The sequence below is a fragment of the Aquarana catesbeiana genome, linkage group LG12 (assembly GCF_042186555.1).
Source record: "Aquarana catesbeiana isolate 2022-GZ linkage group LG12, ASM4218655v1, whole genome shotgun sequence".
Lineage (NCBI taxonomy): Eukaryota > Metazoa > Chordata > Amphibia > Anura > Ranidae > Aquarana > Aquarana catesbeiana.
Window position 1 is genome coordinate 220,890,478 of NC_133335.1, and position 144,179 is coordinate 221,034,656.

The 144,179-nt window shown below is 45.9% G+C and overlaps 3 protein-coding genes and 1 long non-coding RNA gene across 6 annotated transcripts; 2 read left to right on the top strand and 2 right to left on the bottom strand.

Moving 5' to 3' along the window:
• Window positions 1-13,269: 13,269 nt before the first annotated feature.
• Window positions 13,270-20,928, bottom strand: ANAPC11 (anaphase promoting complex subunit 11). Of its 2 annotated transcripts, none has more exons than XM_073606725.1 (3): window positions 20,790-20,928; window positions 20,578-20,693; window positions 13,270-15,028 (listed from the first exon to the last, which is right to left on the bottom strand). In XM_073606725.1, exons 2-3 carry the CDS (start codon window positions 20,684-20,686, stop codon window positions 14,883-14,885), a joined length of 255 nt encoding a protein of 84 aa, XP_073462826.1. In that variant the 5' UTR covers window positions 20,687-20,693; window positions 20,790-20,928; the 3' UTR covers window positions 13,270-14,882. The 2 variants fall into 2 exon arrangements, with proteins under 2 accessions (XP_073462826.1, XP_073462825.1); XM_073606724.1 differs by having other exon boundaries at window positions 20,578-20,696; window positions 20,790-20,927.
• Window positions 20,929-32,508: 11,580 nt separating this feature from the next.
• Window positions 32,509-41,686, top strand: ALYREF (Aly/REF export factor). Its single transcript, XM_073606726.1, has 5 exons — window positions 32,509-32,873; window positions 37,172-37,303; window positions 38,539-38,750; window positions 38,841-39,018; window positions 41,206-41,686. The coding sequence occupies exons 1-5, from the start codon at window positions 32,625-32,627 to the stop codon at window positions 41,218-41,220; spliced, it is 786 nt and encodes a 261-aa protein (XP_073462827.1). The 5' UTR covers window positions 32,509-32,624; the 3' UTR covers window positions 41,221-41,686.
• LOC141113550 (uncharacterized) lies at window positions 36,768-68,461 on the bottom strand. 2 transcript variants are annotated; one of them, XR_012236783.1, is made up of 4 exons: window positions 68,237-68,461; window positions 50,046-50,255; window positions 43,347-43,467; window positions 36,768-39,148 (listed from the first exon to the last, which is right to left on the bottom strand). It is a non-coding gene; the product is annotated as an uncharacterized lncRNA (long non-coding RNA). The 2 variants fall into 2 exon arrangements; XR_012236784.1 differs by lacking the exon at window positions 50,046-50,255 and having other exon boundaries at window positions 68,237-68,460.
• On the top strand, window positions 68,297-107,468 carry ARHGDIA (Rho GDP dissociation inhibitor alpha). Its single transcript, XM_073606727.1, has 6 exons — window positions 68,297-68,411; window positions 89,724-89,931; window positions 98,077-98,160; window positions 98,259-98,335; window positions 100,872-100,935; window positions 105,514-107,468. Exons 2-6 carry the CDS (start codon window positions 89,742-89,744, stop codon window positions 105,711-105,713), a joined length of 615 nt encoding a protein of 204 aa, XP_073462828.1. The 5' UTR covers window positions 68,297-68,411; window positions 89,724-89,741; the 3' UTR covers window positions 105,714-107,468.
• The last annotated feature ends 36,711 nt before the right edge of the window (window positions 107,469-144,179 follow it).

Here is a 144,179-nt window from a genome sequence, read left to right on the forward strand (position 1 = left end):
ACAGAGCTTGTAAAATTTGACTCCATATTTGGCCTTTTTGCTAGGAATATACTGTTTTATTCCTAGCCGGCCTGAAAATGGTACCAGGGACTCATCCACACATATATTCTTCTCGGGGACATAAAGTTCTGCAAATCGTTGGGAAAATGAATTTATTAGTGGGCGAATCTTGTACAGCTTATCGGAATTTGGATGATTGCGGGGAGGGCACTGGGTGTTGTCGTTAAAATGAAAGAATCTCATAATCATCTCATATCGGGACCTGGACATAGCGGCGGAATACATGGGCATATGGTGGATGGGGTGGGTGGACCAATAGGTATGTCCTTCATTTTTTTTTTGTAAGCCCCATATTTAGGGTGAGGCCCAAAAACAATTTGAACTCCTCCAAATTCAAATCTCTCCACTCAAACGGACGGGCATAAGATGATTGGGGGTTGCTGGCAATATACTGCTGGGCATACAAATTTGTCTGGTCCACAATGAACTGCAGCAAAGTGTCGGGCAAAAACAGGTGAAAAAAATTGATCTCTGTAAAATTTTGGGTGTTGGCCTGCACACCTGGCTGTGCTGTGAAAGGGGGAATATTTGGTGATCCCGAGTTGGAAGGCAGCCATGTTGGGTTGGCAAGACCATCTGGCATATAGGTAGTGGCCCTGGCTCTTGGGGGACGTGACACTCCAGTAGTTGGGGGAGTTGAATTTCCTGTGCTGGAACTCAGGTGTGATGTGGCAGCACTGGTACTGGGCATTTGTGCGAGGGGCCTATCTCTGGTGGCAACACTGGTACTGGACATTTGTGCGCGGGGCCCATCTCTGGTGGCAGCACTGGTACTGGGCCTTTGTTCCTGGGGCCTATTGCTGGCGGCAGCACTGGTACTGGGCCTTTCTTCCTGGGGCCTATTTCTGGCGGCAGAGCTGGTACTGGGAATATAATCCCGGTTGCTGGCGGCTTCCTGGGTTCCAGAATGTCGTGCCCTTTTAGGAGGGACCCATTCTTCATCCGAACCATTGCTACTCTCGATCGGCTCAAATGCCGAACTTGTTTCGGAATCAGAATGGGACTCTGATGAGAGCTCCCCGGTGCTCTCATCAGTCATAGAGAGGATCTGGAGCGCCTCCTCACTTGTATATCCTCTTTTGGACATGGCTGTGTGGCGGGTAGCTGTGCGACAGGTGACAGATGGGTGGCAGGTGACGGTCAGTGATGGGCTGTGCGATGGGTGGCAGGTGACGTTCACTGAGAGGTGATGGTGTGATGGGCGATGGTCACAGAGATAGTTGACAGGCGACGGTCACTGATGGGTGACAGGTGCACCGCTGATGGTCACTGATGGGTGACAGGGTACAGTCACTGATGGGTGACGGGTGAGAGGGCACGGTCACTGATGGGTGACAGGCCACGGACGGTGACAGGTGATAGTCACAGATTGTTGACAAGCGACGTCACTGATGGGTGACGGGTGCACTGCTGATGGTCACTGGTGGGTGACGGGTGACAGGGCACGGTCACTGGTGGGTGACAGGTGACAGGGCAGGTCACTGATGGGTGACGGGTGACAGGGCAGGTCACTGATGGGTGACGGGTGACAGGGCACAGTCACTGGTGGGTGACAGGGCACCGCTGATGGTCACTAATGGCAGTCTCTATGTGACAGGTGCACTTTTTATGGGGTGACTGTTGGGTGACAGATGACAATTGGGGGGGCGATGGGACAGGAGTGATGTTGGTGCAGACACTACAAATACAAAGATCTGTAACTCACTGCTCCTGGCTCTGGAAACGGTGTGTGAGGAGAGAAGGGCTAGTAACAGCTAGTGACAGCTCTTTGTTTACACTTAGTGATCGGCTGTGAATGGATCACAGCCGATCACATGGTACACAGTACTGGCCAATGGCTGTAAACTATCGTCGGTGACGAGCAGTGTTCCCGGGGAACACGCCGCCACCGACGTGCACGCGCAGCGCACTCACGATCGCGCGCATGCGCCGTGCAATGCGGGATGTACCATTAGTGATCGGCCGTGACTTCATCACGGCCGATCACGTGGTAAACAGCCATGCGCAGTGGCTGTTCACCCCTGTCGGTGACGAGCGGTGTCTCGGTGACACGCCACCACCGACAGTACAGGGCTGCGCGCTCACGATCGCGCGCATGCCCTGTTTAAACAATAGGCTTACCGTCCGGCCGTCATATGACGGTGGGCGGTAGGCTAGCGGTTAAAGCAATCTACTGAGCTGGCCAGAACCACCTCTGGAGGGAGTCTATTCCACATCTTCACAGCTCTTATGCCCCGTACACACGATCGGACATTGATCGGACATTCCGACAACAAAATCTATGGATTTTTTCCGACGGATGTTGGCTCAAACTTGTCTTGCATACACACGGTCACACAAAGTTGTCGGAAAATCCGATCGTTCTGAACGCGGTGGCGTAAAACACGTACGTCGGGACTATAAACGGGGCAGTGGCCAATAGCTTTCATCTCTTTATTTATTCTGAGCATGTGTGGCACTTTGTGCGTCGGATTTGTGTACACACGATCGGAATTTCCGACAACGGATTTTGTTGTCGGAAAATTTTATATCCTGCTCTCAAACTTTGTGTGTCGGAAAATCTGATGGAAAATGTGTGATGGAGCCCACACACGGTCGGAATTTCCGACAACAAGGTCCTATCACACATTTTCCGTTGGAAAATCCGACCGTGTGTACAGGGCATTACTGTGATGAAATCTCTTTTCCTCTAGACATAAAGAGTGCCCCCGTGTCCTCTGTGTTGACTGTAAAGTGAATAACTCAACACCAAGTTCACTATATTGACCCCTTATATATTTATACATGGTGATCATATCCCCCCCTTTATCTCCTCTTCTCAAGAGAGAATAAATTCAGTTCCTCTAATCTTTCCTCATAGCTGAGATCCTCCGGGCCTCTTATCAGTTTGGTTGCCCTTCTCTGCACTTTCTCCAGTTCCCCGATATCCTTTTTGAAAACTGGTGCCCAAAACTGAACTGCATATTCCAGATGGGATCTTACTAATGATTTGTACAGGGGCAGAATGATATCTCTCCCTCTGGAGTCCATACTTCTCCTAATACAAGAAAGGTCTTTGCTCGCTTTGGAAACCACAGCTTGGCATTGCATGCTATTATTGAGCTTATGATCTACCAAAACCCCCAGATCCTTCTCCACCATGGATTCCCCCAGTTGTACTCCCCCTTGTATGTATGATGCATGAATATTCTTAGCCCCCCAAGTGTATAACTTTACATTTATCAACATTAAACCTCATCTGCCACATATTCACCTAATTAGTGCATTGAATGATGAGGCACAATTCCTCCCAATGATGCAAACAGTGGGGCGCAATTCCTCCCAATGGTAGCAAACATGGGACGCAATTCCTCCCAATGGTACCAACCATGGGGCGCAATTCCTCCCAATGGTAGCAACAATGTGGTGCAATTCCTCCCAATGGTACCAATAAAGGGGCGCAATTCCTCCCAATGGTACCAACTATGGGGCACAGTTCCTTCCAATGACATCAACAATGGGGCACAATTCCTATCAATGACACCAACTATGGGGCACAGTACCTTCCAATGACATCAACAATGGGGCACAATTCCTATCAATGACACCAACTATGGGGCACAGTACCTTCCAATGACACCAACAATGGGGTACAATTCCTAACAATGACACCAACTATGGGGCACAGTTCCTTCCAATGACACCAACAATGGGGCCCAATGATGGGGCACAATTCCACTTAATGACAAACGTTGGGGCACAGTTCCTCTCACTGACACCAAAGACAGGGCATGGTTTACTCCAGCTGATGCTGGGACATTTTCTACTCCCGGTGACCACAATCCGGCCCCCCTATTGTCTGAAGGAAGGTTCTCTTTAAGGAGACTTTAGGGGTCTATTGGACATCACCTTTCCACTGTAGCACAGACTGTGCTCATTCACCTTTTTCCTGGCCAGAACTGACAGTTCTGAACCCTGAAGTTCTCAGAGCGGAGTCCATCCTGGTTCATACTACCCAGGGAAAACTGGTAAATTCATGATTGGTGATCTCCCACCTCTTTCCACCCTGACACTCACCATGATGGTCTGGGGCAAGGGGGAGGTAAGCCTTGGACACATGTCGGGGGGTGGGAGAAGCAGCCTCATTACTAATATATAGAAGTGATTGGGTGGCCTTACAACCGCCCAACAAACTTGTATTTGAAAGCCGGCATCTAAAACAAATTCCTGGCTGCTATAGCTTCCGGGTCCCATACCGAGTGGCTGCCCACTGAACCCATGAGGTTGCTCGCTTGGCACGGACGCCATTCACAGAACACTTTGCATCTTCTCAAAGAATACAAAGCATTCTCTGATTGGAAAAGATGGAGATTATGATGTCACTACCCTTCCTCATCACCTTATCCAATCGGAACGTTTTGTATTTATTGAGAAGATGCAAAGTGTTCCGTGAATGGTGACTATGCCAAGTGAGCAACCTTCTGACCAGAAGGATATCCAGCATCTAGAAGATAAGCAGCTTCCATGGCAATCCCACGGGTATGGCACATACATGCTTACACAAGTCCAAGCTGGGCCAATGCAACTATAGAAATTGCCATACCTAAGCTTCAGTGTCAAAGTAGTTGTGAACTCTTCCATATATAAGTGACTGGCCCCAGGAGATACAAAGAGATAAAACAAATCCTCCTATATAAGTTGTGCCTGTTTATCTGCAGTCTTCTCTACATCCCTCAATCCAGCTTGTCTGAGCTGTCACAAAAAAGGAGTTGGAGAGCTGAAATTACACTCTGTAGAGCTCAGTGAGGAGAGCTCTGACAGCTGATTGAAGGGAAGGAAAGGGAAGGGACCCCCCCATCACACTGGAGCAGAGCTGAGGCTGTCAACCACAGTCTGTGTACTGGAGGTTACTGCCCTGTCAAATTTTTCTCTTGGTATCAAGAAAACTTGTCAGAAGTGATTCATACTGGTAGCAGAGGAAGGAGGCAGCAGACAGAAATGACACTTAGTGCTCAGGATTGAGACAAGTACACACCAGAGGGAAATGCCTTGTTCACATTTTATGTCTGAGGTTTACAACCCCTTTAAGTCAGTTTAAATGCCGATAGGAGGCTTCTCGATCACATGATTGGCTGTCATGTGGATCAGGAACCTGTCCGATCACAAAGAGCGACTGGGAGGTTTTGTGATAATATTGACTGGTATTTGGAACTGGTCATAATACCCTCTACCTTGACTAAGGCCCCTGTTCCAGCTGAAGAAAAACAGCCCCAAAGCATGATGCTTCCACCACCATGCTTCATGGTGGGTATGGTCTTCTTTTGGTGATGTGCAGTGTTGTTTTTGCACCAAACATATCTTTTGGAACTATGGCTAAAAAGTTCAGCCTTGTTTTTTATCAGACCAGAACACATTTTCCCACATGCTTTTGGGAGACTTCAGATGTGTTTTTGCAAAATTTAGCCGGGCTTGGATGTTTTTCATGGTAAGGAAAGGCTTCCCATTCTACCCCATAGCCCAGATATATGAAGAATACAGGAGATTGTTGTCACATGTACCACACAGCCAGTACTTGCCACATATTCCTGCAGCTCCTTTAATATTGCTGTAGGCCTCTTGGCCGCTTCCCTGACCAGTTTTCTTCTCGTCTTTTCATCAATTTTGGAGGGACGTCCAGTTCTTGGTTATGTCACCGTTGTGCCACATTTTCTCCACTTGATGATGACTGTCTTCACTGTGTTCCATGGTATATCTACCCTTCTCCTGACTGATACCTTTTAACAATGAGATCCCTCTGATGCTTTGGAAGCTCTCTGCGGACCATGGCTTTTGCTGTGTGATGCGACTAAGAAAATGTCAGGAAAGACCTACTAGAACAGCTGAACTTTATTTGAGGTTAATTAGAGGCACTTTAAATGATGGCAGGTGTGTACTGACTGGTGATTGCTTAATTCTGAACACAGCTACATCCCCAATTATAAGAGGGTATGCACACTTATGCAAACACATTATTTTAGTTTTTTATTTTTACTTTCCCTCCCTAAAAGATTTCAGATTGTTTTTTAACTGAGTTGTACAGTTTATAGGTCGTATTAAAGGTGGAAAAAGTTCGGAAATGATTGATCTCTGTCTCGTTTTTTTACATCACAGAAAGCTGACATTTTATCAGGGTTGTGTAGACTTTTTATATCCACTGTATCCCTTACCATGGGTGCTCAACCTGTGGCCCTCCAGCTGTTGTGGAACTACAAGTTCCATCATGTCTCTGACTTTTGGAGTCATGCTTATAACTGTCACCCTTGCAATGCCTCGTGGGACTTGTAGTTCCGCAACAGCTGGAGGGCCACAGGTTGAGCACCCATGCCTTGGGCCTTGTTCACACGAGCATACAAAAGCATATACCTGTGTATATAGGCGATGTTTACCCACACGGGGGCACATAGGTGTTCTGTGCACCCCAATGCAGGCAGTCCCATCCCATTCATGTCAGTTGAGATGCCTCCCCCCCCCCCATTCGACAACTGTGTGTGTGCACGACCCCAAATGCACACGGTCTCTGATTAGGGCCATGCATGCGCAAATTAGGCAGCCAAGTCCTAATTGACATGAATGGTGCTGCCTGCAGGGAAATGCATGAAACACCTGTGCGCCCCCATGTGGGTAAACGCAGCTCTCACATGGGGGTACCCTGTAATACGCCCGTACGAACGAGGCCCATACATGGTTGGTAAGGGGTTAACAACAGACTACGGGTTCAATTAAGCGATCGACTTTAGGAACAGCCCTTTGTGGATCAATGGAAACAAGGTAATCTTGACACATTTGGTCTCCCTGTCAATAAGCAGCTCCCCGTCCATGTGAGCAGACTATGCCGGTGTGATTTATTGAATTTACCCCCGAGAATTGTTCTTCTGTTCTGCAAGGAAAAAAAATAAATTTAATTTAAAAACAAATCTGGTAAATAGATAGACAGGAAGAAGGGATACAAGGAGAATAGAGTGGAGAAGCCTCAGGACGATGGAAAATAAAAGGAGGGGAACACAAGAGATTATTTCTAGAAATCAGAGCTTTGGGAAATGATCGCAAGAAAAATGCGTTCATCTGAAAGCTGGCCTGGAAAGCTGGAAAACTCCACCTTACTTCTCTGTATTTGTCAAAAATAAACCCCGGTGACCAGATTTATTTAAAGTGTAAGCTCAGCCTTACATAAAAAGCACAGCGCTGTTCCATATGGGTATAGCAGTAGGGTGGGCTAAACCTACCTACCAGCCCGGGGCTCCCTTACTGTTTAACCACTTGCCATCTAGGGCACGTTTCAATTTTTCACATACATATTAAAATTACTTTAGTAGATTTAGTAGTATAGATTTATAGTATAGATAGTATTATTTAGTATAGTATATTTATAGTATAGATTTAGATTTAGTAGTATAGATTTTCAGAAGTTTACAGTACAGATTTTCTGAGAGCAGAGGCCCAGCAGAATAAAATGGTGGTGGTTGCATTTTTTGCAACGGTCAGCAGTGATCAATGGATGAGCTATACCCGGAAATGAGCAATGGGCTAGCAACAGGCAGCAAAGAGAAATGGCCGGTACGGATCAATGGGCGAGCAACGGCCGGCAGGTATCAATGGGAGAGCAACGGCCGGCAGGTATCAATGGGCGAGCAACGGCCGGCAGGTATCAATGGGCGAGCAACGGCCGGCAGGTATCAATGGGCGAGGAATGGCCGACAGGTATCAATGGGCGAGGAGCGGCCGGCAGGTATCAATGGGCGAGCAACGGCCGGCAGGTATCAATGGGCGAGCAACGGCCGGCAGGTATCAATGGGCGAGCAACGGCCGGCAGGTATCAATGGGCGAGGAGCGGCCGGCAGGTATCAATGGGCGAGGAGCGGCCGGCAGATATCAATGGGCGAGGAGCGGCCGGCAGGTATCAATGGGCGAGGAGCGGCCGGCAGGTATCAATGGGCGAGGAGCGGCCAGCAGGTATCAATGGGCGAGCAATGGCCGGCAGGTATCAATGGGCGAGCAAGGGCCGGCAGGTATCAATGGGCGAGGAGCGGCCGGCAGGTATCAATGGGCGAGGAGCGGCCGGCAGGTATCAATGGGCGAGGAGCGGCCGGCAGGTATCAATGGGCGAGCAATGGCCGGCAGGTATCAATGGGCGAGCAACGGCCGGCAGGTATCAATGGGCGAGCAACGGCCGGCAGGTATCAATGGGAAAGCAACGGCCGGCAGGTATCAATGGGAAAGCAACGGCCGGCAGGTATCAATGGGAGAGCAACGGCTGGCAGGTATCAATGGGAGAGCAACGGCCGGCAGGTATCAATGGGCGAGCAACGGCCGGCAGGTATCAATGGGCGAGCAACGGCCGGCAGGTATCAATGGGCGAGCAACGGCCGGCAGGTATCAATGGGCGAGCAACAGCCGGCAGGTATCAATGAGAGAGCAGCGGCCGGCAGGCATCAATGGGCGAGCAACAGGCAGCAGGTATCAATGGGCGAGCAACAGGCAGCAGGTATCAATGGGCGAGCAACAGGCAGCAGGTATCAATGGGCGAGCAACAGCCGGCAGGTATCAATGAGAGAGCAGCAGCCGGAAGGCATCAATGGGCGAGCAACGGCCGGCAGGTATCAATGGGAAAGCAACGGCCGGCAGGTATCAATGGGAGAGCAACGGCCGGCAGGTATCAATGGGAGAGCAACGGCCGGCAGGTATCAATGGGCGAGCAACGGCCGGCAGGTATCAATGAGAGAGCAGCGGCCGGCAGGCATCAATGGGCGAGCAACAGGCAGCAGGTATCAATGGGTGAGCAACAGGCAGCAGGTATCAATGGGCGAGCAACAGGCAGCAGGTATCAATGGGCGAGCAACAGCCGGCAGGTATCAATGAGAGAGCAGCAGCCGGCAGGCATCAATGGGCGAGCAACTGACGGCAGGTATCAATGGGCGAGGAGCGGCCGGCAGGTATCAATGGGCGAGCAATGGCCGGCAGGTATCAATGGGCGAGCAACGGCCGGCAGGTATCAATGGGCGAGCAACGGCCGGCAGGTATCAATGGGCGAGGAGCGGCCGGCAGGTATCAATGGGCGAGCAATGGCCGGCAGGTATCAATGGGCGAGCAACGGCCGGCAGGTATCAATGGGCGAGCAACGGCCGGCAGGTATCAATGGGCGAGGAGCGGCCGGCAGGTATCAATGGGCGAGGAGCGGCCGGCAGGTATCAATGGGCGAGGAGCGGCCGGCAGGTATCAATGGGCGAGGAGCGGCCGGCAGGTATCAATGGGCGAGGAGCGGCCGGCAGGTATCAATGGGCGAGGAGCGGCCAGCAGGTATCAATGGGCGAGCAATGGCCGGCAGGTATCAATGGGCGAGCAATGGCCGGCAGGTATCAATGGGCGAGGAGCGGCCGGCAGGTATCAATGGGCGAGGAGCGGCCGGCAGGTATCAATGGGAAAGCAACGGCCGGCAGGTATCAATGGGAAAGCAACGGCCGGCAGGTATCAATGGGAGAGCAACGGCCGGCAGGTATCAATGGGAGAGCAACGGCCGGCAGGTATCAATGGGCGAGCAACGGCCGGCAGGTATCAATGGGCGAGCAACGGCCGGCAGGTATCAATGGGCGAGCAACGGCCGGCAGGTATCAATGGGCGAGCAACAGCCGGCAGGTATCAATGAGAGAGCAGCGGCCGGCAGGCATCAATGGGCGAGCAACAGGCAGCAGGTATCAATGGGCGAGCAACAGGCAGCAGGTATCAATGGGCGAGCAACAGGCAGCAGGTATCAATGGGCGAGCAACAGCCGGCAGGTATCAATGAGAGAGCAGCAGCCGGCAGGCATCAATGGGCGAGCAACGGCCGGCAGGTATCAATGGGAAAGCAACGGCCGGCAGGTATCAATGGGAGAGCAACGGCCGGCAGGTATCAATGGGAGAGCAACGGCCGGCAGGTATCAATGGGCGAGCAACGGCCGGCAGGTATCAATGAGAGAGCAGCGGCCGGCAGGCATCAATGGGCGAGCAACAGGCAGCAGGTATCAATGGGTGAGCAACAGGCAGCAGGTATCAATGGGCGAGCAACAGGCAGCAGGTATCAATGGGCGAGCAACAGCCGGCAGGTATCAATGAGAGAGCAGCAGCCGGCAGGCATCAATGGGCGAGCAACTGACGGCAGGTATCAATGGGCGAGGAGCGGCCGGCAGGTATCAATGGGCGAGCAACGGCCGGCAGGTATCAATGGGCGAGCAACGGCCGGCAGGTATCAATGGGCGAGCAACGGCCGGCAGGTATCAAGGGGCGAGCAACGGCCGGCAGGTATCAGTGGGAAAGCAACGGCCGGCAGGTATCAATGGGAGAGCAACGGCCGGCAGGTATCAATGGGCGAGCAACGGCCGGCAGGTATCAATGGGCGAGCAACGGCCGGCAGGTATCAATGGGCGAGCAACGGCCGGCAGGTATCAATGGGCGAGCAACGGCCGGCAGGTATCAATGGGCGAGCAACGGCCGGCAGGTATCAATGGGCGAGCAACGGCCGGCAGGCATCAATGGGCGAGCAGCGGCCGGCAGGTATCAATGGGCGAGCAGCGGCCGGCAGGCATCAATGGGCGAGCAACAGGCAGCAGGTATCAATGGGCGAGCAACAGGCAGCAGGTATCAATGGGCGAGCAACAGGCAGCAGGTATCAATGGGCGAGCAACAGGCAGCAGGTATCAATGGGCGAGCAGCAGCCGGCAGGCATCAATGGGCGAGCAACTGACGGCAGGTATCAATGGGCGAGCAACTGACGGCAGGTATCAATGGGCAGCACAGTGGTTAATGGGTTAGCACTTCCACCTAGCAGCACCAGGGTTGCTGGTTCGAATCCCAACTCTGACTACCTGTCTAGAGTTTGCATGTTCTCCTGTGCCTGCTTGGGTTTCTTCCCACACTCTGGGATGCTGGTAAGTTAATTGGCTCCTGTCTAAATTGGCCCTAGTATTTGAATGAATGAATGTGAGTTAGGGACCTTAGATTGTAAGCTCCTTGGGGGCAGGGACTGATGTGAATGTAGAATATACTGTATATGTAAAGCACCGTGTAAATTGACAGCGCTATAGACAATGGATATATAAAGTCTACACGCCTTTGTTAAAATGTCAGGTTTCTGTGATGTAAAAAAAAAAAAATGAGACAAAGATCAATCATTTCAGAGCTTTTTTTAAAGTAAAAAATAAAATAATATGGTTACATAAGTGTGCACACCCTTTTAATTGGGGATGTAGCGGTGTTCAGAATTAAGCAATCACATTCAAACTCATGTTAAATGGGAGTCAGTACACACCTGCCATCATTTAAAGTTTCTCTGATTAACACCAAATAAAGTTCCGCTGTTCTAGTAGGTCTTTCCTGACATTTTCTTAGTCGCATCCTACAGCAAAAGCCATGTTCCGCAGAGAGCTTCCAAAGCATCAGAGGGATCTCATTGTTAAAAGGTATCAGTCAGGAGAAGGTTACAAAAGAATTTCCAAGGCATTAGATATACCATGGAACACAGTGAAGGCAGTCATCAAGTGGAAAAAATATGGCACAACAGTGACATCACCAAGAACTGGACGTCCCTCCAAAAATTGATGAAAAGACGAGAAGAAAACTGGTCAGGGAGGCTGGTCAGGGAGGCGGCCAAGAGGCTTATAGCAACATTAAAGGAGCTGCAGGAATCTGGCAAGTACTGGCTGTGTGAAACATGTGACAACAATCTCCCGTATTCTTCATATGTCTGGGCTACGGGGTAGAGTGGGAAGACGGAAGCCTTTTCTTATGACGAAAAACATCCAAGCCCGGCTAAATTTTGCAAAAACACATCTAAAGTCTCCCAAAAGTATGTGGGAAAATGTGTTCTGGTCTGATGAAAACAAGGCCATGATTCCAAAAGAAATGTTTGGCGCAAAAACACCACTGCACATCACCAAAAGAACACCATACCTACCGTGAAGCATGGTGGTGGCAGCATCATGCTTTGGGGCTGTTTTTCTTCAGCTGGAACAGGGGCCTTAGTCAAGGTAGAGGGAATTATGAACAGTTCCAAATACCCGTCAATGTTGGCACAAAACTTTCAGGCTTCTGCTAGAAAGTTGAACATGAAGAGGAACTTCAACTTTCAGCATGACAACGACCCAAAGCAGACATCCAAATCAACAAAGGAATGGCTTCACCAGAAGAAGATTCAAGTTTAGGAATGGCCCAGCCAGAGCCCAGACCTGAATCCCATTGAAAATCTATAGGGTGGTCTGAAGAGGGCTGTGCACAGGAGATGCCCTCGCAATCTGACAGAGTTGGAGTGTTTTTGGTAAAAATAGTGGGCAAATATTGCCAAGTCAAGATGTGTAATGCTGATAGACTCATACCCAAAAAGACTGAGTGCTGTAATAAAACCAAAAGGTGCTTCAACAAAGTGTTAGTTTAGTGTGTGCAGACTTATGCAACCAGATTATTGTACTTTTTTATTTTTACTTCCCTCCACCTAAAAGATTTCAGTTTGTTGTTCAATGGAATTGTACAGTTTATAGGTCACATTAAAAAGGTGGAAAAAGTTCTGAAATTATTTATCTAATTTTTTTTTACATCACAGAAACCTGATATTTTAACAGGGGTGAGTAGACTTTATATATCCACTGTAGATACTTGTGATCAATAAATAATAAATGGCTGAGCAACGGCCGGCAACGATCATCAATAGAATTCTCCCAACAAATTTGCATTTTAACTACCCTCTCATTGGCTGGAATTTGTATTTCTAAGATCAGTTTTCTGGGGCTCGCATTGCTGGTCTTCTCACGAAAAAGCTAATTCCCCGGCTGCACCTGACTTCAATACTTCCGAGTTGCAGAACAAGCATAGAGATCAGAAAAGTCACAATTTCTTGCCCGCATACTTGTTTCGGGGGGGGCAGTGACTGAAAAAGTACTGGAGAAAGGATATTAGCATGACAGCCAGGCAACTAGCATTCTCAGACCTCATCAGTGGCAGTCCTGAGGTTTCTTCAATTGACTCCAATTACCGAAGGCGTAAATCAAATGGTCATCTACTTGAGGCAGTTAAAATGCAGGGGGTACAGGCCAAATAAAAAAGGTGTAGTATTCAACATGTACATGCAGCTCCCCTGATTGGCCCCTAGGAATGCCTCTCCCTCTCCCAGTCTGAGTGCCGCTATACAGAAGATAAGAAAAAAGTACAAACACTCGCAGAATTAAAATTAAATTTAATGAATACATTATTACATTTATTCAAAATCTGCCCGGTGCTCACAAACCAACGACGTGCCACATAAAAAGTGAAGCCAAACGTTTTTTTTTTTTTGTTTTGGATAAAGTGGGGGAGGAGTTAGAACCCCTGTCAGGCTTTTGTTGCCAAACAAGGAAGATCCGCCCACCTTCTGGGTCACCGGAACAGAAAGCGAGGGGAGATCTGAAGGTTTAGAGTTGTCCCAGGAGCAAGAGGTGAGGGGAAATCTTCCACTGGGGACAACTCATCCAGAAGGAACTATCTTAGGCCTTATTTACACATGGTGCCCCCTGAAGAACGATCTTCATTGCGATCGCTCTTTAGAAGGCATTTGACAGGCAGTGAGGAGACGTTCTATCTCTTAACCACCTGTTTTAACCCTGCCCATGTTTGCAGGGCACCCCCTCACTCAGGTGAATGGGTCATGTTCGGCGGGCGAGGCCGTTTACAGAATGCTATAGCGCGCGCGTGCGTGTGTGTGTGGTTGTTTTTGCCATACCACATTTTATAGTGGCTGTAAAATATGTACGCCCCCCCCCCCCTGCTGCCTCTCAACCACGTGTTTTACCTGCCACCCAACTAGAAGGGTAAAAACGAGGCCCAAGAGGGCTATTTCCCGCACTTTGTTATGCTTTCCTTTCACTTCCTGTTGCGTCTCTGGGACAGGAAGTGCATTGAAAGAAACCAGCAAAAGCTTGGCAGGGTTTTATTCCATCGTGGCTCTTTCCAAAGTAAAAACAAACTTGAGTTGTCACCAGAACAGGAATAGCAAAATCTTACAAACGGGGACACCTGTCTACTAGGGGATTCCCCTCACTTTAGAGGCAACTCTCTGTTCCACTACGACAATCAGATCCGTAGTATATTGAAGCCGGCAACTGTGTGTAGTCTGTAAAATCCAAATTTTTATTGGCTACATGCTGAAACACACTGGTAACAAGCTAACGCGTTTTGGCTGTAATAGACGAAACACGTTAGTTGTTGCCAGTGTGTTTCAGCATGTAGCCAATAAAGATTCAGATTTTACAGACCACACAGAGGTGCCTGCTTCAATTTACTACACAAGTAAAGGGAAATCTCTTGAAAGGGACACAGATGGCAAAACGGACAGGAGTTTTAACGCTCCCCAACTCAAAATTAAAAAAACAAACAAAAAAAAAAAAAAAAAAACACATTTTGGAGAGGAGTACTTCCAATTCCTTAAGAACTTCCACGTAGCTTTATTGTCACAATGTCGCATGCTTGGAGCGGTCCTGCCATTAACAAAGAGAAGACCACATGTCCAGACTATTGTAACGTGTTATCTAAGTGGTCACATGACAATACAAACGCTGACCTGTAGGTGGCACTGCAGGAACCACACTTTACAGTCCCAGTGAGTCCGGGTCTAAACTGGAAATTAATTGAAAATTGGTCAACATGGATCCTAAAACCACAGACATTGCAGATGCTGTAACTCTTTAGAAATGTGAAGGTCTCCGGGAACTTGTAGGTCCACAGATTACCCAATCTCTGAATCCAAGACTAGGCAGGCCAAGAAGCGTCCTATGACATCTACACGGGCGAGGAAGGGAAAGCGGTAATCTACTCCTTGAACTTCCACTCCTGGCGGCACATCGGGCAGTGCTGCTGTACTTGCTGGGAGTTCAGCCACTTGAGGATGCAGTGCATGTGGAAGCAGTGTGAACAGTGACCCCACACCAACGGGCAATCGTCTCCTGGAACCTTACCTGTAAAGAGTTAAAGAAAATGAAAAAGCATTAAACATAAAAAAGCCTGTAATATACACCACATGGATTTTTAGCAAATGCCAATTGTTACCTGCTTTTGTACTGCTGGTATAGAGAGAGACCACTACAGCAAGAGATTGCAGGGTCTGTCTGCTATATATACACACGATCAAACCCTTCCTATATCCCTTCTCCACTTCTACCCCACCTCCACCCCTACCCCACTTATATCGCTGTTCAACCCCTACCCTACCTATATACCTCCTACACCTCTACCCCACCTGTATCTCTCCTCCACCTCTCCTCACATCATCTCAAACCCTCCTTCACCCCTATCTCAAGCACTCCTCTACCCCTACCCACTTCTACCCCACCTCCGCCCCCATCTCTCCTTCACACCTACCCCACCTCCACCCCTATCTCTTTCACACCTACCCCACCCCCACCTCTTTCACACCTACCCCACCTCCACCACTATCTCTCCTTCACACCTACCCCACCTCAAACCCTCCTCCACCTCTATCCCTCCTCTACTCCATCTCCATCTTGCCTCTACCTACCCCACTTCTATCCCTTCTCCACTTCTACCCCACCTCCACCCCTATCTCTCCTTCACACCTACCCCACCTCTATCCCTTCTCCACCCCTCTCTCTCTCTCCTTCACACTTACCCCACCTCCATTCCTACCCCACTTCTACCTCTCCATTACCCAATGTCTACCCCTTTTCTACCACTACACTCACCCAACATCTCCCCCACCTCTGTCCTGCTCTACTCTTTTCCTACCCCATCTCCACACCTATCCTACCCACACCTTTATCCCTACTCTGCCGCTACCCCACCTTTAGTAGCTAATCTACACATCTCTGCATAGATATGTTGTACAATAACTAATATGGAAGAGGAGATAAAAATTACACATAATATGGAAGATCAAGCATGTACCAATGTTGTCACATGAATAATTTAATGTAAAGCATGCAATAACTAAAATACACGTTCAATAAAAATACATGAATACACAACATCCATTGCGTTACAATTTGTTGTTGTTCCTCCTGGCATAACTACAACCCGACAGAAAATACGAAAACTTATTAGGTGCGGGAGGAGAAATTCCCTTTATGGATGCTGAAGCCGAGAGATAATAAGTCAGAGGGGACGGGGAAATATAAAACAAATTATTTAACGCATATTACCATGTGTCGGTATTATAGGAACAGCTGTGTGCGGAGATCATGGGACGTAAATCTACATCAATGGCGGCAGTGGCATGCATGGAATTCCCTGCGGTCATAACCGTTTAACAGCATTGTGTAATAAGAAATGTCTTTACATGTAATTAGGCTGAATACGGCGCTCTGTACACACACTTTGATACAGAGATCACCTATGGCAACCAGTGAAATGTGAACAATTAACGGTTACAGTTACAGAGGAGGTCTTTTGCTAGAATCATTGCTCTCGCTCTAACAATTGCGGCGATACCTCACATGTGGGATCTGAACAACATTTACATATGCGGGCGCCACTTACGCATGCGTTTTCTTTGGTGCGCGAGTTTGTGGGGATGGGGGCACTTTAAAAAAAGAAAATAAAAAGTTTTTTTTTTTTTTTAACTTATTAATTTTTTACATTGTCACTTACCTGGCTGATCCTGCCACCCCCCCCCCCCCTCGTAAACTGACCATGGTTTATCATGGCTGCTGAGCCCTGACACCGTGGTCAGTTTATGTGCCTCCGTCATCCTCAGCTCTCCCCCCTCGCATTAAATAATGTGTCCCGGTGTATGTGGTTTTGTAAAAATTAGCTGTTCTATACCTTTTTTGTTATAGCGCCACTCATGTGACTGGCCACCTCTCTCCTCCCCTCCTCCTGGCTGACATCAGTGGGGCTGTAGCTGTCATACTGGGAGAGGAGAGAGGCGGCCGGTCACGTGAGCGCCAAGCGGGGCTATAAACTAAGGCAGTGGTTCTCAACCTCAGTCCTCAAGTACCCCCAACAGGCCATGTTTGTAGGTTTACCCTTTATCAGAGTAAATGGCTTGGTATTTTGGACAGCTATTTTATCTAAGAGAAATTCCCAAAACATGGCCTGTTGGGGGGGGTACTTGAGGACTGATGTTGAGAACCACTGAACTAAGGTATAGAATGGCTTATTTTTACAAAAACACATACACTAGATATTACAGGTGCCTGAATGGAAATTTTGGCGCCGAAACCGAAAATGCAGGATGCACTTGGCCGAAAACCAAAAATGAGTTTTTCAAAAATATTATAAAAATATTAATTATATATATATAATATTTAATTAATATCAATATAAATGAATATGAATTTATTGTTGGCTATTATTGGCACCTTTAGGGCCGGTTCACATTGGTGCGATGCCAGATATTGCATGTGAGTCTCACTGTGATCTGCACAGCAATACATGTGGTGTCCGTGCGATGCCAATTCAACCATACAAACTGCATGGCTGAATTCACATCGCAGTCGGACCAAACTGGTGCAGGACCCTTTTTTTTTTTGTCCGCACCAGAATCGGATCGCATTGGGTGTTCACACTGTTAAGTTGGTCTTTCAAGGAAGGACAGCAACGCCAATCAGCTTTCGTTATCTGTATCTGGTTTGTTTAAAATGCAATCCGATTCCGCAAACTGATTTGCGGGGTGTTGTTAACTCAACATACACTCCGCGTATAAGGCTCTGTTGTTCCTGCATTCCCACAGGGATTATTCGGGGACTGGCTGCTCTTACAATGGCTGTATCTAGAGATGATTGCTGGAGTCATTACTTTGAGCATTGTACAGTTGCTATATTAATGTCTTTTTTTTTTTTTTTTTTTTTAACATATTTATATAGGTCTTTAATGTGATGTCGCAGGCAAGTGCATGCCCATCGTGCTTTTACTTTGCAGGGGGAAAAAAGAGGAAGTAAAACCCATCAGGGTTTACTTCCTCTTTAAGCTGCAAAGGCAGTAAGACAAAAGGTGGACACAGGCCACAGCCGTGATGCTTTGCGACAAACATAATCCATGGCCATTATTTGTGGTTAACTATAAACTCATGAGCTGTAGGGGGCTTTTAAAATTCACCTATGGAAGATTTAGGGTACGGTAAATGTCACAGGAGCACATACTTTTAAGGCTTGACATGTTGGGTATCTATTTACTCAGCACAACATCAATAAAATTTTACCAAAAAATGGGTAATGTATTTTGTTTATTTGTTATTTTATTTTGTTTGTGTGCCCTAAAATGAACTTGAATTTCCCCCACTTACCTCTGGTGGTGTTCTTTTGCTGTAATAATATACTACCAAGCCCAACGGATCCAGCGTTGTCCTCTCCTTGTGCCCTGCTCTCCTAACCCAGGTCCCGCCATCTTTATTGCTTATGTCATGAGAAGCCCAACAATGCTGCCCACTTCACAATTCACTGAAATCCCAGTGTTGTCTATCCGTCCCAGTGCCGTGCCGTGCCGTGCCCCCCCCCCAAAAAAAAATACCTTGCAGGGATAAGATGTATTCATTTTCCTTACCCCTGGCCTCAGCAGCCAGGAATATTTGACTGGTCCCATGCCACGTCCTCAATAAAAGAGGCGTGCGGGAATAAGAACAAAAAAATAATAAAATAAAATTAAAAAAACACCACAAGGGATAAAAAAAGAAAAAAAAAAAAAAAATTTATATACACAATATATATTATATACACACACACTCATCAAGATGGCTGCAGCATCGATCCAATGCTGCATCCGTCCCTGCCAGCTATGCCATGAGAGCTGAGCGATCAAACACCGCTGATCACTCAGTTGGTGGGCCCGCTCTGAGCAGAGAGCAGTGACTGTCAGATCACCACTCTGTGCTCTGCCCCTCACTGGAGCGCCGGAGTCTGGAGGGGCAAGGTGGCTGACTCAGGCTCTCAGGAGCGCACTGCTGAGCCCGGACTGACATCAGGCTTTAGTTGGCTGAATATGGGTGACAGGAGTGCACAACTAAGTGTACTCCTGTGACCCAGGAGGAGAAGTAAAAGAGCTTTGCCCATATTTTTCCTTTAATGTGCTTTTGGTTGCAGTCGCATGCTCGCCCAATCCACATATAATGCAAGGTCAATACCCCCTGCAGTACGATAAAGTACTTAAAATCCAGAATAACGAATGAGCATTTAACCCTTGCAGTGCCATGTTTATCTGTGCAGGTAGTCCCATCGCTGTCATTTGGGAGGCAGTGGCTGTATGGACACAGCTGCTGCTCCAAATGTGACATGTGTACGGGAGCACAGCTCTGGAGTGCAGGATGGGACTGGGAAAAGGGTTAACTGTCTGATCCAAGGACTATGACAACCTCAGCTCCCGGAAGGTTTTACCCCTCTTCCTGACCAGGCCAGGCTATTCGGCACTGCGCTACTTTAACTGACAATTGCGCGGTCATGCAATGCTCTACCTGAATGAAATTTATTTCCCCTACAAAATAGATAGATAGATAGATAGTTTGGGGGTTCTAGTACTTTTCTAGCAAAAAAAAAATAAATAAATACTGGATGATTTTACCTTGTAAGCACCAAGTGTCAAAAAAGGTTAAGGCCCCTTTCACACGTCACTGCTCCGATCAGGTCCGCCCGTCAGTTTTTCAGAACGGACACGATCGGATGCTCTATTCAGCCCTATGGAGCGGCGGATGTCAGTGGTGACATCTCCCCTTGACACCCGCCGCTATCCGATCCGGTCCATGACATCCAGATGGAGGGAAACCCTATTTTCCATCCTTCTGGCGGATCGGATGAAAACGGACAGGCGGATCCGTTTTCATCCGATCTCCCCATAAAGGAGAGGGCAGGGCTTTGACAGGTCCGTCTCAGCACAGTGAGCGGAGATGGACCTGTCATCCGCCTGCTCAGCGGGGGATCGGGGATCAGAGGATCGATCCCCCCCCCCCCCCCCCCCCCCCGGCACTGAGCAAAACAGAGTCTGTTGGGTGGAAAACCTGTGTGAAAGACTTCTCACTGGGAGGAGAGATAAAACACAGAGAAATTGGCGCTCAGAGTAAGTGATGTAAAGTCCCAAAATAAAACAAGTCAGATAAATGACTGAAAAACATAAAGTATATGGGATGATGAATATATGTATATGAGCATACAAAGAAAGGCCGTGATTCCGGAAGTGTCCAATCAATAGGAGTAATGGATGGTAGGCAGAAGGAAAGGGTTAATCCAGCACGATATGGGACTGTCCACAAAGAGCTGCTCTTCTCAGGAGTGAAGTCACCTCGGAGTCATTTTCTTTTGTCTTTTTGTTTTTTTTTTCACTGGGAGGAGAGAGAGCGAGATCGCTGTTCCTGATCAGTAGGAACAGCAGATCTCTCCCTCTATCTCCTCCCCTGTAAGAACGGGGATCTGTTTGTTTACATGGACAGATCTCCATTCTGGCTCACTTTCTCGCGATTACGGGTGGCCGGCGGACATCGGGGGGGCAGATACAAATATTCATCAACACCCCCCCCACCCCCGGAATAAAACATGGAACAGATTAGTGAACCCCCCCTACTCACAGTCTGGACAGCAGCCATTGAAGGCCATCCGACAGATGCCACAGTTGTCATCATTGGCCACCCACAGCCAGGAGGCCACCCCATTCCAGGACTTGATATGAACCTTCATAGCTCCTCTGCTGGAAGGAAGAAAAAACAAAAAACTATGAGAAACATTCACTATAAACACACTGCCAGGTCTGATTCCCCAACCCTGAGAACACAGACATTACCTTCCTCCTCATACATCCACCATCGATTACCACCGCCTTCGCCTCCCACCCCCCATCCTGGAGAAGCTCAGCACTCGGCTACTTGCGTCTAACTGGGCGTGGGGACGCGACGTGCGGCCGCTGAGGAGAGCGTATGGGCAGCGAGAGTGTAAATCGTATAACAGACGCTACGGCGGCCATATTTGTTATGGGCAGGGTGCGTAGACTACTGGCGTAATAGCGGTTCATGTTTAGCATGAGTGGCGTGTGTATGACTACTAGCGCGACAGAACCTGCAGCGGCCATGTTTGTTATGGGCAGAGTGTTTATGGCCATTGGCGTTGTTCTATCAGAATACAGCGGCGATTTTTTTCTTATGGGCGATGTGTATGGGTACTGGTGTGAAAGAACTGCTGAGGCCACGTTTGTTATGAGCACATTGTATGACTACTGCATACCTCCCAACTTTCTGAGCTGGAAATGAGGGACACCTATCAGTTAAAGTATGCAGGCATAGGACACACCCCTTGTGACGCCCCCTTAAAGGAGAATTGTACAAAAAAACAAGATTGGTTAAACCCACAAGTGCTTTTTTTTTAACCACTGCTATTCCTTTATATTGGCTTTTGGAATTTACAAATGCAGCAATTTAGAAAAAAGGTTTTTGATAGATAAAAAGTGCATTTTATATACATCTATATGGATCAGACCAAAATGAGGGACAAATAAGTAGGAAAGAGGGACAGAGGGACATTGCTCCAAATCAGGGACAGTCCCTCGAAATCAGGGACAGCTGGGAGCTATGTTACTGGTGTAAAAGAACTGCTGAGGCCATGTTTGTTATGGGCAGAGTGCTTATGACTACTGGAGTAACAGTGTAGATTTTTGTTATGGGTGTTCCATCAGATTAGGCGATCTGTCAGAATTGGTAACGGAAGTGACGTTACATCGCCGCCATCTTTCTATACCCCACACTCCTCCACAGTAACGATACACCGAGAAGGGGGCAAGCGGACATCTTGTTACACCCACCGGAGTTTTGCATTTCACAGTTATTTTAAACAGGAAATGGAGCATATATGCTGAAATATAGTATTTAGAAATCCATCGGACTGTTTACATGTTGAATTATAAAAGCAGAGGTCTTCTGTCACATTAGCAAACCTGTGAGTTCAGCAGGTTTGCCGCTGCTTTTAAAATTCAACATGTAAACAGTCCGATGGATTTACAAATACTGTATTTCAGCATATATGCTCCAATTCCTGTTAAAAATAACTGTGAAATCAAAACTCCGGGGGGTGTAACAAGATGTCCGCTTGCCCCCTTCTCGGTGTATCGTTACTGTGGAGGAGTGTGGGATGTAGCAAGATAGTGGCGAAGGAACGTCACTTCCGTTACCAATTCTGACAGGTTGCCATATCTGACGGAACATGGGCAATGTGTATGGGTACTGAAATATGTGCTGCAGCGGCCATGTTTAATATGGGCTCAGTGTTCTATAGCTACAGGCGTAACAGGGGCTATAGCGGCCATGTTCGTTATGTCTATTGTGTATGACTACTGGTGTGAAAGAACGGCAGAGGCCATGTTTGTTATGAGCAATGTGTATGCCTACTGCTGTAACAGATGCTGCAGCGGCCATGTTTGTTATGAGCAATGTGTATGCCTACTGTTGTAACAAATGCTGCAGCGGCCATGTTTGTTATGAGCAATGTGTATGCCTACTGCTGTAACAGATGCCTCAGCAGCCTTGTTTGTTAAGGGCAATGTGTAATCATGGGAATTAATGGAGCCTCGAGCAGCACCTGTAATTTGGCATTGGTTTGCAGTCTCCTTTGGATCGCACCTCCTAAACTGATTTATTAGATGTAATTTTGGCATTTGCAAGCATTAGTCATCAGCCAATAAATACTCAAACAATAAATAATTAAAACTGACATAAAAAACAAAAAAAAAAACAGCCTTTTATTGGATAATTTGGCCAAACTGAAAAGCTGAATTAACTAAAGTCTCCAAAACCTATAACCGACCCCAGGAAAAGGGAGAGGTTTTCAAATAAGTGTGGCCCTGGGTTGGCAGCCAGCAGATCCAAGTAACCATGGCATAAAAATGAATGCTGGCATTGACTTAGAACAGCCTTTCTCAACCTTTGTGCCCCAGTGGAACCCTTGAAATATTTTCCAAGTCTCAAGGAACCCATGCCAAAAACAATTCTTTTGGGGGCGAGTGGGAAAAATGTCTTACATTGGTGATCCTTTGGAAGAATGTCGCCATAACGGACAGCTAAAAAAAAAATCTCATGCTGCTGGCTGTAATATGTGGCATAGGGCTCTGGAACTATGTAGGCAACTGCAGATGTGAGGTCAATCAGCCACAACTCAAGGAACACCTAGCAACGTCTGGAGAAACCCTAGGGTTCCATGGAGCCCTGGGTGAGAATGGCTGACTCAGAATATAGGTTTATGTACTAAGCAGATTTTAGATTGTAAGCTCTAAGTAGCGGGGCCCTCTGATTCCTTCTGTATCGAATTGTATTGTAACTGTACTGTCTGCCCTCACGTTGTAAAGTGTTGCGCAGACTGTTGGTGCTATTTAAATCCTGTATAATATAAATAATAATAAGCACTGTGGGGTAGCAGGTGGCAATTGGTCAGGAAAATTCCTCTAGGCCAGCCTTTCTCAACCTTTTTATCTAAGAGGAACCCTTTTCAGGTCTCATGGACCTGTGCTAATATCAGGTCATCAGGGGTCAGTGGGAAAAAGCCCTTTACATTGGTGGCCAGTGGGAAAAACGCTCCCCTTATGCCCCGTACACACAATAGGACGTTCCGACAACAAAACCGTGGATTTTTTTCCGACGGATGTTGGCTCAAACTTGTCTTGCATACACACGGTCACACAAATGTTGTCGGAAATTCCGAACGTCAAGAACGCGGTGACGTACAACAAGTATGCTGAGCAGAGATAAATGAAGTTCAATAGCCTGTGCAGCTCTTCTGCTTGACTCCGAGCATGCGTGGACTTTTGTGCGTCGGACTTGTGTACACACGCTCGGAATTTCCGACAACAAGTTTTGTTGTCGGAAAATTTGAGAACCTGCTCTCAAACATTTGTTGTCGGAAAGTCTCACAGCAAATGTTCAATGGAGCATACACACGGTCGGACTTTCTGACAACAAGCTCACATCGAACATTTGTTGTCGGAAAGTCTGACCGTGTGTACGCGGCATTAGAGTGGTGGTCAGAATGCCCTCCTTCCAGACAGCTAAAAAGATCACTGGTGTTCTGGGACTGCCAAGTGGCACTGAACCCAGAACTATGCAGCCACCATCAGATAGGAGGTCAATCAACCACAGCTCAAGAACCCCAAGCAACCTCTGGAGAAACCTTAGGGTTCCACATAATCTTTGTTGAGAATGGCTGCTTTAGGCAGGACTGGGCAGCTTGGGGATGTCCTCAAGAGACCCAGAACTTTGCAGGCACCATCAGAAGGGAGGTCAGTCAACCACAGCTCAAGAACCCCTAGCAACCTCTAGAGGAACTCTAGGGTTCTGCGGAATTTTGGTTGAGAACGGCTGCTTTAGGCAAGACTGGGCAGCTAGAGGGTGTCCTCAAGGTGGGAGCAAAATGCCCAGAAATATGCAATCCTTTCCTTTTGGCCAGGTTGGTGGATGTTCTCTCCCTTTCGCTCCTTCATAGATATAACCATGATCCAAGAATGTATTTTTACTCTAAGATCTCATTGAAAAAATATACCCGTAGGGATCCTACCATAAGCTGGAGTGCTTATCTAAATTTAGTCTTTTCAGCTAGGCTGTAGCCAGCCTGAGCTCTATTTATGATAACTGAGTTTGTTGGGCTTTTCCTAAGCCCAAGAACAGAGTTTGCCTCTGCCTACTATTGGGGAATGCTCTCCAGTAAAAGAGAGAAGTTACAATGTATTGGGTTATGACTATTTATTTCATTCTGGCCAATCACTGAGGGGTTTATGCCAGTGATGTGGGCCAGAGAAGGGAATTTGGGGTTGGCCTTCAAGAAGCGTCTTTACCCAGTGTGGATGTGATTCCAGAGGTTCAGTCTTTGCCTCCCAGATTCTGCCTGGGGAAGGAGCTCATGTGAGAAGGGTTTTCTTGCCTCCCAGGCCTGCTGTCTGGGGAGGGTATGGTTCCAGAAAGGTCCAGTTCATGCTTCCTGAGGGAGAAAGCTGAAGAAGTCTTGCATGGTCAATGGCCAGTCCCAACTTAAAGGTTCAGCAAGACAAACAGACAGTCTTGGCTTATAGATCCCCAACTAGCTCATGAGAGGGATGAAGGTACTGAAAGGTAGCTGTCCATCTAGCCTACCATATCTGCGCTAGCTTATGGTAGAGGTTAAATATTCTCCAAGAATCTACTGAGCAGATGGAAAGTTTGCTGCTGGTTTGGGTATGCTGTACCCCCAACCCTCTATTCCCTAGACCAGACTTTCTCAACCTTTTCAACACAGAGGAACCCTTGAAATAACTTTATAGACTCAGGGAACCCCTGCTAAAAATGACTCTACCTACAACTCATGATACATTAGTGTGTGGGTCACTGGGAAGAATGCTCCTTACACGTGTGGTCATTGGGAAGAATTACCCCATTACAGATAGCTAAAAAGATCAAGGGTGCCAGTTTGAATGTATCTAAGAGGCAAAAATTGCTAATTGCTCAAGAAACCCCTAGCAACTTCTGGAGGAACCCTAGGGTGCCATGGAACTCTGGTTGAGAAACCCTGCCCTAAACCATCTTTTCTCAGCATGTTTACCCCCAGGGAAACCATAGAAATAACTTTTAGGTGTCAAGGAACTCCTGTTAAGATTAGTCCATAAGGGTGGCCATTAGGAAAATGCCCTCTACATTGATGATCAGTGCTCATAATGCCACCCTTACAGTCAGATAAAAAGATCATTGTCATGCTACTGGCTCTACCAAATAGGGATGGACCTGGAACTATGGAGGTATCATCAGTTAGGAGTTCAATAAGCCGCAGCTCAAGGAACCCCTAGCAGCCTGTGGAGAGTTCCATAGAACCCTGGCTGAGAATGGCTGCTCCAGACATATGAGCCAATAAAGAATCAAAAATGTGATTATTGAAGCAGAAGTCTGTTGGTCACGGTTGGAGGGTAAATAAGTGTCTGGCTGCAGATAAAGGGTGAATCACTGGTAGAAAGACTAGGTCGGCCCATCAAATCTCATAAGGGGTCATTGCTATGTACCAATTGGTATGTAGACTGAATGCTCTGGCCATCCTATTGTGTTGCAAAAACTGCTTGTTGTAAGTGTTGTTTTTGCACAGCTTAGTACGTACATTGTCTGCACAATTGCAGCACTTGCAATTCAATGAAGGAATACCAAAACAATGATCTGCCGCTCACTCTCACTATTTGACACATTCGTCCTTGCACATAGGCCTTGTCCTCGACCCCCAAACACTACATAGCATACACTTACAATGACTGCTTACAAGGGGTACTGTACACATAGCACCTTTTTTAAAAAAAAGTATCAGGAAGTGGGGAAAAAGCCCCAATTTTTTTTTTTTTTCTGGGGCTCCACTTTATTCTCGGTCATTGAGTTACATAGGCGAAAAAATCGACTTTTTGAAAAATCGACTTCTTTTTCTCGATTTAGAGGGGTTTTTATTATTTTGTGTCTTTAGCATAGTTTAGTTTATTTCATGGAGTAAGTAATCTTTGATTTTTTTTCCTTTTTTTGTAATATTTTTTATTTTTTTTTGTATATTATTGCTTTAAATGTTTTATTTGACTTGTTAGCGTCCTTTCTTTCTGTAAAAAAAAAAACATAAAATAATGAAGGTAACAAGGGGACGTTATGGACACTAGAACATGCCCAGGATAGTTGGAAGGAGCTTCTGTAATCCTCAGGAGCCATTAAAGCCCATTGCACCTTTCAGAACCACTGTAATTTTGCCAACATGGTGCCATTCCACCGAAATCTGATTTTTGCAGAGTTAATTAAAAATTCCCACTCCTGCTCGGTAATTCTTGTCCTCAGAAATTTGCTGGGTTGGTGATTTCAAAAGTATTGCAGTGTGATAATAAGTATTTTCAGAGGAAGAGGTCATCAGCCTCCATCTTTCTCTCAAAAGACTCAGACTCAGTAAAGACGTTTGGGCGTTGGCCTCTAGTTTACACAATACAGCGACTGACAATGTCTCTGGCTGTATGGTATTGTTATGTCTACATTTCTGATTAGTGTATATTGTCTCGGTGGGGTGATCATTCCATCTCTTTAGTCCCTGGGAGAGAATAATAACACTCTACACAATACAGCTGGGCTTTCAAGTCCGCCCGAACCTTTCAGAGTGATAGGATTATCCTGCAGTTTTATTGTACTGATTTATGCACAGTGTCCCAATGTTTGTCTTGTCATTCCAAGGGGAAGTATGGGGACCCTCATCTTTTCATTCCAAAGGGTGGTATAGGATCCCCCATTTTGTCATTTTAATGGGAGGTAGGGGGACCCTATCTTGCCTTTTTAAAGGGAGGTAAGGGGATCCCCATCATGTCATTCCAAAGAAGGTATACAGACCCTCATCTTGTCCTTCTAATGGGAGATAAGGGTGCCCCATCTTGCCATTTCAAGAGGTGGTATGGGGACCTCCATATTTTAATTCCAAGGGAAGGTATGGGGACCGCTGTCTTTTAGTTCCTGTGGGAGATAAGAGGACTTCCCTCTTGTCATTCTAAGGAGAAGTAAGGGGACCCTCATTTTGTCATTTCAACAGAAGGTATAGGGACCCTCATCTTGTCATTGCAAAGGGTGGTATAGGATCCGGCATTTTGTCACTCCAACAGGAGGTATAGGATCCCTCATCTTGTCATTCTAGTGGGAGCTAAGGGGGCTCCATCTTGTCATTTCAAGAGAAGATAAGGGGATCCCCATTATGGCATTGCAAATAAGGTATATGGACCCCTATATTATCCTTCTAAGGGGAGGTGAGGGCACCCTCATCTTGTCATTTCAAGGGGAGGTATGGGGACCTCCATATTGTCATTCCAATGGGAGATATGGGGACCCCTATCTTTTCATTCCAATGGGCGATAAGGGGACTCCCCTCTGGTCATTCCAAGAAGAAGTAAGGAGACCCACATCTTGTCATTTCAATGGAAGGTATGGGGACCCTCATCGTCTCATTCCAAGGGTAGGTATAGGATCCTCCATCTTAACATTCCAACAGGAGGTATAGGATCCCCCATCTTGTCATTTTAGTGGGAGGTAAGGGGACTCCATCTTGTCATTTCAAGAGAAGGTAAGGGGGGTCCTCATTATGTCATTGCAATAAAAGGTATACAGACCCCTATATTATCCTTCTAAGGGGAGGTGAGGGCACCCTCATCTTGTCATTTCAAGGGGAGGTATGGGGACATCTATATTGTCATTCCAAGGGGAGGTATGGGGACCCCCATCTTTTCATTCCAATGGGAGATAAGGGGACTCCCCTCTGGTCATTCCAAGAAGAAGTAAGGAGACCCCTATCTTGTCATTTCAATGGAAGGTATGGGATTTCATTGTCTCATTCCAAGGGTAGGTATAGGATCTGCCTTCTCATCACTCTATCAGCAGGTATAGGATTTCCCATCTTGTCATACTAATGGGAGGTAAAGGGACCCCATCTTATCATTTCAAGGGAAGGTAAGGGGATCCCTATTATGTCATTAAAAGTAAGATATATGGACTCCCATATGGTCCTTCTAAGGGGCGCTAAGGGCACCCCCAACTTGTCATTTCAAGGGGAGGTATGGGGACCTCCATATTGTCATCCCAAGGGGAGGTATGGGGACCCCTATATTTTCATTCCAGTGGGAGATAAGGGGACCCCCCCTCTTGTCTTTCCAAGGGGAAATAAGGGGACCCCTATCTTCTAATTTTAACGGAAGCTAAGTGGACCCCATTTTGTCATTCCAATTGGAGGTATGGGAACCCCTATCTTGTTATTCCAAGAGTGAAAGGGACTCTCATCTTGTCCTTCCAAGGAGTGGCATAAGGACCACCATCTTGTCATTCCAATGGGAGGTAAGAGAGATAAGCTTGATAAAAACTGACATTTCAGTGTCGGTGCCTGCTAGATGTTGTATTACTGGTGGAACACGGCAATGTGATTGCTGCACTGATTTGGTTCAAGGTACTCTTTTAGCACCAGTGGATGTGAATTGCACGGCTGACGTAAAGCAAATCGATGTTTTGGCCATGCAAGGAATGCCTCTCCTCTCCAACAGCATAAACATTTCTTACATTCCCCCGCCACGCCATTCAGCCAGCTGAGAGTAAAGAGGGAAAGTCCTGCATAAGCTCTGGGTCACTCTAGTTGGAGCTTACACGGGGCAAAGGATTCCTTCCACCCCCCCCCCATGTGACGGTCATGGGCCAATCACCGATTCTGTTACATGGAGTGATTCACGTGCTGCTTTTCACCAAAATGGTGAATTTCGCCTAAATTAGATTTTTTGCTTCAGCTGTTCTAAAAGTATCGCAACCTGATAGTTAGCATCTTCAGAAGATGGAGTCACCAGCTCCCATCTTTCCCTCAATTCAGGTTTTGGGTGGACTGAAACTCATTAAATACGACATTGACATCTCGTTTACACAAAACAGTGACTGACCATGGCTCCGGGCTGTATGGTATTGTTATTTCTACGTTTCTGATTAGCACACCGCCCAACTTTTTGAGATGAGAATGAGGGACACCTATCAACAAACGTATGTAGGCAAAGAACACATCACCTACCACACCCCTTGAAAGGAGAATTAAACAAAAACATTCTGAGTTAAACCCACAAGTCTTTATTTTTCACCACCACTATTCCTTTGTATTGTCTTTTGATATTTACAAATGCAGCCTTTTAGAAATCAGATGAAAGGTTTAGCACTGGGAAACACTTTTGAAAAGATAAAAAGTGCATTTTATATACAACTATATGGATCAGACCAAAATGAGGGAAAAAATTAGGAGGAAAGAGGGACTGTGTTCCAAATCAGGGAAAGTCCCTCGAAATCAGGGACAGTTGGGAGCTATGGATTAGTGTATGATGTGTCTCGGTGGGGGGATCATTTCCATCTCTTTAGTCCCTGGGAGAGAGTAATAACACTCTATACAATACAGTTGGGCTTTCTGTGTCCGCCCGAACCTTCCAGATGACCCTGCAGTTTTATTGTACTGATTTAGGCACAGACGTCGTGTCCCAATTTTTTTTTTTGTCACCAGAATTTGTGTCCCCATTGGAAATGTTCCCCTCTATTGTCTGGGGACAACCCAAAATGTGGGATTTTCTGCTAACGGAAAAATAGAGAATGTGAATCTCCCAAATGGTGGTGGTGGTGGTGGTGGGGGGGGGGGGCCATAGACAGCAATAAAAACCTAATAGATAGAAATATAGAAAAGTGATGGCAGAAAAAGACAGAGTAGTCCAACGAGTCTACTCTTCTTTTTATGTTTTTTTTTCTTTGTTTTTTTTTTTTTCCATTAACTTTTTTGTCTGAGCATTATTTATTTATTTATTTTTTTAACAGTAGAGTCTGAGTATTATTGTTATACAGGATTTATATAGCGCCAACAGTTTACGCACATCGCTTTACAATATAAAAGGGGGACAATACAGTTATAATACAATAAAATACAAGAGGATTAAGAGGGCCCTGGTCAGAAGAGCTTACAATCTAATAGGGTGGGGGTATAGATCTATGTTTCTCCCAAGCATAGGTTTTCTAATCCCTCTCCACTTTATCCAAAACAAAAAAAAAAGTTTTGCCCTTAGGTTACTTTCACACTGGAGCGTCGCGGGCGTTGGCAGTAAAGCGGGCGCTATATTTAGCAACGCTTTACCATCGTTTTAGCGGCGCTATTCGGCTGCTAGAGGGGCGGTTTTAACCCCTGCTAGTGGCCGAAAAAAGGTTAAAGCCGCCCGCAAAGCGCAGCTGCAGCAGTGCTTCATTGGCGGGTTTGCAGCGTGCCCCATTGTTTTCAATGGGAAGAGGCGCTTTAGGAGCGGTAAATACAGCGCTCCAAAGATGCGTCTTGCAGGAATTTTTTTGACCGTCCTGCCAGCACACCACTCCAGTGTTGAAAGCTCTCTGGGCTTTCACATTGGAGACACAGCAGCGGCTGTTTCAGGGCGCTTTGCAGGCGCCATTTTTAGCCCTGTAGTGCCTGCAAAGCGCCCCAGTGTGAAAGGAGCTTAATGCCGCGTACACACACGATCGGAATTTCGGCCCGCAAAAGAACGATGAGAGTTTTTCGTCAGGAAAATGCGACCGTGCGTATGCTCCATCGGACTTTTGCTGGCTGGAATTCCAGCCAGCAAAACACTGAGAGCATGTTCTTAATTTTTCGGTCGGGAAAAGTTCCTATCCGAAAAAATGCGATCGTCTGTGGCAATTCCGACGCGCAAAATTCCTACGCATGCTCGGAAACAATTTCGACGCATGCTCGGAAGCATTGAACTTCATTTTCTCGGCTCGTCGTAGCGTTGTACGTCACCGCGTTCTTGGCGGTCGTAAGTTCGGCAAACTTTTGTGTGACCGTGTGTATGCAAGGCGAACTTGAGCAGAATTCTGTCGGAAAAGCCGGTCATATCTTTTTCTGATCATGTGTATGCGGCATTAGTTATGCCCTGTACACGCGGTCGGACTTTCCGACGGAAAAAGTGTGATCGGATTGTGTTGTCGGAAATTACGACCGTGTGTAGGCTCCATCTGACCTTTTCCGTCGGAATTTTCCGACACACAAAGTTTGAGAGCAGGATATAAAATTTTCCGACAACAAAATCAGATCGGTTAAATTCCGATCGCGTGTACACAAATCCGACGCACAAAGTACCACGCATGCTCAGAGTAAATGAAGAGACGAAAGCTATTGGCTACTGCCCCGTTTATAGTCCTGACATACGTGTTTTACGTCAGGCGTTCGGAATGATCGGATATTCCGACAACTTTATGTGACCGTGTGTATGCAAGACAAGTTTGAGCCAACATCCATCGGAAAAAAAACATGGATTTTGTTGTTGGAATGTCCGATCGTGTGTACGGGGCATTAGTTATGCCCTGTAGACACAGTTGGACATTGATTGGACATTCTGACAACAAAATCCATGGATTTTTTCCGACGGATGTTGGCTCAAACTTGTCTTGCATACACACGGTCACATAAAGTTGTCGGAAAATCCGATCGTTCCGAACGCGGTGACGTACAACACATACGTCGGAACTATAAACGGGGCAGTAGCCAATAGCTTTCGTTTCTTAATTTATTCTGAGCATGCGTGGCACTTTGTGTGTCGGATTTGTGTACACACGATCGGAATTTCCGACAACTGATTTTGTTGTCGGAAAAATTTTTTAGCCTGCTCTCAAACTCTGTGTGTCGGAAATTCCTATGGAAAATGTGCGATGGAGCCCACACACGGTCGTAATTTCCGACAACAAGGTCCTATCACACATTTTCCATCGGAAAATCCTATCGTGTGTACAGGGCATTGTACTTTTGATAGCTTGATGGCTGGTGCAAGTCTCCAGTGGTGGACACTGTTTCTTTCCAGCAGATGGCGCTGTGGGTAAGCTGCAACCTTGACGCGCACTGTCTCCTCCAGCAGGTGGCGCTCGAGCCCGGAGGCCTGGTTCCCCTGGCGCGCGCGCGAAGGCCTGCGTAACGCACGCCTTTCTTCTACTTCTTCTTCTTCCCCTCCCCGCCGGAAGTGACGTCGTGCCCGCGGCTTGCTCTGAGGGCGGGGCTATATAAGCGCGGCTGTGTCTGGTCGTTGTATTGTTAGAGCGGAAGCCGCGCCCGGACACGTGATTCCCGGACTCCCGACGCCGTCATGGGGGACAAGATGGACATGTCCCTGGATGATATTATCAAGATGAACCGGAGCCAGAGGCCGGCGAGCCGAGGGGGCCGGGGAGGACGAGGCGCCCGAGGGGGAGCCGGAGTAGGCCGCGTGCTCGGAGGCGGCCGGGGAGGTGGTGGTGGAGGAGGCGGCGGAGGAGGAGGAGGAGGACCTGGCCCGCTCAGGACGAGGCCTATGCTAAGCCGAGGAGCGAGGAACCGACCGGCCCCATACAACAGGGTAAGGCGGGTGAGGCCTTCGTGGGGTTGCCATGAGCAACGGCGGGTCACGTGGTGTGGCGGGCTGTGATTGGCTGTGGGCGCCCAGTGGTAGAGGGGTGCTGATCACTGGAGGGGGGGTGGATTGTCTCTTTGTTTTTATCTCATGTCTATGGGTTGGGGTCCCCCATTAGTTCTGATGATGGAGCCCCCCAACAACTCAGGACTGTTCAGGAGCTGTTGGTGGCATCTGAGCTCCAACTGTCACCCCTGACCTATGGAGCTCATTATCCTGGTGGTGGCGCTGTAATAAGTGATGTTCTTTATGGCACTACATGGGCAGCCAATCGGCACAGGGGTCTATAGCCCCCCTTGTAAGCCACGACTCTGACCATTGGTGGATCCCTCCTCTGCTTCTTAATTTTTATTGTATCTGATCTCCTAAGGTGATCCCTGTGATCTGGGATGAGGACCCCCATTAGTTGATGGAGGTTCCCCAACCCAAAAACCCAGGACTGTTCAGGAGCTGTTGGTGGTATCTGAGCTCCCCCTGCTATCCCCGGCCTTTGGAGCCCACTGTCCTGGTGGTGGCGCTGTAGTGTCTTGGAGGACATCGCTTTATTCCATGGTCAGCCAATCATCACAGGGAGTCTATAGTGCTGGGTAAAGTTGGATACACACTAACTATACAACTTTTGTTTTGGTGTTTTTTTTTTTTTTTTGTTTTTTTTTCTTCAACTTTACCTTCAACTATGTAGTGCGAGAGTCTACCTGATTGCATACAATTAGGGCTGCGGAATATCGATTTAAATCTTGAGTCGAGTTGAGAGGTCAAATCGATTCAAAATTTAAGCAAATTGAAATTTTTTTTTTCACGGCGCCGGTCCTGAGGAGCTGCAGGCGGGAGTTTAAGCGAGGCCGCGGCTTTGGCCATCTTCCGCGAGGCCGGACACCACAGACTAGGCCAAAGCCGCGGTCTCGCTTAAACTCCTGCCCGCAGCTCCTCAGGACTGGCACGGTGTCCGGAAAAAAAATTTGAATCGAGTTTTAAGAAAATCGCTTTTTTTTTTTCCCCAGAAAATCTCCCAGCCCTGCATACAATTAGAAAGTGTTTCGGTGTGACCTCATATTATATGGTTTTGGGGGATCTAAAGGGGGGGGGGGGGGATCTAAAACATTGTAGTGTGTCCGATGTTTCTCAAGTACCCCCCAGCAGGTCATGTTTTCAGGCTTTCCATTATTTTGCACTGGTGACTTGGCTCAGTTTTACTGCCTTAGGCCGGCCGTACATTGTTTTTTTGTTTTTTTTTTTTTGTTTTTTTTTTTTCCCTCTTTAGCTTTACTAAAACCATATGAGGTAAGACCTAAATACTTTCCATGTGTATACAGGGAGGCCCTTGCACTACATAGTTGAAGGTAAATCTAAAGAAAACTGTATAGTGTATGGCTAGCCCCTAGTAATTACCGCAGCCCTTTCATCTAAGGTAAAATGTTACCTGTTTGGGGGGGACTTGAGGACTAGAGTTGAGAAAGTGTAAGCCATGACTCGGGGCCCCCCCCCCAGAGCATCCATTCTCTACCTGGAGCTCAGCTTCCCAATATGGCACAGTATCTGCGGTGGGATCAGGCGGTAGGGAGCCGATTATTGGCTGTCCCATCTTGCAGATTATTTGGAGATGAAACTTCTCCTCCAATCAGGTTGAGTCTTTCAGCAAAGTCTTTGCGTTGGGTCTCATTCACGCTGTTCATGTATAGGAAATTTTTCCAGGCTTTTAGGGGTCAGTTGCATGCAGACGTAGTAAGGTTACTAATGTTTATACTCAAGATATTGGCAGGAAGTTCCTGAATTGGATGTTCCTCAAAGCGGTAGTAAACCACCGAGTGATTTTTATTTGACCTGCAAGGTAAAGGCATAATGTGCTAGTATGCGCCGCATACTAGCACATTATGTAAAACTTGGCTGAAAATGAAGCCTTCCAGTGATGCGCTGTCACGTCTTCATTCCGGGTCCACAGATTCCGGCTTTGTGACTGGCCAGAGCCACAACGATGTCACTCCCGCGCACGTGTTTACGGCACAGGATTCTGAAGGAACGGCCCGGGTATCTGTTCCTTCGGAGCGCCTGCACTGATGTCATCGTCTGCATTTACAGTAAATGTCTCCTAAATGAAGCGCGTTTAGGAGATATCTACGCTTCCTATAGGAACAAGTCAGATGGGAGTTTACGTCCAATTTAAAAACCTTATGTAAAATTCTTCTGGTGCTGCAATATGTGTGTAAACCTGTGCATGGATGCATGTAAATGACCGCTCTCAAATGTAAAACTTTTTTTGTTATGGTTCTGTGCTCATCGCTGTATTGCTCATATTTACCCAGCTGTGTGCACAGTTCCATAGACTACAATACGTCTCTATTCAGATCAGTAAAGTCACTTTTTTTACTCCCATGTGCAAAAGTCCAGAAGGCCATGTGCACATGGGGAATAAAGTCACTTTTCTGATTTATTTTTTTTAATACTTTTTGCGTGTTTGGCAGTTGTCATTGTCATGCAGGACGAATCCTACAAAAAATAGTCTGAAATCGCATCATACAGGAATGTACTGTACTGTGCAATGTCTGGTGTGAACGGACCCTTAAACAATGTGGGTTGATGGGGGAGAAAGCCTTCAAAAGTTGGTTTATAGTTGTTGGTGAACACCTTGTATCCTTTATTACCCCCCTCCCTCCAGGCACCGCTGTACTTGGGTCCATGGTGGGTGGTGAGCTGTTAATGCCCACCCAGCTGGTCCAACAGTCCAGGAATTTTAAAATCCCTTCTCTGTGCAATCTGCTCATCTGCCTTTTCTCAACACTTCGGGGAGGATCAGAGTAATGTTGATTGGTTGGGTTGATCATAGTATTGCTCTGATCCATCCCAGAAGTGCCTTACAGAGAAGAGTGAGGATTTCACATCCCCCAACCATTGGAGCAGCTGGGTGGGCACTGAGCTTGGGGATCGGGCAGGGTGTACAATGTTCTCCTCATGCTATTAGGTGAACTAACACTTAAGGTGGCAAGTACTACCAGTACTTGCAGCGGCCACCTTTGTGTAGCCGGCTGCTGTTTTTTGCAAAAACCTTTCCAGATTTTCCCAGCACAAAAGCAAAATCCTGGGATTTAAATCGGGATGAGCTCTGATCAGGTCGAGGGTCCCAAAATCGGGATTGTCCCGGGAAAATCAGGACTGTTGGCAAGTATGGTTTACTATTGGTGATTAAGTACAGAGCATACACTGTTGGTGATACCCCGGGACAGGTTTTAGAAACCAAACATCTTGCTAACCTTGTAACTCGTGTGTAAGCGGGTGGGTAGGCATTAATACCCAAATGCTGGATGTATGTCCATGGCGGCTGAGGATTCTGTGTGGAGTACGCTCAAAGCACACTGACCGAGCGGTCACTGACAGGTCCTGGTCTCTAGTTGTGATGGAGAGCTGATAGGACGACTGCCAATCATGATGCCACCTGATCAGGAAGTCCTTACAAAGCCCCCGCTAACTTTAAGACCTGATTAAAAGGCTGCAGAGGACAGGAAGGGGTTAAAGGTGATCCAGCAGTGACTTCAAGAATAAAATGGCGGCATGAATAAAACGTAGATGTAAAACCAGCCTGGGGGCCCCTCTAGGCTTCATGACTGCACTCCGCAGGTGAGATGAGGCAGAATTGCCAAAGGCTGACCTTTTATCTGTAATATTAGATGTCAGGTGACTTTTGTGCACCTGCTGCAAAATCACTTCTCCATTTAGGTAGAGAATGGGAAGAATTTTTCACCCTCCACAAATGCATTTAACACGACAATTCTGACCCAGGTCTGCCCCCCCCCCCCCCCCTTTGGGATATGGATCTTTTTTCAAAGGAATCCTCAATAGACCGCTGGCTTTCTTACAAACAGCTCCTTGTATTTCTATAGCAACAAGTCAACATTGGTGAGACAAGTTTTAACTATGTGCAGAACATGCTGACAAAGACTTAGGTGGTTCTCCACTCAGTAATGTGGTGCTGTGGTATGATGCATGTGGTTCCTTGCACAAAGAATTAAGTTTTGACAAACTGAGGGGCCAAATGTGTGCTGATCGGAATGGAGCGACATGGTATGTTGTATCTGTGCCAGAACGGTGTTGGTACCAGCTGGCACACTCATGGGTTGTAGGTGGTGCAGTATTGGTGGTCAGACATGTACGAACAGTCCCTGTGTGGCTGGACACCAATGACACATCAGGGAACTGTGTTCTTTGTCTTCAGTGTATAGAATCCATCCTAATAATTTTGCTTTCTTTTTCAGCCCAAGCAGCTTCCAGACAAGTGGCAGCACGACCTGTTTGACAGTGGATTTGGTGGTGGCGGTGGAGTGGAGACTGGAGGAAAACTGCTTGTATCCAATCTGGACTTTGGAGTTTCAGATGCAGATATCCAGGTAAATGCCCTTTTTGTTTAATGTGACAAATGCAAGCAGTAACCCATAGCAACGAGGCAGCACTTGTAGGTACTTGGAACACAGACACTTAACTCTGAAGTTTACAAGAGTTCCTTTTAGGGGGTGCTCTGAATTCAATCATGAGTTTCTAGGTCAGGTACCCCACTATAAAGACAGTGAGTCCATCTCTCAGGTGTGCTTTTATATTGAGAGAGGAGGAGCACAATAATTTAGTGTAATCAGTTTCCTCTTGCATTGGTTTGTCTGGAATCCCTTACCAACAGAATGTGTTGTGTTCCTCTAACAGGGGTAGGTAAACTTTAGTACTCCAGCTGTTGCAGAACTACAAGTCCCATGAGGTATTGCAGACTCAGTCACAAAGCCTGACTCCTAGAGACGGGTGCATGATGGAACAGTTTGGCAACAGCTGGACAGCCAGCTACCCCTGCAGGAACTAGTCATTTCTTTGGAAGTTTGAGCACATGGCTCCTAATGCAGTTTAGCAGTTTGTTCCCTCCTTGGTCTGCCCAGGTAGGGGTCTATCTATCTTTCTGTGCTATGCTTTATTTTTTTTCTCCTACCAATGTATTTGTCACCTCTGCCACTGTTGCCACCCTGGAAGTGCATTAATTCTTCTGTAGGCACCCTTTTGTATAACTTTCATGTAGCAAGTTTCTTGCATTTTTGAAGAGGCGCTCCAGTTGCCCCACCAAAAAAAGTCAGCATCTACAAATACTGTAGCTGCTGACCTAATATAAGGACACTTGGCTGTCCAGGGATCCAGCGATGTCCTCACCAGAGCCTATCCTTAAATTGTCTTTGGGTACAGGTGCCAGCAACTTAACTAAGGGTTACTGGCAGTGCAGCTAATAAACCCCCCCCCCCCCCTTCACCTTCTGTGAGCTGAAGATACTATGTCGTGTATCTGTCTACTACCTACCAGTCCCATCTATCAAATAATGGAGATGAACAAAGACCTGTGGAATGTCCAGCTTATGACTTATGGCACCCTTCATAGATGCAATGAAGTGAGTAACCGAGAGAGGGAGTGTTCACAGGGTTACCAGGTGAAAATGAAAGGGGGGGGTGGGACCCTGAGAATAGTCTAGATGCAATATTTGTGTTTTGAGCTTTAAACAGTTGGCACAGCTGATGGCATCTGTCCTCATTCATTGTTATGTTGTCCAGGTTCTCTATCTTTTATAGTAAAGGTGTACTCCTTTTTTGTCTTCCAGGAACTGTTTGCAGAATTCGGTACACTGAAGAAAGCAGCTGTACATTACGACAGGTCCGGCAGGAGCTTGGGGACAGCTGATGTGCACTTTGAAAGAAAAGCCGATGCACTAAAAGCAATGAAGCAGTATAATGGGGTACCACTTGACGGTCGCCCCATGAACATCCAGTTGGTCACATCACAGATCGAATCACAGAGGAGACCTATACAAACGTAAGTAGGATCTTGTGATCTGTTTATGCGGTTTCTCTTTTTTATTCATAACCACAATTCACTCACTGCTCTGCATACTGATCTTTACAGGTCTCCTAGGGGTGGATTGACTAGGCCACGAGGTGCTATTAGCTTTAGTGCTGGTGGTGGAAACAACAGGAGAGGTGGCAGAGGAAACCGGGGTCGTGGACGGGGTGCAGGAAGAAACACAAAGCAGCAGTTATCGGCAGAGGAGCTGGATGCACAGCTTGATGCCTACAATGCTCGGGTAAGTACCAGTTGGCTCATGTAAATCGGTTCACCTACTTGCAGTGTTCATTGCCATAGGAGCTGCCTTTCAAAGTGAGACTTTTAAATCCTGATTTGAGTAGCTTTAAAAACAGCCCAAGTTTGGATACCTGCATAGGAAACAATTAGTATAACTTGGTCATGCAGTCAAGACTTTAGCAGTGACTTGAGTCCAGTAAAACATGAGATCCCATGTGTATAGCTATATCCATCTCTCAGTATATTACAAAGCATTGCAGTTTTAGTTGTGCTGAAATGTAGATCCTCTTTAGAACTTGCTGTACAGGACCTCTGATGTTTGATCCTCCTGCTGTCATAGTACGGTGTGCCTCAGGGTGCTAACTAGAATTCTGAAGATGACTGTTTTGGCAAGTGCAGTTAACCACTTCAATACCGGGCCTATTCTTGCACTTCTCTCCATGTATAAATCATTTTTCTTTGCTAGAAAATTACTCAGAACCCCCAATATATATATATATATATATATATATATATATATATATATATATATATATATATATATATATATATATATATATATATATACACACACATACATACACACGCAGAGTAAATGGATACCTAACATGTCACGCTCTAAAATTGCGCACAATCATGGAATGGCACCAAACTTCATTACTTAAAAATCTCCATAGGCGACACTAACATTTTTTACAGGTTACCAGTTTAGAGTTAGAGAAGGTCTAGTGGTAGAATTGTTGCACACACTCTATCGCACGCAGCGATACCTTACATGTGTGGTTTGAGTGGCGTTTACATATGTAAATGGGACTTGCATGTGCGTTCGCTTCTGAGTGCGAGCTACGGGAGACAGGGGTGTTAATTTTTTTTTTTTTTTTTGAATTACTTTTATTCCTATTACAAGGAATGTAAACATCCCTTGTAATAGGAATCTGTGACAGGTCCTCTTTATGGAGAGAGATATGGGGTCAATAAGGCCCCACATCTCTCCTCCAGGCTGGAAAGCATGAGATCAGGGGGAAAAAAATATTCACTGATCTCATGCTGACAGCCACGATTGCGGCTTTGTTTATTTCCGGGTACCCGGGCGTGACATCATATGGTCACGCCCGGGCCTCCGACTGTCATGGAGATGACTGGTGACCATCTGGTCACCAGTCATCTCTATCGCCGATCGTCTTCATCCGGCGCCGGCCAATTCTTTCTGATGGCACGGGAGAGCCCCGAGAAGCACCGGATGGTTGGGGGGGAAACGTCCCCTCCCGTCGCGTATAAGAACGATCAAGCAGCGGAACTGCCGCTATAATTGTGCATAGAATCGCCAGCTGCAAAGAACATCTGAATGATGCACCTAGCTGCAGGCATCATTCAGATATCGCCCCACAAAGTAGAGGATGTCATTTGACTATAGCTGGGTATTGAAGTGGTTAAAAAGCCTGCATGCTTCTTTACTACATGCAAATCTACAATGCCTGTGAATATAAAGAATAGTACACATTGGTGCATTTTAAAGGCAAAACTGATTGCTGTACAGTCCCAGCGGAACCCTAGTTTTAGCCTTTCTGGTGATGCAGTGCCAAGGAGCATGCTGACAGAAGCTCATCAATTTTTTTTTTTTTTTCTGTCCAATCACAGGCTGGGGCAGGACAAGACCTTTAAATGTTAGTGGAACTAAAGGCAATTGTGACCAGGCCGTCTTTATTGCAGAAGCGACACTTGCATGGCAATAATTCTTACCTGGCTATCAGCAGCCCCTTGTAGAATATACACTGCACAGCTCCTGTGTACATTGTGGCATTCCCTGTGTGCCAGGATGACTGCACTGCCCCAACCACCACCACAGGTGGATATTTAAAACTGGTTCAGCTACTGATTGCACCAGTTATATTAAATCTGTCAAAGGGCAATTTGTTTAAAGCGCCCACCACCTTCCCTTGTGGAATCTGATATGACTAAAATAATTTGACTAACTTTAGAAAATTTGAAAGGGTCTGTGTGATCATTCAGTACTCACTGGTCCAATTTTTGTTGGTATAAGCCAAACCTGCCCAACCCCCAAGCTGTGTAAGTTGACAATTGTGTAGCTGCAGCTGTTCTATTGCCTGTTGGCATGTGATGTATATAACAGCTGTGTAAAGTGACTGCAGCCTTTCCTAACGTGTATTTTTGTTTTTTCCTTTTACAGATGGATACAAGTTAATCCAGTCCCCTTTTTTTGTGTTTTCCTGTGATGTTACGGCTCCGGAAGTCCTTTCTATACAAATCGTTTTTTGCTTTTATTTCTAATAAATTTTAAACTCATGTAAAGTCGTTTTTTTTTTTTTTTTTTTTTTTTTTTTCTCTTGCGCAGACCTATATAATTTTTTTTTATACTTTTTTTTTTTTTTTTTTTTTTTTTTTTTTCTGGGTCAATTTTACTGGTTGAGTGTCATGGGATGGGTGAAGTTAAAACATGCGCCTAAAACAAAAAAATACAAGTGTTTGTTATATTTGTTCCTCTTCTTTGGACATTGCACACCATGTGCTTTCAGCTGGACAGGTGGGAGATTTCTCCTAGGTTTTTTTCTCTATGCCAATGTAAAATGCTCTTTTTATGAACTATGTCTGCTACAAGGCAGCTACAACAAGTATTGTAACTATTCTATTAAACACCTGTTCGGTCTGCATATTCAGATCTCTGTACTCATTTATGGTGATATAAATATGGAGATGAAATGGAGGCCACCAAGTCAAACATTCGCACTTGTATTTTATGGGGATATATATGTAATGATTGTATATTGTGCTTGCTGAATCTTTGTGGTGTCATCTAAATGCACATTATAGGGTTTGATAACACCTCTAAAAACGCACCACAACTGTAAACTGGGCTGAAGGGCCACAAACCCTTTTTCTGAGTGAAAGGCCTCATGCAAACGGGATGCTTTCCAAGATGAAAAGTCCCTCCCAAGTGAGAAATTCCAGCACTTTCCCAAGGTGCCGCTGCATTAGGAGTGTGGCTGCAATGCAGTTCACTTGGTAGCTGTTAGAGCTGCACAATTCTAAATAAAATAAGAATTGTAATTTTTATGCTTGGAATAAATATCATGATTCTGAACTTTCTTTTATATTAAAGGTTTACAACCCCTGAACTATAAATTCTCAAACAAGATGGCAAAATATAAGACCTAATATGCTTTGCCTCAATATTTAAAGAAATGTAATATGTAAAAAAAAAAAAACATTTTAACTTTTTTTTTTTCTTCCCAACTTCAGCTGTTGGCAATGGTATAAAGTAGAGATGTGCCAAAAAATGGTCTTATCAGTATTTGACCGGTAAGAGAAAAAGGTGCCGATAATGGCACCAAAAACACATGTGATTTTTGCCACGATTACACCAGTGCTTATGGTGTAGGGCTGCAACTAATTTTATAATCTATTGACCGATTATTGTAATTGGATAATAACCTTAAGTGTGGTGTATAATGGGTTAATATGTAAAGTTTAAAATAAAAGGGCAATTTTATTCTTAATCTCCATGCAGTGGCAAATCTAAACTAACAGGTTGGGTAACAATCTCTAATCCACTGAGAATAACAGATATATACTGTGTCAACTATTGAATGTTGAATCAAGTAAATATCACTCAGATCAAAAAAAAATATTAAAGGCTCTTTTGAGGATTTTCAGACAAAACTAATTATGTATCAGACTACCTTGCCATGGGCAGGTGGCTTGGTTAAAAGCTACATGCACATGCTGGCCATACAAAAACCATGTCTTTCAAGAACCTTCGTTTGTGGTTTTTTTTTTCCCCCTAATCAGTGGGGTCAAATTGACCAGTGATGGGAAAATTTGAAGGCGTAGACTAGAAAATTTGCTATTTTATGCGTTTCGGCCAATTTGGGCAGATTAAAAAATGCAAATTGTGGTAACAATGCACTACATACACTTCTGCAGCTTCTCCCTTGAAGTTTATTAAACCAAAAAAGCCCTTGACCTCTTTCCAAATATGCAGCAGCTGGGAAAAAAAAGCCTAAATGTGAACCATAGGAAACTATGTTAAATGAACTGTAGTGCGTTTCTGCAAAAAACACAGGTGTGAACCAGGCCTAAGACATTTAGCACCAGCATGTGTTTCATCTGTCACAATGGGGTTAAAATGAAAATTAGCTTTTTTTTTTTTTTTTCTCTTTCCATGAGGATTTAAATATAATGCACCATACTGGCAGTAAATTACTTTTTAATGTAATTCCTTATATTCCAGTCTTATCAGCCTCAACCTTCTCTGGGTTCAGATGCTGATCTTCCCTGCGCAGTCTTTAAAGTTTGTGGGGAAAAAGTTACCTGCTTTGTAATGGGTTTTGCACAGAGCAGCTCTGATTCTTTTCTGGGGCTCCACTGATGCTTCTGGCTCCTCCTGCCTTCAGTATGTCCCCAATAGCAAGCTCTATAGTATAGAGTGCCCCTATAGCAAGGTAAAAAAAAAAAGTCTGCTTTTAGAACCACTCACTTCTTGCCCAGGACTACATGTCCCATGAGGCATTGCTTCTTACACATTCACAAGCACTTACTGGCATGTATGGATGGTGTGCTACACTATTTCCTGATATGTAAACAAATAATGCATGCTGGCCAATTAATCTATGAAAATAGTTGACAACCATTTTCATAAGTTGTCGCTTAATTGATTAGTTTCAGCACTATTGTGGTATGTTTTTCATAGGTCTTGACTCAAACTGCATCAAAAACATAATGGGTGCACTTGCTACATTTGAACTGGGAGGTGCGTGTCCCCCCCCCCCCTTAATCGTCTTTCAGGACAGCCACCTGAGAGACCTTGGCTCCTCCCCTCTGTTGGAAACACCACGCCAGCTTCTATAAATTTCCTTCTCCCCTGCTGGCTCCTCAGTTATTTGTGTTTCCTCCAAAGGGGAGACACCACAGGAACCAGCCAGAGGAGGCTCAGGCAGCATGTCCTGAAAGAGGAGTGGAAACTCCTAGGACAGACCAGGGAAGATGTTGGTGTGCAGACCTACAGCGGTTATGCCACTAACCTGGTCAGAACCTTTTCTTCATATTGGCATCCCTGAGTGCAGGGGGGGGGGGGGGGTTGTTTCAACACCGAGCGCAGATCCTGCAGTCTCATGCCCCCAGCAGCGTGTGTAACAGCAACCACGCCAGGCACTGGGACTGCACGGCCTGTGGCGGGTGATGTCATATCCGGCCGAAGGGGGCGTGCGCATCTGGGTCTGGCCGTGAATATTGAAAAGGGGCCAGGCATGGCCTGGAGAGGAGCCGTTCATCCTGTAGCGACAGCAGAGGCTCCGGAGGTGACACAAAGATGGCAGATGCAGAGACCAGCTCCAGCCATGTAAAGGTAAGGGGAACCTAGGGTGGAGCTCCCCTGGCCTGAACCCCCCCCCCCCCCCCCCCTCTCTACATTTAGTGTTGGACATATGTAAGAGGGGGGAGTAGGTAAAGGACCCTCCGGTGTCAGAGGGTGGATTCATAGGGCCCCTGGTGAGGCAAGCCCAAATGAAAATATTGCATTCCTGCAATTATGCAGGGGAGGGTACTGTATATTATTGTGGGGTTTTTTTTCTTATGTCTTTTCAGAAAACAAAAAACCAGGGCCCCTCATGTTTCAAAAAAAAAAAAAAGGTGCCCTTCCTGTAGTTACCCTTAGCGATTCCTGGGAAAAGGCATTATGTGAAGATTGTATTATCAAACTAGTACAAGAACATTCTTCAGAGCAGGGTGAGCTGGCGACATCTGTTAAGGAATTTGTCATACTTTTGAATCCTTTTTTGAAGGGTTTCAAATGCCACAGCTTCAGACTGCTCCTCCGACACAGACAACGTTACCAAAAACGCAGGCAATACCCTCCACTAGCGCAGGTCCTTCAGTAGCCCTTAGAGAGGAGGCGGAAGAGGAACCTGACAGTGCAACATCCGGCTCCCAAGAGTCTGAGGGGGAAGTTCTGGATGGGGATTCCAGAAAGCCATCCCGATACAAACTTTCATTAGAAGAGGTAGATCATCTTTTAGGGGCCATTTATACCACACTAGGTATATCAACAGAAAAGAAACCATTATCTTTGCACAATCAGATGTATGAGGGCTTAGGGGAACAGGAAAAGAGGAATTTCCCTGTTCATGAGGTCCTAATAGAGGCTATTAAGAAAGAGTGGCAGGAACCTGAAAGAACTATTTTTTTTTTTCTAAAGGCCTTAAAAAGACGGTTTCCCTTCACTGAGGATCCAGCATCAGTATGGAACAAAACTCCAAAATTAGATGCAGCCTTCTCGCAGATGTCAAGGCACACGGACTTGGCATTTGAGGACAGGGGGTTCTATCCGAGCCGATGGATAAAAGGGTGGACTCGTTATTAAAAAAAAAAAAAATCATGGGACTCGACAGTGGGTAGCCTGAAGCCAGCTATGGTGGTGGCCAGGAACGTAGAATTCTGGTTAAACCAATTACAGGCTCATATTGAAGAAGGAACTGCGAAGGAGCAGATCCTAGCTTCATTTCCCACACTGCTGCGAGGCATTGCGTATATCGCAGACGCTTCCGCATAACTGGTTCGGGTGGCAGCCAGATCCTCCGCACTAGCCAATTCCACAAGAAGGGCCCTGTGGCTAAAGACATGGCAGGGAGACTGCGCGTCCAAAGCCAAACTGCGGGATTCCTTTTACAGGGGACCTGCTGTTTGGACCAGGGTTAGAGAAGGTCCTGGACTGAACCGCAGATAGAAAGAAGGCGTTCCTATTGAAGCGTAAAGCAAATTGGAATCAGCCACAACAGAATAAGAAGAGGCAAAGAGGGAATACAAGATCCCGCTTTACAACTCCTAAAATGGAGACCCAGAGGAAACCTTGGGTTCAGAGAGGGAAAGGCAAAGGAGGAGCGATTTTTCGTCCTCCTGAGCAAACCCACAAAAAATGACAGAGTAGTCACAGTGGGAGGAAGACTGGGGGCCTTTCTCCCGCAATGGGAAGAAATATCTTCCAACCGATTTTATTCTGAGAACAATAAAGGAAGGATATCGTCTAGAGTTCTCAAGATCACTGCCAAAAGACAAGAGGAGGGCCAGAGGGTTAATGAGATCCCTAAAGGAACTCAAAGAACAAAGGGTGATCATAAAGGTACCAAAGGAAGAGAGAGGTCAGGGTTTCTACTCCCACATATTCGGTGTGCAGAAAACTTCAGGAAAGGTCAGACCAATCCTCAACCTCAAACCTCTAAATTTGTCTATAACCTACAAGAGGTTCAGAATGGGTTCCATATATTCAGTAAGGGCGCTATTGCCACCAAACTGTTATATGGTTTCCCTAGACCTAAAGGACGCGTACCTCCACATTCCGATACACCAGGAGTGTCAGAAATTCCTAAGATTAGCATTAGAGACAGAAGAGGGAATCATGCACCTTCAATTTCAGGCTCTACCCTTCAGCCTCTCCTCATCGCCCAGAATTTTTACAAAAATTCTGGCCGGAGCTCTGGCACCATTACGGGTCAAAGGCATATCCGTCATTGCCTATTTGGACGACCTTCTCCTGTTTGCAGAGTCGCCCAGGAAGTTACTAGAAAACCTCAAATATACGCAAACGTTCTTAGAGAGTCTAGGTTGGCTGGTAAATTTGGAAAAATCCAACCTACAACCCACTCAGCAAATAATATACCTAGGGTATGTCATAGACTCATAGCGCAACAAAGAGTGTTTCTACCCAAAGAGAAAATAGAAAAAATTTAGAGGGTAGTAAGCATACTACAAGCCAGCTTACCATGTGCCATAAGGCAGATAATGTCAACACTGGGACTGTTAACATCTGCAATCCCAGCGGTACAGTGGGCAGGCCTACATTTCCGGCCACTGCAGATGTTCCTGTTAAAGATATGGGATCACAGGCAGTAATCCTTAGACACCAAGGTTCTATTGCCAGCAAGGGTAAAAAGAACCTTCTGGTGGTGAACAGAGAACATAAACCAAGGACGGCTGTGGAGCCTACCCATTTCCCGAATCTTAACCACAGATGCGAGCGGCGTAGGGTGGGGAGCACATCTAGGCTCTCAGATAACAAAAGGGACTTGGGAAAAGGAGAGGATGAGATCATCCAACTGGAAGGAATTGAGAGCAGTATGTTATGCACTTCAAGCCTTCCAGAAAGTTGAGGGGTCATCATTTACAGGTCAGGTCTGACAATTCGTCAGTGATCGCCTATGTAAACAAACAGGGGGGAACAAGAAGCGGAACCCTGTGGTCCTTAGCAGAGGAAATCTTGGAATGGGGAGAAGAAAACATACTCTTGTTGTCAGCAGTCCACTTGAAGGGGGATTTAAACAAAGTGGTGGATTTCCTCAGCAGGAAAAAAGTGAGAGAAGGCGATTGGGTGCTAAAGCAGGAGGTATTTGAGCAGATTGCTCAGAAATGGGGAATACCTCAGGTGGACTTGTTTGCCTCAAAGGAAAACAGGAAAGTCAGAGCGTTCTTCTCCCTGGAAAGAGAGGACGGAGCGCTCAGGGTAGATGCGTTAGCACAAAGGTGGGCATTCAACAGATGCTATGCCTTTCCCCCACCAGTACTACTACCAGCGGGCATAAGGAAATTGCATACGGAGAATACAACACTAATTCTCATAGCGCCTTACTGGCCCAGGAGACCGTGGTTCTCTATGCTCGGAGAACTCGCAGTAGAACCCCCCTGGTTATTACCGATCCAGGAAGATCTACTCTCCCAGGGTCCAGTACACTGCCCCCAGGTGGAAAGATGGAACTTGGCCGCATGGTGTCTGAGGAGCAGTTGCTGGAAGCAAAAGGGTTCTCAAACCGTTTAATAGACACTGCTGAAAAGCAGAAAGATAGAGACACATAACATCTACCAGAAGGTATGGAGGTGTTTTAACAGATGGTGCACAGACAATAACTTCAATATACAGAGATTAGTAGCAGTCCTAGAATTTCTACAGAGCGGGATAGACAAAGGACTAAGGGCTCTTTCACACGGACGATCCGTATGTCCGTTTTTCATCCTTCCGTTTTCGGATGAAAAACGGACATACAGTCATCCCTATGGAGCGTCGGATGTCAGCGGTGACATGTCCGCTGACATCCGACCCCGCTCCGATCCGAAAAGTGTAACGGAGGAAAAACCTACTTTTCCATCCGTTTTCGGATCGGATCGGATGACGACGGACACTACGGACCGTCATCATCCGATCCCCCCATAGGGGAGAGCGGCGCTCTGACAGGTCCGTCGCTGCACAGTGTGCAGCGATGGACCTGTCATCTTCCTGCTCAGCGGGGATCGGCGGAGCGATCCCCGCTGAGCCAGCGTGTGTTCACGGGGCGGATCATCACTGATCTGCCCCGTGTGAAAGAGGCCTAAGTCTTAGCACGCTTAAGAGTCAAGTGTCAGCACTTTCGGTTTACCAGGAAAAGAGATTAGCATCTGATCCGTGCATAATCAGACTCTTTAGATCGCTGAGCAGGCAAAGACTGATGCAAAGTACAGTCTTTCCAAAGAGTGATCTGTCATTGGTGCTGCAAACTATGACAGCAGACCCATTGGAACCATTGGATAGTTGCAACCTGAAGATGCTGACGCTTAAAGCAGTCTTCTTGGTGGCAATTACTACAGCCAAAAGGGTCTGTGAGATAGAGGCCCTATCAATAAGGCACCCCTTTTTTCAGATTTGTCAGGATCGCATAATCTTTAAGATGGATCCGGGATTTCTGCCTAAGGTGGCATCGAAATTCCACAGAAGCCAGGAGATTGTGTTACCATCATTTTGCCCAAATCCCTCTAAGGAACAAGAAGTAAGGTTCCATAGTCTAGACGTGAGGAGATGCGTTTTACATTATTTAGAAGCAACAAAAGATTTTAGGAAGACTGATTCCTTATTTATTTTGATTTCTGGAGCAAGAAAAGGGCACAAGGCCTCAAGACGCACCATAGCCAGATGGCTAAAAGTAGCCATTGAACAGGCTTATAGGTTAGGAGGCATGCAGGTCCCAGAGGGTATCAGGGCACACTCCACAAGGGCAATGGCAGCGTCAAAGGCAGAGAGAGCTGGAGCAACGCCGGAACAGATTTGTAAAGCGACAACCTGGTCCAGCTTTGCCACCTTTGTAAGGCACTATAGAGTGGATCTCTGGTCAGCCAAAGATCAGACCTTTGGACGTAAGGTCTTACAAGCTGTGGTCCCGCCCTAGGGGTAAGTGCTCGTTTATCCTCTTGGGTGGCTGTCCTGAAAGACGATTAGGGGGAAAACGAAGTTACGTACCGGTAACGTTCTTTCCTGGAGTCTTTCAGGACAGCCGGTTACCCACCCAATTGTGTATTAAGACATAGAGATTTCCTTACAGGAAATGTGATCTAATGAATTGTGTATCATATGTTCTTGTGTCTCCCCAGCGGACTGGAGGTGCTCTTTAAAGAACTGAGGAGCCAGCAGGGGAGGAGGAAATTTATAGAAGCTGGCGCGGTGTTTCCAACAGAGGGGAGGAGCCAAGGTCTCTCAGGTGGCTGTCCTGAAAGACTCCGCGAAAGAACGTTACCGGTACGTAACTTCGTTTTTTTGGGGGGTTTTTTTTTCCTCTTGACCAAAAATGCAGCAAGCAGGATTTAATGCCACAATGGAAGCACAACAAACCTACATAGAATTTTAAAGGGATACGTTTTCTTGAGCGCTTTTTTGCCACTAATGGCCAATTTTATATTTATGTTAATTTAAAAAATTGAATAAAATACTATTTTTTTTTTTTATATATTTTTTTTTTTTCGTTAAATGGTTTTCAGCCAAGTGCATCTTCGGTTTCGGCACAAACTTCCATTTTGTGCACCTCTGGTGCAAAGCATTGAAAAGTTATTTTTACAAATTTAATTTTGTGCTTTTTTTTTTTCATGTAAAACGTATGTTAAGTGCATAAACATATTAGTGATTAGAGCAAACAAAAGTTTTAATTAATAATGGAGGAGAATAAGGCTGATTAGAGTAAATTAAGGGGTTAAACAGGAACAATTTAATAAAACAATTTTTACTTGATGAGGTTGCTTTAACCACTTCAGCCCCGGAAGGATTTGATGACCAGGCCCTTTTTCTTTTTTTTCTTTTTTTTGCAATATGGCACTGCATTACTTTGACAATTGTGTAGTCGTGCGATGTTGTGCCCAAAAAAACGTATTTCCTTTTTCCCCACAAATAGAGCTTTCTTTTGGTATTTGATCAGCTCTGCGGTTTCTTTTTTTGCACTATGAACAAAAAAGCACAACCATTTTGAAAAATGTTTACTTTCTACTATAAAACATCCAAAAATATGTAAAAAATCTTCACCAGTTTAGGTAAATATGTATTCTGTTGCATATTTTTCTGGTAAAAACCCCAATTAGTGTATATTGATTAGTTTGCGCAAAAGTTATCATGTACAAACTATGGGATAGATTTAGGGATTTTTTTTTTCTGCTAGTAATGGCGGTGATCAGTGATATTTAGCAGGACTGACATTGTGGTGGACAAATTAAACACTAATGCCGCGTACACACAAGCGGACTTTCCAGCAGAAAAGGTCTGACGGAACGATTCCGTCGGACATTCTGATCGTGTGTGGGCTTCATCAGACCTTTTCTGTCAAATTCCGACAGACTTAGAAATAGAACATGTTTTAAATCTTTCTGATGGACTCGATTCCTATCGGAAAAAACGTTTGTCTGTATGCTAGTCCGACAGACCAAAAACGACGCAGGGGCAGCTACTGGCTATAAACTTTCTTATTCTAGTCCGGTCGTACGTCATCACGTTTGAAACGATTGGACTTTGGTGTGGAGGCAAGTCCGTTTCTTCGGAGCTCCGTCAAAGTCCTTCGGAGTTCAGGCGGACGAGAAGTCCGCTCGTGTGTACACGGCATAAGTGACACTTTTTTGGGGACCTTAGTGTCTGTCACAGTATAAATGACACCAGCAGGAAAGGTGTTACCAGGAGCAATCAAATGGTTAACTGGTCCCTGGGAGTGTTTTCTGACACCGGACAGATTTGTGCTCCTGATTACCAGGAATCACAGATCTTTGTGACACGACTGTCTGCCTTATGAACATAGGCAGACCGCCGTTCTGCCCTTCCTGAGAGCGATTGCGGGTGGCCAGCGGCTATTGCAGTTGCTGCTAATTGGACACAGCGGAGCCAAGTGGAGCAGGTCACCGGCATTGCGTGCGGACAACCTACAGGTACGTTGATTTTTGCACAGCCGGGTTGAAGTGTACTGGCGGTCCAGAACTGGTTAAACTGACTTCATTTACAGACTGAAGTTAATCCCTTTGATCTGTAAATGAACAAAGACACAATTTTAAACATTGCTGGCTGATTTTTTTATTTGATAGCTGGGAACTGCTCTGCACTTGTTACATGAATCATGGAAATGCTGGATTAAGATTGGGGGCAGAGGTTGAATTGACATCACGATCTTGTAACGATTAACTGTGCAGCTCTAGTAGCCGTAAATGGCACCACTGCGCAGCAAATTGGGAATTTTACACGAGACGTGTGTGTAGAGTTGCCACCTCATCCCTTTAAACCCGAACACATATGAAATACACAGGTTCTGAGGCTAATTTAATGCAGATAAGGCACCAAGTGAGCTTAATTACCACGTTAATCAGCCACAGAACCTGTGTAATTCATATGTGTTCGGTTTTAAAGGGATAAGGTGGCAACCCTACGTGTGTCTGTGGACAATTTTAAACTCTGGTTGATTTACTAAAGGCAAATCCTTTTTGCACTAGAAGTGCACCTGGAAGTGCAGTCGCTGTAGATCTGAGGGGAAGCTCTGCTGATTTTAATCATGTGCAAGCAAAAATGCTGTTTATTTTCCTTGCATGTCCCCCTCAGATCTACAGCGACTGCACTTCCAGGTGCACTTGCAGTGCAAAGTGGATTTGCCTTTAGTAAATAAACTTCTTGGCATGGGTTTTCTATGTATGCAGTAACAAGAATGTGTAGGTTTATATATATATATATATATATATATATATATATATATACACACTGTAGTCTGACCAGTTCTCAAGTGTGCTACTTAATCAGCTGCCGACCAGTCACTGTAAGTATATTGGGAACAGGCGGCAAGCACAGCAACATACATGTTAGTTACTGGCTTGCTTCGGGGCTTGTAAGCCGCCTGCCAACCGGTGCTGTGATTGGACACAAGTGTGTGTATACACACGCTCCTACAGTGCCCCTGCCCATTGCAGCGGCGCTTTTAACCCTTTTTCGGCTGTTAGCGCGAGTTAAAAGTGCCGCACTAGTGGCCGCAAAAGTGACGGTAAAGCGCAGCTAAAAATATTGTTGCTTTATCGCCAATGCCCCAGTGTGAAAGTAACCTAATAGTTGTCCTGTGGACAGATTCTCCCACCTGAGCTGTGGATCTCTGCAGCTCCTCCAGAGTTACCATGGACCTCTTGGCTGCTTCTCTGATTAATACTCTCTTTGCCCAGCCTGTCAGTTTAGGTGGACGGCCATGTCTTGGTAGGTTTGTAGTTGTGCCATACTCTTTCCATTTTCGGATGATGGATTGGACAGTGCTCCGTGAAATGTTCAACACTTGTGATATTTTTTTTATAACCTAACCCTGCTTTAAACTTCTCCACAACTTTATCCCTGACCTGTCTGGTGTGTACCTTGGCCTTCATGATGCGATTTGTTTACTAAGATTATCTAACAAAGCTGAGGGCTTCACAGAACAGCTGTATTTATACTGAGAATAAATTATTCACAGATGGACTCTATTGATGCATTAGGTGCCTTCTGAAGGTAATTGGTTCCACTGGATCAGTGGTTGTCAACTCCTGTCCTCAGGGCCCACTAACAGGCCAGGTTTGCAAGATAACTGAAATATATCACAGGTGATATCATCCGCTGCTCAGTGATTGCAGTATTCTAGTCTGCACCTCCCCAAGGTAATACTTAAAATCCAGTGGGTCCTGAGGACAGGAGTTGAGAACCACTGCACCAGATTTTAGTTGGGGCCCTTTTACACGGGCTGTCCAATCAGGTCCCCTATGGAGCGGCGGATTTTAGCAGTGACATGTCCGCTGACGGTCCTATTTGCCATTCGTCTGGTGGATCGGATTGGATGAAAACAGACAGGCGGCATCCCTTTAGACATGCATTCTCAAGCAACCAATCAGCAGATTGCACAGCTAAGGTCTACAGCACCCGGTGGCCATCAGGGAGGAGCATGCATGTCTAAAGACATGCCACCGATGTGTTCTTTCATATAATGCTCTTGAAAGATCTGAGATAAGGTGATGTGATGTTTACAGCATGCCTGCATTTTTCTGCACCGCAGCACTCTTTTTGTATCTGTGCTTTCATGTGCTGCGGCTCAGCTGCAGTGCATAGAAATGAATGTCATGACATTTCAATAAAGTAAAAAAAAAAAAAAGTCAACAGTGCTTGCATTGTAAAAATAGAAGGCGCCGCCCCTCCAAAGCCGACACCAATTGAGGGCTCAACCTCAGTGTAAATGTTCCTTCAATTTCTAGGTACTTGACTGTCTCTAGCTTTAATACTTACTTTGAGTCAGTAACATTGAACAAGCATGCAGCAAGTGAAGTCAGAGCTCCTGGTTTGCATACTTATTCCTAATCGGTAATGCAAAAAAGCACAGAAGCTGATAGCCAAAGAATTAACATTTTTAGAAGTCAAGAACAGCCTCCACGTTTCCTTGGTACAGTTTTTTTTACATCCTATTCAGTTACCAACCTTTTTTAGGCTAAAGCAGAGACAGTTGGCCGGCCATAATCCTTCGAGGGATTAGTGGTTAGGAAATCTGCTGTATTAGAAAATTTCTCCCCCAAAATAAAACCCCTCCCTTCTCTCCTATATACAGTGCTGTGAAAGTTATTGACATGTATCAGTCTGGAAAGGGTTACAAAGTCATTTCTAAGGCTTTGGGACTCCGGCAAACCACAGTGAGAGCCATTATCCACTAATGAAGAAAACTTGGAACAGTGGTGAACCTTCCCAGGAGTGGCCGGCCGGCCGACCAAAATTACTCCAAGAGCACAACGACGACTCATCCAGGAGGTCATAAAAGAACAACATCTAAAGAACTGCAGGCCTCACTTGCCTCGGGTAAGGTGTTCTCATGGTTCAACAATAAGAAAGAGACTGGGCAAAAATGGCGTCCATGGGAGAGTTCCAAGGCCGAAGCCACTGCTGACCATAAAGAACACAAAAGCCAAAAAACATCTTGATTATCCCCTTTTGGGCAAATATTCTGTGGACTGATGAGAGAAAAGCTGACCTTTTTGTAAGATGTGGGTCCCGTTATATCTGTCCTAAAACTAACACAGCATTTCATAAAAAGAACATCATACCAACAGTCACACGTGGTGGTAGTGTGATGGTCTGGGGCTGCTTTGAAGCTTCAGGACCTGGACAACTTGCCATAATTAATGGAACCATGAAATCTGGGCTCTACCAGAAAATCCTGAAGGAGAATGTCCGGCCATCAGTTAGTGACCTCACGCTCAAGCGCACTTGGGTTATGCAGCAGGACAATTATCCTACACACACCAGCAAGTCCACCTCTGAATGGCTCAAAAAAAACAAAATTAAGGTTTTACAGAGGCCTAGTCAATGTCCAGACTTAAATCCAATGGAGGTGCGGTGGCATGACCTTAAACAGGCCGTTAATGCTGGAAAACCCGCCAATCTGGCTGAATTAAAACAATTCTGCAAAGAAGAGTGGGCCAAGCTTCCTCCACAGTGATGAGAAAGACTCATTGCCAGTTATCGCAATTGCTTGACTGCAGGTGTTGCCATCAAGGGTGGCACAACCAGTTATTAGGTTTAGAGGGCAATTACTTTTTCTCAGCACTATACTTCATGATGATATTTTAAACTTTTTCTATGTTTGAAATCAATTCAAACAACTTAAATTTGTTTCCTGATTCTCGGGCTGCCAATACGTTATCATTCTGATGAGAGTCAGGGCCTGGTCTTGTGTCGGTGACATCAGTCTGAGGACAATCTGATCTATTTTAAGTGGGTTTTGTTTTCCCATAGACTTGTATGAGAATGCAAATCTGATGCGAACAAAAGCCTGTCAAAACGGGCCCTAAGGACTTTTGTGCAAAGGCCGCTATGGAAGGAGGTTACCTCCGAAGAGGCTCACCTTGGGGAGAAAACACACCATCACGTGAGAGTACTCAACCATGGTTACTCAGGACACACTGGGAAAGTTTGTGATAGAAAATGGTCAGATTGTTCTCATTGCTTGCGTTTTAGGCAATCGTCCCATGGCGCATATTGACCTTAAAGTGGTTGTAAAGGTAGAAGTTTTTTATCTTAATGCATTCATATACCAGGGGCAATTAACCTAATCAGTATCTTTAGGGGGTAAGAAAAAACTGGAGAACCCAGAGGAAACCCATAGAAGCAAAGGAAGAATATGCAAACTCCATGCAGATGGTTTGCAGCCATTGTGGGCCCTTTAAGAATACAATTTGTCTATGGCCTTAACACCTTCTGGGTCACTGGCCTGAAACAAGCAGGAAGATTAGAAACTCTTGGTCTATATATTTATTGCACTCAATGCCTCAGAAAGTACAGAAGCCAGTGGATCGGTATGAAAGCCATGCAACTAGAATTTCCAGTACTCAGTAATTGCAGAGCCTATATTATTCTAGTATATAGATCTGCAGATCCGCACTATAGCCGAATGATGGGTACAGCGCGGACCTACTGTGTCGGGAGTGCGTCAACAGACGTCCCCCTGTGCCTGACCGGCCTGCGCGCCCCCTGCAGGGCGCGCACGGCGCGTCTGTGATCAGTGAGTCTATGAGACTCGGCTGATCGCAACTCGATCCCGACCCATAACTCGATCCCGACCCATTACCACGTGATCAGCTGTCAGCCAATGACAGCTGATCATGTGATGTAAACAGAGCCGGTAATCGGCTATTTTTTCTCCTTGCTGATAGCGATCACTGGCGGCTCTCAGAGGGACATCAGTCCCGATCAAGGAGAGCTCCCGCCAGCTCATCTGTGCCAACCTGTGCCATCTACCAGTGCACAACAGTGCCATCTACCAGTGCCCACAGTGCCACCCATCAGTGCCTCATAAACAGTGCTGCCCATCAGTGTCACCTACCAGTGCCCATCACTGCCACCCATCAGTGCCATCTTATCAGTGGTCATCAGTACCGCCTTATCTGTGCCTATCAGTGCTCATCAGTGCAGCCTATCAGCGCATATCAACGAAGGAGAAAAACTACCTGTTTGCAAAATGTTATAACAAACTATGAAACATGATTTTTTTTTCAAAATTTTCTATCTTTTTTTGTTTGTTAAGCAAAAAATAAATACCACCAAACGAAAGCTCTATTTGTGTGAAAAAAATGATAAAAATTTCATTTAGGTACAGAGTTGGATGACCGCGCAATTGTCATTCAAAGTGCATCAGAGCTGAAAATTGGTCTGGGCAGGAGGGGGATTTAAGTGCCCAGTAAGCAAGTGGTTAAAGCCTTCCAATTTAAATCGGCTGTGGTCTCTCTGCAAAGCTAGAGCTCACAATCAGCAGGGAGCATGCGATTGGCGGATTGCCGAGCCATTTACCTTTCACACCACCTTGTCTGTCGTGTTCCAGTGAGCTCACCCCTGAACTGAAGGCTTGTATTCACAGTAAAGCCTCGTACACACGATCAGATTTTCGGACAAACATTTGTCTGTTTTTTGTTGCATGCTAGTCTGATATCGAAAGTGAAGAGGTTACTCACCATACAAAAATTCTCGTACGACAGAATTCAACGTCAGAAGTGACGTAATGTGTTGACTAGTTTTGTATGTATTCTTTCGTTTCTGAGCTTGCGTAGTCTTGCTCTTACGATTTTTTTCAGACGAAAACCGTACTACTTAAATAAAAGTCGGACGTTGTGTTCACGTACGATTGAAATGTTATAGTCTGCGCATCGAGCTTTTGTCGTCCGAAAAATTGGAATCGGCAGTCGAAAGCACCGTACTAACGATCCGAAAATCAGCAGATCGTTACACCTCTGTGTATAAATTATAGGTTCAAGTTCTATAGGTTCTACCTAAATAGTGATATTGTAGGTATAAGTGGAGCTTGGTGGACAAGGTCAGCCTCCGGATTTTATGTCTTGGATACTACAATAGCGAGTTCTCTTTTCCTGTGGGAAACTTCTGGGGAGTTTTGGGGTGTTCTAGTCCACCTTTGTGTTTTCTACACCTTCCATGATATAAAATAAATAAGAAATCCAGCAGGAATGGTGAGAACGCCTTAGAGTGGGCACAGCAGGTGTACAGACCCAGGAACTCAGGATGGGGATGGTGGGGACCCCTCATAATGATCACAGGAGGTATGCAGATCTGATAACTCAATACAGGGATGGCGGGAACCCCTCATATTGAGCATAGCAGGTGTTCATGTCTGAGACCTTAGTACAGGGACTATGGGCACCCCTCATAATGGGCACAGCAGGTATACAGATCTGATAACTCAATACAGGGATGGCGGGAACCCCTCATATTGAGCATAGGTGTTCAGATCTGAGAATTTAGTACAGGGATTATGGGAACCCCTCATAATGACCACAGCAGGTGTGCAGACCTGGAAGCTCAGGTCAGGGATGGTGGGGTCCCCTCATAATAATCACAGGAAGTATGCAGATCTGAGAACTCAATACAGGGATGATGGGAACACCTCATATTGAGCATAGCAGGTGTTCAGATCTGAGAACTTAGTACAGGGATTATAGGAACCCTTCATAATGACCACAGCAGGTGTGCAGACCTGGAAGCTCAGGTCAGGGATGGTGGGGTCCCCTCATAATAATCACAGGAAGTATGCAGATCTGAGAACTCAATACAGGGATGATGGGAACACCTCATATTGAGCATAGCAGGTGTTCAGATCTGAGAACTTAGTACAGGGATTATGGGAACCCTTCATAATGACCACAGCAGGTGTGCAGACCTGGAAGCTCAGGTCAGAGATGATGTAAACCCCTCATATTGAGCATAGCAGGTATACAGATCTGAGAGCTCAATACAGAGATGGTAGGTTTGCAGACCTAGGTATTTAGTGCAGGGGTGGTGGGAACCCTTCATAATGGGCACAGCCGGTGTACAGACCTCAGTACTCAGCACAGGGATGGAAACCCCTCATAATGGGCACTAGGGGTGCAACGGATCTTCAGCGATCCATGATCCGAACGGTTCACCCTGTTCGGATCGGTACACATGCGCTCCGCGGAGCGCGCCGCTGCCTCGGGCTTAGGAAAGGCCGCGGCTTCAGTCTAGCTCCGGAGCGGCGGCCATCTTGGTACACCCGGCGGCGGCGTGCGCTGACGTCATCACCCCTTAACCCCTCATCGTGGATCTGATCTGTCCAGCTTGGCGGACGGCTTCTATTATGAGATGTGGATATTATTACAGTGGAGAGATGTGGATATTAGTGGGGGATATGTGGATATTATTACAGTGGGGAGATGTGGATATTATTACAGTGGGGAGATTGTGGATATTACAGTGGGGGAGATGACGTGGATATTACAGCAGTGGGGGAGATTGTGGATATTACAGCAGTGGGGGAGATGACGTGGATATTACAGCAGTGGGGGAGATTGTGGATATTACAGCAGTGGGGGAGATGACGTGGATATTATTACAGTGGGGGAGATGACGTGGATATTATTACAGTGGGGGAGATGACGTGGATATTATTACAGTGGGGGAGATGACGTGGATATTACAGCAGTGGGGGAGACTGTGGATATTACAGTGGGGGAGATTTTTTTTTTGTTGATCTGAACCGTGACTCCTGATCAGAGGAACGATCCGAACCGTGATTTTTTTGATCCGTTGCACCCCTAATGGGCACAGCAGGCATATAGACCTAGGAGCTTAGTGCAGGTAGTTGACACTTTTAGTAATTTCCTGTGATGCAGTAAATAATGAATCCAGTCAGATTTGAGTTTTTTTTTGTTAAGATGCCTCTCTGCTTCCACGATGGGATTCTGGCTAGGACCCTGGATTGTACCGGTGAGGTTTTGAACGAACGTTCTGCTCAGTAGACATTTGCTTTTAACACTAGAAAGACGACACTTGGAATCTAGTTTTAAAGCAGACCTTTTACCCCCTTCCACAAAACTCACCTCAGCATGCACCTCTGCAAAATCTTCCTATAGTGATACTAAAAAAAAAGAAATTATTATTTCTATGACTTGGGTTCCCACTTTCTGGTCTTTTGAGGCACTGGTGACATAGCTAGGGGGCTCATAGGTGCCCCCTGGGAAGGCTGCATCACCATACCAACGAGATCTCGAGGGATAAAAGTATTTTTATTTTTTTTTCCTGGTTATTGTACTGTACGGTGCAATGCGTGAGAAGAGGTGCATGACATCATGCATCTCACCTCTTTATGCATCGTACAACATTGCAATGAAAAAGACTTTTCCTTGAGATTTTGGGGAGGCGGGGGGGGACCTTTTTTTTCCCCCTCTCAGCAGGATGAGGTGGTGTGATGTATGAGCGAGATGAGATGAGGCGTGTGACATCACTGGCAGTTGGATTCTTCCTCTGCTGGTCTACTGATGACATCATGCACCTCTTCTTGCACTATACCTGACTTTTCTTTCAAATGACAGTGCGGGTTTTCAAGTGGTGGGGAAATGAGTGATGAGCCTGGGAATCGGTGCGAGGAGGAGGCAGGTAGGTAGGTACTGGTAACTGGTTTTAATTTACACAGTGAGCTCACTAGGTGGGGGGACATTTTAAGATACAAGTAGAGTTTTAACCACTTGACCTCTGGAAGAATTACCCCCCTTCATGACCAGGCCATTTTTTGCAATACAGCACTGCGTCACTTTAACTGACAATTGCGCAGTCGTATGATGCTGTACCCAAATAAAATCATTTTCCCCCACAAATTGAGGAGCTTTCTTTTGGTGGTATTTGACCACCTCTGCATTTTCTTTTTTTGTGCTATAAAAAAAAAGACCAACAATTTTGCAAAAAAAAAAAAAATATATTTTTTACTTTCTGCATATCCAATAAAAAATTTTAAAAATCAAATTTCTTCATAAATTTAGGCCAATATGTAAATATGTATTCTGCTACATGTTTTTGGTAAAAAAAAAATCCCAATAAGCATATATTGATTTCTTTGCACAAAAGTTATAGCATCTACAAACTATGGGATATATACTGGAATTTTTATTTATTTTTTCATACTAGTAATGGCGGCGATCAGCGACTTATAGCGGGACTGCCATATTGCCGCAGACAATTGGATACTAACTGACACTTTGTGGGAACCAGTGACACTAATACAGTGATCAGTGCTAAAAATATGCACTGTCACTGTACTAATGACACAGGCTGGGAAGGGGTTGAACAGCTAGGGTGATCAAAGGGTTAACTGTGTGCCTAGCCAGTGTTTTTGTGCACTGTGTGTGCTGCTTTTACTAAGAGAAGTGATACATTTTATTCCCTGCTTGGCAGGGGACACAAAATCTATTACTTTCCCTCCTGTCAGACGGCGCCCTGCCTTGTTTACATAGGCAGAGTTCCTTTCTGTATCTCTGCCCGGCGATCGGCAGATGCCAGCATACATCCAGTACCCATACATTGGCTTCTTCTGTGAGTAATCACAGCAGAAGGGGCCCACCGGTGGTGTGGGCGCACGTGCCACCCCTAGGCGGAAGTGCAGAATTATGTATATATACGTGATTCTGCACAGGAGCCCCGCCCTGTAGCAGTATATCTGCTATGGGGCGGGCTGGAAATTTAAAGTGGTTGTAAAGACAGAAGGTTGCATTAAGGTAAAAAACTTTCTGTGATCCCCTCCCCTCAAATACTTACCTGAACTGATTTTGATCCAGCATTGTGCCCGGCAGCAGCGGTGCTGCTCTTTCTCTCCCTTTCTGTCCCTCTGTCCCTCATTCCTCCTCATTTGTCCCTCATTTTGGTCTGATCTATATAAGTGTATATAGGATGCACTTTTTATCTTTCAAAAAGTGTTTCCCAGGGCTAAACCTTTCATCCAATTTCCAAATTCTAAATGGCTGCATTTGTACATTTTAAAAGCCAATACAAAGGAATAGTAGTGGTAAAAAAAAAGTCCCTTGTGCATTTATTAACCTTTTTTTTTGGTTAATTCTCCTTACAGGGGGTGTGACCGGGTGGTGTGACCTATGCCTACATACATTTGTTAGTAGGTGTCCCTCAGTCCCCTCTCAAAATGTTGGGAGGTATGCTGCTGTCAAATAAATCTAATGAGAAATGAACGGCAGAGCCGAGCCGCGCTGTGTGTGTCAATAGATGCAAACAACCCAGCTTGGGATCGAGCCTGCACAAGTGCCTCCATAGCAAAACAGCTAACTATGAGGGTACTTGAAGGGGGGAGAAACCAGGAGCGCCGGGGGAGGACTGCATAAGAGGAGGATTAGGCCAGCTCTGTGCAAAACTATTGCACAGAGCAGGTAGGCATGACATGTTTGTGATTTAAAGAAAAAGAATTAAGCTTATGGCTGCTTTCACACTGGGCAGGCGGGTCCATTAGCGGCCCTTTACCGCTGTTTAAGCGGCGCTTTACGGCCGCTAGCGGGGCACTTTTAACCCCCAAGAAGGGGCTAAGAAGGGGTTAAAGCACCCGTGTTGTGGCGCTTCCAAAGCGCTGCCCATTCATTCCAATGGGCAGGGGCAGTGTAGGAGCGCTGTATACAGAGCTCCCAAACTGCCCCAAAGATGCTGCTTGCAAGATGTTTTTTTCCCGTCCCGCAAGCGCACCGCCCCAGTGTGAAAGCACTCTGGCATTCACACTGGGAAGGCACGAGAGGCGTTTTTCAGCCGCTTTAAAACACCTGAGAACCGCCTCAGTGTGAAAGTACCCTAATGCCCCGTACACACGATCGGACTTTTCGACAACAAAACCGTGGATTTTTGTTCGAAGGTTGTTGGCTCCAACTTGTCTTGCATACACACGGTCACACAAACGTTGGCCAACAATTACGAAAGTGGGAACGTGGTGACGTACAAGACGTACGACGGGCCGAGAAAAATTAAGTTCAATAGCCAGTGCGGCTCTTCTGCTTGATTCCGAGCATGCGTGGAACTTTTGTGCATCGGACTTGTGTACACACGATCGGAAATTCCGACAACGTTTTGTTCGTGAAAAATTTGAGAACTTGCTAGCCAACAAGCTCACATCCAACATTTGTTGTCGGAAAATCCGATCATGTGTACGGGGCATTAGAATCACTTTAAAGGGCCAGCTGTCTTTGCATTGTTCTGTCTCCCTTCATACCTGCCTGGGAAGGAACAAATAACACACACAAGACATTTAATATTAGCAGCTGTTAGTGGACAGTCAAAGGCAGCTGCCACATTTGTTAACAAGTCTTGTCAATTCATGAAAGGCTCGGGAGCTGCCTCATCCGCAGCAAAGTCTTCCTGATACTCGGGGTGGCTGTGCCAAGCTGCATCATGAAACAACGGGAAACAAAAAAATCCTCATCACTTCGGCACCTTTAGATTATATCTAAAGTCAAAGTTTTTTCAAGTTGGATAGAATAGGGGAGGGTTAAAATTAGGGATGCACCGATACCACTTTTTATCGGTAAGTACAAGTACCGATACTTTCGGTCAAGTAATCGCTGATACCGAGTTCCGATACTTTGCCGTGCGATTTGTGCCAATACAAAAAAAATTGTCGCAAATTGCACTGCACGCTAAAAATTGAGCTCAGGTGCATCCTGTTTCCATTGATCATCCATGGGATGTTTCTACAACTTGATTGGAGTCCACCTGTGGCAAATTCAGTTGATTGGACATGATTTGGAAAGTCACACACTTGTTTATACAGTGTCTTAAAAAAGTATTCATAACCCTTGAAATTTTCCAAAGGGGTATGGTCTCTTCCTAGAGCGGGCCGCCCAGCCAAACTGAGCGATTGGTTGAGAAGGGCCTTAGTCAGGGAGGTGACCAAGAACCCGATGACAAAACTCCAACGTTTCTCTGTGGAGAGAGGAGAACCTTCCAGAGGAACAACCATCTCTGCAGCACTCCACCAATCAGACCTGTATTGTAGAGTGGTCAGACGGAAGCCACTCCTCAGTAAATGGCACATGACAGCCCGCCTGGGCCTGGAGGCTCTTCTCCCCCTCGATCGCTCAGTTTGGCTAGGCAGCCAGCTCTAGAAAGAGTCCTGGTGGTTCCAAACTTCTTACATTTACAGCTGATGGAGGCCACTGTCCTCATTGGGACCTTCAATGCTGCAGACATTTTTCTGTACCTTTCCCCAGATCGGTGCCTGAATACAATCATGTCTCGGAGGTCTACTGGCAATTCCTTGGACTTCATGACTTGGTTTGTGCTCTGACATGCACTGTTAACTGTGGGACCTTATATAGACAGGTGTGTGCCTTAAAAAATCATGTCCAATCAACTGAATTTGCCACAGGTGGACTCCAATCAAGTTGTAGAAACATCTCAAAGATGATCAGTGGAAACAGGAGGCACCTGAGCTCAATTTTGAGTGTCATGGCAAAGGTTGTGAATACTTATGTACAGAAGTATTTGATCCCCTGCTGATTTTGTATGTTTGCCCACTGACAAAGAAATGATCAGTCTATAATTTTAATGGTTGGTTTATTTTAACAGTGAGAGACAGAATAACAAAAATATCCAGAAAAACTTTATAAATTGATTTGCATTTTAATGAGTGAAATAAGTATTTGATCCCCTATCAATCAGCAAGATTTCTGGCTCCCAGGTGTCTTCTATACAGGTAACGAGCTGCGATTAGGAGCACTCCCCTAAGCCTCGGTTCACACTGGGACGACTTGTCAGGCGACTAGGTAGCATCCCGTTCTCTGCGTCGCTCCGACTTAGAAAAAGGTTCCTGTACGACTTTGGGGGCGACTTGCATTGACTTCTATACAGAAGTCGTTTTGCAAGTCGCCGCTGAGTCGTGTCCTGGGTCGCCTGAGGCAGTCTCGCTGTAAGTCGTGCTGCCTCAGTGTGAACCGACCCTAAAGGGAGTGCTCCTAATCGCAGCTTGTTACCTGTATAAAAGACACCTGTCCACAGAATCAGTCAGATTCCAGTCTCTCCACCACGGCCAAGATCAAAGAGCTGTCCAAGGATGTCAGGGAGAAGATTGTAGACCTACACAAGGCTGGAATGGGCTTCAAGACCATCGCCAAGAAGCTTGGTGAGAGGGTGACAACAGTTGGTGCGATTATTCATAAACGGAAGAAACACAAAATAACTGTCAATCTCCCTAAGTCTGGGGCTCCATGCAAAATCTCACCTCGTGGAGTTTCAATGATCGTGAGAATGGTGAGGAATCAGCCCAGAACTACACAGAAGAAACTTGTCAATGATCTCAAGCCAGCCAGGCCCATAGTCACCAAGAAAACAATTGGTAACACACTACGACGCGAAGGACTGAAATCCTGCAGCGCCTGCAAGGTCCCCCTGTTCAAGAAAGCACATGTAGAGGCCTGTCTGAAGTTTGCTAATGAACATCTGAATGACTCAGAGGAGAACTGGGTGAAAGTGTTGTGGTCAGATGAGATCAAAATCGAGCTCTTCGGCATCAACTCAACTCGCTGTGTTTGGAGGAGGAGGAATACTGCCTATGACCCCAAGAACACCATCCCCACCGTCAAACATGGAGGTGGAAACATTATGCTTTGAGGGTGTTTTTGTAAGGAGACAGGATAACTTCACCGCATAAAAGGGACGATGGACGAGGCCATGAACCGTCAAATTTTGGGTGAGAACCTCCTTCCCTCAGCCAGGGCATTGAAAATGGGTCATGGATGGGTATTCCAGCAGGACAATGACCTAAAACACACAGCCAAGGCAACAAAGGAGTGGCTTAACAAGGAGCACATTAAGGTCCCGGAGTGGCCTATACAGTCTCCAGACCTTAATCCCATAGAAAATATGTGGAGGGAGCTGAAGGTTCGAGTAACCAAACGTCAGCCTCAAAACCTTAATGACTTGGAGAGGATCTGCAAAGAGGACAAAATCCCTCCTGAGATGTTTGCAAACCTGGTGGCCAACTACAAGAAACGTCTGACCTCTGTAAATGCCAACAAGTACTAAGTCATGTTTTGCGAAGGGGTCAAATAATTATTTCACTCATTAAAATGCAAATCAATTTATAACTTTTTTGAAATGCGTTTTTCTGGATATTTTGTTATTCTGTCTCTCACTGTTACAATAAACCAACCATTAAAATTATAGACTGATCATTTCTTTGTCAGTGGGACAAACGTACAAAATCAGCAGGGGGTCAAACACTTTTTTCCCTTGCTGTACATGTGATTTTTTGTTTTTGATTTTTAATAAATTTCAAAAGATTTAAAACAAACTTCTTTCACATTGCCATTATGGGGTATTGTTTGTAGAATTCTGAGGGAAATAATGAATTTAATCCATTTTGGAATAAGGCTGTAATATAACAAAATGTGGAAAAAGTGAGGCGCTGTGAATACTTTCCGGATGTACTGTAAAGGGCATTAGATGTCATTCACAAAGAAAGGCATTGTACTGTACATAGAACCGTGCACTGGGATAATGTGTGTGGTTTACTGCCTGAATGGGCTCTGAATTCTGCAGTCTTCTGGAAGCAGCGGGTTGCTGGCTCCCCCCCCCAGGAGGTGTATCACTGACTGTGACTCGGGAGGACCAGCAGACAATTGTAGGCATGGACATGGAGGGCATCACTGGAGTTATCCTTTCAGCCTTTTTTTTTTTTTTTTTTTTTATTAAATACAGGGGGTGAGCAAGTGTTTACACAATATAAAGGTGGAGCTTTTTTATTTAAATAAATACACTGCTTATTTTTTTTTTTTTATATAGTATAGCCCTTTTTTATGCATCCATCTTACACGTAGTACTGCGTTACCCAGAGGCACACTGCCATCTTCAGGCCGCAGGGGGTTATTCGTGAATTTACTAGATTGGCTTTTAGGTGATCATGACTTGTAGCTGCGCAGTGCAAAATGGGGGGGGGGGGGGGATTCAGTTCTGACAAAAGTCTAAAAATAATGGGTGGGTAATGCACAGGACACCCAAAGTTTACCTTATATTATTTCATCTTTAACTTTGCGATGCTTTGTACCAAAATCTTTATTTTAAATAGGAAAAATATTGAATAAAATGTATTATCTATTTATATTTACTTTTTATATATATATATATATATATATATATATATATATATATATATATATATATATATATTTTTTTTTTTTTTTTTAAATTGGTTGCAAAAAATATAAAAAAATAACATAAACTTAATGAAGAAGCAAAAATAAAAATGATATAAACTTTATGAACAAGAAAAAAAATTAAATCGTGTTTGCAAAACTAAACCCCCCCCCCCCCAAAAAAAAAACATATGTATTCCTTCATTATCTTAGGGGTCATTCACACGTCTCAAATGCTCATTGAGATGCAAGCAGCGTATAGTATTGTATGAATTCAGATGCAGCACCATAGGAATCAATAGGATCATACACACAGCTTTGTCTATAATGAAATATGTGTGTTCTGTTTAGTGGAGTAAAAAAAGTAGGACATACCTGTGACTGGGGCAGTACATATCTAGAGATTTTATGCATGTAAACGCATACACACATAAAGCGATTGTAAAGGGAAAGCATATATATATATATATATTATTTTAAAGAACAAACATGTTATACTTACCTGCTCTCTGCAATGGTTTCGCAAAGAGTGGACCCGATCCTCCTATAATTGGGTCTCCTACTGGCTCCTTCCCCCTGCTGAGTGCCCTTATGGCAAGCCACTTTCAGAGTGTCCCCTTACATCAGAGTGCCCCCATCACAGTGTCCCCTTACATCAGGTGATACCTGATGTAAGGGAACAATCCGATTGGGGACACCTGATGTAAGGGGACACTCTGATGGGGGACACCTGATGTAAGGGGACACTCTGATGGGGGGACACCTGATGTAAGGGGACACTCTGATGGGGGGACACTCTGATGGGAACACCTGATGTAAGGGGACACTCTGATGGGGGGACACCTGATGTAAGGGGACACTCTGATGGGGGACACCTGATGTAAGGGGAAACTCAGATGGGGGCACTCTGGTGGGGGATGCCTGATGTAAGAGGACGCCTGATGTAAGGGGACACTCTGATGGGAACACCTGATGTATGGGGACACTCTGATGGGAACACCTGATGTATGGGGACACTCTTATGGAGACAATCTGATGTAAGGGGACACTCTGATGGGGGGACACCTGATGTAAGGGGACACTCTGATGGGGGGACACCTGATGTAAGGGGACACTCTTATGGAGACAATCTGATGTAAGGGGACACTGTGATGGGGGGACACCTGATGTAAGGGGACACTCTGATGGGGGGACACCTGATGTAAGGGGACACTCTGATGGGGGGCACCTGATGTAAGGGGAAACTCAGATGGGGGCACTCTGATGGGGGATGCCTGATGTAAGAGGACGCCTGATGTAAGGGGACACTCTGATGGGAACACCTGATGTATGGGGACACTCTGATGGGAACACCTGATGTATGGGGACACTCTTATGGAGACAATCTGATGTAAGGGGACACTCTGATGGGGGGACACCTGATGTAAGGGGACACTCTGATGGGGGGACACCTGATGTAAGGGGACACTCTTATGGAGACAATCTGATGTAAGGGGACACTGTGATGGGGGGACACCTGATGTAAGGGGACACTCTGATGGGGGGACACCTGATGTAAGGGGACACTCTGATGGGGGGCACCTGATGTAAGGGGAAACTCAGATGGGGGCACTCTGATGGGGGATGCCTGATGTAAGAGGACGCCTGATGTAAGGGGACACTCTGATGGGAACACCTGATGTATGGGGACACTGTGATGGGGACACCTGATTTAAGGGGACACCTTATGTAAGAGTATATATATTATATATATATATATATATAAATCATGTTGTCAGGTATTTGTGGCTGTGCCCCTGACAGACCCCTCCCTCTGTCTATTCTATGTCTCTCTGAGGCCTAGTCAGGTCTGTCCCCCCCCTGCAGCCTCCAGCCTCAGGCCTGATTCTCTGTGAAGGCACCCAGAGCTCTGTGTATTGTCTGTCTCCTCGCTCACATCCTGTTTATAATCCCCCCCCCACCTACTGACTGTGACACGGCTTCCTCACCTCCGCTCCCTTCGCTGCTGAAGGGCCTCAGTCTTTGGGAGTACCAAGATGGCCGCCGCCGGAAATGACGCACATCCCGGAAAAGCAGAGGAGCGCGCACGGCGGGGCGTGTACGGCTTTCATTCGCCATTCCTGAGGGTGGGAGCTGTAAGAGCGGGGAACCGAACCGGCACCGGTAAGTGTGCTCGCCTGGCTACACAGTGACGGCTGGAGGGAGGAGTGGGAAAGGCTGGGGCTGTCACATGACAGGGGAGTCACCATAGCGACGGCTAAGTGGGGAGAGAAAAGGGGGAAGTCTGGCTGTTGCCCCTAGCAACCCATTAGGGTTAATGTCACCCGGGGTAAATGAGAGCTGGAAGCTGATTGGTTGATGTGGCCAGCACAGACTTGTTCTTGCCCTGAAGAGAAGAAATGACTGTCCTGAGTGTCACCTGTCAGTCAGACTCTGTGCTGGGACTTGTAGTTATTTAGCAGCTGGATTGTCCTCACCATGCTGAGCCAATGAGGAATGGCGCTGGGTTACGCCCCGGTCTGACCGCCATTATAGACACAAGAAAGGAGTGGCACATGGCCCCGGTGACCCCAGTGTTTGCTAGAATTCCTGCCATGGGGAGACCGGCCCCATTCTACAGTCATATTTCAGTTATGAGTGGAGACTGGAGGGCCGAGCCGTCCGTCTGCTTCTTATAGGTCTTAGAATTGGGGGGCCTACCCAAAATCGGGGTGTCCCTAATTTTGTTGCCCTTTTCAGCAATTTTAATGGGGTGGAAGGGCGGGGCGTACAGGTGGTGGACAACAGAGGGAAGAAGGGGGGGGGGGAGAGTGCACTCAGGTGGTAAGCAGAAGGGGAAAGGGACACACTCAGGTGGGGGGCAGAGGGGGAGGCACGCACTCAGGGGGAGGTGGGTGCGCTCAGGTGGTGGACAGAGGGTAGAAGGGGGGGCACACTCAGGTGGTGGGAAGAAAGAGGGCGCTCCCAGGTAATGGGCGGAGGGAAGAAGGGGGGGGCGCTCTCAGGTGGTGGGCGGAGGGAAGAAGGGGGGGGCGCTCTCAGGTGGTGGGCGGAGGGAAGAGGGGGGGCGCTCTCAGGTGGTGGGCGGAGGGAAGAAGGGGGGGCGCTCTCAGGTGGTGGACGGAGGGAAGAAGGGGGGGGCGCTCTCAGGTGGTGGGCGGAGGGAAGAAGGGGGGGGCGCTCTCAGGTGGTGGGCGGAGGGAAGAAGGGGGGGCACTCTCAGGTGGTGGACGGAGGGAAGAAGGGGGGGCGCTCTCAAGTGGTGGGCCAAAGGGGGGCCAAAGGGGAAGGAGCTCACTCAGGTAGTGGGCATAGGGAAGAAGGGGGGGCGCTCTCAGGTGGTGGGCGGAGTGAATTAGGGGGGGCGCTCTCAGGTGGTGAGTGGAGGGAATTGGGGGGGCACTCTCAGGTGGTAAGCGGAGGGAATTGGGGGGGGCGATCTCAGGTGGTGGGAAGAGGGGGGGGCGCTCTCAGGTGGTGGGCAGAGGGAAGAGGGGGGGGGCGCTCTCAGGTGGTGGGCGGAGGGAAGAAGGGGGGGCGCTCTCAGGTGGTGGACGGAGGGAAGAAGGGGGGAGGCGCTCTCAGGTGGTGGACGGAGGGAAGAAGGGGGGAGGCGCTCTCAGGTGGTGGACGGAGGGAAGAAGGGGGGGGCGCTCTCAGGTGGTGGACGGAGGGAAGAAGGGGGGGGGGCGCTCTCAGGTGGTGGACGGAGGGAAGAAGGGGGGGGGCGCTCTCAGGTGGTGGACGGAGGGAAGAAGGGGGGGGCGCTCTCAGGTGGTGGACGGAGGGAAGAAGGGGGGGGCGCTCTCAGGTGGTGGACGGAGGGAAGAAGGGGGGGCGCTCTCAGGTGGTGGACGGAGGGAAGAAAGGGGTGGGCCAAAGGGGAAGGAGCTCACTCAGGTAGTGGGCATAGGGAAGAAGGGGGGCGCTCTCAGGTGATGGGCGGAGGGGGGGGGGGCGCACTCAGGTGGTAGGCGGAGGGAAGAAGGGGGGCGCTCTCAGGTGGTGGGCGGAGGGAAGAAGGGGGGGTGCTCTCAGGTGGTGGGCCAAAGGGGAAGGAGCTCACTCAGGTAGTGGGCATAGGGAAGAAGGGGGGCGCTCTCAGGTGGTGGGCGGAGGGAAGAAGGGGGGGTGCTCTCAGGTGGTGGGCCAAAGGGGAAGGAGCTCACTCAGGTAGTGGGCATAGGGAAGAAGGGGGGCGCTCTCAGGTGATGGGCGGAGGGGGGGTGCACTCAGGTGGTGGACGAAGGAAAGAAGGGGGGTACACTCAGGTGGGGGGGGGTCGCGCTCAGGTGGGGGGGGGGGGAGAAGGGGGGCGCACTCAGGTGGAGGGTGGGAGGGTAGTGTACTCTGGCGGAGGGCAGAAGGCTGGGCGCACTCTGGCGGAGGGCAGAAGGCTGGGCGCACGTGGGTGGTGGGAGTATTGTTTCTATTTCCATAATGTTAACAAAAGGGGGGGGCACACTTATGATGAATGCAAATGGTGGGCAGACCTCATCAATCAAATGAATGCAGCCACCATATCTATTTCTCTTTATTTTCACCCAGTGACTTTGCCGGAGACACACTCAGGATGACAACACTCACTGTAATGTATTAGGGGAACAGGATAGGACTATAGAACCCCACCCCTCTCCTATTCTCCATACTATAAATAGGCGTGGTCCTGTAGTCCACAGAGAACAATGGTATTGATAAGTCAGCACAGGAAGGTATCGGATGAGAGTTGGCAGGTTATTTTAATTTTTTTTTTTAACTTGTCATATCTATCTATCTATCTATCTATCTATCTATCTATCTATCTATCTATCTATCTATCTATCTATATCGGATTTAAGGACCTTTGCCTTCACTTCCTGTCCCAAAGACATCAGGAAGTGAAAAGAGATCTTTATAAATTGGAGGGTAATCCCCCTTTGAGGCATCACAAGAATAGGTGTCCCCCTTGGAAGATTTCCCAGTGCTTTTGCAAACCCCCAGCTATTGCCTTGTAAATTAGCAGTGACATCATCACTATGCTGTATTTAGCCTGTGCAGAGAGCAGAGCTGTGGGAGGGATCCAGCAGGCTCCACCCACTACAGGCTGTCTGCAGAAAACTACAGGAGGGGGCGGAGACAAGACCAGTCACCCTGTGCAAGGAGGGCGGCCTGTGGGAGGGGCCCAACAGTCTCCACCTACTATAAGGCTGCCTGCAGAAAACTACAGGAGGGGGAGGTTACCAGACCAGTCACCCTGCACAAGGAGGGAGAGCAGCAGTGAGTGGTCTTCATTACAGGAAGTCTGCACAGATCTGGAAGAAATACACCGATATTCATGGAAGAATACACATAATGAATGGATTTAGACCATATTAGCTTATTCCTTTAGTTCATCTTTAACCGTGTGCAGGGCAGGATTAGTGCTGATGTCAGGCTGTGGGTGTACAGTACGCCCTCATCGGGGTCCTGTGGAGAGCGCTGTGCAGCGTTATGTAGTTTGCGATCGTTCAGAGCTACATTTCTGCATGGCTGGCTGTAAGTCGCTGTGAGGGCGATTTCCCCCCCCCCCCCCCCAGAAATCCGATGTTCAAGGCAGGTAATAAACGTCAATGCTCCTCACCCAGCAGCCGCCACTCACACCTATTCTGACAGATATTGACGCAGGAGAACACACGCCTACGCACAGACTAACGTTCCCCCTGCAGAGCCTTGCTCCATTTTATTAAAACTGAACGCCGGGTGGTTTGAAAATCTCAACAATAGTCCTTGTTTTTTGCTGAATAAAAACCAGCGTGTTATTTCTCCACTCATTTTTTTTTTTATGAGCAACGTACATCCGCTGGTAGCATACCAATCACTAAATATTCAGCAGTGACATTACTGCAAGATCCAGACAAAATCCACAATCACCCACATACAGTGGGGGAAAATAATTATTTGATCCCCTCCAGATTTTGTAAAGAAATGAAGGGTCTATAATTTTTATCATAGGTTTATTTTAAATAATAGAAACAGAATATCAATCAAAAATCCAGAAAAAACACACAATACAAATGTTATAAACTGAGTTGCAGTTCAGTGAGTAAAATAAGTATTTGATCCCCTACCAATCAACAGTAATTCTGCCTCCCACAGACTGGCTACAGTAGGTGCTCATGTGGTACACAGATTAGTCCTGTCAATTTAAGGCCCCTTTCACACGAGGCGGACTCCATTTCTATGGAGCCCACCTCGGTCAGCGGGAGATCTGTCCATTGATCTCCGCTGAGCCGGCGGATGACAGGTCCCTCTCTGCTCACTGAGCGGGGAGGGGCTTGTCAGGCTCCGCTGCCGCCTATGGAGGGATCGGCTGCACACGGACAGCATGTCCGTTTTCATCAGATCTCACCCCATCCGCCAGCGAAGGACCTGGACGTAGGGCCATCCGTCTGCTTTTAGCGGATCGGACGGGTTCGGATGTCAGCGGACATGTCTCCGCTGACATCCGACGCTCCATAGACTAACATGGAGCGCCCGTTCAGGTCCGCCGTCAAAACTGACAGGCGGACCTGAACGGTCCGATCGTGTGAAAGGGGCCTAAGAAGGACTACTCGGTATGTGTATAAAAGACACCTGTCCACAGAATCTCTTTCTTCCATTCAAACCTCACCATCATGGGCAAGACCAAAGAGCTGTCCAAGGATGTCAGGGACAAGATTGTAGACCTACACAAGGCTGGAATGGGCTACAAGACCATCAGCAAGAAAACTTGGTGAAAAAGCGACAACTGTGATTTTTCGCAAATAGAAAAAATATAAAATAACTATCAGTCGTCCTCAGTCTGGAGCTCCATGTAAGATTTCGCCTCATGGGGTGAGGATGATCATGAGAAAAGTGAGGGATCAGCCCAGAACTACACGGGAGGAGCTTGTGAATGATCTTGATGCAGTTGGGACCACAGTCACCAAACAAACCATTGATAACACAATATGCCGCCATGTATTGAAATCCTGCAGCACCCGCAAGGTCCCCCTCCTCAAGAAGGCACATGTACAGGCCCATCTAAAGTTTGCCAATGAACATCTAAGATTCAGAGAAGGATTGGGGGAAAGTTCTGTGGTCAGATGAGATCAAAATTTAGCTCTTTGGCATCAACTCAACTCAGCTGTGTTTGGAGGAAGAAAAATTTTGACTATAACCCGAAGAACACCATCCCTACAGTCAAAGACAGAGGCGAAAACATTATGCTTTGGCGCTGTCTATCTGCTAATAGTACAGGCCGACGTTGCTGCATTGAGGGGTCCATGGGCGGGGCCATGTATTGTAAAATCTTGGATGAGAACCTTCATCCCTCAGCCAGAACACTGAAGATGGTCATGGATGGGCCTTCCAGCATTACAATGACCCAAAACATACCACCAAAGCAACAAAGGAGTGGCTCCAGAAGAAGCACGTTAAGTTAATTGAATGACCTAGCCAGTCTCCTGTAGAAAATTTATGGAGGGAGCTGAAACTTTGAGTTGCCAAGAGACAGTCAAGAAACCTTTAAGGATTTAGAGAAGATCTGTAAAGAAGAGTGGACCAAAATCCCTCCTGAGATGTGTGCAAAACCTGGTCACCAACTACAAGAAACGTCTCACCTCTGTGCTCACCAACAAGGGTTTCTCCACCAAGTACTGAGTCATGTTTTGCTTGGGGATCGAATACTTATTTTGCTCACTGAACTGCAACTCCAATTTATAACATTTGTATCGTGTTTTTTCTGGATTTATCATTTAAAATACACCTGAGATAAAAATAATAGACCCTTCATTGCTTTGTAAGTGGGCAAACTTACAAAATGTGCAGGGGATCAAATAATAATTTTCCCAACTGTATGTAGAGTAAGGGGCTCGTCTATAGGGGCGGGAAGAGCAGGCATTTGAGCCGTGGTTTTATTACTCATCTAAAGTAGGGCATGCTTTGCTTCACACATCTGACCCAGATCAGGCCCTGCTGCAGCCTCTCAGCTTGTGACTTGCTACAAAGATACAGTACGTTGTTGCAGTTTGATCACCTGGGGGAGAGGAGACTGAGGAAATGTGTTCTCCTGCTTGCAGAAGACTGATAATATTCTCTGTGTTTGGCAGAGTTACTGGATTGCAGCTCAGTGATGGTTTTTTAGTGATGAAAGGTGGAGCTTTTCTGAAAAATGATGATCATGTATATTGTGAAGTGTTGGAATGTAATCATGGAGACTTTGTAAAACGTCCAATTTAACCACTTAAATACCAGGGCACCTTTCCCCCTTCCTGCCCAAGCAAATTTTCAGCTTTCACCGCTGTCGCAGTTTGAATGACAATTGCGCGGTCATACAACACTGTACCCAAACTAAATTTTTATCATTTTGTTCCCACAAATAGAGCTTTCTTTTGGTGGTATTTGATCACCTCCTGGGGTTTTTATTTTTTGCTAAAAAAAAAAAATTTTGAAGAAATTTTTTTTTTCTTTGTTATAAAATTTTGTAAATAAGGCCTCTTTCGCACGGACGATCCGTATGTCCGTTTTTCATCCTTCCGTTTTCGGATGAAAAACGGACATACATTCATCCCTATGGAGCGTCGGATGTCAGCGGTGACATGTCCGCTGACATCCGACCCCGCTCCGATCCGAAAAGTGTAACGGAGGAAAAACCTACTTTTCCATCCGTTATCGGATCGGGTGACGATGGACTCTACGGTCCGTCATCATCCGATCCCCCATAGGGGAGAGCGGCGCTCTGACAGGTCCGTAGCTGCACAGCGTGCAGCGATAGACCTGTCATCTTCCTGCTCAGCGGGGATCGGCGGAGCGATCCCCGCTGAGCCAGCGGATGTTCACGGGGCGGATCATCACTGATCCGCCCCGTGTGAAAGAGGCCTAAGTGTTTTTCTCCGGCACTGATGGGCACTCATAGGCGGCACTGATGAGCATCATATATGGGCACTGATTGGCCTCCCTGGTGGGCATACCTGGTGGTCCTGGGTGGGCTTCCTCAGCAGACCACCCCCTGTCAGGAGAGCAGCCGATCGGCTCTCCTCTACACGCATCTGTCAGACATGAGTGAGGAAAAGCCAATACACGGCTCTTCCTGTTTACACCATGATCAGCTATGATTGGACACAGCTGATCACGTGGTAAAGAGTCTCCATCAGACTGACACGCCGCACCACCGATCGCCGCGTGCGCCTGCTGTTATCCTGAAAGAAGTCATATGATGTTCAGCCAGGGTTGAGGGTCATCTCTGCTCTGGGGAGGTCCATGGTGATTGATAATGGGTAATGTTGGCACATGTTGAATGTTAAGACTTTTTTTTTCTCTCTTCCATTACTATGATCAGCATCACACCAGAGCTGCCTGCTGACAATGGGACAGGAAGAGTATGAATTGCCCGCCCATCCTCTCCGTCCTTCAGCTTTTTCCAGCATGGGGTAGGACCAGGGAGAGTCCTTCTGTGACAGAAATTAATCACTATTATTCTTTCTTTACATTCTGGTATCCGAGGTTGAACTATTTCTGCTCAAGGTTCGGTTTATGATAAATCGGGCTTAAAGAGGTTGTAAACCTTCGAAAAACAAATAAAAAAAACCCTGCAAGACAAAGGCATAATGGAGCTAGTATGCATAGCATACTGGCTCATTATGAAATACTTACCTTAGAACGATGCCCTGCAGTGTCGCCCGCACTCCGATCCCAAGGCCGACATCTTTAACCAGAGTTACTTCCAGTTTCGGGGGCTCCGGCGTGAGATTGGCCGGAGCCACAATATTGGCACGGGGCGTGAAAAAAATGGCACCCGTTTCATCCTCTGGCTGGGTCAGAGATTATCGCGTCATTCAATCAGGGGAGGCTTTGTATTCATTCATAGAATACAGAGCTTCCCATGAATGGCTGAGCAGCCTGACTCTACTTTGTTCCAGAAGTGAGAGGGGGTGTTCTAGCCTCACTGCCAGGACACAGTGCTGTATACTGTAGGTAGCTGAGTCTACACTGGGGATCAGACACAGGGAGACGGTGCCAGGCACACAATCCACTGGGGGACAGGCAGCTGGAATCGTGGTGGACGGCGTCTGAAAGGGACCTCTACCAAGGATCACCTAAACAGATCTGGAACCAGGCTAAGATCGGTGGAACATCGCCCTGAGTATTGTAATCAAAAGGTTTTATTTGATTACTCATTAAGGTGAGGTTCTGGGAGCTCAGAGGTGTCACAAGGAGGTGAAAGTACACCATTTGTTAACACACATTCACACAAGAAGCACTTTATATGGAAGCAAGTGATTTTATATTTGTCACATCACCGCTGGAAAATGAACGATTACACACCCTAATATATTGATGTACTTTTGAAACGGTTTGCACTATTGTTCTGCACTTTATATGTGATTTATTTGTATTCTGATATACAGTATATTGCAGGTTGTGGAATGATACTGATTTGCTGGTATGTATATATATGTGTGTGTATATATTTTAATTTTTTTTTTTCTGAGTTTGTGCAACACCAGTCTCTATATACAAGTATATACAGTGCGCCCAGCGAGTGCCCCTGTTAGTGAAATAAATAGTTCGTTTGGGCCAGCTTGGTCCAAACAAACTACTTAGAGGGACATTAAACATGGAGTTGGACTTTTAAAATACATTACAGAATATCTCCCAGGTGTGCTGTTGTGTAAAATTGCCATAAGGCTCTATTCACATTAGTGTGTCTCCAAAGTCGCACAATTTCACAACTTTGATCCGGCTTTAAATTTTCTGGAAGTAGTGCAGGCACCTTTTCAAAGTTGCTGCAATTTGAACGGGTGTCATTGAAAAGAATGAGTTGCGACTTGTCATGCAACTTTAGACATCAAAAGCTGCATGACAAGTCGCACAAGTGTGAATGGAGCCCAACATCCAGTCAACTTCTCTGCTATCAAGGAATGAATGGAAGAATCTGCTTGCCATAGGTAGTAAGTTATTCCACTCTAAGACCATCTGGGACAGTCCCGTATCTTGGACCGAATTACTGACTATACGGTGTCCTGGACGAGGTACCGGGATCACCGTGTCACCCTTATTTGAGATATTGCACGTTTAGTAACTCAATGAGACATTGATTACAGTTATTTGGGGGGTGGGGGAACGGTTGCAAGAGGGTGACCCCTGCGTAATGAAAGGCGTAATTTGGGTTTGCAACTCCAATAAATGAACAAGGACTGGGCAGGCCTGAGGCAGACTCTGGGCAGGGTCAAAAGAGAAGGTTGAGGTACTCAACCCCTTCATGCTGACTGACTCCCGGCTCTTTTAAGAGTTCTAAAGGCCAGGAGGCGGGCATTTGGGTCAAGTGACCGCTGTGATTGGCTGTCACAGTGGTCATATGGTCGGAAAGCTCCCGATCGCAAGTATACATCAGGAGCTTACCGATCCCTGCTGGTAAATGTGCTGGGAGCGCACTCTCATCATGGTAAGTTGTTTACACAGGGCCGCATATATGTGTACGGCCGGCGTGAAGTGGTTCAAAAAATAAACATACATTCTTGTCTTCATGCTGCAGCATCAGTGTGATGCTGCAGCTGTCCCCCTGCCAGCTCTAAGACTGAGAACTGAGAGATCACATGATTGCTCCAGAAAGACAAGAGCAATGAGCAGAGAGTGGGGACTATCGGTCACCGCTCTCTGCTCTGCCTCTCCAGCACTCTCAGGAGCGTTGGGCTGGAGAAGGGGCGGGCGCAGCTGGATTGGGCCCTCAGCTGCATGCTGAGAGCCGGGGCAAGCTGTCGGCTAAGCAGCTTGGAGGATCCTGCCAATATGGTCGGTATCCTACCAGAGCCTGAAACGGCTCTGACATCAGCCGACATCAGGCTTTAGCTGACTATTGTGCTTCTCAGATGCTGTTTGCTCTATTCTTGCTGTCCACATAATGATGTCATGGTATACGGGTACATTCAGTCACTGTAGATAATAATGACAGCTCTAATGATTTATATGCTGTGAACGGTCCTGTCCCTGGATCTGCTTTGTGCAGTGTGTACACAGCGTCATAAAAATTGCTTTAGGAAGCCAAGTGCCAGCAGTCAGTGTTATGGGTGTATAGGCCTATGTATATATTTTAATGTACATTTAATAACTGGTATGTAGTGGTGTTTGCACTCAGCCCTATGCAGATATGCTGACTCACAGCACAGATAAAGCTGAACTTTAAAGTGGTTGTAAAGGCTCAAGGTTTTTTTTTTTTGTTTGTTTTTTTTTTGCCTTCATGCATTTGATGTATGAAGGTAAAAAACCTTGTGTGCAGCAATGCCTCAGCCCCATGAATACTTACCTGAGCCCCCTCCCGAACCAGAGATGTCCACAAAGGCCTTGGCTCTCCGGGGACTCTTCCTCCTCATTGGCTGAGACAGCAGTGGGAGCTAATGAGAGAGGGGGCCGAGCTATGGCTCCGTATCTGAATGGACACTCAGAGCAGCAGCTCGGTAGCCCCCCAGAGCAATTTGCTTGCTGTGGGGGCACTTGGCAGGACGATGGAGTCAGGAGTGCTGGCAAATGACCTGAGAAGAGGAGGATCTGGGCTGCTCTGCACAAAACCATTACACAGAGCAGGTAAGTATAACATTTTGGGAGGGGGCTTTGGTGAGGGATCAGGGGTCGGGTCTGAACAAATCCCTGACATCTCCCTTCTGAGATGGGGAAAGGGACTGAGGACAGATGAATAGAAAGGAGACAGCGGCTCCTCTATTCATAAATGGAAACATCATACACAGTTTACAATGCTCAGTTATGAAAGGACAGAGGCAGTGATCATTGACTCTGTGCATTCAGAAAAGGAAGGAGTCGGTAAATGACGTATTAACCACCTTCTTCCTCCGCTGTCTGTCCTGAGAGATCTGGGGTGGAGTGAGGACCAGAGGAGGACACCGGAAGCCAGAGAAAGAGCTGGGGAGGACACAGGGGACAGTCGGTGGTGATCAGTGCGGGCAGTTACAAGCACAGATCCCCCTGTATAGCCTTTCAATAAAGCAGCTGACAGCCGCGGGAGGGAGAGGAGGGGAAGCGTCTGTCAGCTGCTTTATTGAAAGGGTATACAGGGGGATCTGTGCTTGTAACTGCCTGCACCAATCACCTGTTAGGCTGCCGCCCCCCACCCCCCCCCCCCTGCTACGCTGAGGACGCCTGGCCCGATACAACAGGTATCGGATCAAGCATCAGAGCATTTGCACGAGTACTGATACTAGTGCAAATGTTTGGTATCTGCACCGATACTAGGATTGGTGCAACCCCAGCCAAAGCTATTGGTAATTGGTATCAGCGAGTACTTGAGCACAAGTATCAGTACTTCTACTCTCTCTCTTAAAGTGGTTGTAAACCCTGGGGGGGAAAAAACAACCTGTAAGACAAAGGCTTAATGAGCTAGTATGCACCGCATACTAGCCCATTATGAAATACTTAGCTTAGAGTGAAGCCCTCCAGCGGGACGCGCACACCGCTAAGGCGGCTGACATCTTCCCCAGTGTTTCTTCCGATTCTGCAGGCTCCAGCGCTGTGAGTGGCCGGTGCCAGGATGATGTCACTCCCGCGCATGCGCTGGAGATGCCGTTTATGGGACGGGCTCTGAAGGTCCGGCACGGTAAGCCAGACCTTCAGAGCCCATGCACCGATGAGGTCATAGGCTGCATGCACTCTGAATATCTCCTAAACTGTAGGTTTAGGAGATATTCACAGTACCTAGAGGAAAGCCTTATTATAGGTTTACCTGTAGGTACAAGTGAAAAATAAGAACTTTATTTCCACTTTAAAAAACAGATATCGGTGCATAGGGCTGGTGAAAAAATCAATTTAAATCTTGAATTGAGTTGAGAGGTCAAATTGATTCAAAATTTAAGCAAGTCGTTTTTTTTTTGTTTTTGTTTTTTTTCACCGCGCTGGTCCTGAGGAGCTGCGGACAGGAGTTTTAAGGCGAGGCTGCAGCTTCGGCCTAGTCCGCGTGGCCAGACGCCGCAGACTGGGCTGACGCCGCGGCCTCGCCTAAAAACTCCTGTCCGCTGCTCCTCCAGGACCGGCGCGATGTCCAATTTAAAAAAACAAAAAAAAAAACTCGATTTGAATTGTGAATCGAGTTTTTTTTTTTTTTTTTTAAACGCAGTTTTTTATTTATTTTTTTTTTTTGAGAAAATCGCCCAGCTCTATCGATGCATCCCTAGTTCCCAGTCTCCCCTGGATCCCATGTTGGCATATTCTTACGCTGGGTACAAAGTGCTTGGTTCATACTCTTTGGAAACTTCAGACACAGGGATACATGGCTCAGGAGGAGGTTACTGATATCGCATGTCACATGGCACATAGAGCAGGAAGTCTGTGCTGGCTTATCAGTGCCAAGGTGTTATTCATGGGGTGGGGACATGCTCCATTACACAAGAAACTTTTACACACATTACAAAGCTGAGCTAATGTTGAAGATTATATCATCAGAATATCATTTTGTTTCCTTGCCAGGTCAGCTGTGCAGTGGTGACCTCTAACTAGTGGTCTGAATGGCTAGTTTTGAATATTTCAGCCTATTAGGAAGCGGTGACATTTGCTGTGGAAACACTCCTGTCACTTTTTCCTAGAGGCTGGACAGTCTGTGAGAGTGACGGCAGATCAGGGCTGGGCTGCTGTTGTAGAATTATATTATCTGGTGACGTAGATTGGCGGTACGTTATTAGATTCAGGAAAGTGACGTGATTTGGGCATGGCTTGTGTGAGTTGCATCGTACATCACTTGCATTATGCCTCGTAGATCGTAGAGCATTTCACAAGGGGTGGTAATCCAAAGCATCCAATCAGATTGATTTTTTTTTTTCAATGCCCTCTGATCCCTCTTGTACCAAATTGTAATTTAACGTGGAGTTCCACCCCAAAAAAAAAAAAAAAAAATAGTAATGTGCTTAAAAAAAATGTAAAAAAACATTTGGAGAAAATTTTTTTATTTTTTTTACTCGCCTCTAAATGCCTGTTGCTAGGGGGTCCCTCGTAGTCTGCCTCCTTCGGTGCCTGGGCTCCTGACGTCACTTCCCTCGGCACAGGAAGGGAGATCGCCTCTCCACCCTCCCTCTTGTCATTGATCTGGGACACGTGACCGGTCCCAGATGATTGCGGGGCCAGTGACGGCTCGTGCATGCGCAGTGGGTGTTTTAACTTCACAGCCGGGCGCACACAGTTAAAATGCCGGCGCCGCCGAGCGAAGGGGGGGGATGAGCGGGGATTCGATCGCTGGACCCTGGGACAGGTAAGTGTCTGATTAAAAGTCAGCAGCTGCAGTATTTGTAGCTGCTGACTTTTAATTTTTTTTTTTTTTTAATGGGAACCCCGCTTTAACTGTAATGTCTGCTTTCATTTTGTTAAGCCCTGCACAAACTGTTGGCGCTATATAAATCCTGTATAATAATCTTTTTTACAGATCTGACTATGGCAGCAAGAGATGAGTAATCATTTTTTTGCTGCTGTAATATTTGCTTTTAGGCCTTGTCTGCGCTCAACCACATCTGCATGCCTGTCACATAATGACAAGCGGCCGTGTCTGTGTAGTCGCTGCATCCTAAAAAACATTTAAAGTGATTGTAAAGTCTCCTTGTTTGTTATTTAGAAAAAAAAATAAATGTTATACTTCCCTCCTCTGTGTAGTGGATTTGCACAGAGCAGCCTGGATCCTCCTCCCTCTTCGCTGCTCCTGGCCCCTCACTCCTGTCGAGTGCCCCCACAGCAAGCAGCTTGCTATGGGGGCACCCAAACTGCGGCTCTGTGTGTCCATTCAGACACAGAGCTGCCATTCGGCCCCGCCCCTCTCTCCCCTGATTTGCTAATTGACTTTGACAACCGTTGGAGTCAACGGTGCTGCTGCTGTGTCTCGGCCACTCCGGGGGGAGAGTCCCGAATGACCGAGGAACTTGTGAACATTGCTGGACAGAGAAGGGGCTCAGGTAAGTATTAGGGGGTGCTGGGGGGGGGGGGGGGGGGCTGCTACACACAGAAGACTTTTTATTTGAATGCATAGAATGCATCAGGATAAAAAAACCTTCTGCCTTTACAACTCTTTTTAAGGGCCCTTTCACACCGAATGCAGTTGGATGCACATCGCAAACACATCGCAAAATGTATGCACATTCAATTTTGTTTCAAATGCATGTAAACATTCAGTCAAAAAGCAGTTATGTGCAGTTTCTGGTGTGACTGGTCCCTAAGAGACTTCCTGTACACAGTACCAGCCAGGGAGGCAGAAAAAACAGCCTGTAGACGAGTATGTTGGAAATTTGTGCAAAATTGTGCACTTTCCCAACACATATAGAAACGCGCTGCCCTTTAGCAGATGCACGGCGATGTTCAACGTGTTGAACGAAAACAAACTGTCAGCTCCAGTCAGAGCCGCTGTACTAACTATGCAAAGTAAGACCCCCCCGCTGAGCTAGGGGGACAGTCCCCCTGTCAGAACGCTCCGATCAGTGGTCTCCATTATTGGCTGAGAGCGCTGATCGAGAGTCAGTCGGCTGCTGGTTTTTCAGCAGGTTCATCTGACAGAAGCTGGCCAAAGCGACATACACCTGGGGCCGAATGTCTGTGTTTTGTTTTTTTTTTTTCTTTCTCTTTTTTGAACCCGCAATTGTCGCATGACATTTGGCCTGTGAGTATCCAGCTTTACTCACATGCTGTCCCTGTATGAGGAAAGGAGAGCCGATAACTGGCAAGGTTGTCAGTACATTGTTTACATTGATTATCTGTGCAGCCCAGTCGGTGCCCGTCAGTGCAGCCCCACCAGTACTCTTCAGTGTCTATCCATGAAGAAGGAAAAATTCTAATTTTTAATAAGTGTTTCTATAGTCAAAACTTTTTTTAGTTTTGAATGAACTGGGGAAGGATTAGAACTTTCGTTCTGAGGCTTCATTGGAGAGATTCCTTCACTTCCTGTCTGGTAAAAAGGTTTCCCCCAGGACAGGAAGTGAGGGAAAATCTCTCTAATGCCACGTACACACGACCGGTTTTGCCGTCGGAATAAACTCCAAAGGTTTCTTCGACGGAACTCCGCTCAAGCGGTCTTGCCTACACACGGTCACACCAAAGTCCGACCGTCCAGAACGAGGTGACATACAACATGTACGACGGGACTAGAAAAAGGAAGTTCAGTACCCAATTGCTTCCGTCTCGTACTTTCTTCAGAGCATGCGTCGTTTTTGGTACGTCGGAACAGCATATAGAGGAGCGGGTTTCCCGATAGTAATTAGTTCCTTCGGAAAGATTTAGAACATGTTCTCTAAGTCCGTCTGAATTTTCGACGGAAAAAGTCCGATGGGGCATACACACGGTCAGAAAATACGACGAAAAGCTCCCATCTGACTTTTTCTGACGGACATTGCGCTCGTGTGTACGCGGCATGACAGTAACACAGACCGAAGCAAAATACTTTGTATACATTTAGTAGGGGGGATTGATGCTAGAACCTCTATCTTCTCTCTTTTTTTATTGTTGTGTTTTTCCCTCTCACTTCCTGTCTGGTAAAAGGTTGTCCCCAGAACAGGAAGTGATGGAAAGTCACTCTGTCGAAGCCCCATTCAGTCCAAAGCTTAAAAAAAAAAAAAACGCTTTTTGTAATCCGTACCTGCATTAAATGGGTTTTTGTGTTCTGCCTAGAGTTCACATTTAGCAAGTTTCCTGTTTTTGTTCAGTTCCTCTTTTATATTCATAGATATTTGAATAGCAACACTGACATGTACGGGACGTGCTAACAGTCACCTCTTACCAGCTTTATTATGCAAAATTAGGAAGGAGCTGAACTGTCACCAAATTTGTCGTGATGAGGAGTGAAGCATTTCATGGTGTGCACCAGATATCATTCCTGCCCTGCAAAATATTAACATTGTCAGCAATGGCATTTTTCATCACACGCTCATCTATTGATATGTCCTAAATATTGCTTTGCACTGTTGGGCTGAAATTGTAAAAGAGCTTTTTGTAGGTGAAGATGTCACATGTAAGGACATGGCTAATTACTTAGGGGTCTAAGTATACAAAACTTGTCAAAAGCATTTGCTCAGCCTTCGCAAATTTTGGCTGTTTCTGGCTTAATATGTTAATTTCCTGTGATCTTTGGCTCCATCTAGTAGCCTCAGTATATACATTTTCCTGAAATATCTCAATCAAGCAAATTATTAATATACGGGATTTATATAGCGCCAACAGTTTGATCAGAACTTACAACATGAGAGCAGACAGTACAGTTACAATATAATTCAATACAGGAGAAATCAGAGGGTCCTGCTCATTAGAGCTTGCAATCTAGAAGGGAGGGATACTGCATTATGGCCACTAGATGGTGCTGATAATAGAGAATCAAAGTTCTAAAGAATAATTCCAGGTATTGGCATGGTATATATAGATACATTTGGTCCATCTTGAAACAATGTGTATGTGTGTGTGTATATATATATATATATATATATATATATATATACATATATATATATATATATATATATATATATATATATATATATATATATATAATGTGTGTATGTATATATTTGTGCTCATAAGTTTACATACCCCGGCAGAATTTGATTTCTTGGCCATTTTTCAGAGAATATAAATGATAACACAAAAACTTTTCTTTCACTCATGGTTAGTGTTTGGCTGAAGCCATTTATTATCAATCAACTGTGTTTACTCTTTTTAAATCATAATGACAACAGAAACTACCCAAAAAGTTTACATACCCTGGTGATTTTGCCCTGATAACATGCACACAATTTGACACAAAGGGGTTTGAATGGCTATTAAAGGTAACCATCCTTACCTGTGATCTGTTTGCTTGTAATTAGTGTGTTTGTGTATAAAAGGTCAGTGAGTTTCTGGACTCCTGACAGAACCTTTGCATCTTTCATCCAGTGCTGCACTGACGTTTTCTGGATTCTGAGTCATTGGGAAGCAAAAAGAATTGTCAAAGGATCTGCGGGAAAAGGTAGTTGAACTGTATAAAACAGGAAAGGGATAGAAAAAGATATCCAAGGAATTGCGAAAGCCAATCGCAGTGTTCAAACTCTAATCAAGAAGTGAAAGATGAGGGGCTCTGTTGAAACCAAACCACGGTCAGGTAGACCAACTAAAATTTCAGCCACAACTGCCAGGAAAATTGTTCGGTATGCAAAGAAAAACCTACAACTAACATCAGGTGAAATATAGGACTCTCTGAAAACATGTGATGTGGCTTTTTCAATTAAATGAAGGTTCTGGAGTGGCCATCTCAGTCTCCTGACCTCAATATCATTGAGCCACTCTGGGGAGATCTCAAATGTGCAGTTCATGCAAGAAGACAGCCCAAGAATTTACAGGAACTGGAGGCTTTTTGCCAAGAGGAATGGGCAGCTTTACCATCCGAGAAGATAAAAGGGCCTCATCCACAAATACCACAAAAGACTTCAAGCTGTCATTGGTGTTAAAGGGGGCAATACACGGTATTAAGAACTGGGGTATGTAAACTTTTGATCAGGGTCATTTGGGTAGTTTCGGCTGTCATGATTTAAAAAGAGTAAACACCATTGATTGATAATAAATGGCTTCAGCCAAACACTAACCACGAGTGAAAGAAAAGTTTTTGTGTTATCATTCATATTCTCTGAAAAATGCCCAAGAAATCATAAATTCTGCCGGGGTATGTAAACTTATGAGCACAACTGTGTGTGTGTGTGTAATATATATACTCACAAAAGTGAGTACACCCCTCACATTTTTGTAAATATTTTATTCTATCTTTTCATGTGACAACACTGAAGAAATGACACTTTGCTACAATGTAAAGTAGTGAGTGTACAGCTTGTATAACAGTGTAAATTTGCTGTCCCCTCAAAATAACTCAACACACAGCCATTAATGTCTAAACCGCTGGCAACAAATGTGAGTACACCCCTAAGTGAAAATGTCCAAATTGGGCCCAATTAGCCATTTTCCCTCCCCAGAGTCATGTGACTCGTTAGTGTTAGGGCTCTTTCACACGGACGATCCGTATGTCCGTTTTTCATCCTTCCGTATTCGGATGAAAAACGGACATACATTCATCCCTATGGAGCGTCGGATGTCAGCGGTGACATGTCCGCTGACATCCGACCCCGCTCCGATCCGAAAAGTGTAACGGAGGAGAAACCTACTTTTCCATCCGTTATCGGATCGGGTGACGACGGACGCTACGGTCCGTCGTCATCCGACCCCCCCCCCCATAGGGGAGAGCGGCGCTCTGACAGGTCCGTCGCTGCACAGCGTGCAGCGATGGACCTGTCATCTTCCTGCTCAGCGGGGATCGGCGGAGCGATCCCTGCTGAGCCAGCGGATGTTCACGGGGCGGATCATCACTGATCCGCCCTGTGTGAAAGAGGCCTAACAAGGTCTCAGGTGTGAATGGGGAGCAGGTGTGTTAAATTTGGTGTTATCGCTCTCACTCGCTCATACTGGTCACTGGAAGTTCAACATGGCACCTCATGGCAAAGATCTCTCTGAATATCTCAAACAAATTGTTGCTCTACATAAATATGGCCTAGGATATAAGATGATTGCCAAGACCCTGAAACTGAGCTGCAGCACGGTGGCAAAGACCATACAGCGGTTTACCAGGACAGGTTCCACTCAGAACAGGCCTCGCCATGGTCTACCAAGAAGTTGAGTGCACCTGTTCAGCGTCATATCCAAAGGTTGTCTTTGGGAAATAGACGTATGAGTGCTGCCAGCATTGCTGCAGAGGTTGAAGGGGTGGGGGTCAGCCTGTCGGTGCTCAGACCATACACTGCATCACTGGTCTGCATGGCTGTCTCAAAGAAAGGAAGCCTCTTCTAAAGATAATGCACAAGAAAGCACGCAAACAGTTTGCTGAAGACAAGCAGACTAAGGACATGGATTACTGGAACCATGTCCTGTGGACTTGTGAGACCAAGATAAACTTATTTGGTTCAGATGGTATCAAGCGTGTGTGGCGGCAACCAGGTGAGGAGTACAAAGACAAGTGTGTCTTGCCTACAGTCAAGCATGGTGGTGGGAGTGTCATGGTGTGGGGCTGTATGAGTGCTGCCGGCACTGGGGAGCTACAGTTCATTGAGGGAACCATAAATGCCAACATGTACTGTGATATACTGAAGCAGAGCATGATCCACTCCCTTCGGAGACTGGGCTGCAGGGCTGTATTTCAACATAATGACCCCAAACACACCTCCAAGACGACCACTGCCTTGTTAAAGAAGTTGAGGGTAAAGATGACCTAACCTAAAGACCTAAACCCTATTGAGCATCTGTGGGGCATCCTCAAACAGAAGGTGGAGGAGTACAAGGTCTCTAACATCCACCAGCTCCGTGATGTTCTCATGGAGGAGTGGAAGAGGACTACAGTGTCAACCTGTGAAGCTCTGGAGAACTCCATGCCCAGAAGGGTTGAGGCAGTGCTGGAAAATAATGGCGGCCTCACAAAATATTGACACTTTAAGCCAAATTTGGACATTTTCACTTAGGGGTGTACTCACTTTTGTTGCCAGCGGTTTAGACATTAATGGCTGTGTGTTGAGTTATTTTGAGGGGACAGCAAATTTACACTGTTATACAAGCTGTACACTCACTACTTTACATTGTAGCAAAGTGTCATTTCTTCAGTGTTGTCACATGAAAAGATAGAATAAAATATTTACTAAAATGTGAGGGGTGTATTCACTTTTGTGAGATACTGTGTGCATGTGCGTGTGTGTGTATAATATATATATATATCAGTCTGGCCAATGCCGCTGGAATTAACCCAAGTGGGTACCATTACTCCAGTGATCTCCTCTAGCTTCCGAGTCCTGCGTTGAGCGACTGCTCTCCTGCATTGTGAATATAGGAGGATGTCTGCTTGCCACATGCACAATAGAGAATTCTTTGCATTTTCTGCATGCGTGCAAAGTGTTCTCTGATTGGATGAGGTGGAGAGGCAGGGTGGTGAAGTCGTGGTCCCCCACCTTGTCCAGTCAATGAAGCGATCAGTCATAACCCCAGTAATTTTAATTCATTTTTTTCTTTCAACGGCGATTCTGTTTCTCATAAAAGCAATCCGAGCTGCTGATTAGCCGCTGGGTCGTTTTTAGAAGCAGCGGAAGGGGTCCTTGGCCCAACCCCCAGCTGGTGTTTCTCGGGCTTGCCGTTCTTACCAGCAAGCCCAGGAAACGTACAGACAGTTCGCGCGGCTGGTCACAGAGGTGAGGAGAGGCCAGATCTTCTCTGATCTTCTATGATCTCGGAGGACCGGAGCGACGTCGTGATGTCATTTCTAGTCTAGAGCGGAAGTAAACTTCTTTTGATTTAAAAAAAAAAAAACTATTTTTTTTCTTTTTGACCTTTTGCTTTCAAAGGTAGAGGAGAGATTTGACCCCAAATTTCTCTATAAAGAGGACCTGTCATCCCTTGTTTCTATTACAATGGATGTTTACATTCCTTTTAATAGGAATAAAAAAATTAAAGGGATACTGTAAAAAAAAAGAAGAAAAAATTCCTCGCGCACAGTAGCAGACTCATGCATAAGTCACGCACGCATATGTAAACTGTGATCGCACCACACGTTAGGTATCCATGCGAACGTTAGAGCGATAGCAATATTTCTAGCGCTAGACCACCTCTGTAACTAAACTGGGAACCTGTAAAAAAAAAAAAAAAAAAAAAAATTAAAGAGTCACCTATGGAGATTTTAAAGTATTATAGTTTGTTGTCATTCCACGAGCGTATGAAATTTTAAAGCCTGACACATTGGGTATCTATTTACTCGGCGTAACATCATCTCTTATATTTTACTAAATAATTGGGTTATTTATTGTGGGCTTTTATTTATTTATTTTTTTTTTTTTACATTCAAATTCATTAAAGTGTGTTGACATTTTATTCTCTAGGGTCTTTGCTATAAAAAAAAAAAACATATAATGTTTGGGGGTTCTAATGAATTTTTCTAGAAAAAAATACAGATTTTTCACTTGTAAACAAAGATTTGCAGAAAAAACATGGTCCTTTTTTAGAGTGGTTGTAAAGCCTCAAGGTTTTATCACCTTAATGCAGTCTCTGTAGTGCAGCACTTTTTCTTACCTGAACCCGATCTGATCTAGTGATGAGCACGAGCTCAGCGGCTGCAGCCGCTATCGCTCTCCTCATTAAACAGATTGATAGCAGCAGGAGCCATTGGCTCTCACTGCTGTCAATCAAAAACTATGATGCGGGGCCGAGTTCAGCTGTCAGTGTCCATGGACGCAGCTGGACTCGGGAGCGAGCCCGCATGGGTGCCCCCATAGAAAATGGCTTTCCGTGGGGGCCCCCGATGAAGAGGAGGGGCCTGGAGCGCCAGCAAGGGGACCCCAGAAGAGGAGAATCAGGGCTGCTCTGTGCAAAAAATTAAAAAGACTGAATGTTGTAGCACTGTTGCCATTCACTATTATACATTTGGTACTGTGGACAGGTTTGTAGAAGGATAACCACTGATGATAATTTCTTTTTCTGCACTAGGGTGCCCACTCTTGAACCATGGCTGAACACGAACCCACCTCAGAGCAGCTTGCGCAGATCGCAGCCGAAAACGAAGAGGATGAACACTCCGTCAACTACAAGGCTCCAGCTCCGAAGTCCATTGATGAGATTCAGGCCATGGACCAGCATGATGAGAGTCTTCGGAAGTACAAAGAGGCTCTTCTGGGTGCCCTTCCCGCTACAGTGGGTGAGTTGTGAACAGACGAGCACAGGGCACATATCTGCCAGTGACAGCCTAGGTTCACACTAGTGCTGTTGCATAGTCATGTGTTTTTGATGCATTTTCATGCTTCAATATGCATTTTCATGCTTTTGCTTTTTTTTTTTTTTTTTTTTTTTTTTTTTTTTTAAAGCAAGAGATTGGTTAAGCACAAAACCCTGCCAGAAATGCATGTACAGTTGTGCTCAAAAGTTTGCATAACCTGGCAGAAATTGTAAAATTTCGGCATTGATATTGAAAGTATGACTGATCATGCCAAAAAAACGTCTTTTATTTAACCACTTGACCACTGGGCACTTAAACCCCCTTAATAACCAGACCAATTTTCAGCTTTTGGTGCTCTCACATTTTGAATGACAATTACTCAGTCATGCAACACTGTATCTATATGAATTTTTTGTCCTTTTTTTCACACAAATAGAGCTTTCTTTTGGTGGTATTTAATCACCGCTGGGTTCTTTATTTTTTGCGCTATAAAAGAAAAAAGACCGAAAAATCTGTAAAAAAATAAATTTTTCTTCGTTTCTGTTATAAAATTTTGAAAATTAGTAATTTTTCTTCATATATTTTGGCCAAAATTTATACCGCTACATATCTTTGGTAAAAATAACCCAAATTAGTGTATATTATTTGGTCTTTGTGAAAGTTATAGCGTCCACAAGCTATGGTGCCAATATCTGAAAATTGATCACACCTGAAGTACTGACGGCCTATCTCATTTCTTGAGACCCTAACATGCCAGAAAAGTACAAATACCCCCCAAATGACCCCTTTTTGGAAAGAAGATATTCCAAGGTATTTAGAAAGATGCATGATGAGTTTTTTGAAGTTGTCATTTTTTCCCACAATTCTTTGCAAAATCAAGTTTTTTTATTTTTTTTTTTTATTTTTTTTTTTTTTCACAAAATTGTCATATTAGCAGGTTATTTCTCACACACAGCATATGCATACCACAAATTACACCCCAAAACACATTCTGCTATTACTCCCGAGTATGGCGATACCACATGTGTGAGACTTTTACACAGCGTGGCCACATACAGAGGCCCAACATGCAGGGGAGCACCTTCAGGCGTTCTGGAGCACCCAGGCCAATTCTGACATTTCTCTCCTACATGTAAAAATCATCATTTATTTGCTAGAAAATTACATAGAACCCCAAAACATTATATATGTTTTTTTAGCAAAGACCCTAGAGAATACAATAGCGGTCATTGCAACTTTTTATCTCGCACGATATTTGCGCAGCAATTTTTGGAACGCGTTTTTTTTTAAAAAAAAACAGTTTTTTGCTTTAAAAAAAAACAAAACAGTAAGGTTAGCCCAATGTTTTTGCATAATATGAAAGATGAAGTTACGCCGAGTTAATAGATACCTAACATGTCACCTTTCAAAATTGCACACGCTTGTGGAATGGCGCCAAACTTCACCACTTAAAAATCCCCATAGGCGATGCTTTAAAATTTTTTACTGGTTACAAATTTTGAGTTACAGAGGAGGTCTAGGGCCAAAATTATTGCTCTCGCTCTACCGATCGCAGGGATACCTCACATGTGTGGTTTGAACACCGTTTTCATATGTGGGCGGGACTTACGTATGCGTTCGCTTCTGCATGCGAGCACACGGACAGGGGCGCTTTAAAAAATTTTTATTTTTTTTTATTGTTCATTTTACTTTATTTATTTTAGTTTGACACTTTTTTCCAAAAAAAAAAAATTTTTTGATCACTTTTATTCCTATTACAAGGAATGTAAACATCCCTTGTAATAGGAATATGGCATGACAGGTCCGCTTTACAGTGAGATATGGGGTCAATAAGACCCCACATCTCACCTCTAGGCTGTTCCTGAAATAAAAAAAAAAAAAAAAAAAAAAAGATCCTGGCTTCGATCATAGCGGTGAGTCAGTAGAAGCACCGGAGGGCGGCGGGAGGGGGGGGCGTCCCCTCTCGCCTCCCGTAAGAACGATCAAGCAGTGTAACAGCCGCTACGATCATTCTTATGGTGTAGGGAATCGCCGGCTGAAAAAGATGATATCTGAATGATGCCTGTAGCTGCACCCATCATTCAGATATCCCCGCACAAAGTCAAGGACGTCGTATGGAAGGCGGGAAGTGGTTAAAACGCTTTTTTTTTTTTTTAACACAAAGTTGTCCATTTATACAATATTTCTAACACATAGCATGTATATACCAAAAATGACACCCCAAAATAGATTCTCCTACTCCTCCCTGAGTACGGCGATACCACATGTGTGAGACTTCCACAGCCTGGCCACATACAGAGGCCGAGTACGGCTGAGCATGGCTGGGTATTGCAGAGTATCGCCGAGTATGACTGGGTATTGCAGAGTATGGCTGGGTATCACCGAGTATTGCAGAGTATGGCTGGGTATCACAGAGTATGGCTGGGTATCACAGAGTATGGCTGGGTATCACAGAGTATGGCTGGGTATGGCAGAGTATGGCTGGGTATGGCAGAGTATGGCTGGGTATGGCAGAGTATGGCTGGGTATGGCAGAGTATGGCTGGGTATGGCAGAGTATGGCTGGGTATGGCAGAGTATGGCTGGGTATGGCAGAGTATGGCTGGGTATGGCTGGGTATGGCTGGGTATGGCTGGGTATGGCTGGGTATGGCAGAGTATGGCTGGGTATGGCAGAGTATGGCTGGGTATGGCAGAGTATGGCTGGGTATGGCAGAGTATGGCTGGGTATGGCAGAGTATGGCTGGGTATCACTGAGTATTGCAGAGTATGGCTGGGTATGGCTGAGTATTGCTGGGTATGGCTGGGTATCACTGAGTATTGCAGAGTATGGCTGGGTATCACTGAGTATTGCAGAGTATGGCTGGGTATGGCAGAGTATGGCTGGGTATCACTGAGTATTGCAGAGTATGGCTGGGTATTGCGGGATATTTCGGGGTATTGCAGGGTATGGCAGAGTATTGCGGGGTATTGCAGGGTATGGCAGAGTATTGCGGGGTATTGCAGGGTATGGCAGAGTATTGCGGGGTATTGCAGGGTATGGCAGAGTATTGCGGGGTATTGCAGGGTATGGCAGAGTATTGCGGGGTATTGCAGGGTATGGCAGAGTATTGCGGGGTATTGCAGGGTATGGCAGAGTATTGCGGGGTATTGCAGGGTATGGCAGAGTATTGCGGGGTATTGCAGGGTATGGCAGAGTATTGCGGGGTATTGCAGGGTATGGCAGAGTATTGCGGGGTATTGCGGGGTATGGCAGAGTATTGCGGGGTATTGCGGGGTATGGCAGAGTATTGCGGGGTATTGCAGGGTATGGCAGAGTATTGCGGGGTATTGCAGGGTATGGCAGAGTATTGCAGAGTATGGCTGGGTATTGCGGGATATTTCGGGGTATTGCAGGGTATGGCAGAGTATTGCGGGGTATTGCAGGGTATGGCAGAGTATTGCGGGGTATTGCAGGGTATGGCAGAGTATTGCGGGGTATTGCAGGGTATGGCAGAGTATTGCGGGGTATTGCAGGGTATGGCAGAGTATTGCGGGGTATTGCAGGGTATGGCAGAGTATTGCGGGGTATTGCAGGGTATGGCAGAGTATTGCGGGGTATTGCAGGGTATGGCAGAGTATTGCGGGGTATTGCAGGGTATGGCAGAGTATTGCGGGGTATTGCAGGGTATGGCAGAGTATTGCGGGGTATTGCAGGGTATGGCAGAGTATTGCGGGGTATTGCAGGGTATGGCAGAGTATTGCGGGGTATTGCAGGGTATGGCAGAGTATTGCGGGGTATTGCAGGGTATGGCAGAGTATTGCGGGGTATTGCAGGGTATGGCAGAGTATTGCGGGGTATTGCGGGGTATGGCAGAGTATTGCGGGGTATTGCAGGGTATGGCAGAGTATTGCGGGGTATTGCAGGGTATGGCAGAGTATTGCAGAGTATGGCTGGGTATTGCGGGATATTTCGGGGTATTGCAGGGTATGGCAGAGTATTGCGGGGTATTGCAGGGTATGGCAGAGTATTGCGGGGTATTGCAGGGTATGGCAGAGTATTGCGGGGTATTGCAGGGTATGGCAGAGTATTGCGGGGTATTGCAGGGTATGGCAGAGTATTGCGGGGTATTGCAGGGTATGGCAGAGTATTGCGGGGTATTGCAGGGTATGGCAGAGTATTGCGGGGTATTGCAGGGTATGGCAGAGTATTGCGGGGTATTGCAGGGTATGGCAGGGTATTGCAGGGTATGGCAGAGTATTGCGGGGTATTGCAGGGTATGGCAGAGTATTGCGGGGTATTGCAGGGTATGGCAGAGTATTGCGGGGTATTGCGGGGTATGGCAGAGTATTGCGGGGTATTGCAGGGTATGGCAGAGTATTGCGGGGTATTGCAGGGTATGGCAGAGTATTGCGGGGTATTGCAGGGTATGGCAGAGTATTGCGGGGTATTGCAGGGTATGGCAGAGTATTGCGGGGTATTGCGGGGTATGGCAGAGTATTGCGGGGTATTGCAGGGTATGGCAGGGTATGGCAGAGTATTGCGGGGTATTGCAGGGTATGGCAGAGTATTGCGGGGTATTGCAGGGTATGGCAGAGTATTGCGGGGTATGGCAGAGTATTGCGGGGTATTGCAGGGTATGGCAGAGTATTGCGGGGTATTGCAGGGTATGGCAGAGTATTGCGGGGTATTGCAGGGTATGGCAGAGTATTGCGGGGTATTGCGGGGTATGGCAGAGTATTGCGGGGTATTGCAGGGTATGGCAGAGTATTGCGGGGTATTGCAGGGTATGGCAGAGTATTGCGGGGTATTGCAGGGTATGGCAGAGTATTGCGAGGTATTGCAGGGTATGGCAGAGCATTGCGGGGTATTGCAGGGTATGGCAGAGCATTGCGGGGTATTGCAGGGTATGGCAAAGTATTGCGAGGTATTGCAGGGTATGGCAGAGCATTGCGGGGTATGGCGGGGTATTGCAGGGTATGGCAGAGTATTGCGGGGTATTGCAAAGGGAATTGCAGAGTATTGCACAGCATTGCAGGGCATGCAGAGTAGTAGGGATGGCTGAGCATGGATGGATGGATGGCTGGATGTCTCTGTGCAGCGCTGTGGGCACTACAGATGCAGCCCACAACGCTGCAGCCATCCATCCATCCGCCTCTTCGGTCACTGTGTACCGATCGGTACGCAGGAGGGGAGGAGAGGGGGAGGAGAGGAACCGGCGTCATCAGATGACGCCGGTTTGTTTACATGTGATCGCTCCGTCATTTGACGGAGCGATCACATGGTAAACGGCCGCGATCAGCGGCCATTTACCGGGATCTGTGATGCGCCGGGTCCTGTGGACCCGACGATCACGGATGCTCTCGAGTGCGCGCCCTAGGGGGCGCGCGAGAGCAGAATTCTGGGAGGACGTCCCTGGACGTCCTCCCAGAGTTAAACAACCGCCCTGTAGCCGTCATTTGGCTATGGGCCGGTTGTTAAGTGGTTAAGGATAGCAATCACATTTATTATCAGATAGTTTTTTTGGATCCTTTTTAAATCATAATGATAACAGAAATCACCCAAATGGCCCTGATAAAAAAAGTTTACATACCCTGGAATGTTTGGCCTTGGTACAGACACAGAAGGTGGCACACACAGGTTAAAATGGCAATTAAAGGTTAATTTCCCACATTTGTGGCTTTTTAAATCACAATTAGTGTCTGTGTATAAATAGTCAATGAGTTTGTTAGTTCTCACATGGATGCACTAAGCAGGCTAGACACTGAGCCATGAGAAAGTAGAAAAGAACAGTCAAAAGACCTGCATAACAAGGTAATGAAACGTTACAAAGATGGAACAGGATATAAAAAGATATCCAAAGTCTTGAATATGCCAGTCAGTACTGTTTGATCACGTAAGAAGTGGAAAATTAGGGGCTCTTTTGATACCAAGCCAAGGTCGAGTAGACCAAGAAAGATTGCAGCCACAAAATCCCAGTAGATCAGCAGTTTTTGAAAATACTCAGACCAGCCCGTCTGGCACCAACAACCATGCCACGTTCAAAGTCACTTAAATCCCCTTTCTTCCCCATTCTGATGCTCGGGCTGATCTTCAGCAAGTCGTCTTCACCACATTCTAGATGCCTAAATGCATTGAGTCGCTGCCATGTGATTGGCTGATTAGCAATTTGTGTTACCAAGCAATTGAACAGGTGTACCTAATAAAGTGGCCGGTGAGTGTAGAATATAATAGAAACTTTAACTTTTCTCTCTGACCTCTGAAGGACTTGGCTTATAAGAACGTAGCAGGAAAGCTCATGTACCTCCCTGTTTGATAAAACTCCCTTTTAGTGTTTTGTCCTGCAATGCCAAAAGCTCCCCAACATGAAATAAAAGGTGGAGCTTTTCTGAAGGATGGTATCGTTACTGGATATCGTAACATGTTGGAAATGTATTCATGGAGACTTGTAAAGTTACTGATCGCTCCACCGTAAGGTTTCAGGTTGATTATACTCTTTAAAGATTTAAAGCCAGAGACAAGCAGGTAGCTTTTAAGGAGAAGTCAGCTGTGGGAAGCGCCTGTGTTGTGGAACTCCTGGAAGGATTTGGCCCCTTAATGACCAGGCCATTTTTTGTGATACGGCAGTGCGTCGCATTAACTGACAATTGCGCAGTTGTGCGACGCTGTACCCAAACAAAATTTACTGTATTTATTGGCGTATAACACTCACTTTATCACCATGAAAATCGGGTGCAAATAGCGTGTGCATGTTATACGCCAATACTTCAATTTTAGCTGCCAGGGAGGGGGGCGGGACGAGCCCCGTCAGATTACATACAGTGAGAATCTCCTGTTTACTTGGTGGTCTCTGTAATAGGAAGTCCTGTCTCCTGGGCCGCCATTGGACCATTGTTCTGTCTGTCTGTCGAAGCTTGTCCCCTCTAGGCTGCAGATGGGCATCAAACAGGCTGCATTGATGGCAATGGTGAGGCTGCAGATGGGCACTGACCCTTATTTTAACATTTTTAATTTTTTTTTCCCTGAAACTTCCCTCCATAAAATGAATGTCTGTGTTATACGCCGATAAATACAGTATGTCCCTTTTTTTTCCCACAAATAGAGCTTTCTTTTGGTGATATTTGATCATCTCTGCAGTTTTTATTTTTTGCACTATAAATGAAAAAAAAAAGACAATTTTGAAAAAAAAAAAAAAAATCAATATTTTTTGCTATAATAAATATCCCAAATTTAAATAAACAAAACAAACACATTTATTCATCAATTTAGGCTGATATATATTCATATTTTTGGTAAAAAAAATAAGCGTATATGGATTGGTTTGCGCAAAAGTTATAGCGTCTGCAAAATAGGGGATAGATTTATGACATTTTTTATTTTTTTTTTTTACTAGTAATGGTGGTGATCTGCAATTTTCATCAGGATTGCGGCAGACAGATCGGACAATTTTTTTTGACACTTTTTTTTGGGGGGGGGGGGATGGGCATTGACATTCATAAAGAAATCAGTGCTATAAAATGCACTGATTACTGTATAAATGTCACTGGCAGGGAAGGGATTAACACTAGGGGACGATCAAGGGGTTAAATGTGTTCCCTGGGAGAGCTGTTTCTAACTGTGAGGGGAGGGGACTTGCTGGAGGAGGAGACGGATCGCTGTTCCTAATCTTTAGGAGTAAGGATGAGCTCCGGTGTGTTCGCACAGCCCACCAGGAAGTCGGCGCTGCGCTAATCACAGGCAGTGAGACATTGTCCCGAGGCGCGGCTGCAGAGATCATGAAATGTCTCACTGCCTGTGATTAGCGCAGCGCGAACTTCCTGGTGGGCTCTGCCGTGGGCGGTGCGAACACTCCGGAGATCATCCTTATTTAGGAGAAGACGATTTGTCTCTCCTCCCCCTGACAGAACCGGGATTTGTGTGTTTACACACATAGATCCCCATTCTGCCTCTCGTGCCCGCAATCGCAGATGGCCGGCGGGCAGCGTGCCCAACCGGGCGCCTGCTAAGGCTCTTAAAGGAGCCGACGTACCTGTATGGCGGTTCCCGCAGGGCTAGCGACCTGCCGCATTATATGTACATGAGCTGGGCAGGAAGTTTTTAAAAACTGATTTACCTGTAAAACTAATATTACTGTATTTTGTATCATCAGATCCCACAGCTCCAAATGTGGTTGTGACCAAACTGACCTTGGTATGTGCGGAGGCTCCTGGACCACTTGAGCTGGATCTGACAGGTAATGTTATTCTGTGTTTAATGTCTGTCACATCAGATACAAAAACTCTGCACCGTGTTCCTGTCTGGTCTTAACATCGGTCTGTTTCTGCTTTCCAGGGGATTTGGAGAAGTTCAAGAAAGAAACATTTTACCTTAAAGAAGGAGTTGAGTACAGAATCAAAATTAGTTTTAAGGTGAGAAGCCCACAGTTATTGTATACAATGAAAAGACTTTCTACATAAATTGGTGTTTGTTGTAAATGGGTACTTTCCAAATATGCTATTAAATAGAATTTATAGTGTTTGAGGCACTTTTTTTCAATCTACTTCTAACATACACTATATTACCAAAATTATTGGGACGCCTGCCTTTAAATGCACGTGAACTTTAATGGCATCCCAGTCTTAGTCCGTAGGGTTTAATGTTGAGTTGGCCCACCCTTTGCAGCTATAACAGCTTCAACTCCTCTGGGAAGGCTGTCCACAAGGTTTAGGAGTGTGTCTATGGGAATGTTTGACCATTCTTCCAGAAGCGCACTTGTGAGGTCAGGCACTGATGTTGGTTGAGAAGGCCTGGCTCACAGTCTGCACTCTAATTCATCCCAAAGGTGTTCTATAGGGTTGAAGTCAGGACACTCTAATTCCTCCACCCCAAACTCGCTCTTCCATGTCTTTATGGACTTTGTTTTGTGCACTGGTCCCAAATCATTTGGTGGAGGGGAGATTATGGTGTGGGGTTTTTCAGGGCTTGGGCTTGGTCTTGGCTCCTTAGTTCCAGTAAAGGGCTCTCTTAAGGCGTCAGCATACCAAGACATTTTGGACATTTTCATGCTCCCAACTTTGTGGGAACAGTTTGGGGATGGCCCCTTCCTGTTCCAACATGACTGCACACCAGTGTACAAAGCAAGGTCCATAAAGACCTAGATGAGCGAGTTTGGGGTGCAGAAACTTGACTGGCTTGCACAGAGTCCTGACCTCAACCAGATAGAACACCTTTGGGATGGATTAGAGCAGAGACTGCGAGCCAGGCCTTCTCATCCAACATCAGTGCCTGACTTCACAAATGCGCTTCTGGAAGAATGGTCAAACATTCCCATAGCCACACTTCTAAACCTTGTGGGACAGCCTTCCCAGAAGAGCTGAAGCTGCAAAGGGTGGGCCAACTCAATATTGAACCCTACAGACTAAGACTGGGATGCCATTAAAGTTCATGTGTGTGTAAAGGCAGGTGTCCCAATACTTTTGGTAATCTAGTGTATGTTGAAAAGGCACAAGTTCATAGAGTTCAACCAATTTGAAAAAAAGGTGGCACCGATCCGCCTGCACTGATTATCTGTGTACATGTTCCCTGTGACACTGGCCAATTACCGGCTCTGCTTTCCTCATGCTGTCACACCGTGTGAGGAAAGTACTGCCGATAACCAGCAGGTCTGTTTACATTATCAGTTGCGATTGGACACAGCTGATCACATGGTAAAGGACCGCTGTGATTCGCCCTTTTCCATGATCTGTGATCGATTGTGTCAAACACAGAGCACACCAGATGGGTGCCTCAGTGGGTGTGCGGAGGGGCATGCTTCTCGGGGGACATCCATGGACGCCCTCCCAGAAGCAGGCTCCCCCGCGTGCCCTTGCCCTCCCACAACAGAGCTGTGCTGTAGCCATCTTACAGCCGTAGTTCGGTGAGGAGGTGGTTAAACAAGGTTGAGAGGAGGAGAGGATGACACCTTATGGTCTGCACCTCATATAATCAGGGAACACCCTGTACTCACTCACTGAAAAAATAGAAGGGGGGTCTCCTGAATGGCTGAGGTGGGAGGGTGAGTGACTCTGTGTTTAGTTGTGTTTTTTATTTTATTTTTTTAGTGGAAGTTTAGCCAAAAACAAACTAAAAATCTACACCACATACTAAGACTAATCTATCTGGCCCTGTTAAGCAAAAATCGCTATAACTACCTTTTCTGAAGCTGATTCGGTCCGTTCCTGCGCTGCGCTGTCAGCGGCGGCCTCTCTGTGTAAGCATCTGACAACGAAAACCCCCATAGTAAGTCTATGGGTGACGTCACGTCCCAGGTATTTCCCAGCCGTTGTCGGTTCTCTCCTGCACACGGCATCCGCCGCTGGAGACTACCGGAGTGGATCATACAATTTTCTCGTACAATTTTTCTTTAGATTTTTTTCAATTTGTATGCAATCAGGCTGGCCCTTGAACTATATAGTTGACAGTAAATCTAAAGGAAATTGAATAATATATGGCCAGCCTAGTTTTCCTCATTAGAACCCTGCAAGTGCAGCAGCTGATTAATAATCTTTAAAACCACTCCCATTCACATTCACTCATGGAAACCGACAAACAGCTATTTCTTCAGAATAACAAAAGGTAGGAATCTGCAAAAAAGTTTGTTAAAATCCCTACAGTGTACATAGATCATCACCCAGAGGGGAATGTTTTTTTTTCTTTTTTTTTTTTTTGTCAACAAAAGTGGGGTTACTTTTTACACCTGTGTGGGTGCCATGTCTTGCCCACAGAGGACGTGCATCCCAGTGCAGGAAGTCCTGTTCATGTCAGTTGAGACGCAGTGGCTGCACGAACACAGTCCAGTTTTTGACATCCCTGTGGGTGCTTGTGCATATCCCCAAATGCAGAAAATGGATTTCTTTTTGTGTGTGCTTGGAGTTTTTTATTTTATTTTTTCTTCTTGCTCACCTAACCTGGTGTTTTGTATTACAGGTGCACAAGGAGATTGTTTCCGGGCTGAAATATCAGCAGCAGACATGCAGGAAAGGTGTAAAGTGTAAGTGACAGCCATCGTACCTACCATCTTACAACAACAACAAAAATTTCATGTAAATTCTTAAAGCGGAGTTCCACACAAAAATGGAAATTCCGCTTTTCGGAACCCTCCCCCCCCCCCCCCTCCAGTGTCACATTTGGCACCTTTCAGGAGGGGCAGATACCTGTATAATACAGGTATTTGCACCCACTTACACGGGGGGGTGTCTACGCCAATCCCCCCCCCCCTGTCTGCTGGGAGACACACAGGTCCCAGAGACAGCAGGGACCATTCGGATTGCGCAGCGTGACTTGCGCATGCGCAGTAGGGAACCAGGAAGTGAAGCCGCAAATCTTCACTTCCTGATTCCCTTACAGAAGATGGCGGCGGCAGCATCCGAGGACCGAGAGACGGTTTGGCCTCGGGTGCCGACATCGCAGGTGCCCTGGACAGGTAAGTGTCCTTATATTAAAAGTCAGCAGCTACAGTATTTGTAGCTGCTGATTTAAATGAAAAAAAAAAAATCAGCAAAACTCCGCTTTAAGGACGCTCTTTAGTTCAGTTATGCATTCCTTCTTCTTTAACTGCCATGAAACAATCTTGCAACCAATGCAATTGCATAGTTTTATGGTTCTTTAAGCTGGAAAGAAAATTCAGTCTGGGAAAAAAAACATGCCCCAGGTCAACAATTTTTTACATCTTGGCAAGGACAAAAGAATTCCTCTTTGACCCCTTAGGTATAAATATTACCATACTCTTCTTAGTGGCTATGGGTTGAGAAGCCAAAAATAGTTAGAAAAAGTCACCCAAACCTTAAAAGTAGATCTAATCACTTGAATTCAATGGGCTGCCCTACGTGGGACAAAGTAGTTAATGGAGCTTGTTTTGCTGCTGTGCGATTCCTGTCCAAATCGCATGCAGTTTCCCGCACCGCTCCTGTGTGAACCAAGGCTTGTCATAGTTATTTTGAGCCTGAGTTCAGACAGGAGCGGGGAAACCTCCACTGCATGACGGGTTCCACCAGCTCCCATCCAATTGTGGACACCTGCAGCTTGGGCTGCTCCTGACTCGACCATGTCTTTGTTCCCCACATTGTCAGTGGCTCTCTTCTCACCCCCCCAGCCTCCAGTGGTTCGAGCCATCCACTGGACCCCAGATTGCCACGATCCCCTGCTGTCAGACGCCAAAAGGCTGCTACATCGGTGCGGGTATTTGAGATCCCCACGGCTTTCTCTCCTTTTCTGACGGTACGGGCTAGATGGCTTCTGATTGGTCAGCGCTGTCCATGTGACGGTGCTGACCAATTAGAATTCCTGTAGTCCGTACTGTCAGCACTGCCAAGGAGGATGGCTCGAACCGCTTGAGGCTGGGGGAGGAGAGCTGCTGGATATGCAGGGAACAAAGCCATGGAAAAGGCAGGAAGAGCCACAGATGTCCACAGTGGGGAGCCAGAGCTGGCGGAACCAGTCATGCAGGGAGGTTTCCTGCACCGCTCCTGTGTGAACTTCACTATAACAAGCCTGGGTTCACACAGGAGCGGCGCAGGAAACAGAATGCGATTTGGACAGGAATCACACCGCATTCCTGTTCAAATCGCATTCAATTCTTTGAGCCCATCCATTTTTGTTTTGCAAAGTATCGGTTTCAAATATCAGGAGCTTTTTCACAAGTACTTGTGAAAGTCCTCGGTATCGGTGCATCCCTAGGTGTGAATAGAGCCTTAAAGGTGAATTACAGCTAAAGCTGTACAAAAGTTATCCCTGCACTATGAGCTATGAGTAAGCACTTGGACAAGTGTGAAACACGTTAGCCTATGATCTGTACACTCTGTCTATGATGTCCTGTAAATTAAGAAACTTGGATTATTACTTCCTGGAGTGCGGCTGTCCAGATCTTCTCGTTTGCATACAGCTAAAGCTGGTTTGGCTGTACTCCTCCTTTGTTCTGCACTCCTGTGACCCGTTTCCTGCTGACCCGTTTCCTGCAGACAGAGGGCTGAAGCCTGCTGGCTGCTGACGTCACAAAGCCAATGTTCTATCGAATAGTGCCCTCCGTCGAAAAATGCCCACGTAGTACAGGATGGCACTCCAGCTGATTTCCTGATCAGCTGGCATGACGTCACCATCGCGCATGCGCACATCGTAGAAGGCATCTTTCGATGGGAGATACCATTTGACGGGCACAATTGAAAGTTATACAAACAGCGGAGGGAGACCGTAGTTGTTAGATTGTGCCTCGCTGTTGCGGGACGGGTTTACAGTGTGCCCAAGGTCGGGTTTTGTCTGTGTTGAACGGCGGGTTTTGCCTGCGTCCAAGCACAGCCGCAACCCGCCTTGCAGCACAGCCGCAACCCGCCTTGCAGCAGCGAGGCACAATCTGACAACTACGGTCTCCCTCCGCTGTTCGCATAGCTTTCAATTGTGCCTGTCAAATTTGTATCTCCCTTGAAAAATGCATCCTAGGATGTGCGCATGCGCCATGGTGACGTCGCACCAGCTAATCGGGAAATCAGCTGGAGTGCCCTTTCATACTGCGCATGCGCGGGCACTTTTTGATAGAACACTGGTCCAAGCTCAGGCAAGATCGCGACAATGAAGTAGGGATCCGCCCACATGCCTGGACCAGCACCCGACTCAGTCTCGGCAAACTGACAGTCAGCAGCTCTCTGCTCAGGGAGCTGCGAGAACCGAAGGATTAGCAGTTTTTGATCGCTTGGTTCTCAGTGTTAGAGCCGGCAGGGGACAGATACAGCATCGCACCGATGCTACATGCACCTAGGTAAGTATGATTGAAAAAATATATATATTCCCATACTTGTCTTTTAAATCTCCTATATATAAGTTAATGGAAATACAAAAGTAATTTTTCCGTCATTTCAAAGCTGCAGAATTCATTAAAATACCTAGTGACCCTGCCAGGAAGGTCCTTGTTTAGGCAAACAAGGACCTGTTGTTGGGTGGCAACATTCATTCCTTGTCTCCCGGTTGTGCTTCTCTGTTGTCAAACTTGTTGGGCTCAGCTGGCCCGTTTACACCCAGCCGCCCATAGAGCAGAACGGGGTCTGTCCATGTCCACTTTGCAAAAACACAGTGGACACGGACCTGTCATCCGCCTGGTCTGCTCTGCTCAGCATGGGATGAGCAGACAAATCCCCTGCTGAGCAAATTGGAGTCAGCCTTGTGAGTCCAAAGACTCGTTATGGCTGCTGAGCAGTTTGTTTTTCTAGGGCAGTGACAGGGTTGCTTTAAATGAGCCTTGTTGATGTAAAATAACCTCTTGCGGACCGCCCACTGTACATTTCCTGCGGCAGGGCATATGTGATCTGACACTTACGGGTCTGGGGTGCATGCACCGCCGGCGACCCCCTCCCACTGCGATTCTACACAGCGGGAGCCCAGCTGCATGTATCGTGGACTCGACGTCCGTCAGCACTTGCCGATTGCACAGGCAGAACGACAATATGTCTATGTAAACAAGGCAGATTGTCGTTCTGTCAGAAGAGAAGGCACAGATCCTGTGTTTCTGCTAAGCAGGAACACAGATCTTTGCCTTCCCCTAGTTAAAGCACCGCCCCCACAGTGAGTAAGCACAACCTAGGCATACAGTTAACCCCCTTGATCTCCCCCCCCCCCCCCATGTTAACCCCTTTCCAGCCAGAGTCATTAGTACTGTGACAGTGCATATTTTTTTAGCAGTGATCACTTATTAGTGTTGCTGGTTCCCAAAATATTGTCTGTGTCTGATTTTGTCCGCTGCTAGAAGTCGCTGATCATTGCCATTACTAGAAAAAAAAAAATCTCATAGTTTGTAGATGCTATAACTTTTGTGAAAACCAATCAATATATGCTTACTGGGAATTTTTTTACCAAAAATATGTAACAGCACACATATTGGCCTAAATTAATCAAGACGTTTGATTTTTTTTTTTTTTTTTTTTTTTTTTTTTTATTGGATATGTTTTATAGCAGAAATTTTTTTTCAAAATTGCCGATCTTTTTTTGTTTATAGCGCAAAAAATAAAACACAAGAGGTGATAAAAGTACCACCAAAAGAAATATCTATTATGTAGGAAAAAAGGGGACCTGCATTTAGAGTAGTGTTGTGGGACCTCGCAATTGTCAGTTAAAGTAACGCAGTGCCCTATCTCAAAAAATGGCCTGGTCAGAACGTGGAGGGGGGGTAAATCTTCCGGAGCTGAAGTGGGTAAAATACTTAGTTATCCTGCCAGGAAGGTCCTTGTTTAGGCACCTTCTGTTGTAGGGTGACTACATTCAGGCCTGGTCTCCCAGTTGTGCTTCTCTGTTGTCAAACTCTTTGGGCTCAGCCAGTCTGTTTTACACCTGGCCACCCATAGAGCAGAGCGGGCTGTGTCCATGTCTGCTATGCAAAAAACTGAGTGGACACGGACCTGTCATCCGCTGGCTCTGCTCAGCATGGTATAAGCGGACAAATCTCCTGCTCACGCCCCGTGTGAAAGAGGCCTAAAGCCTCTTTTGGCTGCTGAGCGTTTTTATTTTATTTATTTATTGGGTAGTGACGGGGTTCTTTTAAATGATGAGCCTCATTGACGTCAATTAACAAATACTTCTTTTGTTACAGTGGATAAGTCAAACTACATGGTCGGAAGCTACGGACCTCGCGTGGAGGAATACGAATTCCTCACCCCCATCGAAGAAGCCCCAAAGGGCATGTTGGCCAGAGGCTGTTATAACATGAAGTCGCTTTTCACCGACGATGACAAAACCAAGCATCTCTCCTGGGAATGGAACCTGACCATCAGCAAGGATTGGAAGAACTAGGCCTGCCCAGGGATGCCCTTCAAAGCACCCCTAGTTCCTCCGACTCTCCGAGAAGTGCTGCTGGATTGTGTTCCAACTCCGTACCACATGGTGTCTCTTCCTCCACACCGCTCTGCCCCATAGAGTCCATCCCAAACCACCCCTCTTCCCCCCCTCCCCCCCACCCCCCAAAAAAAATGCCAAGTGGGATTGACATTTCTGCCTCATGTGGACACCTGTTTGCCTTTCCCTTCCTGTGTTTTACGTCTAGTGTTGGATGACTGGGATGTGTTCACTGCTTAAATTATTGTGCCAAGTTCTAGATCTTGGCTTTATCAGCAGCAAGTTTACACTGGGAGTTCAGAACAAAGGATCTTTCTCTCTACCCTCCCTTCTCCAGTTTGTCACACCCCATGACCGCCTTATAATTATTTGCTGCCTTTTTTTTTTTTTTTTTTTTTAATTTTCGTAGCCGTGTTGCCTTAAAATGATTTTTTGCATTTGTTGCAGTAGGCGCGATCTTTTCTGCTCCATGTTGTGCCTCGCTTTTTTGAAGTCTGCCTACCGCACTGCACCGTCCCAGCCTCGGACGATGCCACGTGCAAGTTTGTAAGCTGCTCTCGTCCCGTATTTTTAGCTGCGACCAGGTCGCTAATATAGGCACTTATCAATGAATTTCCGAAGATTTAATTTTTTTTTTTTTTTTAAATAAAGGAAAATCAGGAAATGTAATCCAAGATTGCATAGGACCAAACAGCTGCTGCAAAACATTTGCTTGGTGTCTGTTTCGTGGGCCACAAGGGGATTAAAACACATGCTCAGCGGTGAATGAGGGGGTGTATTATGTGATGTGCCAGCGTAGTATTCGATCACATCATTGCCTGTAGTCAGCCTGCCTCACCTTGCACGTTGCTCGTGTGATATTCAAACCAGATTTGTGCAGTTGCTTCTATAAAGAGAATCATTCTAATGCTAGTACTGACAACTGAATGTGGGGTTGTAGCTAAGACAAGGCTGCTTTTTACATCTTGGGGTGGGAGAATTGTAACAGTGTCCTTTTTTTGGGGTATAGCCCTTATTTATTGCCTTTTCACATGAAGTACTTATTTTTGTGGCCCATGATTTAAAGTATAACTAAAGGCAAAACACTTTTTTTCTTTTTTTTTTTTAGTTTTAGCTGGTGGGTGAGGGGTTAAAACCTCTGTCAGGTTTTTGTTTCTGTCTGTGTCTGTAAGTAAAATTTACTCTCTCTTGTACTGATCGCCAATATCAAGTGAGGGTAAGTTAAATAAAAAAAACTGGAATAGAGGGGAAATATTCCAACAAGGACACCAGTTCTGGTGACAACCAGGGATTCCCTCACATTGAATACATATTCTCTCACTTCTGCGGAGTCTACAAGACAGGAAGTGAAGAGAAATCTCCGTCATGAGACACAGACGGCAAAAAAACACCAACATTGGCTTAATCCCTCACCGAACTCTATCCAACATGCTAAAAACAAAGTTCTGGCTTTAGTTCTACTTGATCATTTCACTCTGGGAACTCCTTGGGGTAGCTGTGACTTTGCAGCCCGGAGAGTCTTGGAGGGGGGGGAATTATCTCTGAGGTCATTTTTTTGTGCAGACAGAATTGTGTTTTATTCATTTTTTTTTTTTTTTTTTTTTTTTATTGTATTTGTTTTGTCTGTAATCCTCTCCCCAAAGATGGCATGATTCCAACGATCAATTGCTTTCCTTTTTATGAAAAATAAAATTATTCCAACTGGCTACAAAATGCTTCCTCTTTGTAATGTGCTTCCTGTACCGCGGCCTCTCCTCTTTCCTCCAGTATCCACTGTGCTGCCAACGATGTGCACCTTCCAGCAATTGCGTCATTTTCACCACTAGCTAAATCTAAATTACTTTCTCTTCTTCGCTGCCATGCAGCTGCCACTAGGTGACACTCTTGAAATGTTTAATCTCTTTTTACATTGTCATGCACGTTATTAACTGCATATCTGGCCAGTGATATAATGTGGCTCTCTCCTATTTTAGGTGACTATTACTAGGAAGAGTGCTACAATTATCTTAGGTGTCACACTGAATACACCCATATTGCCTCTGGTACCACAGCAAGACTTGCCATGCAGGTTTCAGCTGCTCTCTGGTGGCATGCAGGTTTAGTTGAAATCTCCAAGTCTTTTGAGTCCTATCAAATTAAAACAAAAAACACTTTTTATTTCAGATTAAGGGAGCAGTACACTGTTTACACTAACTGAATATGATAATCTGAGGTCTAATGATTCAGTTGCAGATACTGCTAGGAGGCCCCAGGTGCACAGGGTGTATGATTCTAAATAGGATCTTGCTGGCAGCAAGAGCCCATGTGAAGTTTTGTCCTTGCACTGTACTCGTATAGCATTTGCATACCCTATTGGCTGCTGCTGCTCGGGCTCAACAGTGCACCGCTAAAACACACTACTGATAGGCCCTTGCCATCTAGCATCCTTAGTTGCTAGGATGCAGGTGGCTCCTGTCTCCTAGTGGTGTTTGTTGCTAGAATGCAGGTGGCCCCTGCTGCTAGCACCTTTGGTTGCTAGGATGCAGACGACCTCTGCTGCCTAGTATCCTTGGTTTCCAGGATGCAGGCAACCCCTGCTGCTTGTATCCTTGGTTGCTAGGGTGCAGATGACCCCTGCTGCCTAGTATCCTTGCTTTCCTGGATGCAGGCAGCCCCCACTGCCTCGCGTCCTAGGTTGCCATGATGTAGGTGGCCCCTTCTGCCTCGCGTCAATGGTTGCCAGGAAGCAGACAGCTCCCGCTGCCTTGTGTCCTTGATTTCCAGGATGCAGACACTCCTGCTGCATCGCATCCTTGGTTGCTAGGATGCAGATGGCTTCTGCTGCTTTGGTTGTCAGGATGCAGATGGCTTCCACTGCCTTGGTTGCCAGGATGCAGGCAGCCCCCTGCTGCCTCGCGTCCTTGGTTGCCAGGATGCAGGCGGCTCCCGCTGCCTCGCGTCCTTGGTTGCCAGGATGCAGACGGCTTTCGCTGCCTCGCGTCCTTGGTTGCCAGGATGCAGACGGCTCCCGCTGCCTCGCGTTCTTGGTTGCCAGGATGCAGGCGGCCCCCGCTGCCTTATGTCCTTGGTTGCCAGTATACAGGTAGCCCCTGCTGCCTCATGTCCTTGGCTGCCAGGATACAGGCACCCATTCAGAACCAACATGTTATATCAATCGCTTGTAATCCGCGGCACAGATATTGATGTTTTACATGTAGGACCTGATCAGCAGTGGTAGCCAGTAGAGTACATTTGTAGCGTTTACATGCATACAGCATAAAATATGCTCATTATACAGGTCCTGAAATGCAAATGTTTCCAGTTCTGGTTTACGCTGTGGACCGATACGGACCAGTGTATATGGGATCATAGAAAATTTTACTGATGCATTCAAATATGTATAAATTATGGGTCTGAACACGAGTATTGTCTGCCCATGTGCATGAGCCCAGTGCTGTTATGCGTAGTCAAGGATTCTAGTAGGAGCGATTTGTATTCGATTTGCCTCAGCTGACCAGACTCTTATGGCATTATCTTCAATCCAATTTTCATCTGTGTGTGAATATTACCACTCCATCTCAGAGGACACCTTTTGAGCTCCAATGATAACTATAGGAGCAACAGATGATCTAATCGAATCCCCAGCTGCTCATTGGCTAACTGTCCGGAGAGTCCTGCCAACCCAAGAATGTGTGGGTGACTTGGTTAAAATTGGATTTGTGGCGAGTCATAATCCCCGCATACGTTTGCTGTCAAAGAAACTGCCGGAATTAAAGCGGCATTTACAAGCATATATGACAATGTGCCAGAGGACTGGATTGATTTGCATAATGCTGTCAGGGAAAAAACGCACATCTAGAAATAAATCCAATGTCTTACTATACGGGTCTGGGTTAATGTTGAAAGCTGGCCATACATTATACAATTTTCCTATTCCATTTCCTTTAGATTTACCTTCAACGATGTAGTACAATGGCCTGCCTGATTGCATATGAATTGAAAGTGTATAGGAGTGACCTCATATTTATATGGTTGTGGTAAATCTAAAGGAAAATTTGTATAATGTATGGCCAGCCTTAGGCCCCTTTCAAACAGGCTGTCAGATCAGGTTCGCCTGTTAGTTTTTCAGGCAGACCTGATCGGACCCCCCAGTCTCTACACCCGCTGCCATCCGATTTGATCTGATCCTGTCCACCAAAAACAGATGGGTGGTCATCCTATTCCCCATCCATCCAATTGAATGGCATTGGATGGAAACAGACAGGCGCTTCGTTTCCATCAGATTGCCCCATAGAGGAGAGCGGACTGTGCTATGCAGAGTGAACACGGACACGGAGAGATCCCGCGCTGAGCAAGCAGATTCCGCTTAGCAGAGGCGTCCGTGTGAAAGGGGCCTTAGGTTTAACGCACTTGGGGTGTCTGAACAAGCACCTCTGAAGAACTGCTGGCAGGAAAATGCAGCATAAAAAAAAGCGCTAAAAGCTGCATATATTATGCACCTCTAGCGTTTCAGCCTAAATGCATCCTACTGGCCAGAATATTAATTTATTCTGGCCGTTGGAATCCATCAATGCTTAAACGCTACACACGTCTCGTGTTTAGGCGTTTTTTTTTTTTCTTTTTTCGTCTGCTGAAACGCACCTATATTGTCAAAAGTATTGGGACACCTGCCTTTACACGCAATGGCATTCCCAGTCTAATGCCGCGTACACACGGTTGGAATTTCCGACAACAAATGTTCGATGGGAGCATGTTGTCGGAAATTCTGACCGTGTGTGGGCTCCATCTGACATTTTCTGTCAGAATTTCCGAAAAAGAAAATTTGAGATCTGGATCTCAAATTTTCCGACAAAATCCGTTGTCGGAAATTCCAATCACGTGTACACAATTCCAACGCACAAAATTCCACGCATGCTCGGAATCGAGCAGAAGAGCTGCACTGGCTATTGAAACATTTTTCTTGGCTCGTCGTACGTGTTGTACGTCACCGTGTTTTTGACGTTCGGAATTTCCGACAATATTTGTGTGACCGCAAGACAAGTTTGAGCCAACATCCGTCGGGAAAAAAAAACATGGATTTTGTTGTCGGAATGGCCGATCGTGTGTACGCGGCATTAGTCCGTAGGGTTCAATATTAAGTTGGCCCACCCTTTGCCGCTACAGCTTCCACTTTACTGGGGAGGCTGTCCTCCTCCAGGTTTAGGAGTGTCCTATATTAGGGTTGTCCTGATACCACTTTTTTAAGACAAGTACCGATACTTTTTTTCCAAGTACTCGCCGATTACCGATACTTTTTATTAGTGGTACACGGAAAAATCGGCTGCTGAAAATTATCAGCCAAAAACAGTGTTTTTGTCATTCGGCCGAATGACAAAAACAGCCGATACCGAAAAGGGGGCGTGGTCTGCCCCGGGTGCCGCCCATTGCGGGAGTGTCCCTCCCTCCTGCTCTCCTTGTATTAGCAGGGGCACTAGTGTGGGCACACCCACCCAGGGGTGGGCTGACTGTCGCCTGCTTCATCATAGGAACGCGAGCTTCCCTCCCTGCTCAGAAAAACCCTGTCCTCAGCCCACCCAATCTACCATCCCAGCGTCTGTCTGGCTGCGGCTCCTCCCCCGTGGTTGCCTAGCAACAGGACACTGTAGACAGTGAAGTGGTGGGTGAAGGTACTATGGTGTGACGGTGTCCAAGGAGGAGGGGAAAAAAGAGCGTGGGTGGGAAGGAGAAGGTGGCAGAGGAGAGGACCAGAGGGGAGCCCGTCAGCGAGGAGAACAAGGAGTCCTACAAACTCCAGATCTGGGACCTCCAAGGCTGCCCGGAGAGGTGATGGTGGAGGGGGCTACAGGTCTCAGCATGCCCTGACTGGAAGAGGAGCAACAACTTTAAGGTAGCACTACAACTCCCAGCATGCCATGGCAGAGTAAAAGTAAATGTTTTCATGAAAGTGCATCAAACTCCTGCATACCACCTCTTTGATGCGCCTTCATAAAACACGCATACTGATCTAAAGTATAAATAGTAGTAAAAAAGTTGAAGTCCCATCATTAGCTGAAAGAGCTGAACATTTTTTTCAAAAGTTTTTTTTTTTCAAAAATGAATTATTTTTTTTCAAAAATTGAAGTGGTTCCGGTCAAAGTCGTATTTGTGTGTTTTTATGTGCATTTGCGGCGCATAAAAATGCAGCACTCTGCTTTTTTTTTTTAAACGCACATGAAAGCGCTAGAGTGGTATAATCAAAGCTGATTGGGATCCTTCTGACTCTGACCATCTCCTGTACCATGTCCCCAGTCTCTGACCATCTCCTGTACCATGTCCCCAGTCTCTGACCATCTCCTGTACCATGTCCCCAGTCTCTGACCATCTCCTGTACCATGTCTGCATTCTCTGACCATCTCCTGTGCCATATCCACAGTCTCTGACCATCTCCTGTACCATGTCCCCAGTCTCTGACCATCTCCTGTACCATGTCTGCATTCTCTGACCATCTCCTGTGCCATATCCACAGTCTCTGACCATCTCCTGTGCCATATCCACAGTCTCTGACCATCTCCTGTACTTTGTCCCCAGTCTCTGACCATCTCCTGTACCGTGTCCCCAGTCTCTGACCATCTCCTGTACCGAGTCCCCAGTCTCTGACCATCTCCTGTACCGTGTCCCCAGCCTCTGACCATCTCCTGTACCATGTCCCCAGCCTCTGACCATCTCCTGTACCATTTCCCCAGTCTCTGACCATCTCCTGTACCATGTCTGCAGTCTCTAACCATCTCCTGTACCATGTCTGCAGTCTCTAACCATCTCCTGTACCATGTCTGCAGTCTCTAACCATCTCCTGTACCATGTCTGCAGTCTCTGACCATCTCCTGTACCATGTCTGCAGTCTCTGACCATCTCCTGTACCATGTCCACAGTCTCTGACCATCTCCTGTACCATATCCACAGTCTCTGACCATCTCCTGTACCATGTCCCCAGTCTCTGACCATCTCCTGTACCATTTCCCCAGCCTCTGACCATCTCCTGTACCATTTCCCCAGCCTCTGACCATCTCCTGTACCATGTCTGCAGTCTCTGACCATCTCCTGCATCATATCTGCTAGGGGTGCATTGCATGGAAATTTTGCTAATGCTGTTAGCAAATGTGTTATATAAAAATGTATACAGTCATTTTCGGTATCAGTTTTGGTTTTTCGGCCTAGTGTATTTTTCATTTTCGGTATTGGTTTCAGCACCAAAAAACCCATTCTGTGCACCCCTACTTTTTTTTTTTTTTTTTTTTTAAATGTCATGTGACAGTAACACTGATGGGCAGGCACTGAAATGCAGCACTGATTGGCAATTGCTGGCCTGGCATAATAAATAACATGATTGATGAGAGGAAAGGAAGTATTTTGCAATGCTATTTGGCATATAGCATTGCAAAATCCTTCCTTTCCTCTCATCTCTCATGTAATTTATCATATAGTATATGCTGCAACACCCATCTTGGTACAATTTGCACTCGACTGCGGTAAGCAGCAGCGGACATCTTGTTATACCCAGCCTGAACTATATGGACTGGGTGTAACAAGATGTCCACTGCTGACTTACTGCGGCCGAATGCAGGGTGTACTAAGATGGGCGTCGTGATGTTTAACCTCTGACTGAGACACAGAACCTCACTTCCTTTACCGAATGTGATGGCTCTGGTCACTAATTTTTACGGCACATGTGGCTGCACCCTACACCCCTGCCCCGGCCAGCTTACCCCTAGTTCCACTGCTGCCAACCGGTTGACTCGCTTTCCGGTTTCCGCCTGCTGACTTCCGCCACATTCCCAGGTATCGGATTAGGCATCGGGAGCATTTGTGCGAGTACAAGTATTCGCACAAATGCAAAACATTGTTTCCTATGTGTCTGGTTCACACCAAAATGCAGGTTACATAGGTTGAAAAAAAATACACCATTCCATCTAGTTCAGTGGTTCTCAACTCCTGTTATCAGGACCCACTGAGGCTCGGTTCGCACAGGGGCAACACGGCTCTGGCCGCAACTTTGCGAGGCGACCTGGACAAGACCTGAGCGCGACACCACATCGCGACTTGGGGCGACTTACAAGGCAACTTCAAGTCGCCTCCAGGACAGGCGACTTTCCAGTGGCCAATCAAACAACAATCGGCTCTGTGGGAGGGAGGGGGGAGGGAGGGGTTTGCTTGAGAAAACCATCTTCTCTTCCTGTATTGTTGCTTCAGTTAAGACACGATCCGACTTTGGAGGCGACTTCCATTGAAATCAATGGGTACAAGTCGCCTAGAAGTCGGATTGAAGTAGTACAGGAAACAGCCTAAATGTTAGTATCCAGTTATATTATGTATCGTAGCATGGCCCCCTTGAGGACTTCTTGGATCCACCTGTTCTTCTGCATCGCCATGACCCTGTGAACATTCCAACCCACCTGACACTCTGGGTTCAGACATCTTCCACAACACCTTTAAATGACACGTCACACAAGTCAAATATGTTTATATTATCTAAACTTTTACTGGAGTAAGTAATGTGGTATTGATACACAGAAGAGGGTAATTGGTCAACCGAGTGATGGATAACAGCCCAGACCTGGAAGAATAATTTCCCTAAAAGACAGCTTAGGAACAGTTCAACAGCACAAAACCATAATTGAAATGGGTTTGACCTGACAGCCAAATGGCAGACCTCCATCCCTGTTGTAAGTTACAGGAAAGAAGAGGAAATTGGGACTTTGAATGAGGCCCGCCATAAAAATAATAAGAAGATCAGAATAGATACATAAATGTATGCGTAATTAAATTGTGTAAGTATTATAATCTAAAATTTATACCAGACTCTTGGAAAAACATTTGTATGAAATAAATTGGTAGTCACATGATTTACACTTGAAATATAATGCTCATAGCATGCAATACAATTGATGAGTTGACATGGTAGACGTAGATAATAAATTGAATACATGAAACTTATACATAGTTAAACCTGATGTACAGTGGGGACGGAAAGTATTCAGACCCCATTAAATTTTTCACTCTTTGTTATATTGCAGCTATTTGCTAAAATCATTTAAGTTCATTTTTTTCCTCATTAATGTACACACAGCACCCCATATTGACAGAAAAACACAGAATTGTTGACATTTTTGCAGATTTATTAAAAAAGAAAAAACTGAAATATCACATGGTCCTAAGTATTCAGATCCTTTGCTCAGTATTTAGTAGAAGCCCCCTTTTGATCTAATACAGCCATGAGTCTTTTTGGGAAAGATGCAACAAGTTTTTCACACCTGGATTTGGGGATCCTCTGCCATTCCTCCTTGCAGATCCTCTCCAGTTCTGTCAGGTTGGATGGTAAACATTGGTGGACAGCCATTTTTTGGTCTCAATTGATGCTCAATTGATTTTAAGTCAGGGCTCTGGCTGGGCCATTCAAGAAACAGTCACAGAGTTGTTATGAAGCCACTCCTTCATTATTAGCTGTGTGCTTAGGGTCATTGTCTTGTTGGAAGGTAAACCTTAGGCCCAGTCTGAGGTCCTGAGCACTCTGGAGAAGGTTTTCGTCCAGGAAATCCCTGCACTTGGCCGCATTCATCTTTCCCTTGATTGCAACCAGTCGTCCTGTCCCTGCAGCTGAAAAACACCCCCACAGCATGATGCTGCCACCACCATGCTTCACTGTTGGGACTGTAATGGACAGGTGATGAGCAGTGCCTGGTTTTCTCCACACATACCGCTTAGAATTAAGGCCAAAAAGATCTATCTTGGTCTCATCAGACCAGAGAATCTTATTTCTCACCATCTTGGAGTCCTTCAGGTGTTTTTTTTTTTACCAAACTCCATGCAGGCTTTCATGTGTCTTGCACTGAGGAGAGGCTTCCGTTGGGCCACTCTGCCATAAAGCCCCGACTGATGGAGGGCTTCAGTGATGGTCGACTTTCTACAACTTTCTCCCATCTCCCGACTGCATCTCTGGAGCTCAGCCACAGTGATCATTGGGTTCTTCTTTGCCTCTCTCGCCAAGGTTCTTCTCCCCTGATAGCTCAGTTTGGCCGGACAGCCAGCTCTAGAAAGGGTTCTGGTCGTCCCAAACGATCCATTTAAGTATTATGGAGGTCACTGTGCTCTTAGGTACCTTAAGTGCAGCAGAAAGTTTTTTGTAACCTTGGCCAGATCTGTGCCTTGCCACAATTCTCTCTCTGAGCTCTTCAGGCAGGTCCTTTGACCTCATGATTCTCATTTGCTCTGACATGCACTGTGAGTTGTAAGGTCTTATATAGACAGGTGTGTGGCTTTCCTAATCAAGTCCAAGCAGTATAATCAAACACAGCTGGACTTAAATGAAGGTGTAGAACCATCTCAAGGATGATCATAAGAAATGGACAGCACCTGAGTTAAATATATGAGTGTCACAGCATACTTAGGACCATGTGATATTTCAGTTTTTCTTTTTTAACCAGTTGCCGACCGCCGCACGACGATGTACGTCGACAGAGCGGCACGGGCAGGCAAAAGGGCTTACCTGTACGTCCTTGCCTGCCCGCGGGTGGGGGGTCCGATCGGACCCCCCCCCGATGCCTGCGGCGGTCGGCAAATCTCCCCCAGCGATCGGTGGTGAGGGGGAGGCCATCCATTCGTGGCCCCCCCCTCGCGATCGCTCTCAGCCAATGGGATCATTTCCCTGCCTCTGTATTGTACACAGAGGCAGAGGAAATGATGTCATCTCTCCTCGGCTCGGTATTTTCCGTTCCGGGTCGAGGAGAGAAGACTGTAATGTGAGTGCACCAACACACACACACACAGTAGAACATGCCAGGCACACAAAACACCCCGATCCCCCCCCCCGATCGCCCCCCCGATCCCCCCCCAATCACCACCCCCCTGTCACAAACTGACACCAAGCAGGTTTTTTTTTTTTTTTCTGATTACTGTATTGGTGTCAGTTTGTGACAGTTACAGTGTTAGGGCAGTGAGTGGTAGCCCCCTTTAGGTCTAGGATACCCCCCTAACCCCCCCTAATAAAGTTTTAACCCCTTGATCACCCCCTGTCACCAGTGTCGGTAAGCGATCATTTTTCTGATCGCTGTATTAGTGTCGCTGGTGACGCTAGTTAGGGATGTAAATATTTAGGTTCGCCGTCAGCGTTTTATAGTGACAGGGACCCCCATATACTATCTAATATATGTTTTAACCCCTTGATTGCCCCCTAGTTAACCCTTTCACCAGTGATCACCGTATAACCGTTACGGGTGACGCTGGTTAGTTCGTTTATTTTTTATAGTGTCAGGGCACCCGCCGTTTATTACCGAATAAAGATTTAACCCCCTGATCGCCCGGCGGTGATATGCGTCGCCCCAGGCAGTGTCAGATTAGCGCCAGTACCGCTAACACCCACGCACGCAGCATACGCCTCCCTTAGTGGTATAGTATCTGATCGGATCAATATCTGATCCGTTCAGATCTATACTAGCGTCCCCAGCAGTTTAGGGTTCCCAAAAACGCAGTGTTAGCGGGATCAGCCCAGATACCTGCTAGCACCTGCGTTTTGCCCCTCCGCCCGGCCCAGCCCAGCCCACCCAAGTGCAGTATCGATCGATCACTGTCACTTACAAAACACTAAACGCATAACTGCAGCGTTCGCAGAGTCAGGCCTGATCCCTGCGATCGCTAACAGTTTTTTTGGTAGCGTTTTGGTGAACTGGCAAGCGCCAGCGCCCTAGTACACCCCGGTCGTAGTCAAACCAGCACTGCAGTAACACTTGGTGACGTGGCGAGTCCCATAAGTGCAGTTCAAGCTGGTGAGGTGGCAAGCACAAGTAGTTTCCCGCTGCCACCAAAAAGACAAACACAGGCCCGTCGTGCCCATAATGCCCTTCCTGCTGCATTCGCCAATCCTAATTGGGAACCCACCACTTCTGCAGCGCCCGTACTTCCCCCATTCACATCCCCAACCAAATGCAGTCGGCTGCACGAGAGGCATTTTTATGTCCTCCCGAGTACCCCTACCCAACGAACTCCCCCAAAAAAGATGTTGTGTCTGCAGCAAGCGCGGATATAGGCGTGACACCCGCTATTATTGTCCCTCCTGTCCTGACAAACCTGGTCTTTGCATTGGTGAATGTTTTGAACGCTACCATTCACTAGTTGAGTATTAGCGTAGGGTACAGCATTGCACAGACTAGGCACACTTTCACAGGGTCTCCCAAGATGCCATCGCATTTTGAGAGACCCGAACCTGGAACCGGTTACAGTTATAAAAGTTACAGTTACAAAAAAAAAAAAAAAAAAAAAACACAAACAAAAATATAAAATAAAAAATAATAGTTGTCGTTTTATTGTTCTCTCTCTATTCTCTCTCTCTATTGTTCTGCTCATTTTTTACTGTATTCTATTCTGCAATGTTTTATTGTTATTATGTTTTATCATGTTTGCTTTTCAGGTATGCAATTTTTTATACTTTACCGTTTACTGTGCTTTATTGTTAACCATTTTTTTGTCTTCAGGTACACCATTCACGACTTTGAGTGGTTATACCAGAATGATGCCTACAGGTTTAGGTATCATCTTGGTATCATTCTTTTCAGTCAGCGGTCAGCTTTCATGTAAAAGCAATCCTAGCGGCTAATTAGCCTCTAGACTGCTTTTACATTAGTGGGAGAGAATGCCCCCCCCACCGTCTTCCGTGTTTTTCTCTGGCTCTCCTGTCTCAACAGGAAACCTGAGAATGCAGCCGGTGATTCAGCCAGCTGACCATAGAGCTGATCAGAGACCAGAGTGGCTCCAAACATCTCTATGGCCTAAGAAACCGGAAGCTACGAGCATTTTATGACTTAGATTTCGCCGGATGTAAATAGCGCCATTGGGAAATTGGGGAAGCATTTTATCACACCGATCTTGGTGTGGTCAGATGCTTTGAGGGCAGAGGAGAAATCTAGGGTCTAATAGACCCGAATTTTTTCAAAAAAGAGTACCTGTCACTACCTATTGCTATCATAGGGGATATTTACATTCCCTGAGATAACAATAAAAATGATTAAAAAAAAAAAAATGAAAGGAACAGTTTTAAAATAAGATAAAGATAAGATAAAAAAGCAAAAAAATAATAAACAAAAAAAAAAAGCACCCCTGTCCTCCCTGCTCTCGCGCTAAGGCGAACGCAAGCGTCGGTCTGGCGTCAAATGTAAACAGCAATTGCACCATGCATGTGAGGTATCACCGCGACGGTCAGATCAAGGGCAGTAATTTTAGCAGTAGACCTCCTCTGTAAATCTAAAGTGGTAACCTGTAAAGGCTTTTAAAGGCTTTTAAAAATGTATTTATTTTGTTGCCACTGCACGTTTGTGCGCAATTGTAAAGCATGTCATGTTTGGTATCCATGTACTCGGCCTAAGATCATCTTTTTTATTTCATCAAACATTTGGGCAATATAGTGTGTTTTAGTGCATTAAAATGTAAAAAAGTGTGTTTTTTCCCAAAAAAAATGCGTTTGAAAAATCGCTGCGCAAATACTGTGTGAAAAAAAAAAATGAAACACCCACCATTTTAATCTGTAGGGCATTTGCTTTAAAAAAATATATAATGTTTGGGGGTTCAAAGTAATTTTCTTGCAAAAAAAAAATAATTTTTTCATGTAATCAAAAAGTGTCAGAAAGGGCTTTGTCTTCAAGTGGTTAGAAGAGTGGGTGATGTGTGACATAAGCTTCTAAATGTTGTGCATAAAATGCCAGGACAGTTCAACCCCCCCCCAAATGACCCCATTTTGGAAAGTAGACACTCCAAGCTATTTGCTGAGAGGCATGTCGAGTCCATGGAATATTTTATATTGTGACACAAGTTGCGGGAAAGAGACAATTTTTATTTTTTTTTTTTTTTGCACAAAGTTGTCACTAAATGATATATTGCTCAAACATGCCATGGGAATATGTGAAATTACACCCCAAAATACATTCTGTTGCTTCTCCTGAGTACGGGGATACCACATGTGTGAGACTTTTTGGGAGCCTAGCCGCGTACGGGACCCTGAAAACCAAGCACCGCCTTCAGGCTTTCTAAGGGCGTAAATTTTTGATTTCACTCTTCACTGCCTATCACAGTTTCGGAGGCCATGGAATGCCCAGGTGGCACAAAACCCCCCCAAATGACCCCATTTTGGAAAGTAGACACCCAAAGCTATTTGCTGAGCGGTATAGTGAGTATTTTGCAGACCTCACTTTTTGTCACAAAGTTTTGAAAATTAAAAAAAGAAAAAAAAAATTTTTTTTTTGTCTTTCTTCATTTTCAAAAACAAATGAGAGCTGCAAAATACTCACCATGCCTCTCAGCAAATAGCTTGGGGTGTCTACTTTCCAAAATGGGGTCATTTGGGGGGGGGTTTGTGCCACCTGGGCATTCCATGACCTCCGAAACTGTGATAGGCAGTGAAGAGTGAAATCAAAAATGTACACCCTTAGAAATCCTGAAGGCGGTGATTGGTTTTCGGGGTCCCGTACGCGGCTAGGCTCCCAAAAAGTCCCACACATGTGGTATCCCCGTACTCAAGAGAAGCAGCAGAATGTATTTTGGGGTGCTATTCCACATATGCCCATGACCTGTGTGAGCAATATATCATTTAGTGACAACTTTGTGCAAAAAAATAAATAAATAAATAAATAAATTGTCACTTTCCCGCAACTTGTGTCAAAATATAAAATATTCCATGGACTCAACATGCCTCTCAGCAAATAGCTTGGGGTGTCTACTTTCCAAAATGGGGTCATTTGGGGGGGGGGGGGGGTTGTGCCATCTGGGCATTTTATGGCCTTCAAAACTGTGATAGGTAGTGAGGAGTAAAATCAAAAATGTACGCCCTTAGAAATCCTGAAGGCAGTGATTGGTTTTCAGGGCCCCGTATGCGGCTAGGCTCCCAAAAAGTCCTACACATGTGGTATCCCCATACTCAGGAGAAGCAGCTAAAAGGGTGCAATTCCACATATGCCCATGGCCTGTGTGAGCAATATATCATTTAGTGACAACTTTTTGTAATTTTTTTTTTTTTTTGTCATTATTCAATCACTTGGGACAAAAAAAATGAATATTCAATGGGCTCAACATGCCTCTCAGCAATTTCCTTGGGGTGTCTACTTTCCAAAATGGGGTCATTTGTGGGGGTTTTGTACTGCCCTGCCATTTTAGCACCTCAAGAAAAGACATAGGCAGTCATAAATTAAAGGCTGTGTAAATTACAGAAAATGTACCCTAGATTGTAGGCGCTATAACTTTTGCGCAAACCAATAAATATACACTTATTGACATTTTTTTTACCAAAGACATGTGGCCAAATACATTTTGGCCTAAATGTATGACTAAAATTGAGTTTATTGGATTTTTTTTAGAACAAAAAGTAGAAAATATCATTTTTTTTCAAAATTTTCGGTCTTTTTCCGTGTATAGCGCAAAAAATAAAAATGGCAGAGGTGATCAAATACCATCAAAAGAAAGCTCTATTTGTGGGAAGAAAAGGACGCAAATTTCGTTTGGGTACAGCATTGCATGACCGCGCAATTAGCAGTTAAAGCGACGCAGTGCCAAATTGGAAAAAGTGCTCTGGTCAGGAAGGGGGTAAATCCTTCCGGGGCTGAAGTGGTTAATAAATTTGCAAAAATGTCAACAATTCTGTGTTTTTCTGTCAATATGGGGTGCTGTGTGTATATTAATGAGGAAAAAAATTGAACTTAAATAATTTTTGCAAATGGCTGCAATATAACAAAGAGTAAAAAATTTAAGGGGGTCTGAATACTTTCCGTCCCCACTGTATCTGGGCATCTAATAGCACACGACATGTTTCATGGCTTTACAGCCACTCATCAGGAGTGTAATACGACAATGTACTGTAAAAATAGATAAATATCAATTACTGATGGTGCCCTCTAAAAAAAAAAGGGGGGAAAAATGATTTTCCCCAAAAAGTGGCGACAGGTCAGTGACTTACAACTTTGCCCCAAGGCTGGGTCCAGCCTTTGCATGGAAACTTGTGGGGATCTCGGATAAGTGTCTCCTCCGGGGCTGAGACGGGAACACCCTCCAAGGACCAAGGAGAACAGCACAAAACCCTAATTTACATATATGTACAATGAATTACCACCTGGAGCATAACCTGTAAAGACAGTAAGAGGTTAGTTATCTAGGACAGGCAGTCACACACTGAAGGGGAACCCTAGGCTGGTCTATTAAATGTTTATATCCTAATGAAAGATCAGACAAAATATGGGATTGAATAGGGCCCTTTAAAGGGTAATAACAGCAGTGTCCACGATGCAGGCCTGATAGTCTTCACCGGCAGTTGGAGCTCATTAGATTGTATCCAACAATGGCACACTGCTGTGGTAATAGCCGAGGGGCTTAAACAGGCTAGTGATACTCCTTGAAGTGGTTTTAAGTAAAGGTGTCTATGTACTGTAAAGTGTTCCAAACAGTATTGCAGTAAAGTGTTCCCAAGGTAAAGGTGTCTGTACACAGTGTTCAGATAAAGTAGCATGGAAGGGTTGCAAAGGATGGGCAATTGCCCTCTCACCAACGACCAGACCTGCTTACACCTTGCAGACAGCGATCCTGGAAGAGATGTCCTCCAGCGAAGTGACCAGCGATGACCCGCGGCTAATGGATGCAGGTGACCATAGTGTAAATCTGCTGGGTGGGTGCCGCGTAGATATCCGACAAACAGCAGGCAGGCTTAGGCCCTTCGGGGCTGGGTTGGAATTACTCGATCACAGTGTGGTAGGCCGCAGCCTCTCTCCCTGCACAGGGAGATGTGCGCACTGCAAGGCCCAGGAAGTAATCTCCAGCGGCACGGATCTCCGGACTACTAGTCCCACAATCCTTTTTGGTCGGGCTCACAGATGTAATGACATTCACTGGCATCCAGCACTAGAGGGATGTGTCTATAGGTGAAGAGTGATGGGAAATTGCACAATATTATGACTATAGTCCACATCGCTACATGTACATTTAGGAAAGAATCCAGGCCTTTCTTAAGCCTCGTACACGTGCTTATATTTTCAGACAACCGAACGTTCGTTTTTAGTGGCATGCTAGTCTCATGTCGAAAGTGAAGAGGTTAGTCACAATACGAAAATTTTCCTATGACAGAATACAGCGTCAGAAGTGACGTAATGTGTTAAATAGTTTTGTATGTATTCTTTTGTTTCTGAGCATGCGTAGTCTTGCTCTTACGATTTTTTTCATATGAAAACCGTACTATTGAAACAAATATCGAATGTTGAGTTCACATCCGACAAAAATTTTATAGTCTGCACATCCAGCTTTTATCTGACAAAAAAGCGAAATCGGCGGTCGAAAGCACCGTACTAACAATCCAAAAATCAGCTGACAGCTCGTCGTACGAATTTTTCCATCCGTTTTTTGTATGGTGTGTATGGGCCTTTAAAGCAATTCCACATTTTCACATCTCTTAATGTGAAGAAGCCTTTCCGTATTTGGAAATGAAATCTTTTTTCCTCCGGACATAAGGAGCGCCCCCTAGTCCTCTGTGATGACCTTAAAGTGAATAACTCTACAACAAGTTTACTATATGGACCCCTTATATATTTGTACATGTTGATCATATTCCCCCCTTAATCTCCTCTTCTCAAGAGAGAATAAATTCAGTTCCTCTAAATCTAATTACAAGAAACAATCTCCTGGTGTCTCAATGTCTGTTTTCAATCCCTATCTCTGTCCCAAAAGTGAGACATCAGGGGTCTGTTTAGACCCTCCATTTTTTTTTCTAGCAAAGCCCCTCCCCCCACCCCAAAAAAATATTGTATTGTGAAAAAGTTATAAAGAATAAAAGAAATTCTAACAAATCAAAATGAATAATAACACCGGGGAGGGCGGGGTTAATTTGAACCCCCCCCAAAAAAAAATATTTAGCACCAGCTGCCACTGATGAGAAGGTAGAATGGAGAGCTGGGATAATGCTGCTGCTCCAGTAGGTCTGGTGCAAGGGGGAATGTTGCCGGGCACTGATGGCAGTGGACAGAATGGCGACACAGATGAGGAGGAAACAATGGCGCGGGACGAAATAGCAGGGGGGGGGGGATGATGGTGGGGGACAGAATAGCTGGCATATAAAAGGAGGAAAGGATGGTGGGCACTGATGAGAACAGAATGGCGGGGACACTGATGATGGGAAACAGAATGGTGGGCACAGATGAGGATAGAATGGCGGGGGGACACTGCTTGTGGGGGACAGAATGGTGGGGCAGACTGATGGTGGGGGACAGAATGACGGGGGACACTGATGGTGGGGGACAGAATTGCAGCGGAGACTGATAGTGGGGGACAGAATGGTGGGGGACAGAATGATGGGGGAGACTGATAGTGGGGGACAGAATGGCAGCGGAGACTGATAGTGGGGGACAGAATGGTGGGGGACAGAATGATGGGGGAGACTGATAGTGGGGGACAGAATGGCAGGGGACACTGACGGTGGGGGACAGAATGGTGGGGGGACACTGATGGTGGGGGACAGAATGGTGGCTAGGACTGATAGTTGGGGACATAATGGTGGGGGACACTGATGGTGGGGGACAGAATGGCGGGGGACACTTATGGTGGGGGACAGAAAGGCAGGGGAGACTGATAGTGGGGGACAGAATGGTGGAGAAGACTAATAGTGGGGGACAGAATGGTAGGGGACACTGATGGCGGGGGACAGATAGTGGGGGACAGAATGGTGGGGGACACTGATAGTTGGGACAGAATGGCAGGGGAGACTGATAGTGTGGGACAGAATGGTGGCGGACAGAATGGTGGGGGAGACTAATAGTGGGGGACAGAATGGTGGGGGACACTGATGGTGGTGGACAGAATGGCGGGGGGGACTGATAGTGTGGGACAGAATGGTGGTGGACAGAATGGTGAGGGACACTGATGGTGGTGGACAGAATGGCGGGGGGGACTGACAGTGGGGGACAGAATGGTGGGGGACACTGATAGTTGGGGACAGAATGGCAGGGAACACTGATGATGGGGGACAGAATGGCAGGGGAGACTGATAGTGGGGGAGAGAATAGTGGGGGACACTGATGCTGGCACATATAAGGAGGAAAGAATGGTGGGCACTGATAAGATGGTTAGAATGATGATACAGGAGCCAGTCTGTGCAAAAAAAAAAAAAAAAAAGGGCGCATAAAAACTGATGTCAACGTGCATAAAAACACACTGAAACACGATGATTCATGGTCGAGACCTGCTGATCGGCTGTGTCAATCACAGCCCAGGCTCTGTACAGTGATAACAATCAAAGAGATCTTTAGTAAAAAAACAACACACATTACACATTGATAATCCTAGAAGTTAACCCCTTCCCAATCAGTGTCATTAGTACAGTGACAGTGCATAGTATTAGCACTGATCACTGTAATAATGGCACTGGTGATGTCCCCCAGTGTCTGATTTGCCCTCCGCACTATCACAGTCTCATTATAAGTCACTGATCACCCCCATTAGTAGTATAAAAAAAAGATTCCAGTATATATACCATAGTTTGTAGAGGCTAAAGTAAAAAATATTGTGTTTTTTCAACATTTTCGGTCTTTTTTATTTATATAATAAAAAAATAAAAAACACAGTGTTGATCAAATATGACCAAAAGAAAGCTCTATTTGTGTGGAAAAAATAATACAAATTTCATTTGGGTACAGTGTTGTATGACCACGCAATTACCAGTAGCGCATCTCTAAATAGCAAAAAATGGTCATGAAGGGGTAAAACCTTCCGGAGCTCAAGTAGTTCATTTTAAAGTCATCTGAAAGATGTTCTTATATTTTAATTCACAGGTTACCAAATAGAAAGCCTTCTCATTTAATAAAACATCTCTCAGAAAAGTCAACTCCATTGTATCACAGGCATATCATCAGTGCTGGATTTTTCACCTTAAAGCGTAACTCCACTTTTGTTGAGAAAAAAAAACATATACCTCTACCTTTCAACCCTTTTTCTTCTTTCTCTTTCCTTTTCTCCACCTTACGATTAAAGCTCATTATCAGAATTTATTTGACCTATATACACTCTACTTGTAAACAATATGTATAGTAGGTATAAATCATTTAAATACCTACAAAAGTAACTAAGGAAATGATATATATCTTTAATTTAGGTTTACGTGAACCCAATGTTTAATATTTGAAATTTCATAATATTTACCTATATAAACCCTACTGTAAAACAATGAGCTTACTTTATAGATCCTTGTAAACTTACTGTATGTATCTTTATAACATTGTATACTCAATAAACTTCTTTTGACAAGGAGAAAAAAAACATTCCCCTCTGGGTGATCTATGTACATTGCAGGAATTTTAACAAACTTTGTTGTAGATTCCTTGCTTTTGTTATTCTGAAGACATCCCTGTGTGTTTGTCTGTGTCCATGTTGGGAAAGTGAGTCTAATGGTGGTTTCATAATTATCAATCAGCTGTGCACCTGCACAGCATTAACGAGGAAAGCTGCTGGGTCTGCCTCCCTTTAGATGTGATTTCCTATTGAAAGTATCCCACCAAAAATGACATTTATGTTCCAGGGGATGCCTGAAATCTGACTTGTATCTAGTGCAGACTTCTGGGAAAATCGGTGAGCCAATCACACAAGCAGGAAATGACATATCTGGGGGGGGGTTTGCTATGCACACATTCTCTGTACAGAACGCCTCCAGGTGGCCATATTGCATTTTCATCAAATTACAAAGCTGCAGATTGAAAAGGAAAGGTAATTTATTAACCACTTGCTTACTGGGTACTTAAACCCCCCTCCTGCCCAGACCAATTTTCAGCTTTCAGCGCTGACGCACTTTGAATGACAATTGCGCAGTCATACAACATTGTACCCAAATGAAATTTTTATCATTTTTTTCCCACAAATAGAGCTTTCTTTTGGTGGTATTTAATCACAGCTGGGATTTTTAGTTTTTGCTAAACAAAAAAAAAAAGATCGAAAATTTTGAAAAAAAATCATGTTTCATAGTTTGTTATAAAATTTTGCAAACAGGTAATTTTTCTCCTTCATTGATATGCGCTGATGAGGTGGCACTGGTGGGCACTGATAGGCTGCACTGATGGGCATGGATAGGCACAGTTAAGGCGGCACTGATAGGCACAGTTAAGGCAGCACTGATGGGGACAGATAAGGCGGTACTGATGGGCACAGATAAGGTGGCACTGATGGCCACTGATGGGCCCTGATGGGCACTGATAGGTACCACTGATAGGCGGCACTGATAGGCGGCACTGATGGGCAGCAATGATGGGCACTTATGGGCACTGGTAGGTGACACTGATGGGCACTGATGTGCAGCACTGTTGTTGAGGCACTGATTGTGGGCACTGATAGGTGGCACTGTGGGCACTGATGGGTGGCACTGTGGGCATTGATGGGTGGCGCTGGTGGGCACTGGTAGGCGGCACTGCTGCCTTTTACTAGGTAGCACTGGCAGGGGGCACAGGTGGGCACTGGTGATCTGGCGGCAGATCTCCGTGATCTGGATTGATGTTCCTCTCACGGCCGCGGTGATCGGCTTTTTTTTCCTCCTCACACTGTCACGCTGTCTTCGCTGACAGCTGATCACGTGTTAAGAGGTCGGGATCGACCCTTTACTCCGATCTGTGATCAGGCGAGTCTCATAGACGCGCTGATCACAGAGCGCGCCGTGCGCGCCTTGCAGGGGGCGCGCAGGCCGCTCGTGCACGGGACAACGTCAATGGAGCCGAATGACGGCTACAGCGCGGATCTCAAGTGGTTAATAATGTTCAATTATGATATGACTTGTGTCGTAATTGTATATGCTGTATTATTTTTTCTTTATTTGCTATTTTTTACTTTCCCTACAAAAGTGGAGTTACCCTTTAACATGGGTGTTCCATGAAAAGATGGAAAATGACAACTGGCGGCATTTTTTAGCTCACATCTGAGTATTTATTCACAGTTACTAATAGGCATGACATTACTTTCCAGCCATTTGCAAAATATATTTATAAATATTTTCTTCTCAATGGTAGTAAGGACAGACCAGCAGAAGGTGTCAGAATCCTGGAAAGGGAAAAGGTTACAGCAGTACCAGCAGTAGTAGTAAGTCTTTATTTTTTTTGGTTCTATTTTTGTATGTGTGAATATGGATTGCTGTTTTTTTTTTTTTTTTTTTTCTCGTAGTTCTGATTGCAGCAACTTCCCAGTATTTGTATTAATAGGGCTCCTGGGTCAGTGTGCTCTGCAGAATAATCCACGTACAAGGACATGACACACGACTGTGAACTCTGGCCAGGCACAGATCAGAACACGAGATTGAGAAATGTTCTGGTGCTTCTCTCTCTCTTTCATTGGTATTAAAGCAGCCACACAACTTAATGCAGAGATAACATTATGCAAAAAGGACCTTCATCAGCAAAATCTTTCTCAACCTTTTTACCCTTGAAATAAATATCAGGTCTCGGTCAACCCCTGGCAAAATAAATTTATCAAGGGTCAGTGAGAAAATGCCCCTTACATCAGTAGTCATAATGCCAACCCCATACCTGCCAACTTTTTGAGATGGGATTGAGGGACACCTATCAGCAAAAGTATTCAGGCATAGGACACACCCCCCTTGTCACGCCCCCTTAAAGGAGAATTGTACAAAAAAAACAAGATTGGTTAAACCCACAGGTGATTTTACCACTACTATTCCTTCATATTGGCTTTTGAATTTTACAAATACAGCAATTTAGAAATCAGATGAAAGTTTTAGGGCTAGAAAACACTTTTTGATAGATAAAAAGTGCATTTTATTATCAACTCTAAAGATCAGACCAAAATGAGGGACAAATGAGGAGGAACGAGGGACAGAGGGGCATTGCTCCAAATCAGGGACAGTCCCTCGAAATCAGGGACAGTTGGGAGCTATGCAACCCTACATAACAATAAAGATCACTGGGGTCATGTCATTGGCTCTGCCAAGTGGCGTTGGCCCAGGAACCATGCAGGTACTACTAGATATGATCTCAAAAAGGAAAAAAATGAAAGGGAACCAGTGGCAACCTGTGAAGCTCTGGTGAACTCAATGCCCAAGGAGAGGGTTAAGGCAGTGCTAGAAAATAATGGTTGCCGCACAAAATATTGACAATTTGGTCCCAATTTGGACATTTTCACTTAGACCCCTTTCACACTGGGGCGCTTTGCAGGCGCTATAACGCTAAAAATAGCGCCTGCAAAGCGCCCTGAAAGAGCCGTTGCTGTCTCTCCAATGTGAAAGCCCCGAGGGCTTTCACACTGAAGCGGTGCGCTGACAGGACGCTAAAAAGTCCTGCTAGCAGCATCTTTGGAGCAGTGAAGGAGCGGTGTATACACTGCTCCTAAACCGCTCCTGCCAATTTAAATCAATGGGGCAGTGTGGCTATACTGCCGGCATAGCGCTGCTGCAGGAGTGCTTTGCGGTGGTTTTAACCCTTTCTAATAGCGCCGCAAAATTGATGGTAAAGCGTTGCTAAAAATATCGTCCGCCGACGCCCCCACCGTCCCAGTGTACAAGGGGCCTTAGGGGTGTGCTCACTTTTGTTGCCAGCGGTTTAGACATTGGGGCCGGGTTCACACTGGAACCGGCTGCAGATCGCACAGGAGCACTGTGCGTCCCTGTTCCCCGTTTCAGGGACGAATCAGGGCCGAATCTATGCCTGAATTCGGCCCTGAAACGGAGCCAAAGGCGCACAGCATTTCTGTGCAGTGCACTCCGCAGCCGCAACGGAGATATGTGAACCGGTTCCATAGGGAGCCAGTCACATTCTCCTGCTATGCGAATTGGATGCGGGGAAACCAATCCAAATCCAATTCGCATAGGTGTGAACCCGGCCTAATAGCTGTGTGTTGAGTTATTTTGAGGGGACAGCAAATTTACACTGTTATACAAGCTGTACACTCACTACTTTATATTGTAGCAAAGTGTCATTTCTTCAGTGTTTTCACATGAAAAGATATAATAAAATATTTACAAAAAATGTGAGGGGGTGTACTTTTTTTTAATTCAGAAGACAAGATGATTAAGATTATTGCTTATACAAGCACAGACTTCTTCGATGACAGATTATACACAATGACAAAGATCCTTTTGTCTGACCTCTCTATACTAAAATGCGTTCTGAGAACAAAAGCTTCTTGTCCTCGGTGTGCGTCAGCCACGTTTTACTAAAATTGAGAGAGCTGCAGCTATTGACCAGCTTTTGTTCCTCTTGTGGAGAATAATGCTGGAAAGTGCCCTAATATTCTATAGCTGCTCCGATTAGAGAGACCAACGTGAGAAGAGTCATTCAATATAGCGCAATCTCAGCATTGTCCTTACTCCCCCCGCCATTTTCCTGCTCGCTTTTCTTGTTCCTTTTTAACCAAGGTGACAAGAAAAATTTGAAAGAATCAGGATGGAAAATAATTCTGGAGCAGGGTTGCCAATTTTCGGTAAATTTACTGACAGTTTGTAAAAATCAGCAATTTTTTTTTACAACTGTCAGTTAATATCAGGGGCTGATCATTTGTCATGCTGTATTGACTTTTTGAGTGTAAATCAGGAAAATTACTTGTTATGGGTAATTGTCAGTGTTTCTATATTGTGTTTATGCTGTTTAACCGCTTCCTGTCCACCAAATGACGGCTGGGCGGCGCGGCTCTCGTTCTGGGTGGACGTCATATGACGGTCTGCATGAACGACCGCTCTCGCGCGCCCGTGGGGGCGCGCATTGTGGCAATCGGTGGTGCGGTGTGTCAGTCTGACACATCGCTACACCGATCCCGGTAAAGAGCCTCTGCCGGAGGCTCTTTCCCACATGATCAGCCATGTCCAATCACGGCTGATCACGATGTAAATAGGAAGAGCCGTTGATCAACTTTTCCTCACTCTTGTTTGACAGATGCGAGTAGAGGAGAGCCGATCGGCTGCTCTTCTCACAGGGGGGTCTGTGCTGATTGTTTATCAGCGCAACCCCCTCTCGGATGCCCACCCAGGACCACCAAGATGCTGCCAGGACCACCAGGGATGGCCACCACACTGGACCACCAGGTATACCACCATAGACCACCAGGGAAATGCCAATCAGTGCTCAAGCAGCTGCCAAACTGTGCCCATACCCAATGCCTGCCAGTTCCAGTGCCATCAGTGATGCCTAACAATGCCATCTATCAGTGCTGCATATCAGTTCCCATCAGTGCCACCTATCAGTGCCACCCATAAGTACCCATCAGTGCAGCCTTTCAGTGCCCATCAATGTCGCCTATCAGTGCCCAACCATTGCCACCCATTAGTGTCCATCAGTGCCACCTATCAATGCCCATCAGTGCCGCCTATCAGTGCCACCCATAATTGCCGTCTATCAGTGCCCATCGTCAGTGCCACCTCATTGGTGCTGCCTTATCAGTGCCCATCAGTGAAGGAGAAAACTTACTTATTTACAAAATTTTATAACAGAAGCAAAAGAAAAAGTTTTTTTTTCAAAATTTTGGGTCTTTTTTTTTATTTGTTTAGCAAAAAATAAAAAACGCAGAGGTGATCAAATCCTACCAAAAGAAAGCTCTAATTGTGGGAACAAAATTATAAAAATTTTGTTTGGGTACAGTTTAGCATGACTGCGCAGTTGTCATTCAGACAGCGACAGCGTTGAAAGCTGAAAATTGGCTTGGGCAGGAAGGGGGTGTAAGTGCCCTGTATTGAGGTGGTTAAAGTGATTGTAAAGGTTCTCAATTTATTTATTTCTTTAACCACCTACCTGTACGTGATTCTCGTGCACGGCTCTGGGGCACGCACACATGGCTGATTGGGCACAGCGGGAGCCAATCAGCGGATCCGGCAGCCGCGATGCCTGCTGGCCACGCGCAATTGCCCGCTGGAGAGGCAGAAGGATGGTCTGCCTATGTAAACAAGGCAGATCGTCCTTCTGTCAGACAGGAAGAGAGACACCTGTAATTCCTGCTAATCAGGAACACAGATATCTCTCTTCCTCGAGTGCAAAAGACCCCTTTCACACTGAGACCGTTTTCATGCGCTTTAGTGCTAGAAATAGCCTCTGAAAAGTGCCTGAAAACCACCTTCTATTCATTGCAGTGTGTCTTTTCACATTGGGGCGGTGCACTTGCGGGACATTACAAAAAGTCCTGCAAGCGGCATCTTTCGGGCGGGTTGGGAGCGCTGTAAATAGCACTCCCAAAATGCCCTGCCCATTGCAACGAATGGGCAGCACTTCCAAAGCGCCTTAAAAGCATTTTAAAAGATAAAAAACCCAGTGGTGATTAAATAGCACCAAAAGAAAGCTCTATAAGAGTGAAAAAAAATGATAAAAATGTCATATGGGTACACTGTTGCATGACCATGCAATTGTCATATAAAGTGTGACAGCGCTGAAAGCTGAAAATTGGCCTGGGCAGGAAGAGGGTAAAAGGCAAGTGGTTAAAGGCTATTTAACCACTTGCTTACTGGGCATTTAAACCCCCTCCCTGCCCAGACCAATTTTCAGCTTTCAGCGCTGTCACACTTTGAATGACAATTATGCGGTGATACAACACTGTACCCAAATGAAATTTTTATCATTTTTTTTCACACAAATAGAGCTTTGTTTTGGTTGTATTTAATCACTGCTGGGTTTTTTTACTTGTCCCATCATATACAGCCTCACTGTGCCCCATCAAATGCAGCCTCACTGTGTCCCATCATATGCAACCTCACTGTGTTCCATTATATGCAGCCTCACTGCGCCCCATCATATACACTGTGTCCCATCATATGCAGCCTCACTGTGCCCCATCATATGCAGCCTCACTGTGTCTCATCATATGCAGCCTCACTGTGTACCATCATATACACTGTGTCCCATCATATGCAGCCTCACTGTGCCCCATCATATGCAGCCTCACTGTGTCCCATCATATACACTGTGTCCCATCATATGCAGCCTCACTGTGTCTCATCATATGCAGCCTCACTGTGCCCCATCATATGCAGCCTCAGTGTCTCATCATATGCAGCCTTACTGTGCCCCATCATATGCAGCCTCACTGTGCCCCGTCATATGCAGCCTCACTTTGCCTCATCATATGCAGCCTCACTGTGCCCCATCATATGCAGCCTCACTGTGCCCCATCATATGCAGCCTCACTGTGTCCCATCATATGCAACCTCACTGTGTCCCATCATATGCAACCTCACTGTGTCCCATCATATGCAGCCTCACTGCGCCCCATCATATACACTGTGTCCCATCATATGCGGCCTCACTGTGCCCCATCATATGCAGCCTCACCGTGTCTCATCATATGCAGCCTCACTGTGTCCCATCATATACACTGTGTCCCATCATATGCAGCCTCACTGTGCCCCATCATATGCAGCCTCACTGTGTCTCATCATATGCAGCCTCACTGTGCCCCATCATATGCAGCCTCACTGTGCCCCATCATATGCAGCCTCACTGTGTCTCATCATATGCAGCCTCACTGTGTCCCATTATATACACTGTGCCCCATCATATGCAGCCTTACTGTGTCCCATCATATACACTGTGTCCCATCATATGCAGCCTCACTGTGTCTCATCATATGCAGCCTCACTGTGTCTCATCATATGCAGCCTCAATGTGCCCCATCATATGCAGGCTCACTGTGCCCCATCATATGCAGTCTCACTGTGTCTCATCATATGCAGCCTCACTGGGTCCCATCATATGCAGCCTCACTGCGTCCCATCATATGCAGCCTCACTGCACCCCATCATATGCAGTCTCACTGTGTCCCATAATATGCAACCTCACTGAGTCCCATCAGATGCAGCCTCACTGTGTCCCATCAAATGCAGCCTTACTTACCTTGCAGGCATCTCCGCTCGGGCCGTGCGTTCCACGGAGCTGCCGACATCACTTCCGGCTTCCCTCTGGAACAGGGAAACAGGAAGTAACCTCTTAACTTGAATAACAAAGCTCCCGCCAGTATTGATACTATGGACGGAAGCTGCTTGGCGCTTTGGATTGTGCCGCAAAGCAGATCAAAAGCCTGCAAATGAAGCGCCTCGTCTGCAATCCCGTGATTGAATTGACGTGGTGCTTCCCATAGTACACTGTGTCCGGCGCCTGAACACAGTGCACTTAAAGAACTTTTTTTTTTTAAAGGGGCCTTTTTTTGTGACTGCTGAGTGGGGGGGGGGGGGGGGCGGCACCCGTGCGCCCCCTATGGACGGGCCGCCACTGAAGTCAGTGGAAACTCGGTTTCTCTGATTTCCTAATTCCAGGAGACAGAGTTCCAGTTGGCTGCGCTGCATCCAGGTGACCTTTGGCAGCCATCTTTGGTCAGCGGAGTCTTTTTAAGTCCCTGCTCCCCAGGTTTTGGCACGCATTTGCATGTGGGTAGTGTAGGGACAGGTTCGCCATATGTCAGGGACAGCATTAGCACCAAGGAGAGGTTCCAGATGAGAAGTGAAATCTTAGGGCTCACAATTGCCTTGGACATCTTCCTGTTTGGGTTTGAGAGGACCAGGCCACATTCTGCCCCTCCAAACAGATGCTGTCAGTTTGGCTGATACCTGCTCAGCTACACACTGTTCCCAGTTGGATTCTCTCTAATCGGGTTTGTTGTGAACTGTTTGCCTTGACACCACAAAACAAGTTCTGCCTTTTCTGCAATGCAAATTCTGCCTATACTACAATACAAGTTATACTGGTTGCACTCGGACTGTGTGTGAATTATTATGCACCCACCCATACACCTGTTTGTGGGTTTTTCTTCCTTGGACCATTGCAGATCAAATCCTTACACTTGCCCTTCTGCTTTTAACACGTCAATTTCAGGGACAACATTTTCACTTGCAGCCTAATACAGGTGCATCTCCAAAAATTGGAATATCATCAAATATAAAACTGATTGTAAAGTCTAATTTTTTTTCCTATAAAGAAATAACAAACATATGTTATACTTACCTGCTGTGTTGCAGTGGATTTACACAGAGTAGCCTGAATCCTCTTCTTCTCGGGTCGCTCTTCTGTGCTTCTGGCCCCCCCCCTTCAGTGCCCCCACAGCAAGCAGCTTGCTATGGGGGCACCTGAGCTGAGTCACAGCTCCCTGTGTCCATTCAGACATGGAGCCCTGCCCCCTCTCTCCCCTGATTGGCCAGTTGACTTTGATTGACAGCAGCGTGAGCCAATGGTGCCACTGCTGTGTTTCAGCCAATCAGGAAGGAGAATCTCGGTCAGCTGGGACATCACTGGACAGAGAGGGACCTCAGGCAGTGTTAAGGGGGGCTGAGAGGGGCTGCTGCACACAGAAGGCTTTTTATCTTACTGCATAGAATGTAGTAAGATAAAAAAACCTTCTGCCTTTACAACCCCTTTAATTTATTTCAGTAATTCAATTCAAAAAGTGAAACTCATACCATACTGTACATGGACATACTTTTCAGTAAGCCAACATTTCTGTATTAAAAATCCTTTTTTTATTGGTCTCATGTAATCTAATTTTCTGAGATACTGAATTTTGGGTTTTCACTAGCTGTAAGCCATAATCATCAAAATTAAAAGATCAAAATGATTGAAATATATCAATCTGTGTAATAAATCTATATAATGTATGAGTTTCAATTTTGGAATTGAATTACTGAAATAAATTAACTTTTTGATGATATTATATATTTTCTTTAGATGCACCTGTACAGTGCCTTGAAAAAGAATTTATACCCCTTGACATTTTCCACATTTTGTCATGTTAGAAACCAAAAATGTAAATGTATTTTATTGGGATTTTATGTGATAGACCAACACAAAGTGGCACATAATTTTGAAGTGGAAGGAAAATGATAAATGGTTTTCAACATTTTTTTACAAATAAATATCTAAAAAGTGTGGCGTGCTTTTGTATTCAGCCCCCTTTACTCTGATACCACAAACTAAAATCTAGAGGGACCAATTGCCTTCAGAAGTCACCTAATTAGTAAATAGAGTTCACCTGTGTGTAATTTTATCTCAGTATAAATTCAGCTGTTCTGTGAAGTCCTCAGAGGTTTGTTAGAGAACCTTAGTGAACAAACAGAATCATGAACACACCAGACAGGTCAGGGATAAAGTTATGGAGATGTTTAAAGCTGGGTTAGGTTATAAAAAAATATCCCAAGCTTTGAACATCTCACAGAGCACTGTTCAATCCATCATCCGAAAATGGAAAGAGTATGGCACAACTGCACAACTGGAGTATGGCACAACTGCAAACCTACCAAGACCTGGCCGTCCACCTAAACTGACAGGCCGGGCAAGGAGGACATTCATCAGAGAAGCAGCCAAGAGGTCCATGGTAACTCTGGAGGAGCTGCAGAGATCCACAGCTCGGGTGGGAGAATCTGTACACAGGACAACTATTAGTCGTGCACTCCAAAAATCTGACCTTTATGGAAGAGTGTCAAGAAGAAAGCCATTTTTTAAAGAAAGTCATAAGAAGTCCCGTTTGCAGTTTGCGAGAAGCCATGTGGGGGACACAGCAAACATGTGGAAGAAGGTGCTCTGGTCAGATGAGACCAAAATTTAACTTTTTGGCCTAAAAGCAAAATGCTGTGTGGTGGAAAACTAACACTGCATATCACCCTGAACACACCATCAGGGACAGGGAAGCTGGTCAGAGTTGATGGGAAGATAGATGGAACCAACAGGTCAATCTTAGAAGATAATCTGTAATGACGTGTACACACGAGCAGACTTTCGATGGACTGAACTCCGAAGGACTTTTCGACGGAGTTTCGACGGAGTTTCGATGGAGTTCCGACGCAACGGACTTGCCTACACACGATCACACCAAAGTCCGACTGATTCGAACGTGATGATGTACGACTGGACTAGAATAAGGAAGTTCATAGCCAGTAGCCAATAGCTGCCCTTGCATCATTGTTCGTCCGTCGGACTAGCATATAGTCGAATGGATTTTTCGACCTGACTCGAGTCCGTCGGAAAGATTTGAAACATGTTCTATTTCTAAAGTCGGTCTGATTTTTCGACAGCAAAGGTCCGATGAAGCCCACACACGATCGAATTGTCAGGCAGATTCGTTCCGTCGGACCTTTGCTGTCGAAAAGTCCGGTCATGTGTACACGGCATTAGAGTCTGCAAAAGACTTGAGACTGGGGTACAACGACCCTAAACATATAACCAGAGCTACACTGGAATGGTTTAGATCAAAGCATATTCATGTGTTAGAATGGCCCAGTCAAAGTCCAGACCTAAATCAAATCCTCCCTGTCTCCTCCAAGGCTGCATGGACATGAATCAGGCTGCACTGACGGCAATGGTGAGTCTGCTTTCATGTCAATGTGGGTGCTGCATTCATGGCAATGGAGTGGGTGCTGCATTCATAGCAATACGGTGGGTGCTGCATTCATGGCAATACGGTGGGGGCTGCATTCATGGCAATGGAGTGGGTGCGGCATTCATGGCAATGGAGTGGGTGCGGCATTCATGGCAATGGAGTGGGTGCTGCATTCATGGCAATGGAGTGGGTGCTGCATTCATGGCAATACGGTGGGTGCTGCATTCATGGCACTTGTGAGGCTGCAGATGGGCACTGATTAGGCTGCATTGATGGGCACTGACCCTTATTTTGCTTCACAGTTCTTCATTTAAAATTTAAGATTTTTTTCCTGAAACTTCCTTTTTAAAGTTAAGATGCGTGTTATAAGCTGATAAATACGGAATACACAAATAACATGCCCAAGCTCATCTATTCACCACACACAGCACAAAGGCAAGAGAATTCTTGTTGGGCAGTGTATTAGTGCTCGGACAAACATACTTATGCCCTGTACACATGACCGGTTTTCCCATCGGAATAAACTCTGAAGGTTTTTCTGACGGAATTCTGCTGAAACTGTCTTGCGTAAACACGATCACACCAAAGCCGCCTGTAAAGAACGCGGTGACGTACAACACGTACGACGGGACTAGAAAAAGGAAGTTCAATAGCCAGTAGCCAATAGCTTCCATCTCGTACTTGCTTCAGAGCATGCGTCGTTTTTGGTACGTCGGATCAGTATACAGAGGAGCGGTTTTCCCAATAGGAATTGGTTCCGTCGGAAATATTTAGAACATGTTCTCTTTCTAGGTCCGTCAGAATTTTCAACGTAAAAAGTCAGATGAGGCATACACACGATCGGAATATACAATGAAAAGCTCCCATTGGACTTTTTCTGCCGGACATTCCGCTCGTGTGTATGGGGCATACGGGGTATAAGACCAAATTTTAATGGTTTAAAGAATGTCAGGCAAAATGGTCGGCCCTCAAGCATGTTCACTTCATCAAATCTGGCCCTCTTTGAAAAAAAGTTTGGACACCCCTGGCCTAGGCTATAAGAAGATTGCCAAGACCCTGAAATTGAGCTGCAGCACGGTGGCCCAGACCATACAGCGGTTCAACACTCAGAACAGGCCTTGCCATTGTCGACCAAAGAAGTTGAGTGCACGTGTTCAGCTTCCTAGCCAGAGGTTGTCTTTGGGAAATAGATGTATGAGTGCTGCCAGCATTGCTGCAGAGGTTGACGGGGTGGGGGGTCAGCCTGTCAATGCTCAGACCATACGCCACACACTACATCAAATTGGTCTTCATGGATGTCGTCCCAGAAGGAAGTCTCTTCTAAAGATGATGCACTAGAAGTCTGCAAACAGTTTGCTGAAGACAAGCAGACTAAGGACATGGATTACTGGAACCATGTCCTGTGGTCTGATGAGACCAAGATAAACTTATTTGGTTCAGATGTCAAGCGTGTGTGGCAGCAACCAGGTAAGGAGTACAAAGAAAAGTGTGTCTTGCCTACAGTCAAGCATGGTGGTGGGAGTGTCATGGTCTGGAGCTGCATGAGTGCTGCCAGCACTGGGGAGATACAGTTCATTGAGGGAACCATGAATGCCAATATGTACTGTGACATACTGAAGCAGAGCATGGCCCCCTCCCATTGGAGACTGGGCTGCAGGGCAGTATTCCAACATGATGCAGACCCCAAACACACCTCCAAGACGACCACGGCCTCGCTAAAGAAGCTGAGGGTAAAGGTGATTGACTGGCCAAGCATGTTTTCAGACCTAAACCCTATTGAGCATCTGTGGGGCATCCTCAAACAGAAGGTGGGGGAGGGCAAGGTCTCTAACATCCACCAGTTCTGTGATGTCGTCATGGAGGAGTGGAAGAGGACTCCAGTGACAACCTGTGAAGCTCTGGTGAACTCCATGCCCAAGAGGGTTAAGGCAGTGATGGAAAATAATGGTGGTCACACAAAATATTGACACTTTGGACCCAATTTGGACATTTTCACTTGGCGGTGTACTCACTTTTGTTGCCAGTGGCTTAGACATTAATGGCTGTGTGTTGAGTTATTTTGAAGGGACAGCAAATTTACACTGTTATACAAGCTGTACACTCACTACTTTACATTGTAGCAAAGTGTCATTTTTTCAGTGTTGTCACATGAAAAGATAGAAGAAAATATTTACAAAAATGTGAGGGGTGTACTCACTTTTGTTAGATACTGTATCTACCATTCAAGAAAACTGCATTGCTTTTCCATGTAAAAACTATACAGGCCCTTAAAGCACTATAGAGCACCTCAGCTGTGTTAGTAGCAGCCACTTCTGTGCCACTGACATAGCAAAGCCTAGAACAAATATCAATAAAGCTGATTGGAAAACCGCCACTGTACATAGAAGGAAGGAGAGATTGGCACTGCACAATGTTTGAAGTTTAATCTGCTTATATCTACTCAGTTGCCTTTACACTGAAGAACCTGTTCAAAGATAAACTCCAGGCAGATATAAATTAGACAAATAAATGCAGCCCTGTATTTATCCTTCCTCTTTTTTTGCAACATTATACATCAAGTTTATTTGGATTATTTTCTGATTTTTACTTCATTCATTCCTCCCTCCCTCTCATCAACATGATAATGATTTTTCTTCTTTGTTTTTTAATGCGAGAATGCAATTGACAATAATGCCCCGTACACACGGTCGGATTTTCTGATGGAAAATGTCCGATCGGAGCGTGTTGTCGGAAATTCCGACCGTGTGTGGGCTCCATCGGACATTTTCCATCGGATTTTCCGACACACAAAGTTGGAGAACAGGAGATAAAATTTTCCGACAACAAAATCCGTTGTCGGAAATTCCGATCGTGTGTACACAAATCCGACGGACAAAGTGCCACGCATGCTCAGAATAAATAAAGAGATGAAAGCTATTGGCCACTGCCCCGTTTATAGTCCCGCCGTACGTGTTTTACGTCACCGCGTTTAGAACGATCGGATTTTCCGACAACTTTGTGTGACCGTGTGTGTGCAAGACAAGTTTGAGCCAACATCCGTCGGAAAAAATCCATGGATTTTGTTGTCGGAATGTCCGAACAAAGTCCGACCGTGTGTACGCCCTATAAGAGTGGCCACAACATTTTAATGATTTTTCTTTTAATAAAACTTTTACATTTTTATGATATACCTAAAGAGGCCTAGTAACATCATTAATGGGTCTCTGTGCTTCTCTGTGCAATGCAGGCAGATCATGGCTGGTGGGAGGGGCCACCGGGGGGGCTGTACATAGCTTCCTGAAAACATCAAAGCTCTCGGCTTCAGTACACCTCTGAAGAGCCCTCTGTTCTGATGCAAGCAGTGGGCTGGCTCTTAGGAGGAGCTATGCAAATATCAAACTGGGTGTATTTATAATTGTTTTACACTAGTCACATAACTTTTACCAAGGACTCACACAACTGAATCCAATTAGAAAAATGTGAATTTATAAATATATAATTATATATACTGTATTTATCGGTGTATAACACAATTTTAGGGCAAATGAGGGCAATCTCAGGAAAAAAACCTTCAATTTTAACCACTTCAGCCCTGGAAGCAGAGCATTTTTTGCAATTCGGCACTGCGTCGCTTTAGCTGACAATTGCGCGGTCGTGCGACACTTAGCATGTATCATGTTTATAGAATGCACCAAAGTATCGTTTTGTACCATATTTGTATTTTTAAAAAATTACCGGGCCATTTTTTGCGATACGGCACTGCATCGCTTTAGCTGACAATTGCGCGGTCGTGCGACGTTGTACCCAAACAAAATTGTCTTCCTTTTTTTCCCACAAATAGAGCTTTCTTTTGGTGGTATTTGATCACCTCTGCGATTTTTACTTTTTGCGCTATAAACAAAAAAAAAGCGCCATATTGAAAAAAAAGCAATGTTTTTTACTTTTTGCTGTAATAAATATCCCCAAAAAATATATAAAAAAATTTTTTTTTCCTCAGTTTAGGCCGCTATGTATTCTTCCACATATTTTTGGTAAAAAAAAAAATCGCAATAAGCGAGCGTATATTGATTAGTTTGCGCAAAAGTTATAGTGTCTACAAAATAGTGGATAGATTTATGGCATTTTTATTATTATTATTATTTTTTTTTACTAGTAATGGCGGCGATCTGCGAATTTTTATCAGGACTGCGACATTATGGCGGACACATTGGACACTTTTGACATTATTTTGGGACCATTGTCATTCATACAGCGAGCAGTGCTATAAATAGCCACTGATTACTGTATAAATGACACTGGCAGGGAAGGGGTTAAACACTAGGGGTCGATCAAGGGGTTAAGTGTGTCCTAGGGAGTGATTCTAACTGTGGGGGGGAGGTACTACCACTGACATGACAGCGATCACTGCTCCCGATGACAAGGAGCAGTAGATCCCTGTCATATTACTAGGCAGAACAGGGAAATACTTTGTTTACAATGGCATCTCCCCGTTCTGCCTTTCCATCTCACGCTTGTGGGCCACCGGCGAACATCAAGTTCAAGTTCACGCGCAGCGCACGTGCCCGCAAGGCGGCATATTCACAGGTACGCCCATTTGCCTGTACGAGCCATTCTGCCGACTTATACGTGTGTGCAGCGGTCGGCAAGTGGTTAAATAAAGAACTTTAAAGTAAAATAAGGGTCAGTCCCCATCAATGCAGCCTCACCAGTGCCCACCAATGTGGCCTGATCAGTGCCCATCTGCAGCCTCACCATTGCTCATTAATACAGTCTTATCAGTGCCCATCTGCAGACTCACCATTGCCAATTAATGCAGTCTGATCAGTACCCATCTGCAGCCACGCTATTGCCCATCAATGCAGCCAGATCAGTGCCCATCTGCGGCTTGCCATTGCCCATCAATGCAGTCTGATCAGTGCCCATCAATGCAGCCTCACCAGTGCCCATTAATGCAGTCTTATCAGTGCCCGTCTACAGCCTTACCATTGCTCATTAATGCAGTCTGATCAGTACACATCTTCAGCCACGCCATTGCCCATCAATGCAGTCTGATCAGTGCCGATCAATGCAGCCTCACCAGTGCCGGATTACACATAGGGATCTCCTCTTTACTCGCCGTTTGCAGTCACACACAGTCCCGCCTTCTGACATCAATGCTAGGAGCCGGTCCAGGAGGCGGGACTGTGTGTGACCGAGTACACAGGAGATCCCTGCTGCCACAACCTCCACAACATCTCCAGAATTCGACCTTCCTGACTAATGACACCACAAAGGAACTTATTCACTCCTTGATTATTTCCCGTCCTGACTACTGCAACTCTCTCCTTAATGGCCTACCCTTATGCAGGCTATCCCCCATTCAGTCTATTATGAATGCTGCTAGACTAATACACCTCACTGTGCGTATGTATGTGACACTGGCGCAAAAAAATTAGTGATTGGATCAAAAAATATATACACATATAGTGGTTGCTGCAGTCAAAAAAACAAATTCATCCAAAGGTGAAAATCAAATGTGTATGTATCTAGTGTTTGACTGCGCTACCTAGAGTTGCCACCTCATCCCTTTAAATCCGAACACATATTAATTACACAGGTTGTGAGGCTAATTGAATGCAGGTAAGGCACTGAGTGAGTTTAATTACCACCTTAATCAGCCACAGAACCTGTGTAATTAATATGTGTTCGGGTTTAAAGGGATGAGGTGGCAACCCTAGCGCTACCTCCAATACTATACACCAAATACAACAGTCTACCTAAATAAATCATGTATGTGATATAAACAAAAAACAAAAATCAAAAACAAATCCACTATTCCATAGTAACACTACCAAAAAACCATCGTATATTGATACTATTACATATAGTCCATTTAAATATAATGTGCATCTAGACGTGGTGAAAATGACTTGCTGAAGTTTTAAACCGAGCATCAGCTTGGAAAAAAAAGGGGATTTAAAGAAGAAGTCCAGCCTGCACTTGTTTGGCTGGGCTTTTCCTAAGGGTCACAGGAGTGCAATTCGTTTTGCCTGTGACCCGTTTTCAGCAGAGAGTGGTCTGAAGTCCGCTCTCTGCTGATGTTACCAAGTTAAGTCCAGACACCGTGTCATCCCAACTTCGGAAGTCTGGATCCGCCAGGTGCCTGGAGTGATGGTAGGCTCAGCCTCTCAGCGAGCCGCTAAGACACTGAGACAGCCGCTCCCCGCCCCTCCACAGCTCAGCGCTCCAGTGAGCGTGGAGGAGCAGAGCAGGAGAGCTGCTGATTGACAGTCAGTAGCTCTCCTCTTGGGGAGCTGAGAGAACTGAGCCATCGATGGTGTTTGATCGCTCTGCTCTCAGTGCAGAGACACTGGAGGATAGATGCAGCATTGAACCGATGCATCCACCTAGGTAAGTATGATGGGGAAAAAACCTCAAACCCATACTTCTCCTTTAAGTAACTTTGAGTGTGGCATGGTTGTTGGTTGTTGGTGCCAGACGGGCTGGTCTGAGTATTTAAAAAACTGACAATCTACTGGAATTTTCACACACAACCATCTCTCGGGTTTACAGAGAATGGTCAAAAAAAGAGAAAATGTCCAGTGAGCTGCAGTTGTGTGGACGAAAATGTCTTGTTGATGTCAGAGGTCAGAGGAGAATGGGCGGGCGGTTACAGATGATAGAAAGGCAACAGTAACTCAAATAACCACTCGTTACATCCAAGGTATGCAGAATACCATCTCTGAATGCTACTCCTGTCAGCTAACAACAGGAAACTGAGGCTACAATTTGCACAGGCTCACCAAAGTTGGATAAAAGAAGACTGGAAAAATGTTGCCTGGTCTGATGAGTCTCAACTTCAGCTGCGATATTCAGATGGTCGGGTCAGAATTTGGTGTAAACATGAAAGCATGGATCCATCCTGCCTTGTATGACCGGTTCAAGCTGGTGGTGGGGGGTATAATGGTGGGGGGAGATATTTTCTTGGCACACTTTGGGCCCCTTAGTACCAATTGAGCATCATTTAAACGCCACGACCTACCTGAGTATTGTTGCTGACCATGTCCATCCCTTTATGACTACAGTGTCCCCATCTTCTGATGGCTCCTTCCAGCAGGATAATGCACCATGTCACAAAGCTCAGATCATCTCACCACTGGTTTCTTGAACACGACAATG

What these genes read in the sequence shown, in the direction of transcription:
- ANAPC11 (XM_073606725.1), bottom strand. Translation starts at nt 20,686, where the DNA reads ATGAAGGTTCATATCAAGTCCTGGAATGGGGTGGCCTCCTGGCTGTGG. An exon ending in CAATGGCTGCTGTCCAGACT is followed by an intron (nt 15,029 to 20,577) that starts GTGAGTAGGGGG and finishes AACTCTTTACAG; the next exon opens with GTAAGGTTCCAGGAGACGAT.
- ARHGDIA (XM_073606727.1), top strand. Translation starts at nt 89,742, where the DNA reads ATGGCTGAACACGAACCCACCTCAGAGCAGCTTGCGCAGATCGCAGCC. An exon ending in ACTTGAGCTGGATCTGACAG is followed by an intron (nt 98,161 to 98,258) that starts GTAATGTTATTC and finishes TCTGCTTTCCAG; the next exon opens with GGGATTTGGAGAAGTTCAAG. An exon ending in GAATCAAAATTAGTTTTAAG is followed by an intron (nt 98,336 to 100,871) that starts GTGAGAAGCCCA and finishes TTTGTATTACAG; the next exon opens with GTGCACAAGGAGATTGTTTC.
- ALYREF (XM_073606726.1), top strand. Translation starts at nt 32,625, where the DNA reads ATGGGGGACAAGATGGACATGTCCCTGGATGATATTATCAAGATGAAC. An exon ending in GACCGGCCCCATACAACAGG is followed by an intron (nt 32,874 to 37,171) that starts GTAAGGCGGGTG and finishes TTTCTTTTTCAG; the next exon opens with CCCAAGCAGCTTCCAGACAA. An exon ending in TTTCAGATGCAGATATCCAG is followed by an intron (nt 37,304 to 38,538) that starts GTAAATGCCCTT and finishes TTTGTCTTCCAG; the next exon opens with GAACTGTTTGCAGAATTCGG.